This window comes from Sander vitreus, chromosome 5, assembly GCF_031162955.1.
Source record: "Sander vitreus isolate 19-12246 chromosome 5, sanVit1, whole genome shotgun sequence".
Classification (NCBI taxonomy): Eukaryota; Metazoa; Chordata; class Actinopteri; order Perciformes; family Percidae; genus Sander; species Sander vitreus.
In genome coordinates, this window is record NC_135859.1 from 26131702 (window position 1) to 26273655 (window position 141954).

At 39.1% G+C, this 141954-nt stretch overlaps 12 protein-coding genes and 1 long non-coding RNA gene across 22 annotated transcripts; 8 read left to right on the top strand and 5 right to left on the bottom strand.

Annotated features, from left to right (window-relative positions):
• The first annotated feature begins 144 nt into the window (after positions 1–144).
• LOC144518513 (major facilitator superfamily domain-containing protein 10-like) lies at positions 145–6034 on the top strand. 3 transcript variants are annotated; one of them, XM_078251245.1, is made up of 13 exons: positions 145–249; positions 1262–1446; positions 1822–1918; positions 2050–2153; positions 2341–2499; positions 2799–2990; positions 3426–3528; positions 3637–3748; positions 3837–3945; positions 4035–4125; positions 5087–5134; positions 5239–5328; positions 5470–6034. In XM_078251245.1, the coding sequence occupies exons 1-13, from the start codon at positions 219–221 to the stop codon at positions 5571–5573; spliced, it is 1425 nt and encodes a 474-aa protein (XP_078107371.1). In that variant the 5' UTR covers positions 145–218; the 3' UTR covers positions 5574–6034. The 3 variants fall into 3 exon arrangements, with proteins under 3 accessions (XP_078107371.1, XP_078107370.1, XP_078107369.1); XM_078251244.1 differs by lacking the exon at positions 145–249 and adding an exon at positions 329–645 and having other exon boundaries at positions 5090–5134; XM_078251243.1 differs by lacking the exon at positions 145–249 and adding an exon at positions 334–645.
• Positions 6035–7195: 1161 nt separating this feature from the next.
• LOC144518514 (selenocysteine insertion sequence-binding protein 2-like) lies at positions 7196–17423 on the top strand. Of its 2 annotated transcripts, none has more exons than XM_078251246.1 (18): positions 7196–7366; positions 8306–8448; positions 8551–8722; positions 8930–9005; positions 9606–9802; positions 9921–10005; positions 10104–10198; positions 10429–10569; positions 10692–10790; positions 10979–11071; positions 11161–11290; positions 11952–12118; positions 12303–12435; positions 12558–12735; positions 12889–13109; positions 13935–14089; positions 14230–14425; positions 14587–17423. In XM_078251246.1, the coding sequence occupies exons 1-18, from the start codon at positions 7358–7360 to the stop codon at positions 14709–14711; spliced, it is 2415 nt and encodes an 804-aa protein (XP_078107372.1). In that variant the 5' UTR covers positions 7196–7357; the 3' UTR covers positions 14712–17423. The 2 variants fall into 2 exon arrangements, with proteins under 2 accessions (XP_078107372.1, XP_078107373.1); XM_078251247.1 differs by having other exon boundaries at positions 7197–7366; positions 10692–10781.
• An 843-nt stretch (positions 17424–18266) lies between these two features.
• Positions 18267–25653, bottom strand: prlrb (prolactin receptor b). Of its 2 annotated transcripts, none has more exons than XM_078251250.1 (9): positions 25502–25653; positions 23618–23706; positions 23010–23142; positions 22204–22373; positions 20871–21037; positions 19908–20049; positions 19698–19794; positions 19310–19376; positions 18267–19207 (listed from the first exon to the last, which is right to left on the bottom strand). In XM_078251250.1, the coding sequence occupies exons 2-9, from the start codon at positions 23676–23678 to the stop codon at positions 18539–18541; spliced, it is 1506 nt and encodes a 501-aa protein (XP_078107376.1). In that variant the 5' UTR covers positions 23679–23706; positions 25502–25653; the 3' UTR covers positions 18267–18538. The 2 variants fall into 2 exon arrangements, with proteins under 2 accessions (XP_078107376.1, XP_078107375.1); XM_078251249.1 differs by having other exon boundaries at positions 23618–23782.
• Positions 25654–29154: 3501 nt separating this feature from the next.
• malt1 (MALT paracaspase 1) lies at positions 29155–43651 on the top strand. Its single transcript, XM_078251254.1, is given in 18 exon segments — positions 29155–29502; positions 31150–31316; positions 31724–31845; positions 32815–32962; positions 33209–33387; positions 33550–33646; positions 33753–33800; positions 35355–35378; positions 35524–35568; positions 38391–38594; positions 38717–38894; positions 39765–39836; positions 39940–40067; positions 40519–40668; positions 41861–42018; positions 42301–42426; positions 42704–43015; positions 43017–43651. Coding segments are annotated over 18 exon segments (2484 nt in total). The 5' UTR covers positions 29155–29353; the 3' UTR covers positions 43194–43651.
• A 1207-nt stretch (positions 43652–44858) lies between these two features.
• emb (embigin) lies at positions 44859–50536 on the top strand. Of its 2 annotated transcripts, none has more exons than XM_078251257.1 (9): positions 44859–45118; positions 46832–46912; positions 47024–47207; positions 47784–47866; positions 47987–48123; positions 48277–48432; positions 49202–49319; positions 49404–49434; positions 49543–50536. In XM_078251257.1, exons 1-9 carry the CDS (start codon positions 45046–45048, stop codon positions 49601–49603), a joined length of 924 nt encoding a protein of 307 aa, XP_078107383.1. In that variant the 5' UTR covers positions 44859–45045; the 3' UTR covers positions 49604–50536. The 2 variants fall into 2 exon arrangements, with proteins under 2 accessions (XP_078107383.1, XP_078107382.1); XM_078251256.1 differs by having other exon boundaries at positions 44870–45118; positions 48271–48432.
• A 140-nt stretch (positions 50537–50676) lies between these two features.
• Positions 50677–55247, bottom strand: mrps30 (mitochondrial ribosomal protein S30). Its single transcript, XM_078251255.1, has 5 exons — positions 54103–55247; positions 53128–53273; positions 52699–52804; positions 51600–51776; positions 50677–51188 (listed from the first exon to the last, which is right to left on the bottom strand). Exons 1-5 carry the CDS (start codon positions 54716–54718, stop codon positions 50929–50931), a joined length of 1305 nt encoding a protein of 434 aa, XP_078107381.1. The 5' UTR covers positions 54719–55247; the 3' UTR covers positions 50677–50928.
• A 1015-nt stretch (positions 55248–56262) lies between these two features.
• hint2 (histidine triad nucleotide binding protein 2) lies at positions 56263–59709 on the top strand. The gene is made up of 5 exons (XM_078251258.1): positions 56263–56502; positions 56715–56852; positions 56961–57065; positions 59225–59297; positions 59397–59709. Exons 1-5 carry the CDS (start codon positions 56416–56418, stop codon positions 59486–59488), a joined length of 495 nt encoding a protein of 164 aa, XP_078107384.1. The 5' UTR covers positions 56263–56415; the 3' UTR covers positions 59489–59709.
• A 1583-nt stretch (positions 59710–61292) lies between these two features.
• LOC144518516 (long-chain-fatty-acid--CoA ligase ACSBG2-like) lies at positions 61293–77206 on the top strand. Of its 3 annotated transcripts, none has more exons than XM_078251251.1 (15): positions 61293–61427; positions 63755–63829; positions 63944–64086; positions 65649–66088; positions 66956–67044; positions 67703–67823; positions 67925–68005; positions 68238–68387; positions 69563–69730; positions 69810–69991; positions 70871–71104; positions 73805–74022; positions 74963–75102; positions 75180–75423; positions 75824–76323. In XM_078251251.1, the coding sequence occupies exons 2-15, from the start codon at positions 63765–63767 to the stop codon at positions 76210–76212; spliced, it is 2664 nt and encodes an 887-aa protein (XP_078107377.1). In that variant the 5' UTR covers positions 61293–61427; positions 63755–63764; the 3' UTR covers positions 76213–76323. The 3 variants fall into 3 exon arrangements, with proteins under 3 accessions (XP_078107377.1, XP_078107378.1, XP_078107379.1); XM_078251252.1 differs by having other exon boundaries at positions 61295–61427; positions 65805–66088; XM_078251253.1 differs by lacking the exon at positions 75824–76323 and adding an exon at positions 76333–77206 and having other exon boundaries at positions 61303–61427.
• A 1684-nt stretch (positions 77207–78890) lies between these two features.
• LOC144518523 (flavin reductase (NADPH)-like) lies at positions 78891–92324 on the bottom strand. Of its 2 annotated transcripts, XM_078251262.1 has the most exons (6): positions 92080–92323; positions 90830–90940; positions 90230–90373; positions 87541–87742; positions 80448–80612; positions 78891–79531 (listed from the first exon to the last, which is right to left on the bottom strand). In XM_078251262.1, exons 3-6 carry the CDS (start codon positions 90362–90364, stop codon positions 79317–79319), a joined length of 717 nt encoding a protein of 238 aa, XP_078107388.1. In that variant the 5' UTR covers positions 90365–90373; positions 90830–90940; positions 92080–92323; the 3' UTR covers positions 78891–79316. The 2 variants fall into 2 exon arrangements, with proteins under 2 accessions (XP_078107388.1, XP_078107387.1); XM_078251261.1 differs by lacking the exon at positions 90830–90940 and having other exon boundaries at positions 92080–92324.
• Positions 88101–89048, top strand: LOC144518524 (serine/threonine-protein phosphatase with EF-hands 2-like). Its single transcript, XM_078251263.1, has 3 exons — positions 88101–88224; positions 88316–88370; positions 88460–89048. Exons 1-3 carry the CDS (start codon positions 88156–88158, stop codon positions 88693–88695), a joined length of 360 nt encoding a protein of 119 aa, XP_078107389.1. The 5' UTR covers positions 88101–88155; the 3' UTR covers positions 88696–89048.
• Positions 91876–109735, top strand: LOC144518522 (serine/threonine-protein phosphatase with EF-hands 2-like). The gene is made up of 18 exons (XM_078251259.1): positions 91876–92150; positions 93466–93587; positions 94500–94559; positions 95732–95859; positions 95951–96005; positions 96096–96271; positions 97037–97151; positions 97311–97357; positions 98042–98208; positions 98298–98334; positions 99655–99804; positions 99898–100245; positions 103843–104028; positions 104112–104254; positions 105069–105175; positions 106072–106238; positions 106375–106462; positions 106981–109735. Exons 3-18 carry the CDS (start codon positions 94508–94510, stop codon positions 107232–107234), a joined length of 2220 nt encoding a protein of 739 aa, XP_078107385.1. The 5' UTR covers positions 91876–92150; positions 93466–93587; positions 94500–94507; the 3' UTR covers positions 107235–109735.
• LOC144518525 (uncharacterized) lies at positions 107090–111059 on the bottom strand. Its single transcript, XR_013502011.1, has 3 exons — positions 110873–111059; positions 110667–110747; positions 107090–107210 (listed from the first exon to the last, which is right to left on the bottom strand). It is a non-coding gene; the product is annotated as an uncharacterized LOC144518525 (long non-coding RNA).
• A 5441-nt stretch (positions 111060–116500) lies between these two features.
• On the bottom strand, positions 116501–132290 carry scarb2a (scavenger receptor class B, member 2a). Of its 2 annotated transcripts, XM_078251264.1 has the most exons (13): positions 131764–132290; positions 126669–126826; positions 126308–126455; positions 125804–125998; positions 125169–125260; positions 123581–123700; positions 123049–123227; positions 121687–121805; positions 121360–121433; positions 121193–121244; positions 120949–121101; positions 120001–120048; positions 116501–119675 (listed from the first exon to the last, which is right to left on the bottom strand). In XM_078251264.1, the coding sequence occupies exons 1-13, from the start codon at positions 131884–131886 to the stop codon at positions 119544–119546; spliced, it is 1593 nt and encodes a 530-aa protein (XP_078107390.1). In that variant the 5' UTR covers positions 131887–132290; the 3' UTR covers positions 116501–119543. The 2 variants fall into 2 exon arrangements, with proteins under 2 accessions (XP_078107390.1, XP_078107391.1); XM_078251265.1 differs by lacking the exon at positions 120001–120048.
• Positions 132291–141954: the final 9664 nt, after the last annotated feature.

Consider the following 141954-nt stretch of genomic DNA (forward strand, 5'->3'; position numbering starts at 1 on the left):
CAGGTTACAGATGGGTCCAACCATAGATATAGACTTGAACAGTCGGGCCAACGGAGCCAACACATGATGAACGAGGGGAAACGCCAAAATACGAGTTTACGAAGATCACCTGAAGGCAGCATTTTCGTCTCAATGCGCTGGTGGTTACGACACATCTTGTCATCCAAATGTAATAGGACACCGCTTCCTGGTGTGGACGTATTTATAACAATGGACAGATGAGAAAGAGAGAAAGTACGCGCGAGTCAGGTAAGTCATCGGTGTGATCTGTTCTGATTTATTTAACCTACGAGTCTGCGGATATAGTGTATATATACACTAGTGTCCAAGAAGAGGTGATGCTGATGATAAGTATTGGCCAATCTCGCTGGATAGATATAGCCTGCTCTGCGGAGGGAACTAACTTGTAGGAAATGTGTTTTTATTTATTAGATGAATAGTTTTAGGGCTGATTTCAGTCATTTAAAAAAAAAAGGTGCATGTCATTGCATTTATTGAGGAATTAATACACGCAGGGACCAACCTTGATCTGAGCATTTGTTACAGTTGTTTCCTCCTTCCTCCTTGTGCTACACCTTTTTTTACTGTCTTTCCTGATGACTTACAAAAAAAGAAGATTGAGACTACTTGGTTGCAACTTCACTGGTATAACTTTACATCTACTTTTGTAAAACATATCCTAGGGTTTGTTATATTTTTGAAAGTAACTTGGGTGACATGTAACTGGAAATTCATAGGAAGTTTACTGGAAATAACTTTATAATGTGGTGCTAACTATAGAGAAAATTAAAACACTTCCAGTTAATTCCAATAAATAATCTGCAGTGCACAGTAGGTCATCTGAACACGCACAAATGTCAACGTGTCTACAATCTAGCATACAGTTCAACATATGTGGAGAATAAAGTTTCTTATAGGCCTATAATTTAAATAGAATATTATGTACAAATGCTAGCTTAACTCCAACACAGTCAGAATTATGTCCTTAAATGTCTTTTAATTTCTTCCAAATAAAATAAAATACTAATAAAAAAATTCAGGAAACTTGCAAGGAAATAATTAGAAAAATTACAGATCTGTTAAATGTACCTGTTTGTTATAATTGTGGTATTTCCCCAAGGGTTTACTTATTCCTGTTCTTTGAGATTAGAAGTCTGGCTTTTTGGCATGTTTAAGACACTGTAAACATAATGGACTATGATTTTATTTCCATGTCAGCTGCTCTTCTAACAAATACTGTATGTGTTTTATTTACGAGCAGGAACAGAAGAGACACAGTATTCAGTCTCAGGAATGTCAGCTGTAAACAAATCTGCAGAGGATGGCAGCACCTTCTCGTCGAAGGTCATCAACATTGTGTTTATCACGCTGCTGTTGGACCTGCTCGGATTTACACTGATTCTACCTCTACTGCCTTCGATTTTGGACCATTATGCACAAACAGGGGTTAGTTTTTTGTTTTTGTTTTAAGATGATTCAATCAGCCTTACTTCCTCATTTGAGTTACATTGTACATCAGTTTCACCAGTGGAACCAGTGTTCGGCTATAGTTTCCAAAAGTAGAAACAGATTTTACCATGTAAAAATCAATGGTGTGTTTTGAACAGATGATGTGCAGAATGTGGTGCTCTGTTGAACAAAGGAGGCTTTGTGTGAGGAGACTGTTCCATAAAAACCACAACCAACTCATGAGCGATTAGTTTAGCAGTCATGGTCTGTGTGTGATTCTGCTTGCGGACTCATGCTGAATGGCCCTCTTCACTGGTGTTTGTGTCGTCCCTGTGTGATATTGTATTTTCAGTGTTTTGTCTTGTTGGATAGGATGGCGTATATCAGTCTCTGCAGAGTGTCGTGGACTGGTTCAGGGAGGCCGTGGGGATTCCAATGGAAAAGAAATACAACAGTGTTTTGTTTGGAGGTACAGTAGCCTACACTGGAATGATTTCAGATTCAATATAGCATATGTGGAGCTCTACTTTTCGTGACAATATGACCAATTCAAACTTTATTAATGCAAAGAAACTGAATTCATTTTTTTTCTTCTTTCAGGTCTAATCGGGTCGCTGTTTTCTCTGCTGCAGTTCCTGTCGTCACCTGTAACTGGGGCTCTGTCAGACCACTATGGCAGGCGACCCTTGCTCATTCTTACCACAGTGAGGAAAATGCTATATTACACCACTTTTTCATGACTTTAAAATATAAACCTCAGTATCCTTTCACATTGGAAGCCACTAGAGTCATTCGCTTGGGACAGTTCATACTCTACTTGTGTAAGAATTCCTGCAGCTTTGACCATCAGCCCTGTTTCATTCAGGTCTAATTGGGTGCCTTGTGTTCCAGTTAGGGCTGATGTCCTCCTATGCGGTCTGGGCTGTTTCCCAGAGTTTCAGCATGTTCCTTTTGTTTCGAGTAATTGGGGGCATTTGTAAGGGCAACGTCAGCCTCTGCACTGCTGTCATGGCAGACTTGCCTTGCCCGAAAGCGCGGAACAGAGGAATGGTAGGCACAGACTTTCTTTTGCCTTAACAGGAAATGTGTTGTCACATTATGATGTTTTGTCACATTATGATGTCTAAAAACATCATAATGTGATTGGATGTATGCTCGATCTTTCACTAATGTTGAAAAATAATATAATGTATAAAAACAGCCTCTGCTAGTATCTTTTATCAGGGCTCTGACCATCTAATTTATTTGTTGTACACAGTGTTGCCGGTCACCCAGTTAAAGTCTTTGTAATTGTAAGTCACACCTGATAAGATTTTTAAAAAATCAAACCTTAATTTTATCATCACCAGGCTATGATCGGCATTGCCTTCTCCCTGGGCTTCACTGTGGGACCTTTGATGGGTGCCTATTTTGCCCTCAGCTCCAGAACAACAGGAAATGTCTTCTACCAAACTCCAGCTCTGCTCGCCTTGGCCTTCAGTGCTGCTGATGTGCTCTTTATTTGGGTCATGCTGCCAGAGACACTCACAAAGGATGTCAAGGTTGGTTATGGAAACATTCACACTGTCAACTGACAAACTGAATCACATACAGTTTTACTTAAGGGTCAGACATTTATGTTGTGCGAGAGTTACATGAGAAGATTGAGACCACTCTCCCTTCTGTACCTTGTTGTCTGTGCCTTGTTGCTGAAATGTGCTATACAAATGAAGCTGCCTTGCTTTGCCTTACCTGTACAGTAAATGTGAAGCTATCTAGTTTAGCTAGCTTAGCTTAGCTTAGCATAAAGGCCGGAAACAGGGGAAAACAGCTTGCCTGGTTAATAGAATAGGCCTACTAGCAACTCTAAAGCTCACATAAACATTATTTGTTTAACAAAGTGTATAAATGACACATTGTTGTTTTACGTCCGGTTATGTGCCATACTACTTCTTGGCTGGCAGCAGTAACAAATACATTTTCTTGTTTCATCCTAGGCTTCATCTTCAGAGTTGGGGGACTCCAGGGACCTTTTGAACCCAATATCTTTGTTCCATTTTTCAGCTCTTACCAGGACGAAAGATCCACCTCCAAACGAAAGTGGGTACTGCACATACTGGATTACACCCATTTGACCCATTAACATATATATAAAGCATGAAGGAACTTTGGCCCACTGATAGATAGAAGGTGAAAATGTCTTTCCAGGAATGCAGAAGCTTCGAGCGTTGGGCTTGGTTTATTTCTGCTATCTCTTCCTGTTCTCTGGTCTGGAGTTCACGCTGAGTTTTCTAACTCATCAGCGCTTCCACTTTACAAGGTATGACCTCAAAGATAAAGCTGCGTGCTCTATCAGTTACAGTTACAACGCTGTGATTTTTTTTTTACAAACATTTTTCTCTCACTAGTATGCAGCAGGGAAAGATGTTCTTCTTCATTGGTGTCATCATGGCTTCAATCCAGGGGGGTTATGCTCGCAGAATCAAACCTGGGCAGCATATCAGGGCTGTTCAAGTGGTAGGAGTGTTTACATGACAAAAACATGTACCATAAAATACTCTTAATCTTAAACTGCTCTAACTAACTGTGTTTCTCTTTTTTTTTAGGCAATAATATTATTAATCCCAGCATTTATTCTCATCGGGCTCTCATGGAATATAACAATGCTTTACGTTGGCTTGGCGTTATACTCATTTGGTGAGCTCATTTTGATATTGAATGTCATGTTAAGACAAGGTAAACCTTTTATCGTACCCAGGAGTGTGCAAAATAAGTGAAACATATTTAATAAACAATGGAATAATGCATATGAGTACAGTTACAACAGGAATTGAGATTTTAAAAAAGGCCAGTAAAAATGATGATACCAAATCACATAGCAAATCTTTAAGACTTTGCAAGTACACGGTCAAAATGGGATTTGTGTATTTAGTATCAACAGTGGAAATAGGATCCTACAAATCTTGTTTTACAAATACCCCCTTTATGAACCATGGGGAACTCCCAAAGCTGATGCATATGAGTCCATAGAGTAAAACAAAACAATAAAACAACAAATGGTTAAACTACATAGTGCATGTGCTGCAAATGGTACTTTACTTTTATACCAAACCTTTTTAAAATATTCTAAATGAATACTGATACATTTCATGACTTTTTAAAACATAAAAAATGAGCCCTGCATAAGTCATTTGGTAAAATAATGTTCTTTGTGGAGAAAAATGTGTGACTGGAGCAGAAAATCTGGAAAATAGTAGAAGAACCATTAAAGAGTGAATTAAAACCAACAAATAAAGTGTATCCATAAGGTGTACATAGACCATAATGGCCAAAGACAAAATAGCAAAATATGGTTAAAATATATGCTTTATTAATCTTGTAAATATTTTTTTTATGTATGTATTTGTTTTATTATGTATACTATATATGTTAACTACTCTATGCAGCCATTTTGGCAGCCATAGCTTATCTCAAGAGACTTCCTGGTTAAATAAAGGTTAAATACAAATTTTAAAAACACACCGCATTCACACAGTTTGTATGCAGCAGGATAATATCCACAAACAATGAAAATGTAAAACAGCACATATAACTACATCTAAAGGATAAATGCAATGTAATCTGTGTTTAAATTTGATGTCATTTATTTTTGTTACAGCAGCTGCAATAGTAGTTCCATGCCTGTCAACCCTTGTTTCTGACCATGGTAAGCCTCTTTATTAATTCATATTTATGGAAACTCACAAAACATTTAGATTAGACTATAATGTGCACAGTGTTGCTGATTATCTGCTGTGGACGTTCTTCCAGGGTCGGCCAATCAGAAGGGCACAGTGATGGGCATACTGCGTAGTTTGGGCGCTCTGGCCAGAGCACTGGGACCAGTTGTGTCATCCTCTGGTAAGGAAGACAGATTGCAGTAATAGCACCAAATGTTGCTAATATCTTAGATTTGACATATTTTACAGACTGGTGTGTGAATAATTTTCTTGGTAAAACACTCTCCTTGCAGTGTACTCATATTAACTGTTTTCTTCACAGTTTACTGGATAGCTGGAGCTCAGATCTGTTTTCTCCTCACATCAGCCTCTTTCATTATTCCTCTGGCTCTCCTGAGAACAGCAAGGAGGCTAAAGGCGGAGTGAGAGACACAAAGTCTCGACAGAGACTCTTGATTGCAGAGACATTTAAGAGTTTAAATGAATGTTATGATTTTTACATCTGCTGGGAGAACAAGCACTGCCGTCTTACTTTGACACAAAGAAAAATAATGAGATGTATACTTTTTGCGCTGTTTGCCAAGGATCATCACAAATTCCTTGAACAAAATAATGCAAGAAGACGATGCACAAGGCAAAACAAAGGTACGTTACAGTACAAATAGGAAATGAGGGGACATACCTTTTAATGTGCACATGTAGACCTGCGCATAGGGTAAGTTACAAATAAGATTTATGCTTGTGAATTATGTATATCGTTTTATAATGCAGTATTCTATTAAACATTCAGAGTTTCTATTGTATAAAGTAGCATTATATTTTAGCTAACTTTGAAAGTGTGGATATTCTATTTTCTTGTTAAAAAAAAGAATAAACAAGCAAGTCAACATCTGTGTACGGAAGTTAATTATTATTTTACTAAAGATTGTACAATAAACAACAAACTATAGTTCAGTTCAGTGGTAGAAAGTAACCAAGTACATTTACTCAAGTACACTGTTGAGGTACTTGTACTTTAATTTAGTATTTCCATGTTATGCTAATTAATACTTTCACTCTACTAAATACGTACATTTTACTCCACAACATGTATCTTTTTTGCAGGTGAACATGTCACATAAAAACATGTGATCCAACTAAAAGGTGCATGTTTATAGATTAATCTACCCAACAGTATAGAAATTAGTACCTCCTCCACAACCAGCTGCACGTTAAAATACTCCTTGCATGTTAATGCAGACATAATAATATCAAAATATTGTGCATAAATTATGCTTATTCTTTTGACACTTTGAATGCAATTGCTAACTATAACTTTAATGAAATCTTGCAATGCAAAAATAATTGTCTTATTGAACGTGATTAACTGGGGAAGTGTCATGGTGATATCTGTTAGTAGTTAAAATGTTTTACCTTATTCACCTGGAGTGCAAAATGTATGGAATTTTACAATACACATCTTTTAAGGCCGTTTTTCTCAAAATGGGTTTTTCTCATAATCTGAGCCAGACATATCCACTTCAGTAGCACTTACCAAAACAAAACCACCAAACGTTACCAAACACCAAACTTTGCTGTTTCATTCATATCCATATTCTGAAGGTTCCAGAGTTGTTCATATATCATTCATAACCTGATTTATATAACATGTTATACCTAAAAAGTGGCGAAAATGGATATATCATGTTTGTTGACAGCCTTTTCTGATTTATGGAGTGATTAAAACGAGATATCCAAAATTCCCTCTGTTAAAAAAACGTTGACTAATATTTCAACAAAATGAAACAAGAATTTTGAACCTGGCTTTATCCAATGTTCAGATGTATCTTTAAATGCAATGCATATTTAAATAAGATAATGCATAATTTTCATATCTAAACATAACATTTCAGATGTATGTACTCAACTGGTGAATATATAGCCTAGATATGGTGATATCTGTAGTTAAAATATTTTCCTATTCACCAGTAGTGACTAAGCCAGAAGATGTCGCTATAAGCTAACCTCCCTGCACACAATGTAAACATCAACTATTTCAATCAGGCTCAACTACAGCTAGCTAGCTGCTACTGCTATCAAACATTGCTTTAGCCTGCATAGCCAACATACTGTTCCGGTAGGTATACACATGTAGCAGCGTTGTAGTTTGACAACACATGGAAGATTGTGTGAACATGCGAAGATGTGACTGCTTATAGGAAAACCTGAAAATGGACAAGGTAGGTAACGAAAAATAACGAAACTGTTCTTTTGTAGCAAGCTAGCCAGTAACGTTAACATTACCTTAACGCCAAAGCACGCTGATGTATGTAACGTTAGCTGCTAACTTTTAGCTAACTTTAGCTGTTGTGAATGTGTAGATGATACGTACAAGTTAACAGCTGTTTTGACCACACCAATAAGCTGTTGTTTATGACGTTTTGTAAAACATTACGTTTTGACAGGCTACCCAAAAAGTTACGATTGTGTAACGTCAGATGTTGTAAATTAGAGCTAAGGGCAAAATAGTTTAATCCCCAACTACCAGAACAAAAGTTAAGCCTAACACATTTCGTCTGAGTGAAGTGTGAGTTTTTAACGTGGATAAAACAAGCTAGCTGGTTTATTCACTAAACATTTGAAAATACAAGTGCAATCATAAGAAAAAAAAATAAGAATGAAAGAAATGGGACACCCTGGTAAGCTATCTGAAGCTTGTGTATAGGGGCCCAGACACTAAGCAGATAGTGAACGTATAAATTATAATAACACATTGTCTAGATTAAAACCAAAACAAATAAAAGTGCATGCATTTTACAGTGACATTTTCAACCTACAGAAAACCCTAAGAGCTAAATAAATAGTCCCAAGATATTTATTCCATCAGTCTAGCATTGCTTAAATAGGGACAATGAAATAAGTAGAAACATTTAGAGATAGAATAGAGACAAACTAGTATAGAAGTCCCCAGCCGTTTAGGGTATTCAAGCTTGAACATATTTTAGTAATAATTGCAAGACTTTTTTTTTACAGTATAATCAATTTGATTTGATACAGTTCACCATAAAGTGATCATGTAGTTTTAAAATAAGTGTGGCAATACATGGCTTCACTTGTACTCCAGACAAAGGTTGTATTCCAGCAGACTGTTGATGACAAACAATCTTTACTTTCCCCAGGAGAGCAAACTGTCATCTGCTGTTCAGTCTTTTGACTATAAACAACAGAGGAGACAGAGAAAGGAGCCTGCTGAGCCACACACAGCCTCATCACCACGTCTGATGTTACCAAATCCTTGTGTGTCTGAGCAGAGTTTAAAAGGGTAGGATGATTGATTACAGATTTGTTTATCTTGATTAAAGTAATAAATCACATGGCCTGATACCAAGCCCCTCATTTGTGTGAATTTCTAAACTTTGTGAAGGAACCGGTCGCCAGGTCTGACCACAAAGCAGAATCCATCAAATACATATGAAGTGCCAGCAGGAAAAGGAGATGTGTCAAAGAGTCGTGGCTACAGCAGCAGTCGTTGTGTTAGAGACACCAGTGATGATTTCCTGCAAAGCGACAGGTCCACATGGGATCCACAAGCAAAGGTTGGTTTTATTTTTAAGCACCAACTTGGAACAAAGGGAGAAAAAAAAACCACACTTGCTTTGTTCCAAGTTGATGATATTTTCCAACACACCTGCACAGAATTTTTTTGGATGTGTGAGTTGTTTCTTAAAAAAAATGTAAGAAAAGAAAAGAAAAATAGATGAAACAAACTTTCTTCATGAAAATCATTGAATCCATCTCCGCAGACATCAAAAGGCAACAATGGCTCTCTGGCCAAAGGCAGGGTTATGGGCAGGAGCTCACTGGATACACAGAAAAAAGGTATCTGTCACACATGGCATTGCTTTGTTTTTTCATTTAGGTTTAATTAATTTCTATCAAATACTAATTTGTTCCCATAGTGACATGAAAATGTACAGAATATTATTTGGAAAAGGAACTGTTTTAAATTACATAAATAAATGGACAAAAAAAACAAGACTAAAAATAAACAAATAAGACTCAGGACAGCACCCTTCAAATCCTCTAATTACTGTTCCATTGTTATACAACAGCCTTCTTCTATCAAGATTCTACATTCTTAATATATAAGTGGAAATTATTCCAGACCTGGTTAAATTTCATTTTGGTATTGTTTACTCTGGCTATCATGCTTTTAAAAGAAGCAGTCTCAGTCATCGTCCTGAGCCACTTTATGTATTCTTGTCTATGTGGACTCTTCCAATTCTGTAAAATAAGTCTAGCTGCTGTATTAAATCCTGCTAGTGCTAGCACATAAGCTCATGGATCCTATCATTTTCTTTCCTGAACATCAGTGTACACCTCAGACGTTCTCTCACTTTAATCAGTAAAATTATTGTGTAGCATTCTTTATGGTAAATACTTTTGCTCTAGCTTTTGCTTATTATAATTGCACCACAGGTTTTAGAGGTGCCAGATCTGCCCCGAACTCTGCAGGGAAGCCAAAACCTGCACAGACAGACTTGGTCCCATTTGAAGTGAAGATGACTGATTTCCCAGAGTTAGCTGGTGGTTCGCTGGGCAAACCGGGCTCTCCTCATGTTCAGAGAGAGTGCTGGGGTCCAACTCAAATGCAAACACCGGCACCTTCCTGGAAGGTGAGCTCACTGAAATATCAGCTGTGATATTGTATCAGATGGGATAAAGTTTGCAGGGAATGTTTCACTTACATAGTCACTCATACATTTGGTGCTAATGTCATTTGTTATTGAACAGTCTGTCAGGAGAGTATCCCAAACACAGCCTGACCCCCAGCAAATTACCACTAATGCTAAGACAGATTCCTCTGCTGCTTCACCAGGTAGGTGAAAGTCCCTTCAGTCAGCCTTTCAATGACTATACAAGGCAGTGTCAATCATATTTCAGGTTATTTATCTGTTTATTTATTTTTGTGAACAGGTCAGCTGGTGGTGACTTCCTGGGCTAATGTTGCTTCTCAGCCTCCAAAGAAACCTGTCCCTAAAGAAAGAACAATCCGCAGCAATCACATGCAGGTTAAATGACACGTTTGATTTAGACTTTGAGCATAACAGATCATTTTTTACAGGGTATTGCAGGTCTTGAAAAATCTTAAAAAACATTGAATATAGTCGGGCCTTAGAATGTATCAAAACGTCTTAACCTATACGATTTTTCTTGCCTGAAAATTGGCTGTTTAGAGTTTTTCTGCTCTGCCAGGCGTTAAAACATTGTTTTCTGTCCCTTCGTTTTTGTGTCTCGTCAGATGGATGAAATGGCTGCACAGCAGGAAGAGGGAACTCCAGGGAAGAAAAAACGGAAGAAAAAGAAGAAGAAGGCTAAAGGTGAAGATGCAGAAACTGAGTCAGAAGAGCCAGCAATGTATCAGGAGCCTCCAAAATTTGAGGTAAATAAAAGTTGTCATTCAAGTCAAACGCAAAACCCATTTCTAAGCATTTTTAAGGGGAAAAATTTTTTTTTGTAAGCGTTGAATAGAAAATTATTTTTGTTGCCATTTTGTGTCCTCAGGATGAAGAGGAGTTTCCAGGCTTGACTCCTGCTCTGACTAGGACTGATAGATTGATAACAAGCAGCTATGCAGCCACACTATGCAATGAGGTACATATCGTAAGTTATTCTCCCAGATGTTTTCACATCATAATTATAACACTGTAATTTCTTGTTGTTGCTAAAATGCACTTTACATTGGTAAAAAAAAATGCACATTTCAACATGTGAGGGCATTGAGAGTGTCCATTAAGGTTAATAAGGTTTTTTTTAATTTTTTTTATTTTTTTATTTATTTATTTTTTCAGGAAAACCAAAGAGCGCATCAGTCTACCAACCAAACCAAAGAAAAATCACCCGCAGCAAAAACTCAGCCCACAGAGACAGCTAAGAAAGGACAGGTTTGTATTTTTCTCTTGCATTCAAATTGTGTTTTTGATATTATCATGGAGAAAACGGTAGAGATTGTTCTTGGTCTCCTGATTTCTAGAAAGCTGAAAAGGTGTCTGGGAAGAAAAGCAAAGTTCCTGTTAAACTGGACATCGGAAACATGTTGGCCGCCCTAGAAAAGAAGCAATCTCAAAAAGCCAAGCAGGACGCCAAACCAGTCGTTCTCTCAGGTGGGTTATAGTACAGCTGATACAACGGCTTCCTAATTTCTTTGATAACGATTATTTTAAGTTATATTTTTGGTATATTACACTTGCGTTCTCAGGACAATGCTTACTGATCCAGATCTGTTGGTGCGAGGTATGAAAACCTAACCTGAAGCGTCAGATGGTTTGTTAACAAAGAACCGTCTGAGAAGCCGTCATTGGAAACTGTTTGGAAAAGCGTTGACTCTTGGCATGTGATTGGATAAACCACCTGTCTATCAAACTCTTCCTGAAGCCAGTCTGGTGAGAATAGATAAAGAAAAGACTTCAGTGACGTTCTTTGCTCCTCTTTCAATGAAGAACTACTCTCCCGTTCTGATATAACTGATGCTATTGCAGAATCTACGCTAACCTTTTTAGGAACCACCATTGTTTCTCTGTTGTCACGCACACCATACCACGCCCGTAGCTGCCAGTAGCTCCTCCTCCTCACTGGACGCCAATAGGCCGGCTGATTCTGGTCCGGAGACAAATGCATTACTTTAAGCCTGACAAAAAAGATTTTCATGTGATGTCGTGATTCTCGCGTGATCTTGTGATATTGCGAGAATCCAGCTACCGTGCAGTGAAAAGCTACCACAGAGTGAGTCTTATTTTTAACTTATTTTAAATTATTTATTTGTAGTTGGTGGAGGACTACCTGTTGTCCAGAAACAACCTTTATTCCAGAAGAAGCTGTCCAGGCAGCAGGATAAAATTGCACACAATCCCCTGGACTCCACCAGCCCTTTGGTGAAGAAAGGCAAGCAGAGAGAGGTGCCCAAAGCCAAGAAACCCACTCCTCTGAAGAAGGTAAGTCCACCTGCTTACTCTGGAAAAAAAACAGATGCAAATTTGTATCAAATTATTGTATTAAAAAGTAAAAGAGGACACACACACACACACACACACACACACACACACGTAACAACTTCATTTTGTAAGAATGTTTTTCAGCAGTGCCGCGTTTGTTAGTTTATGTCTGTCTCATCCTCAGGTCATTTTGAAAGAAAGGGAGGAGAGGAAACAAAGACGTTTGCTGGAGGAGAGAGGACTGCTGCCCGAAAATGACTTCCAACCTGCTAATGATGCTGCAGAAGAAGAAGAGCAGTGTGACACAAATGCCACAGGTCAGATCAAGCATGTGAAACAATGTAGCATACATCCGAGCCCTACTGTAAGTAAGTAGATTAAGTAAATGGTTGATTTATAGGTAACGTTTTATCCGTATGTTGTGCATCTGTGGCCTCAGATGAGGTTGGGAGTCCTTCAGAAGAACTTGATGATCCGTCAGAGTTTAACGGGACAAACCAGATGGTGAAAGAGGGGGATGAAGAGGCCGACAAAGATGAGAACGTAGAGCAACCAACCACCTCACCTGTGCCGTGTCCAGCCAGTCGACCCAAAATCCACAGCAGAAAGTTCAGAGAGTAAGACTGTAATTTATATACACAGTCACAAGTTGGAATATCTGTTGGTTGTCTGTCTTACCATAAATAAGGAAACCTTTAATCTCAAAGAATTTAATCACTGTTTTTCTCACATCTTTGTTAATTAGAAATGTGTGTCGTTGTGCATGTCAGCTATTGCAGCCAGATGCTGAGCAAAGACGTGGATGAGTGTGTGACGGATCTGCTGAAGGAGCTGGTTCGTTTCCAGGACCGCTTGTACCAGAAGGACCCCATGAAGGCCCGCATGAAAAGACGCATTGTGATGGGGCTCAGAGAGGTCCTGAAGCACCTCAAACTCAGGAAGGTCAAGTGTGTTGTCTTCTCACCCAACTGTGAACGCATCCAGTCGAAAGGTACAGTGTCCTTGTGTGACACGAGGACGTTTTCAGGAACGTATTTTATGGAGAATTGTCAGCATTTTCTCTTAATCTTCTCCTATCTCATTAACACAGTGTTGTTCTTGTTCTGTGGATAAGTGGTCAAATACAGATGAGATGTCTAATGTGGTTCCAATTGAAATAATAAGGGCAAACTTTGGTTTTATTGTTTGTTTTTCTTCTTTAAAATCAAGTGACGGGGATATTTTTTCTAGGACTGTAATTTCATTTAGTGTTCAGAAGTCCAATCACCATCTTGTCATTCAGAGATGAATCCATCACAGAAGACATAGAAACTCAAGTTTCCCCATTAGAAAATGTTGTGCAGGTCAGACTTTTTTCGTTGGGTTAATTCTATTTAGTAGTCTAGTATTTCTGAGGACCGTTGACTGAGACTGTGTCTACATCAAGCTAGAAAACTAGGGCTACAGCTAAGCATTATTTTACTGATCTGAATCTGATCCTTTTCTCAATCAATCGATTAATTATTTAGTGTATTAAATGTCAAATCTTTTTAATTTTTGTGCTCCGATGTATCCACCCCGCAATGGAATTTTAGAACAGGTGAATTTTTGGGGTGAAAATAGCCGCTTAGTCTGGACACATGGCCAAAACAAAATATATATTTTCAGATTTATCCAGCTAAATGTGTACATAGTGTGACCATGACAGTTTTAACAAGACATTGTGTCATAGTCAGTTACTAATTTAAACCTGGGAGCAACAATGTGCACTAGGTAAACACACAGAGTTCTTAAAACTGTGATACTGAGATTCATGGACAAATGTCACCTTTCGCAGGAGGCCTTGATGAGGCTCTTTACACCATCATCGACACTTGTCGTGAACAGGGGGTGCCATTCGTGTTTGCCCTATCCAGGAAAGCTTTGGGTCGCTGCGTCAACAAGGCTGTGCCTGTCAGCCTGGTGGGCATCTTCAACTATGACGGTGCACAGGTCGGGTTTATGTTCAGCAACAACACATACTAATCCCTAACAAGACAGTTGTTCTTAAAAGGAGCTTTACTTTTATTACAATCAGCATATCAATAAAAATATTTCAAACAAGCTGAGAACTTTGTCTTTCTTATCCACAGGACATCTATCATAAGATGATCGAGTTGTCGTCTGAGGCCAGGAAAGCCTATGAGGTGATGGTGTCGAGCCTGGAGCAGACAGGCCAGGCGGAGGCAGAGGAGTCGGTGGACATGGAGGAAGAGCTGCAGATCAGCAGCCTGGCTGAGGAGGCTGTGCCCGGTCCTGACGCCACACAGCCAGAGGAACCAGAGTACAGTAAGTTATTGTCCTGACCCAATATTTGCGATACCTGCTCTTTATATGAATTGGTCTGACAAGGTAAAACCAAGTGAAAGCTGTGAAACAATAACAGATATCACCATTTAAAGTAAAATAAAAATCAAATAATTATCTTTTTTTTGTATTTCTTCTTCAAGTAAAAATTTGGAGGAACATGTTGGAGAAGGATTGCAACCACACATTTCTGAACTTTGAAAAGCAGCTGAGCTCCCTGCGCTTGGACAGTGTATGCACTGAAAACACTGAAGATGAGAAGAGTTGACAAACCCCTCTGTGCCTACACAAAATGACTCTCTCGACACTCGTTCTGATCACCAGCTTAGAAGAAACTAAGATGGACTTAATCCCACATGCAGAAAAAGAGCAATGCAAGCGGTTTGCTGCAGTGGTTCTCCACCTGAGGATTTTGTCAGGAAATTAATCATGTTGCTAATTTGCAATGAATTATGAATTCCTTTATTTTCTTTTTGGAAAGCTAATATATGTGTTTTTGAGTTCAAAGTAAAGTGTGGGTGATAAAACTGTAGAGGTATAATCACTGATTTATTAGGACCAAACCACTCACTTAAAGAAATCTCACAATATGAACCTTTGACCATGTTGTCTGTAAACATGACTAGAGGGTGTATATTGTTAATGTACTCTGTGTGTGTGTGTGTGTGTGTGTGTGTGTGTGTGTGTGTGTGTGTGTGTGTGTGTGTGTGTGTGTGTGTGTGTGTGTGTGTGTGTGTGTGTGTGTGTGTATAGAATGTCAACCAGTTAGACAGTAATAAGAAATTACCACTATCAGTGGGGATTTCTACCCTGGAGGCCCTTTGGTGGATTTCGTTTATCAATTTGGTTCAGTTTAAAGGTCCCATGGCATGAAAATTCCACTTTATGAGGTTTTTTTAACATTAATATGAGTTCCCCTAGCTTGCCTATGGTCCCCCAGTGGCTAGAAATGGCGATAGGTGTAAACCAAAGCCTGGGTATCTTGCTCTGCCTTTGAGAAAATGAAAGCTCAGATGGGCCAATCTGGATTCTTCCCTATATGATATCATAAGGGAGAAAGGTTATCTCTCCTTTCTCTGCTTTGCCCGTTTAGAGAATTTGGCCCGCCCATGAGAAAGAGAGAGACATCATGGCTTGCAAACAAGCGAAGCATGGCAGTTGGTCAAGGCCACACCCCCACCCTCCACCTTGCCCCCCCCCTCTTCTCCTCAATAGCATTTAAAGCTACAGACACAGAAATGGCACATCCTAAGGAAAGCTCATTGGGGACTGGCTCTAGTGGCTGTAATTCTGCACCAAGGCTGAATTTCGCGACAGAGACTTAAGATACAGTATCAGGGGACCACTAAAGCCTATATAAAAGCCTCCAAAAAGCAGCATGTCATAGGACCTTTTTAAAGTATTTTTCTGGCATTTTGACTTAATTTGATAGGGACATTAGAGAGGTGACAGGAAATGAAGGGAGAGAGAAGGTGAATGTCCCAAGCTAAACTCAAACTGCAGAGGTTCCAATTATATGGTCAGTATCTAATATGTGATCAAATAAGAGCCAATAAGATTTTGAGCTTGTGAAATGATGGTTGTATATCAATTGTGGTGGGAAAAAAAAACTGCATGAGAAATTCAAGTTTGTAAATGTAGAAGAAATTGGTTGTCGGACAAAAATGTAAGAAACTCAAAGTTCGCACACTGCATGACACTTAAGTTGCACACAAACACTCTGCTTTTGACTGTTAAAGCAAGAGCCAAAATTCTTATTTTGAACATAAGTGTCTCAACACATATACTGTATATTATCTTTATAGTATACTGTTTTTGCTGTTAGTATACAAAAAACATACTGAACCAATTTATACTAACAAGAAATATATTATTTATTTACTACCACTATTTACATTTTAGGTTTCCCTTGTGTATTCCATTGCATTGTTGGAGTATTGGTGGGAATTTGTAACTTCAGTGTTTTATTTACACATTCTTTCTTATACATTCACAACATTTCACAGCTTACAAAGGATGAATTATTTCTGAACATCATTTCACAAGCTCAAAATCTCATTGATCCTTATTTGAGCCCAAAGTCTTAAACCCCTAGGCCCCCATGACATGTTTAGAGTTGACAATTAAACTAGGCTCTTTGCCTAAGAAATGAAATCATTTTTTTACGTGTTTTTTTTTCCCCTGATTGCACTATATAGTAGAGCCTGTGCGTTTTGTTTTTTTAAGTACTACACAGAGATTAGGTGTAAATGGTAGCATTTGATTTTCTTTTAATAGGAAGAAGAGCAAATAATGTTAAACATTGCCTGCTGTTAAGTTGACTTGATTTAAAAGTAAAGTGAGTTTTCTCACAGTCAAAAAGTCTCTACACAACCTAAATTTCACATATATCTTACAGCAAAAGTTTGACATTTTGGGAAATATGCTTATTCACTTTCTGGAGAGTTAGATGAGAAGATGGTAGCCTTACATTAACCATACACTTTACTGACCTCTTTTGCATCACTTGTCTGTCAAAGCCCTTTGTAAACTTGGTTTTTAAAGGTGCTATATAAATCATGTGCTATACAGTATAAAGTTATTGTTATGATATACAAAAATGTGATAGGTATACAGTTTTTTTCATCTAATTCCCCTACCAGAAAGTGAATAAGTGTATTTCCCATACTTTGAACTGTTTCTTTAAATGCTCTACTATTAAATGGTTGAATAAGCTCTGTGGTAGTGAGAGAACTAACTGTGAAACAATGGGAATTTAAAACTGCACAACGATTTGAAACAAAGGAAGTAAGATGAACTTATTAACTAATGATATATTTTCTGATTTTGCTCTTTTATAAATCCTTGAATATAAACTCTGACTGTAAGAGGGAATATACAGATGTCCTAGGAGAATGGAGATTCAAATATGTGTATGCATTAATAGTCAGATAGTTCAGTTGTTGCATGTTAAATATGACATTAAAATCAGAGGACAGTCTGTAGTTGATTATTTTTCTTTCCTCAATATCATATGTAAAGTGTAATTTGCATAAAGAGGACAAATGCAGTGTTTACTTTGAGTGTGGGTAATTAATAAACAAGAGGAAGAGAAGTGGACAGAGTACGCTTCCCTGAGGTATCCCAGTATCACAGAGATCTGTTTAGAAACAAGGAAATAAAAAAAGAATTGGATATTTTTGTAACATTAACATTTGTCAATATATATAAAAGTAAATAATTGAATTCTGACCTGAATAAAGAATCTTGGAAAATATTTCAGTTCTATCTAAAACACATTTTACTGAGGTGAAAGCAAAGAAGAAACATCTTCCATGAGAACTTTAAAAACCATAGTTGAAATATACCAGAAAAACAAAACAAAATGCAGGTTTACTCTTCAAGCTTCTGTCCTTAAACTGAGGCAGCAAAAATAATTCTGTGTTTAAACTGCACTATGCAAAATGTTCAGTCTCAAAGTAAAAAAATATACACAATTGATTAGTTGTTTCAAAGTCCTTACTATCAAAAAGGATATATCCTGTGTAAGATTTTGGATGAAATTCAGTATGTCAAATGAGTTATAGGAACAATCATTCTTTGAAAATCAGTTGCATTTTTTTTAGTATCTTGCAGACTTAATAAACTGTTTGGTTGATTAGACTGTGCAGTCCGTTTTCTTCCAGATAAATCTTCAGTTTAACTGGATCAAATGTTAGCACAATCTTGGAGCAAGTATGACCATATTTGCTTGTTGCTTACATTATAATATGTCACTTCATTTAAAATTGTACTTATTTTAGTATTGGGCAGATTGGAATTCTGACATGATGGTGCTAGATGATATTATTTAGAAATATGAACTTTATTATCTAGGGACTTTGAATATATGTAGCAAATGTCACAACAATACATTCAGTACAAGATGTCAAAATATTTAACTCAAAACCAAAAATGTCAACCTCATGTCAAGTTATGCAGATTCATCCTATGGAGAACATAAATGTCTGTATTAAATGTCATGACAATCCATCACATGGACATGAGACATTCAACTTGATATCACAAGAACTGCCCTCTACTGGATACCAAAAGGACAGCGTAAGAAGTAAAACTCTACATTGAAGGTGGTGCAGGTGTGGTAGCTACATATCCACTATCGATGAGTTCTATGCACACATGAGGTTTTATTGGATTCTGAAGGGGACAGTCTGTGTAGTGGTTTCCCTTCTCTCTACAGGAAGTGTCAAGTGATGCATTTTGTTTCTGCAGGAAGACCACATTGTCACTTTCCACCTTTTTCACCCTGCTGTAGTCCTTTGGTATGTGTTCCTGTTCCTGAACATCCATGTAGCCAGAGCTCTTAAATGGGACCTTTTCTTTATTGAAGATGAGAACATTTGCACCATTGACCTCTTTCACTGTGCTATAGTCCACATGTGTCACATCCGCCCCCTGTATGTTTTCCACATGTCTCTGAATATCCACATAACTGCTGTTTGTCAAGGGTTTGATGGTGTTTTCTAGTTCATTATTTCTTTCTTCAGACTTCTCCCAGTCATTTTGGTTGTGGGTTGACTCCTTACAATGGATTTCCAAGTCTAAGTCTAAGTGGAAGGCAGCAGGAATAATCAAGCTTTTCTTCCTTTTCTGAGAATTGGTGGGAAGCCCATCATCATTTTCAGTCACAATTAGGTACTCTTCAATCTGGTCCTTCCAGGCCACCATAGGAGGAAAGCTCTGGTTGACGATCAGTGCATTGTCAATGTCTTCTGATCCCCCACTCTGGAAGTTATTTAGAATTTAGACATTATGACCTCACCATTGTTATCAAGTCTGAAGTAACATTTTGGATAAGTCTGAAATGCAATGCAGATTCAGTGTCACCTTCAGAAGTTGATCAACTCCTCTTATCTTTGGACCAGGAACAGGGGGAAGAACACACAGCTTCACACTGGAGAACAAAAGAAAGTGACTAAAATTATCCTCATCATCTTGACTTGTATAAAGAAGAATTAACAGAAGAGGTAACACTTTACTTAAAGTTTTCTACATAAGAGTGAGATGACACTGTCATGACACATGAACCCTAACCCTAACCATAACCATAACTTGTCATGACAAAACCAAACGACACTAAAAGAAGCGTTATGTCATAAACATTTGACTTGTTTATAATGTTTTATGACACGTTCATGACAGTGTCATGTCACTCTTATATAGATACCTTCCAGTAAATTGTAACTGAAGAATTTTTTTTGCAGGAGATACATACAATTTCCTCTTCACGACCAAGATACACACTGCTGTTATAAATGGAATTGCAGAGAGGATAGAAACCAATATCCAAAATGGTGCCTCATTCGGAAGATCTACATAAAAGAATTATTGATTATTAGTACTTTAGTTGCTACTGTTCTCAGAATTTTGTAAAAATATCTTGCCATAAAAAAAAGAAGTTCTGGAAAGAATTTCTGATACTTACAGTTAGGGATTTTCACCCAGGTGTTGTTGCTCCACTCGCTCCAGGAGCCATGGTCTAGTTTGCAGCGCACCTGCACCGTGTACACCACCCCGGGGCTGACGTCGTATAGGCTGAAATGAGTTTGTGTACCTGACATGTACTCCTAGAGGTAACAAAACATTAACCAAACGTTCACCTTGTACCCAGGCTAAGATCACATTTGGGTCAAACAGTAATTACAAATACATTTCTTTTACCTTGAATAACAGTACACTAAATTACAGATTTGTCAAATTCTTACTGCAAAAAAAAAAAAGTATACCCAGAAAATGTTTGTATAGCACATACTGTATACTTTTAGTCTGTAGTATGGAATCGGGTCAAAGCAGTTGAAACTCCTGTTGACAGCCCTGAAGGCAGCACTTTTATTGCCCTGTTCTGGTTGACTACATAACAGTTTTAATGTTTACCTGACCTTAGTAGATAGTAGTTTAATTTATTCCTGTTTGGATGGCTGTAATTCATACCAAAGCGAGATTTCTCTCCCAGCTGCAGCTGGGCAAAAAGGCGGGGATTCATTACCCTATCTTAGCCTCCAATCACTTTCTACTAAAAAGCTTTTACAGTCTGTTTTAAAATCTTGCTGATTACATTCACAGATAAATAAGGTCTGTCCCCAAACTTATGAACTCATTAGGGACCAGATGACAGCCTCAGACCTTTGAGCTGGGCTGTTTAAAGGTCGGAAGTGCCTTTGCTATGCTTATTATGAGACTAATAAGCAGATCACAGATTGTACCTTTCATAGGCACTTCTGTCACAATGTTACACAATGTGAAGCAGTCATCCATTGAGAACAACCTTTGTTTTTGAAACCGGAAAGAGGTGAAAAAAAAATAGCTGTGATCTTTGACCCCAATGTGGAGATACTGTTAATGTGCAAATTATTTTGTAGGAATTCAGTTTGTAACATGTCAAACTCACCTTCCACTTGTTGCTGTTTTCTTGTTGGACTCTTAGTTCATATTTAATGGTAACCCAGCCAGACTTGGTGTCCGTGTTAGAGGGAGGCTCCCATCTGGCATGGAGATACGGACTGTACTCACTCTTCTCCACCAGCAGCGTTACATTTTCAGGAGCATCAGGCTTTACTGTCGAGACAGAACAACACCTTGAGGTGCTTTGTGCTAAATGCTAACATCAGCATGCTAATATGCCCACAATGACAATGTTAACATGCTGGTGTTTGGCAGGTATAATGTTTATCATGTTAAACATCTTAGTTTAGCATATTAGCATACTAACATTCGCTAAACAGCACTAAAAACAAAGTATTGCTGAAGCTGATGAGAAGTTCATTAGTTTTGCAGGTATCTGGACAAATTAAAATTTTGACTTGATGATGGCAACAGCTGAAAGGTCAGCTGATCATCACATTGATTACAATTAATTTCTTCCTGAGGGGGACATTATATGTACCAAATTAATAGCAATCCATCCCATATTTGTTGAGATCTTACAGTGGATAAGTGAAAATTGGCCTTTTGGTGGCACCAGAGAAGAGGTCAGGGGGTCACCAAAGTCATATTGATTCATATCTGGGGATCATGCATGGCTGAGCAAAATTTCATGTCAATCCATTCAATAGTTGTTGAGATATATCAGTCTGGAACAAAGTGCTGGACCGACCAACCGACCAACATTGCTATGGGGGCTTGTGAAGTAGGACCTAAAGTGTCTTTACAGGGTTACATAAATCTAAGTAAAGTACGTTTCGAACCCTGGGACAAAATCTAAGACAGTGGAGTTACTATTTTCTTACCTGGGACAGGACTCGCATGTATTGTCAGTAAAGTGCATGGAGATCACATGTACAACTGCCTGCATAACCAAACAAAATCTGTGAAATTTGATCCGAGACTGTAAACACTGTTTCACACTGGGCAAAAACCAGTTCCACCTCATTTTCTTTCATTAGTGCCTCGCGACAGTCACTCAGTACTTTTCTATTCCTTACTGAGCTGAAAAAGGCTGGACAACCAATATAACTGTGCCAAGCATTAGCTGAATCAATACAGATCATTTTATTCTAGATATTTGTGCAAAAAACCTCAAAAGTAGTTAAGAGGATATTTCAAATATACAAATGTTCGCTTTAAAGAAATTCACTGTCTTTGTTATTCTTTATTTTAGTTTTCTTACTTGCCTTCATTGTCTTTATTGAAATACAGATGGAATTGTGTGTGTATCTTTACTTTTATTTTAGATTTTCTTTCCGAATCAGAACTCAGTATGTCCGTGGAGTAACAAAACTTACTGATTTCCATCACGTCCATCTTAAAGGGGTCGGAAGTGGCATTCCCGAGAGCATTGGAGGCCATCACTGTCAGGTAGTAGTCGACCCAGATGGAGGTCCGGTTCTTGTCAAAAAAACAGGAGTTCCTCCCTGCCGACCGGTAGTCCGGACACTCGTACGTTCCCTCCAATCTATATGTAGAAAAAAAAAGACCTTTACTGACAAGTGAACACTACTCAGGGCATTTTGCTTGCACAGATGTATGACACGATCCGCATTGTAAAAATGTGCTGTGGCCCGTAAATATATGTTGATATTCACTAAACAAACAAAGGCCTTGACCATGGACTGTATAGGGCTTGACTAATACTCAGAAAAGAGTCAGGTATGTGATGTCCACATAGTTTCCACACTGACCACTGCAACATGATCCCAAATGTCATAATCAGATTTTCGTTTAGCATTTTTCCTTCAGGCCAGGGAGAGTGAGGGTCACACAAAAATTTGTGCTCAGTTGACTGAGCACAAGTGTGTGATCAAGAGAGCCGGTAGTTTTCCACTTGCCCGTCTACGAAACCACACAACTGACAACACAGCATCAGAAGCTTTACCTTCACTTGCTCTCAGTGTGGGTGATAAACTTATCTGAGACTTAATGGGTCATCTGGTGGCCTAGTGGTTAAGACACGGACAATACACTGTCATTGAAACCCTGGTTCGATTCTGTGTTGTGTGCCAATCCGCTCTTTCCTATATCTCTACGGTGACCTTTTGAATAAAAGGGAAATGCAAAAAAAAAACAAAAAACAACTTAGAATTGGTCTGACCTTTCTCTCTCGTAATACAGGTGGTGTGTGGTGGGCAGCCCTCCATCGGAGCCTGGCTCCCACCAGCAGGTAAACGTCTCCTTCTCAGGGGACCTGCAGCCAAGCAGGACTGGTTTCCCTGGTGGAGACATGCCTGGCAACACATGTGACAAACAAACATCAGCTCCTAATTCTCAATGTAGAACTTGTATAATAAAAAATGGAAGTTTGGCATGATTTGAAGGTCAAGTTAAAGGACTGGTTCACCCAAATTCCATGCAAAATCTTCACACTTACTTTACTTTTAGTGTGATCTAGCCATGCTAGATAGATAGTTTTGGTTTATTTGCCCAGGTTTTGAAATATGCATCTAAGATTTCTTTGTCCGCACCAGTTCATGAAGGTTAATTTTGAAAATAAAATAATTTTCTTTGAGCAGTGATGTAAATATAATTTTTCAATGATGTTAGCACTTAAGATATCTCAGAGGCAGATCTCTAGACAAATAAAACCCAAACTATCTGCATGTCTAGGTCTATATACCACTTTATTTTTCATTTTTAGCTAATTTAACCTTTAAACAACATGTTATAAGTCATAGATAATGTCATTTAAGCCTTTCAACTTACTGTTGGACTCTACAGCTGCATACAGCAGCAAAAGCAGTGTCACCCTAATACCTCTCCTCATCCTGGGACAAATTGTCACGCCGTGTGCACTGAAAAAAAGACGTGACATCATCAGCTTGTGGTAAATCAGGTAATCCATGGTTTGGCTGCGTGTCTTGTTTTGACCTAAAACAAGGAAAATGGAGGGAAAACATAAGGACAACCAATAAGTGTTTGTACGTGTTGTAGCCGACACATACGGCAGTTTACATGCTGATGAAACATTATATACTATATAAAAAAGTGCTAATTAACATGAAAGGTATAATTTGACTGACAGCCAACACCTTTTCATCCGAGAAGGGATGTGCAACATTACCCAAAAAGGGTTATAAATTAACAAAGACAGATTGAAGGTGAGGCTGGTTTTAAAAAGAAACTGGGTTTACTGGGTGGTAATGTGTTAAATCTGTAAAATCAAACCTTAAATCTTCAGTTCAGGAATATAAATACATTTCATAAATGTTCATTGCCACGTATAAAAACTTCATCACATTTAGTTTTTTTTAGCTTATCTCACTCACTAGTGTTGCTCTCTGAAATCCCTCAAAATGGACTTCAGACCATTTTTATGTATTTCCTTATCCCAGGGAGCTCATCTTCATTCAAATCCACTGACTCAGATAATGATCAAGCACACAGTGCACAGACTTCTGAAACACCATCATACATGTGACAACACACTCCAAACTATAAACTATAAAGCTCTAAGTCAGGTTTTTGGACTTGTATGAAATGAGTTGACTGAATGGTTCAGACTCCCTGCTATTTGAGCAAAGGTGAATTGCTCTATGCAATTAGTCACCTGAAGAGGTGTGAGAAAGCTTCCTCCAGCCTGTAATTTATTGGATGCCACCAAGGGGGTTACACCTTTCACTTTCACTGATTTTGTTCTTGTTTTTCTACAGTAACCTCAGTAACAACAAGCTCAGTTTCATGCTGCAACAGTTGCTCAGGCAAGTTTTACCGAGTCACTCAGCTTTACACTCAGACTAAGCTGTGTCTGTGTAATACTATTTCAAAAGTACTATAATATTGTTTTAACATTTTATTTGCATTCTTTGACGAATTTTTTTTATTCTCATCGACAATTATACTTAACAGTCATTCTTAAAATGAACTAAATCGCATTTCAAAATGATTGAAGCTAAATAGATTTTAAATTGAATACAAGAAAAAAATATCTTTCATTTGAAGTGAGTAAATACAATACAATCTCTTAGGAAACGAGCTGAATTGCAAACCATGATTTGTACCAAAGACACATGCTGAAATTCTGAATCATTATCTTACTATTATTTTGTGTTGTAGGCTACAATTAATGTTACTGCAATATAGCTTGAGCGAGTACACAACATACCACAGATATTATGAAATCGTATAACAACATCGTCATTAAATCAATCAGCAGAAAAGCAACTGATGCCTGTAATAATCTCCTTTGATGCTGAATCGTTTCCTTTTAAAGTGTTTAGGTTTTTTGTTATGGTAGACAAAATAATAAAATATTACACTACAATCCAATTTTCCATTAATATGGCCTCAGAGAAATTTGTTACATTACGGCTAAACACCCCTTTTAATAGAAACCTATAGCCTATTATACGCTGAATTACTATTAATTCGTATTATTACACGTGTTTGCATTTTATTGCATAACTATAGGTGTTCATGTTGTCTACTCCCTGTACACCTATAGCCTACCTGCCAACACACACACATACAATACAACTCAAACAAAAACGTCATTACAAATTACTAAACATAACTATTTTGAAACGCATTTATACCAACCAAGTGCAAGGACTGTTAAAAAAATCTATTACAGCTCTAAAGTTTACTCACCTATTCAGGACGAGTGTCGACCTTCGCTACATTTAACTGATGTTGACACAACAACAGGAGAGAAAGTAGCCTTCTTCAGCCATGATAGTACCAGACTATCTTTACACCTGACAACCAGCTTGTCTGCCACCTCAGGTATGATAGGATGTAAGGAAGAGAGGTGTCCTATGCCTGAGTCATGATGAAGGGGAGGTGTTTGTTGTCGTCACGACTTGCCCACCTGAGTGCAGCCAGATATCGCACCCGGAGCAAGATGTCTCTCTACTGCCTGATTGATTGAATACACTGTAAACAAATGTGCTTACACACGTATGCAGATTCTTCTGCGGAGCACCGATCTCAGCTGAGAAATAAAGAACCATGCCTAAATCCACGCGCACAGTTTGCAAATTTGTATGGCGCCAATTCTGCCAGCCGTCTCGATCTAGCTACTATTTAGCAACGGTTAGCGCCGCTAGATTAGCTATCAAAATAAAAGTAGAAAAATTAGTCAGAGACAGCTGCCTGTAAAACGTCGTTATCGGCCAGGGTACTAAAGTATAATCCGTTTTTCGTTTCAAACCAAAAACGGAAAAACAAAACTATGAGCTCCGTTTTCTCGTTTTTCCAATGTCCATACAAATTAAAAATGAACTGGAAAACTGTTTTTCAACTGTTGTTTTTTTGTTATTCATGTTTCCGTTTTAACTAAAGAGCGAGAATACGGGCTCATTTTTATAATGTGCATAATCATTGAAAATCTGATGGAACACAGGTCTCGTTTATAATGTTATTTTGGTCTTACGTGTTAAGTCAAAAGTCTACTAAAACCAATGCGCTCTGGACAGGAAGTAACATTAATGTGTCAAAATAAAAGTATGAGAGCTGTAATAACTGCCAGAAGAACGAGGCACTTTGAAAACATTGTTTGCCTGTAGCTTGTCAGATTAGGCTAAAGTTAGCTATTTAGGGTTATATAAAGTATTTAATTATTTAATAATCATTTTAAAATCACATGAAATCTACATTCATCTAATATTAGCCTATGTGTGGCAGTTATTGACTAGTTACTCTAATCTTACACCAGCCAGTAAAAAGGCATCTAACTCTTTTAACCAAATTAACCAAAAATAACATGCATTGTTCCCTTCCATGCTCTTCGCAAGTAAATTAATATTCACAACTTTCATACAATTTTGGGTGTTTTATACAATTTTATAGCAGTTATGGTCTTCCTGGGCGAATTTTGACCTGGTAGAGCAGTAGGGCACTATTGAGCTTTACAGAAGATACACACACAGGACACACGTGCATATTTACAAGTATGTGCATGCACACACACACAGACAGACAGACACAGACACACACACACACACACACACACACACACACACACACACACACACACACACACACACACACACACACACACACACACACACACACACACACACACACACACACACACACACACGCTTACCAAGAGCCTGGGTCTGTCCAAGGTTTCTTCCTAGTAAAAGGGAGTTTTTCCTCACCACTGTCGCATTTACGCATTTATGCATGCTCTTCGGGGGAATCACTGGAATTGTTGGGTCTTTGTAAATTATAGAGTGTGGTCTAGACCTACTCTATCTGTAAAGTGTCCTGATATAACTCCTGTTATGACTTGATACTATAAATAAAATTGAATTGAATATACCAGTCTGTTATAATCCAAAACAACTAATCATATATATCCTCATTTTACTTAGAAATTAGGTATAATTCATGTAAATGAGGTCTGTTGACCATGAATGCAAAAAATAAGTGTAAAACTAGAGTGGAATGAAGTTGGATAAAAGGGGAAACCAGAATTGAGTGATAAATGACTTCATGCTTTATGAAATGGTCAATTTTATTATGCCAATAACATTTATAATGACCCAATGTATAAGACAACACAAGGGCTAAACCACTTGACCACTTAAATGAAAAGGCTTCTTTTTATTGCAACTCTGCAGAATATTCATGTGACATGGTTGACCAACTTAACTGCCATTCATTTTGAGTGTGATGAAGAACTCTTGCAGATACAACTGGGCCACATTGCAAACCTCTCATCATATTAGTGAGGAAGCTGCCATGTTGCTTCTCTCATCCTGGTCTCCTCAGGCCCTGCAGACTGGACCACACTTGTGGTTTACTGCTAGAATATTACAGTAGGCCACTTTGCTGATTCAGATTTGCCACTTGAGTCCACAGCACCATACAATATATGATAAACATGCACCAGCCTTTGTGAAAGTGTATGTTCTGAGAGAGAGAGAGAGAGAGAGAGAGAGAGAGAGAGAGAGAGAGAGAGAGAGAGAGAGATTGATCTCAGTTGTAACATTAAACGTTTGCATTATTCTGTGCCATCTGCTGCTGCTCCAACAATACAATGGCAGTAAATATTTATATTGCTTACCAGGGTTCCAACCCAGTAGCTTCTTGCTGTGAGGCCACAGTGCTTACCATTGACCATTCCTTATTGTAATTCAACCACACAATACCTATCATGTATTATATTTTATTATCCAATCTTGGCCAACTACTGTTTCAAGGCCTTAGTATGAGCAGTGAACATCTAACGAGCTGGGTGATCCAGGCACAGGCCCAGCGGTGAGGAGGTCTACCATGCTCACCATGAACTCTGGTCCAGTCTGCAGGGCCAGAATGAGAGAGTCTCCAGTACACTTTAACTTGTTAATTTATGTTCTTCATCACACTGACATGTTCATTGGCAGCTTATGTGGTCAACCATGTCACATACAATATTCTGCAGAGCAATTTAAAAAAGCCCTTATATTTTTTGCCTTTTTTTACTGGCTGGTGTAAGATTAGAGTAAAAGTAGTCAATAACGCCACACATAATGCTAGGGGAATGCAGATTTTATTTAAAATGTGATTTAAAACTTATTATAATCCTATTTCTATTTTAAAACAATATCCATTATTACTCCCTTTGTGGCTATTAATGAATGTTGCTCAATTAAATACTTTATATAACCCTAAATAATTAACTGTAGCTTAATCTGACAAGCTACAGGCAAAAGCTAAAGTACATTGTTCTTCTGGCAGTTATTACAGCTCTCATACTTTTATTTTGACACGTTAATGTTACTTCCTGTCCAGAGCGCATTGGTTTTAGTAGACTTTTGACTTAACACGTAAGACCAAAATAACATTATAAACGAGACCTGTGTTCCATCAGATTTTCAATGATTATGCACATTATAAAAATGAGCCCGTATTCTCGCTCTTGGGTTAAAACGGAAACATGAATAACAAAAAAACAACAGTTGAAAAACGAGCAGTTTTCCAGTTATTTTTTAATTTGTATGGACATTGGAAAAACGAGAAAACGGAGCTCATAGTTTTGTTTTTCCGTTTTTGGTTTAAAACGAAAAAACGGGACCATCTTGACGCATACACAATCTTTGGCACAGGTAGGCAGCCCACACCGTTCTCTTAATCCACTTATTTCCTAGGATGGCAAAGGCATAGGGAAGTTACGACCCGCCCTACTCTCCCTCTGATGGCTAGCAGCACTCACGGTTGGTTTGGTAGGGTTAGGTTAGAATGTCAGGGTAAGCCAATCAGAGGTAGAGTAAGGCAGAATAGGGCGAGACATGCCTTCACCATCCTGGGGAAAAAATACTCGCTCACCGGCAGCAGTGGGGAGACTACGTGGGGGGAAAACCCAAGACAGTGCAGAAGTAGGTGTGCCTGTAACTTTCTTCCAGGAAGTCGAATTTTTGTGTTGAAGTTAAGTGTTATCTGGTGTAACCGGGTGTAACACCACTGTCTCCAGCCTGTTAGAAACGCGTTGATAAACTTTTCTTGCTGGCCGTCATGTCGGATTCTTTGGACCGGTCCACCAAGATCAACTTGTTGAAAGAGCCGGTTGTGAAGAAGCTCTGTGAGGTGTTGGAAAAATCCAGCAATAGAGGATGGCGAAAACTTGGAGAGATAGTCAGCAATGACAAACGTATTAAAGTCAGGTAGGCTGGAATTGAGAATTCAGACTGTAAACTGTATAAAATCACAATGATGTTGCTAAAATAGTATGTCGGACATCCAGCCCTGTATTTTATGTTATCACATTTGAAATGCTTTCTTGTGATTTATAGATAGTATCCTGGATCAGTGGTTCCCAACCTTTTTTCCTTGGCTTGAAGTTGAGGTAACTCTCGAGATAGAGCCTTACTTTCTTTTTTTGATACAGAGGAGTTATCTGCACTTTTACGTTTCTCCGCCATGTTTCATTCATAAAATAGTGATGCTGTGGCGGCAGGAAAAACAGGATGATAGCAGCTAGCAGCTGACCTGATGACAGGTTAAGAGGTCCCGGAGGTTTGGCCTACTAAGTAGGCTGCCTACAACAGCGAGAACAAAAATACATAGTTTTTATACAGACTTTTGTATACATTTGTTTAACGTGCAAATATAAAGACTTGCGCACTCCCTGTGATCTTTGCCGCCCCCCTGAGGGGTCCCCGGACCCCAGGTTGGGAACCACTGTACTAGATAATAGCACTAAGACCATACTCTATTTGAATACACTGTACATTGTTGTACAGTTAGTTAAAGTGCCCAGTAATGCTCTACCTAGATAATGTTACGGTTGCACACTCTATGGCAATGTTCTGGATTGTGTTTGCATCCTTGAAAATGAAATCACTAAATTAAATACAGGATTATGATATAACCCAATTTATACAAAGAATTTTGTAATGATAATGATAATAATACTTTATACTATGTGTGTGCACCTCCTGTGTATGGTATAAACATATTATTTAGAGGGTCTTAAAAAGACAAATTAATTAGTGATACAATTAATGCAATATATGTTCAAGTAAGTTAGTCTTCACTGCCCTGTCCTGACGTAAAATGAGATGCTGTGCTTCCAGGCTTATGCAGTCCAGTAAAACAAGCAACAGACTGTATGCATTTATAGTTTATTATCACATAATATCATATAATTGACCAGCTGGGAGAGAGAAAGTTTACACACAAGAACAAAATTAAACAAAACAGATGTGCACAGATGTAAACAGTCCTTTTTAATAACATCAGAAAAATATTGGGTTACACTTTACTTGAAGGTATCTACATAAGAGTGACATGACACTGTCATAAACGTGTCATAAACATTATAAACAAGTCATAAACGTTTATGACATAACGCTTGTTTTAAATATATGTCAGTCAATTTAGGATCAAAACAATTCCCAGACATTTAGATCATAATTGTATCTTCAGTCGTGATTACAATATTTAAAACAAAATATTATAATATTATATAATATTAATATATATATAATATCATATTTCAATAGCCCTGAAATCACAAATAAATCCATAAAGTCATCACCATGTAGCTTTGACATTATCATACTATCACCTAGATACTATATAATTGCTGCCCAGCTCTTGCCTGTATATAATAACCATATGTTTATGTTTGATTATCTTTTGTGTAGTTGTCTGTCTAGATTTGTATCCTCCTGTAAATGTACGTAAATATGTTGAGAGCTTCTTACAACCTGAGTCAAATTCCCTGAATGTTTCGACATAATTGGCCAATAAAGTTGATTCTGATATCTGTTAATGGCGTGCTGTCAACCTCCTGCATCGTTGTCCAGCTCAAACGACATGGAGATGTGCTCTCTGAAGGTGTTGGAGCTGGAGGGAAGCCCGAGTCGCATGTTGCTGAGGCTGATGGGAGAACGAGGCTGCACCACAGGTCAACTGGTTGACTACCTCCAAACTCTCGGCAACTCAGAGGCCCTGCAGTGCCTGAAACCATCAGGTACAGTAAAAAAACCCGCCCCCAAGCTTGTTGTTATGTTGTCAAGTATCCAAAGCAGGTAGATCATATTATTCTGTGCTGTATGTTTTGGTTTAAAAGGTAATGTATGACTCACTTTATGGTGTTGACATTTACAGTACTTTGCCAGCCAGATTACAGTCAGTGTAACACTAAACAAGCTTATCATTCAAGCAGGGTTCAATCAGTTTGGGTTTTTAAAACAGGAAACGTGTTTATGTTTACTCAAGAACTGTAGTATTGTAGGGTGGTAAGTACAGTGACACTGCATTTACACTTTTTAACCCACTTGGGTAATTTTGATATGAATGATTAAATGTCATCTTTGCTACAGATATGTAACCTGTCTGTAATTCATAATTCAAATTGAAAATCTGCTCAATGTACAGCCCTTCAGATCCTCATTCAGCCCCAGTCGGTGGCTCTCATATCTGGCCACAATCTTCGCCTGAGCTGCCATGCTGTAGGCAAATCTCCAGTACAGTACCAGTGGTTCAAGACCAAGGAAGAGGTGAGCTTTTATCACAGTACATCAGTATCCCTGAAACGTATTGTCTGGCACAGGACTTGAAGGAAATTTACAGGCAAAATAAACTGCAGTTAAAGTGCCATCTTAACAGGTCTGGGCTTGAAATCTTCTTCACCACTACTTCTCCATTTTCCTGACTCAGATGCCCAAACACAAAACAATGACTACTCACGACTCCATGTTGCAGCTATAATAGTGCAGCTTAATTAACTTCATGGTCCATTTTTCTGTTGTACTTAATTCACTACTAAAAGCTATAAGCTGATATAAAGATCAAAAACATGATATTGGTCCATAATGTTGACATAAATTACATACTGTAGGTTTTGCATTGAAACACACTGTCCAAATATTTAATTCCCTTTCGGACATTCAGCTTGTCCACTAGCCACATCATAAAGGAACTAAAATAACCTAAATATTAGAAAAGATCAATATAGAGTGTTTTAGCTTTCCAGGATGTTTACCTGTATTTAACGGCCATGTAAAATGCATAAACTCTTAGCTGCAAAACTATTCTGATTGTCATCCATCCTCCGTTCCTGCAGGTGTCTAAACAGGCTCTTAACTTAGCCAAAACATCACAATACTTGCATTACAAATATACTCGCTACATTTTATATGTTGGGTCACTGAAATTGAACTGGACATTATCAAAATGTCACTGTTCACGTTTTCTACCGACATCTGAAACCAGATTACTTCAGAGCTGGCTATCCAAAATTTCAGAAGGGAAAGTTACATTTATAGTATTTACGTACATCCACACATGCTTGGACAAAATAACTTTTTTAAGAGTTATTCGAGTCAGCAAAGGAGAGTGAATATGAAGCGGGGGTTAAGGTGGAGAGATTTCAGTTTGCAGATGCGGACCGCTGTTTCTCTTCTGGGCTGTAATAATGTTACACTTTGCATATTGGTAAATGTGATTCACATTTTCCACAACCTCAGGTGCCAAACAGCTTCTCTCCAGACCTGGTGATAAGTCCAGTCCATCTGAAGGATGCTGGCTTTTACATCTGCAGGGTCAACTGTGGAGATACTTTTGAATTCAGCCAGTGGGCTCAGGTAGACGTCCTAAATGTCACCATGTCTTGCGGTAAGATATTGTAGGTGGTGTATTCTAACTCCTGCTTTGTGTACTGTGTTTATAAATGCACTGTTGATGTTTTTTCTCTTTTCATTTGAGTACTTTTGTTGTTTTACATATTTTGGAAGTGTCTGCATTGGTTGAAGGACAGGACAAATGACTCCTGTGGGAATTTAACCCCTAATTTTAGTACTATTCCAAATGAGAATGTATTAGATAATATACTAATGACATTTCCTCTCCGTCCACCACCAGGGCAGAGTTATCATTCCTTAGAGGGTCGGCTGAAGTTGGTGATCCAGCCCCAGTCCCAGCGGCTAAATGTTGGGGAAACCCTGCAGCTGGAGTGTGGAGCTGTGGGACGGCCGATCCCTCGATACCAGTGGCACAGAAATGGAGTTCCGGTCCCCAACGCCACAAAGAGGAAACTCACGGTGAGGAGAGGTTGTTATAGAAGATGTATGACTCTATATTACTCTTTCAAAAATTCAACTTTGTTTGGAGGCTATTTTCTCTGTTTATAGTTGTCAGACGTTACAAGGCGCGGACATCTTACTTTTTTAGGGAACAAGGCTTAATAAAAAGGTGTATTTCAGATTCCTCACTTGATGCAGGATCAGCACGGCCGGTATCGTTGTGAGATCAGCAGCAGCACCGAGAGAATGTGGACCAATGAAGTGGACGTTGTTATCGGTATGTCACACTTCAATACATTCTTCGACACTATAATTACAGTCCAATAAAACCAGCTTTATTGTCGTAATGTCTGAGTGAATTTTGCTCTGCTCTTGACTGAAAGCACCGAGGATATCTGTCCAGATTTCAGTGGCAACGGAGTGCTCTGAAGGTAGAGTTGAAAGCACTGGTTCATGTTAAATGACAGTAGGGTAGCAACTAGCAGGCTTTAGCTGCATGCAAATGTTAATCAAAACTCCTGTAACTGCATGTGGGTCATGGTTTGGATTATTACACACATTAACAATAACCAGCACAAGGTTCACAGGGTTTGATCTCTAGGTTTCATGTGCATGAATTTTGTTTTAACTAATATCATTGCTTTCAATTAATTGTACGTTAAGGAATGGCAGTATACTATATTTGTCTTGTTGAAAACAAATCCCATGAAAAGACCAAAACCAACAAGGAATTTATCCTACTAATGTGATCCTGTAGTATTGGCTGGGTTTTTAAAGCTAGATATAGCTCATTCCTCTGTGTCATAGTGCTCCATTGTTGTCTGAAACACTGTCATTATTTTTTTTTTTTAAGATTATTTTTTGGGGCATTTTCAGCCTTTATTTTGATATTATTGATATATTGATATTTTGATATTGATACTTTATTTTGAGGACAACAGAAGACATGAAAGGGGAGAGAGAGGTGGGAATGACATGCAGCAAAGGGCCGAAGGTCAGAGTCGAACCCCGGCCCGCTGCGTCGAGGAGTAAACCTCTATATATGGGCGCCTGCTCTACCAACTGAGCAATCCGGGCGCCCAGCACTGACATTATTAACCATAAAAAGTCAGGCTGTAGTTTATGTTGCTACTGCTGTAAATGCTCACTGGAACACTTAATATGTATTAATCCACAGCTGCAAATAGTCCCCAACAAATGCACTTATTGCTTCTGTTTGAGTAAAATTTGCTAAAAACTACAGTGCCCAGCTGTTTTAGGAAATTACTGAGCCTTTTAAAAATAAAAAAGTAAATTAGTGACCTGAAAATTACTGTCTTCAGTAGGCACCAGTGGACTTATGTACAGAAGTAAGAAACAGACTAATGCACTGTGAGTTTTGTTGTATTCATGGGATTCTTTGACAATAAGAAAACCACAGAATAACACCAGCCATAATCTTTAAATTTAATATTACTAGTTCAGTGCCTGTTCCAAACATGCATGTTCGGAATGGGATGTTTGCTTGGCCTGTGGTATTGCTGCTTGCAGCTTTCTCGAGAACCGCTCATCCAAACAACTACAAACCTGACACTGCGCTTCCTTGGGTCATGAACAATACACCTGCCCTGACATAGTTACGTCACATAGCCATGTCGAGGCTACTCACAGTCAGAAACACCGGTGAAATACAATCTGGTTCATAGTAAAAAAACATCAAGAGCAGACTTTACAATTAGGCAAGGTAGGCAACTACTTTGGGGCCCAAGGTTAAAGGGACCCAAACCGCTATAGTGATTTATGATTATGTTTATATGAAAAAATATTGATTATGTTTTATTTAACTCATTGGCCCAATCCAAAAGTCCGGACTCACGGATTGACTGTAAGGCATACCTTCTCTTTGACTAATCATTTTTCCCCGAATCAAAAGAATATTTTTATAACACCAATCTAAAAATGCTAATCTTATATGATGGTAATGTATTTGTATTTTTGATTCCTAGATGATGTTTACGCCATTGGAGGAGGTAAGAGTAATCATATTCATTAAGTGTTTATACATATTTTATATATATATATATATATTTATACTTATTCGAACACATTTTCCTCACACATTTTCCTCACACAGAACTTTCTCTATGATGCTTTTGTTCTGAAATGCAATTTTAGGTTCCAGTGAATTGTTCCTAAATAGTATTCCAGAACAACTTTATGGTAAGTGTCTTTCAACACATTTCTTCATGCAAGTGTTAGTGAATTGTTAAAATCTGATCACCACATTCTCTGCTGTATTTTAGTGATACATATAGCTGATGCACAGTTGCTCTACAGCAGGGGTCGGCAACCTTTTTAATATGAAGTGCCATTGTAAAATGTTCTTGCCAATCAGTGTGCCGTATCAGCACTAAGCCTGCCATCATATACTGAGCCCGCTCAGGCAGTGTTATTTTTACTATATTCTATAAAGGAAGCAAAGATGACTAGCCAATCAGAGACAGAGTATGACGGGTTTATGCGACATGTGGATGGGGAAAAACTCAATCAAACTACCGTAAATAACAGGCTGTGCTCCTGCCAATGTGGCTGTGAAAGAGGCCATTTGACATGCAAATTGGAACATTACCAAAAAACTGTATTGCACACTTATTGCTAGTGTGCCATTGGTTATGCTACCGCGTGCCAAGGTGGCACATGCACCTAAGTTGCTGACCCCTGCTCTGTAGTATAAGATAGTATCTTTACTATTTATTCTCTTTACTTATATTTATGTATTGTTTTTTATCTGTGTCTTGTGCTTTTCCCCTATCCCTTGCTACTGCAACAGTGGGAATTTCCCCATTGTGGGATTAATAAAGGATTTTGAATCTTGAAAAAAAAAGTTTCAGACTATGATGTCTGAAACTGATCTGACATCAGTTCCTCTCTCCACATAAACACCCAAATAAAGATGTGAAACTTTTAACATATGATAGCAGCTACACGGGTAGATAGAGTAACACTTTACAGCCAGCAACAACATCAAAGTCCAAAAACACTACAGAATTATACCTCTAAAAATATCACCAGAGTTTAATCAACAACTTTCTGACACACTGTCACCAGAAAAGAAAAATAACAAGCAGACACGTAACATGACATCAAACAGCTATTAATATAATTGTTTTAGGTAATATGTCCCACTTACTTCCTGCCTCTATTTCTTTGTACTTGTGATTTGTATCATCACAACCTGAATCACTGGTGTAACGTTCAGTCCTTTACGGATTTGTATAGTTCTTAAAGGGGAATTTGGTTCTTGCTGCAACATATAAAGTACAGCATGTATGTCATAAAAAGTAGGATATAGAGTAAAAGCAAGACAAATAAATACACACAACAAAAAAAAATTATTAAATTGACAAGAATCCGCATTGAGCCACATTGAGATGGATCCATGTGGCAGGAAGAAAAATCCAAACTAACTGCACCGGCAGGGTTCACAGGTAAATCCTCAACAACACTGACTGACTGTGTAGTGTACATTTAATTCAATATCCCTGACAGCTGAAAAAAAAAAACAGACATCCATGAGCTTCAACAGATGTTCTGCTGGCCAATTGTCTTACACTGCGTTTCTTTTGACGTGTCACTTGATATTTATTTATCGCAGATAAGCCAATAAGCGAAAAGAAAAAAAACAATGCCATCATTACATAGTTTGTCCTTAGATCTGGCTTAGTACGTATCTTATAATAACCCAATTTGGTTTTTTTTTCTTTGGTTTTTTTATTATGATTTTCCAGGTCCATACATTACAGTCAATGATAATACCTATCATACTTCTCATTAAGCCATCTGTAAATGTACATTAATAGCCCCCAGAAAACTATCACAGGCTCCGTAAGCAAAACAAAAGTGAGCAAGGACCCATTAGGCCTTCATACTGTATTATATACGCATAACCATTTTGAAATATAGTAAAATAAGAACATGAACTAAATAAACAAACATGTTGGGGTAAAACTCAATGACATATAAAGCCCTCTACAGAGGGAAAATAAAAGCAGACAAAAAGGACACAAAAATCCACTTCAGACAAATGATGGTTGAATTGGTGTGACATATGTTATCCATCTTCCCCATCTTTTCAAAAAAGTTCCCTGTTGCAGTCTTAAAGCAAAAGTAATCCTTTGCATCTTGAAAATATCGTAGATAATGTCAATCCATTCCTCCACCGTAGGTCTTCCTGGTTTTAACCACCTTCTAGTAATAGCTTTTCTACTAGCAGCACTTAGGATCTGAAATAAGTATTTGAAATGAGAGGAAACATTTTCTGATGTTAAGGCATAATAACCCAATTTTAAAGATTGTTATCAGAAATAGTTGCTTATGATTTTTATGTAAAAAATATATACATTTGCCAATGTATTTATTGAACTTTTAAACTCAAATGTTTCGCTGCCTGAAACGTCCGTTTTGTGGCAATACATTCTATCATATTGGAGTGCTGTCCTAGTAGCTTTATTTATGATTATTCACTTTTAGGATCAAGCACCCAGCCTTCAAAGCTTTCTAAGTCAGTTGAGCGTGTCCAGTCCTATTATTTATAAAATCAAATATTGATCAGTAGTGGCCTCAAAAATAATGTTTTAGTCAGGCTGTAGTTTCTGTCATTTTGTCCACCTCCTGTTCTTTAGCAGGCTTTATTAGGCAGGTAGTGAAAAGTTGGCAACCAGAAAATCTAATCAGTTTTTTTCTTTCTGCAATTTGTATCATTCTTGTTTCAGATGTATGTATTCTGGAGAAAACTTCAAAATGTACAGTTCTCGGGGATCATTGTATTAAAGCCATAATATTGTTAAGAACATTTGTCAGTTGAATTTATACACTTTGCAGCAGACTGGACTTGACCACTATTGCAGTAAACACTGCCATCTTGACAGTTATTTTAAAGAACTTGTCAGTTCTAAAAGATGGTTTATTGATACATATGAGTTGTTTTCCCTCCCATAGTTTTACAGAGTGATTTTCTCCCTCTCCCTGTGTTCTCCTCCCAGCGACTGACAAAGTGGCCCTGCTGATCGGCAATCTGTCCTACCAGAACCACCCGCAGCTCAAAGCTCCCATGGTGGATGTGTACGACCTCACCAACCTCCTGCGACAGCTAAACTTCCAGGTGGTTTCACTGCTGGACCTCACAGAGCAAGAGATGAGAAACGCTGTGGACGAGTTCCTGTTGCTGCTTCACAAAGGAGTCTATGGTATGTTGGCAAATACAGTACACACCTGTGGATGGTTATAAATAGTAGATCATAATACTCACTTCCCAAAACATGGATTGTTTGTTGTTTGAGGTGATTAAAATACACACTTCCCTCTTTAGGTCTGCTGTACTACGCTGGTCACGGATATGAGAACTACGGAAATAGTTTCATGGTGCCGGTAGACGCACCAAACCCGTACCGGTCAGCCAATTGTTTATGTGTGCAGAGCATCCTAAAACTGATGCAGGAGAAGGAGACTGGCCTCAATGTTTTTCTGCTGGACATGTGCAGGAAGAGGTAAGTCAGTGGCTCATTCCTTTACGTTTATTACATTTAACTTTGAACTGTTACTTGTATAAATCAGTTCTACACTGAGCCCAAAATAAGACTACATATTAATATTACTAGCACAAGGGTCAAAACTGAATAACAACACCTTAATATGTGACTTTTTACTTCAATATAAGAATGCATTAGAGTTGGTACAGCAGGAATAATTTGGCATGGGATACTTCTGTAATATGCACTGTATTTCTCAAAGTAATTTCCCTACACTCTTAAAACCTGATTAATCGATGAATCGTTTGGTAAAAAATGTCACAAACTAGTAAAAGAAGAGCCAAAAGTGCTTGTTTTGTCCAACTAAGGGTCCAGAAATACTATTAACCCAAAAATATTCTATTTATTATCACGGAAGATTAAGAAAAACCAGCAACTATTGATATATGGTAGAACAGGTTAGGTTGTTGTCCAACAACTATCCAATTCATTTTCTGTCCCTCATCTAAAACGATTAATCGACTAATCATTTGAGCTCTAGTTTTGATACCTAGATGAAGATTTTTAAAGATTTGTTTTGCATTTTTGCCTTTATTGGATAGATGAAAGTACACAGATAACTAGGAATAAAGAAATGGGGGGAGAGAGACGAGTATGACAACAACGATCCTCGGCCGCAATCAAACCGCCTGAAGTATTAGGCTACCAGAACACCCCTTTACCTTAGTTTTAAAAGCATGTACATAGTTTTTGTGTGTAATCCATAGACTGTATAAAATAGTTGTAATCCCACGACAGGACCTTAAAGGAGTTATTTTCTCTCCGGCATAGAGCTTTTTGGGATTTATTGCCTTGGTTTGCATCTTTAAAAAAATAAACATTTTCCAGGAATATTCATGATGACAGCGCTCCAAACATTGTCCTAAGGGTTACGGCCAACATTGTCTTTGGATACGCTACGTAAGTTTAATCCATCAATTATCGTTCAAAATTAAATCTATATACACTTTTTGTTTTCAAAAAATATATAAAATATGTGTTCTTCGTTTTTTTGGCTGTTTAGGTGCCAGGATGCCGAGGCCTTCGAGCTGAGTTCCAGCGGCTTCACCAACGGCGTGTTTGTCAAGTTTTTAAAGAAGCGGCTGCTAGACGATGAGAAGATCACCGTGGTGCTGGACAGAGTCGCTGAGGGTGAGATAGAAACATAATATGTGATAACATCCATATGTAGCACTGAAAGAAATACTGATATAAATAATTTAAAAAAAATGATTTGTGCAAAAGTAACATTACTGTTTACTGTAGTCTTGAGTTCTTAAAATGAATTTGTGATTGAGAAGGTTACCATGACAAATTAATTGATCATTTTTCAGTGTTTGGTTATGAAATGTGATTGTTTTACAGTAGTTGGATGCGTTTCAGTTTATATTTAGGCTAATACAGTTAATTAAATGTAGCATGCTCTGCATTATTGATGTCAAAAATGTATCAGTTTGTGGGCTAATTTCCTTTTTAAATGCAGCGTAAGTGAAGGAAAATGACTTGAGGTGTCTGTGAGATGCACTTACTATCAAACGTTTAGGATGCGGACAGGATATGTCTTTAACATTATCTAATTTGATTTATCATTTTTCGTGTCCAGACATGGGTCAGTTTGATGCTACGAAGGGGAAGCAGGCTCTAGAGATCCGCAGTAGCCTGTCGGAGAGGAGAGCTCTGAGCGATCCTATCCAGCCTGGCGACAGCGCTGATCTTGCTCACGCTCGCAGCCTCCAGTGGGCAAAGACTCACGGTGAGTTTATAACACAAACTTAAATTTATAAGTATTTGTTTCACACTTGTTATCACTGTGCTGGAAAGCCCCCATTTGCTCACTGCTGCTCAGTACTGCACGCTCAGTCGACTGTTGACTGTTGATAGTGCTTATACTGTACACACCTGCACACATGGGGGCTTCTCGAGACAACCACACTGTTGTTGGAAACAAGGTTGGAAAAGTGAGAAACACCTGATGATAACATCATCACCTCTTTCATCAGCTAATAAATATTTGCTTATGGAGCACAAAAGCCAGCGAGAAAAAAATAACATTTCTTCTGATAGTTTTGTTGTGATTATTCCAACCTGGTAGACCACCACACTACCAGTAGATTGGTCCCTGTAACAGTGGTTCCCAATCGTTTTGGCTTGTGACCCCATTTAATTAAGTAATGTCAACTTGTAACCCTCTTATCACAGGTTATGGCCTCAGTTATGAACAGTTCCAACCAAAGCTCATTTTTCCTTCTAAGATTATTTAATTTGAGGGATTTTTAGAGACATTGTGTTGGTGAAGGTATCAAGCATTTCACAAGAAAATGATGCGAGAAGTCAGAAATAACAGACATATTTTTGTGTTATTTTCTTTCGTATTCCTTTAATGGGCATGGGCCGGTATACGATTCTGACAGTATGATAACCTTTAGCAAAAACATCACGGTTTCACATTGCAATTACAGCTTCAAAATGTATTATTTTTTTAAATGTCTGGGTAAAAAAACATAAAGAAAATTCCATTGAACATAATGTATTTTATTTTTAAACACGCTGCACACTGGCAGGGAGAGGGATTACTAAACTGCAGTTTCTCTCCTTGACCACTCATAAAAAACAGCTCATACCTTAGGAACGGTATGACAGAAAATGTTAGTGGTTTTAAAACCTTGACTTTTTTTAAACTGCGGTATACCTTGAAACCGGTAACCGGCCCATGCCTATTGATGCCTCAGATTTATCTTGGGGGCCCCTTATGGGGATCCCGACCCTCAGGTTGGGAATTGCTGCTTTACAAGATTTAAAGTTCCTTTTTCTGGTGACTTTTTGTGTCTGAAACAAGAGCATGTTTCTTTTTGAACATATTAAATGACACCAAATGAGAACTTGGGAATAGAGCACAGAATCACACACATGTAAATAACTTGAAATGTTTTTGTATGTTATTCCAGAGCTTCCTGAGAGTATGTGCCTCAACTTTGACTGCGGGGCTCAGATCAAGTTGGGCTTCGCTGCAGAGTTCTCCAACGTGCTCGTCATTTACACTCACATCATTAAAAAGCCTGAGGACATGTCCCTCTGCCAGGCTCACGTCACCGACTTCTCACAGGTCAGCATGTTGTCATGAACACTGGTCATCAAGAAAGGGACAGGAACCATTTCCCTACAGGAACCTTTTAGGGAAATTGGATAATTAAATCAGCATTTGATTAGAATTCACTTTTTTTCACTTTATACTTTAAGGGGAGCAGCAGACAACTGTATTATTAACAAAACAAAGCCACAAATTGCATGGACTGTAAATGCACCTACAATTATTTGTGTTTGTGCATATGTGTTTGTGTGTTTGTGCATACTGTACAATGCCACCTGCTTTTGTTCCTCACTGTAGGACCTTGATGTGGATCCTAAAGAGATGAACAGAGAGACTCCAGAGGAGACGGGCATCTACCTTCTGTCCAGCAACCTGCCGCAGCACTGTCTTTACACTAGAGTCAGCTCACTGCAGAAACTCAGGGTAAAAACATTGTGAAACGCCAAATATTTTCTTGTCATTATGACAACAAACTCACTTAAACAAAACTTAAATTTGTTATTAACAAGACTAAGAGTCTACAGTCATGCTTGACCTGCTGTTGGTGGTAAATGAAAAATCAGGGGATCACCAAAATCACAAGGATTAATGGATATCTGTATCAAATGTCATGGCAAACCTCATAGTGGTTATCGAGACATTTTTACTAAAAACCAAAAATATGACTATTAATACTATTATTTCTCCTCTAATGCAACAGGAGGAGCTGGTCTTCACCGTGTGCCTTCAGGGCACCTTCACCGCCATGGATGACGAATCCGTCCACTGGACCAAAAGCATCAACATTGGCAAGCCGCTGATCGCACGACTGGACCTGAACCGGGCCATGCGGCGAAATAGCTGCATGCAGACATGCGGGATGCCTCACAGCCCGTCCCACAGCCCCTGTCACAGCCCCGGGCCAGAACACCACCTCCACCTCCATTACGGGTCGCACCAGGCCCAGGACTACAGCCGCCTGTCACCACAGCACCACTACCTGGACGTCTATGAGCGTGTTCAGGGTGCAGTTGGGAGGCTGTGGGGATTCCTTCTATGAGCTCAGCAAGTCTCGCTGTGAACCTGCGTATGACTCAGCTGCTGGGCTTTCAAGTTCACCAGGCCGGCTCAGCATCCCTATAGAGACCACTGACGACATCAACGAGCTGCAGACGGTGTTCATCAACAGTCTGCAGCTTCGACAGCCGTGAAAATGTCTAACATTGTATCTGGAATACTGCTGCTCTTTCTGTTACATGTGGTGACTTAATACGATTTCTTTTTTTTATATTATATTCTTCCACTTAAAAGCATTATTTGCCTCGACAAACTGAATTCACACATACATTATAATCATGTTTGGCGGCGGTGTCAATTTACCAATAATTCACCAAAGAAAAGCAAAGATACTGGATGCTAATAGTCAAGATCAGAGTTCTGATTTTTCTTCAGAGCTGGATATGTACCTCATACAAACATTTGTTTATAAAAATATGAGCCAAATGTGCACATTTGGTCAAAGAAACAATCTGCAGTCAGAGGAAAGTGAGGCTGGAGGAGCTCCCTCTGCTGTACAGTTAATAATTACATTAGTAATATACAACCAGAGGAGAGAAAGTCATGGTTGAAAAGAAAAAACTATTAAAAGAGTTCATCCACTTTACACAAAGCTTTTCTTCTGTTATTGTGTCTTGTAGCTGTCCCCCCTCAGGATAGCAGTAGATGGCCTCTCTATAAGGACTTATTTCTCAACTCTCTGGACCTGCTTACAGTACCTAATGTCAGCAGCGCCTCTTATATCCTTGTTTGTATCTTCATCTGCTCCTTACTGTGAAACTTTCCGAAAAGAGTTCCACTCAGTGAGTTTCCTGCTGGGGTTTAATGCGCTGTTCGCTATCCCCCATAAGTTCATATTGCTGCTTTTAGATTGTCCACTGCACACTTGATTGGCATTGTAATATATGAATGTAAAATAAGAGTACAGCAAAAGTAACTTTAGGTCACTATGAAACCCCATGGGCCGGTAAGCACAGACATAACATGCTGCTCCCCAGTCCTAATGTATATTCATTTCTACATGTGACAATGTGGGACATGCAGTATTAATCGCCTTACATTAAAAAAAACTGTCTGTGCCAGGATGTCCCACACAGTGACAAAAACAGCCAATCCCTGCATAATACAGCATGAGCAGAAAAATAGCTTACACCTTTTTTGCTTTTATGCAGTAATTATTCTCATGAGGTAATTTTAGTTGTTAGAAGAACAACTTATTAAGAAACTGGAGGAAAGAGAATAAGAAGTTGACAAATAACTGTAAAGACAGAATGGAAATTAGTAATGAAATAATGTGGAAAGAATAGAGAATGGTACAAAAACGGTATGAGCACACCTAGTCTAGTGAAGAAATTGATTACAAATAACCTTAATCGAAGGAGCGTGTGAGATGTGTGCGTATCAATGGTGCATTTTACACTTTTTTAGCCTGTGCATCCAGGACCCAATACATGTGGGTGTTAAACTCAGTGTTATTATAAATATTGCTTATAGGGGTTGTTTCTTGTGGTGGAAAGAGGGCTGGAGTATCCCAGAGTACATTATCTAAAATCTACTTAAACAGAATTTCTGGTTTGAGTATGCTCTAAAGAAAAAAGCAATCAGCTACAGTAAAAGTAGTTAGTTTCCACTCCTGGCTGATTTAATGAGGGCTGGCAGGTTATGTCCTCTCACATAACACGATCTTGCAGAATGCTCTTAAGTAGCAACATAATAGCACAACATCTTGTATTACACAAAGCAATATTTAGCTTCAAAGAAACAGGAGTGTTTATTTCAGCATGTTCTGCCCATGCATTATCGTGCAGGACAGTACACTGCAACACAGCATCGAGATATGAACCCTGTCTGAATAATGGATGGAGTCGGCCACCCACAGGCTGCAGGGTGATATCATGGCTGCGTCACTTGTGCAGCTGAAGAAGGAGGGGTGGGTGGTGGTTTTTAGATGATGCAGCAGCAAGTAAGGAACAAGTAAGAAACGGAGAGAACAGAGGGAAAATAACCATGTCATCCTCCTGGGAGCAGCTTTTTTTTCAGATCCTCCTTCTTGTCGTCTTCTGCAGACACATCAATACAAGTAAATGATTATTTGGGTTTAATTTTGACTGTGTGTGGTTGTGTTAAAACCTTGTTCGGCCACTCAATGGTCTGTAACCTTGTGAAAAGTAGAAGAAAATTTCATAGGATTTCCACACCATCATGTACTACTGTATCTACCATATTTTGGCTTGAAGTTGCCGATAGTCAATGTATATAATGTCAGGGTGGAAAATACTCTAAGACAGCATTTACATTATCACGGGACACTGAAACTCTACATTAAAACCAAAAGCAATTAATTATTTAAGGATTAAAAAAGAAATACCCTTATGCAAAATAAAAAGTCTAATATTATATAGCTGTGATCATCAGGGGTATTATAGAGATTATTATTTAGGCAAACTGATAATTCAATTTAAAGCATCATGTTTTATATTCTCTATACATTTACATTTGGTTGTGGCTGTGCAGTTTGATGTTGGTGATCGCAAGAGTTGTTTTTATCTTTTTGTGGAGTATGGTTAATAGGTAAATTTTCACAGACTAGCTGTATATTTTTTATTATAAAACCCAAGGAAATTGGAAAAGGATATTCTTTTTTAGATATTTGTCCTTTTTCTACATTAGACACTGCCCTTGAGATATGAGGTATGTATTTATTTATTTTAGTTGTTTGTTTTAGCTTGTCTATATTTTTCTTCATCATTATGACAACACTAACTTTGAGCTGTGTTTCTTTGCATGAAAAGAGTTAAAAATATATAATAATATCAAGTACACAGAATCACTAAACACCTAGTGCAACATAGCAATCACCTAGCTGTGGCCGTAGTAATCATGACAGGAACAAAGCTGGAAGTATAAGATTGCCAAATGCCGCATAAGGGGGTAGGTTGGGGTAGCGGATGGGTCAAACACAGGACTTTCACCTAGGAGACCAGTGTTTGTGCTCCAAAAAAGAAAATGGGGAGTTTTTTTCAACTTTACAGAACAAACAGAACTAGATTACATGCATAACCAGGCGTGAAGTAACATAACAAATGTACTGATTTTAACCCAAACCACAATCTTTTTGTCAACTTAACTAAGTAGTTTTGTTGCCTAAACCTAACCAAACTGCGACAGTCTCACAATGTTAATGAAATGTTTCAAACCGTGACCATTTCATTTAGATATGAGAACAAAAATTGCTCCTGTGGGTCGTATTTCCCGCCACAGACGGTACCACCCTAGCTACCACTGCAAACACCATGGAAACCTTTAAGCAACACATTAGTAATTACATTAGTAACCACTGAAACCACAGAGAACACCGTGGCAGACTCCTAGCAACACCCTAGCTGTCACTCAAATAACCACACAACCATATCACAACTCAAAAAAATGTAGCAAGATGCTAAACGTGTTTAAGTAAAGTTGTCTTCGACTTAGCACTTCCAGATATAGCCACAACGTAGTTATTATGATAAAATCCCTAGCAACTCCATTGTAACCACCATGAACACCCTAGCAACCACCTAGCGAAACCCTGACCACCACTTTAAACTACAATGCATTTGCAGCGATCAATAATATTCTAGCGACTATTTAGGAATACCATACTAATACCAGCAATTTAGCAACACCCAAGTAAAGAACTTTTTGTTCATTTGTTTGCATACAATGTAGCCTGTTCTTACTATAAATACTGTCAGTTAGTGGTACATTTTAAGTTGGTGTGTGTTTAAATAATTATTTGTTTTCTTGTCAGAGACACCAGGTCCAACGCCCCCGCCGCTGGTTTCCATCAGCAGTCCCCTGCCAACAGAAATAAGGAGCGTTGTTCTTAAAGGTACATTAAAAAAAAAAAACCTTAGCTGTAAAACATAGTATTGTGGCAGAGATGTGTTTTTTTTTTGTTGTTGTTTTGGGTTATGAAATCCTTCCACAACTCTCCACGCAGGTGAAAGTCACACAGAGAGTGTTGAACTGTTGAACCCTGTCAATCTGACACTGGAGTGTACCTGGACAGGTAATCAGAACAAACTACCAAATATAACTGGGTTTTGGAGAAAAGATGGGGATGAAGTTGAGAACAGCCGTCTCACAGTGCAGTTGGAGAACGATCAGTATAATCTCAAACGAGTGTAAGTACATGTAAATTATTTCATCCATTAATTGGCTGATAACTCAAATCCATACACGTGTACATAGTGATTTACAAAAATATTAAAGGCATACTATGCAACTTTTCCAGCTTCGGTCCCCCTACAGGTTGCCTCATTGCAACTGCCGCTCGCAAGCTGAAGTTCCAATGAGACAACCTGTAGGGGGACTGAAGCACTGCCCCGCCAATTCGGTCCCGTGCATATACAAATGTATTTTTTTTTTTTTATGTACAGCAGCTTGAGAACTCAAGTTGTATGTGTCAAAACTGGCTTTTATCGGTCTACACTGCCAATCCATATCTAATAACTAATATTTGGTAAGATTTGGTTTAAAATGATTTTATTTAAATACAAAAAAGCTTTATTTAATTAATGTGAAAGTAAAGCACTTTGAATTGCTGCCACTGCTTTTTTGTGACATTATAAATCATATTAACACATTTTATTGCAGAATAGTTATGTTTTGATGATATAATCACATATTAGCTACAGACTCTTTAAAATAACATTAAACCTAAATTTAACATAATATGTTTTTGTATTTTTGCTTCACAGGTTCAGCATCATCAGTGAAGAAAACCTCGGAAATTATTCATGCATGTTTGAAAGTGAGGCAAAAATAGACTTTGTTTTGGCAGGTAAAGATCACATCACTGCTTTTTAATAATGAGTATTAGTATTTACACAGAGTATTTGTTTAAAGGGTACTCTAAAGGGTGCTTTTTTAAATTATGCTTTCTTTCCTTGTTGTCCACCAGCTCCACACATGCATGAGGTGCGAGATAAACCAATAGTCAGCTATGTGGGGGACTCTGTGGTGATTGTATGTAAAATGGAGGAAACCAAACCAAAGCCCAGCACCTGGAACTGGTACAAAGCAAATGGTACCGACAAGGTGGGTGAGATAATCAGAGCCTTCTTGTGTGTGGTTTTAAGTGAGATTTGTGTCGCTGAGATTGTGAAAGCCAACACCTGATGAAAAATACAATACATTTACAGTGTAAACACATTTATGACCCCATTGGACTGATATTTGTTCCAGGAGCAGATCTTCACTGCTGCAGAGCCTCTTCGGTATGAAATCAAAAACGATGAGAGGAAGACCAAACTGGTGGTGTACAATCTGACGGAGGCTGACGGAGGCTTGTATTACTGCGGTGCGGTGTACGCCATCAACACCACGATGGGCCTCGTGGAGCTGAAGGTCAGATGTGGGAAGTACATTTACTCAAATACTGTGCCTAAGTATAATTATGAGTATTTGTAGTTTATGTTAATTTCTACTTCTAACCCAGTACTTTTTCTAAGAGAAATATTTGTTTTTTACTCCACTAAATGTATCTTCTAACCTTTCAAGATTTTATCTTAAAAAAAACACAAAATAAGTTTGTAACAAAAACTACATGTAGTCAAATATCTAACTAGTGGTTCTCAACCATTTTGACTTGGGACCTATTTAACAAACGCAGTGTCTATTTTGGGTCACTTTTTATGTTTTAGTTGTTTGCAGTTTCACCAAAAACACATTTATTCTCAACTGGTTTCGCTCAACAGTTTGAAACCCAAAGACACAAAACTCTCCAATATTTCACAACAAAACAAAGATGTTTTTTCTTCTTTTCTACTGTGTTAATCATTGCACGACCGCTCCGATTTATCTTGTGAACTTTTGGAGGGAGCTTGAACCCTGGGTTGGGAACCACCTAGACTTAAGTGTATTTAAAGTAAATAAAACTAACTCCACCTCAAACACCTCATACAATAAAATGCTACTTATGCAGTGATGCATCGATATTAACAACCTAATAGGGACATTTTACTTTATATACTTTAAGTACATATACTGTAGTTGACAATACTCCTGGACGGTTTTGAATGAAGGACTTTTACTTGTAATGGAGTATTTTCTCATTCTTGTACTGTTACTGTTTCTTAAGTGAAAAATCTGAACACTTCTTCCACCACTGCTAAAGGTCATCAACTTTACGGAGCCTCTGAAGCCTTTCATAGCCATCGTGCTTGAGGTGATCGTTCTGGTCGTCGCCATTATGTTCTACGAGAGATATCAGTCTAAGAAAAACTACACAGCAGGTATTCAGACAGCATACGGGTCTTCTTATGTTTGTGTGTATCGCATGTTGTATTTTAACTTGAAATCATCTGCCTTATTCTCAGGAAAAGGGATGAATGACCAAACAAACACACTGTAAGTACTATGGTTATAGTGCTAATTTCTCTAAAGATACTTTTTGGAAGTTTATTAATGTTTATATTTGTAGGTTTTCATGATGTACATTTTTTATTCCCTCATCAGGACACAGGGAGAAAATAATGAACCAGAGGAAGGTTCTTCAATGAGACAGCGGAAAGTTTAAAGACTGCAAATTCAACAGATCCTATATTCTTTAAAATCTGTTGTTTGCTTGTTTTAGGATGTGAATTATAGAGCTGTAAAGCAATATCTCAGCAACTATTTGAGTATGTTCACCAAACAATGTGCAATAACCACCACTTAATAACCATTCCTTTAATTCATACACAAGTAGCCTTTTTTAGATTTAAATTTTAACTTTATTACACTGGAAGATGTTTATTTTTATTTTTAATTGACAGTGCTGTTGTGACAGCTAAAAGAGCAAAGCATTTTTTGTTGCATGTTTGTGCCCTATATGCACCCACTTCCTGTGGAAAACCTGCCATGCATTGCATCATTGTCTTTGACACCTCTTTCTCAAAAAGGAAGTGGGTTTACTTCTGTTGGGGAACAACTTAAACCACTTTATTTCTGTTAAGTATGCATTATGGTTTGTGAGCAGTACCTTGCACTCCTAAAGTACACGTACCTATTTATACTGTGCTCGCAATGATTTTTTGTCACTTTCTAGTTTGTTCTTGCAGTAATGTGTGCCGAACATGCTTGACATTGCCATAATGTGTATATCAAGATGTATCATCCTATATGCAGATGCTTGTGTGTTTTTCATTTTAATGTATCAGAAGATGGTCAGAAAGGCAATATTTCCCCTAATCATGACTTTAACTGTCTTTAGTTGTCAGCCTGCACTTAACCTATAAGGTGTACCAGGGTATTTGTAAACATGCAAATTCAAATTACACAAGTCACTGCCTCGAATAACTATCAAGCTTTTGTGTTAGCGGATATGGAGACAGAGCTTACTTAAAGGGGAACGCCACTGGGTTTTCTGTTTACAGGTCTTATGTGAAAATAATTGTATAAATACTGTTGAAGCTCCAGAGGGGCAAAGAAAAGAAATATGAAGATTAAAAGTTGATCTCTGGTTCTGCTGCATCGATTTTTGTCCTTTTTCTTAAGTCCATTGTTACAGGAGTGCAATGCTAAATAGCATTAGTCGTACTCTTAAAGGAAAGTGGGTGCATGAGTAAAAAGATGTAGAAAGTAGTAAGCACTGACAAACACACACAAGAGTTTCAATTTGAAAAGCATGATTTTACTTTGCATAAATACAGTCTGCACAATAATACTCTGTGTGTGCAGTAATTTTTCAGTATATCGTTCAGTTTTTTTTATATCCTAAGCCAGTTTAACAGCAGCTTTTTTGAAAATTACATTTTATACAATCTGACAAACTTTCCCATGTCCGCCATGTTTTTCTCATTTCTTGCACCTTTCAACGCCTTGGACAACACTGACTCAAGCTTTTTTCAAAAACAGAAACTTCTACGGCTGGTTCACGAGGAACTGAACCAGAAGCTTGACCACATCGTCGTTCAGACCCACCACCGCTCCGTCCTGCACGCTCTCGTACAGTCGCAGGCTCTCTGTGCCCCACAGAAGGTTTTTCCTGGGGTTGTTGGCGTCCGTCTCCACAGAGAGGGCCACTGTGTTGAGCTGGTAGCAGAAGAAGGAGAAGAACTGTCCGTCTGTGATCACAGCCTGGGACACGAAAGGCCTGGTGATGTCCTCGTGGTTCCAGAAACCTACAGAGGTGAGAAGAAAGTATGAACACTGATTCATCCATTCAGTTAAAGTCCGCTTTAAAGCGGCGCTATGCAGTTTTGGCAATTTCTTCGCAGTTTTCTCACAGGTTTCTCTATAGAGCTCCCCCTACAAAAAAAGTCATATAACCATTCCAATGACTCCGAAGCTGTTCAGTGAAGGTAAATTAAGCTAAAAAAAAACTGCATAGTTCCCCTTTGAAAGAGTTGTTAAAACAAATGTAGAAAGGCAGTGTTTCTGCCACTACAACAATACAGATAACTAAAAATGTGTATATAAAAAGTTAAGAAACCAGGAGATCGATTAATATTTCTAAGAACTGTTACTCCAAATGATATACTGTATCAGAAGCTGTGTGCATCTGATGTCTCTTTCCTGTGTTGCTAACTCACCCTGGTACATGGCCTGAGCTCCCGTCCAGGCGAAGAGGCTGGCGAGTCCATTGGCTCTGAGGAAGACCTCCACCTGATCAGACTGCTGCTGCCGAGCCATCCGGTCTCTGTGGTACCGGTCGGGCACCAGGTGGAACTGGGTGTGACCGTAGCATGCCGGGTCTGGTAACTTGGCACCTGTTGATGAGATCAAGAGGACATGTTTAATGTAAACAGCTGAGAGAAGGGATTTATGGAGAGAGAAAAAAAAAAAGGAAATCATGCTTCTCTTTTGTCTTCTTTATTCTCCATCTCTGATTGATACTAAATCATGAATACTGTTTCATGTAACCGACTAGGATGAACCCACTTTGCCAGAAAAAGGTTGGAATTATTTAAGCACAACTAATCAGCAGGTTAAGTAAATTTTCAAGCAAAAATGCTAAAAATTGGATGGATTCACTTTCTCAAATGTAAGAATTTGTTGCTTTTTCTTGTCTAACATTACAGTAGTTTAGGTAGGGTTTTTTTTAGAAAAGAGAATTCTGATACCCTCAACTTACACTCTGGGAAAATGTGATGCCCATTTTTAATGCTTTGCTGCCGTTTTATTGACAATGAACTGATTAATCAAGAAAACAATCGGCAGATTCATTGATAATGAAAATCATCGTTAGTTGCAGCTAGAAAGTGAATTTTTTTTTCTGCTGCTGCATATTAAGGAATGTGTTATTGAGCTATGGAGACAGGAGAACACTTTACTAGGAACACACAGTATACAAGAAAACAAAAAATTCCAAGGCTACAGTTGTATGTATTATTACACAATATTAGAGTGGAAATGCTAAGAGCAAAAACAAGAGAAACAACCATCTCACAGACTAGGACTCAGAGACAATGACAGTGATGCAGTTTAGACTTTCTGTATTTGAATGACACTGAACAGATGCATGTTGGGGCCCCCCAGTGGCAGCAAGAGGTAACTGAATGAGAATTTAACTCCTATACCACAACATAACCAGCATACCACATGCTCAATTTATGTTCTTTGGGCTACTCCAAAAATCACGTAATCTGGATGAGGTAAGAGCAAGTGGCTGTGACTATCGTCTTATGTTACCTGTAAAGATGTTGTTGTCATACTGTCTTCTGAACAGGGGCATCAGGTTGGGAGCAAATGTGACCTCTGGAACTTCAGCTGCATAAGAGGCCTCCAGCGACGTGAACTAAGAGAAATTAAAACATCGGAGAGTGATTAGAACAACAAACACATGAATGCTGGACATTAAATGGAACCTGTTATTGATATTTTAGTATCTGATGGGTCACAGAAGTGTGTCAGGTTCAAATTTTGTAACATTTTATAACATCTTTTAATGTCTGTATGTTTTGTTTAAATGATTTGTGTCCTTCAATTGTGTGTGATGATGATTTGCTTTGAGATTATTTGGTAGTATGGTCATGTATGAAACCCCGACAGAGGTATTTAAATATATAAAACACCGTTCTTTTACATACATAAACTCCGCAGTCAGAGAATGATGTCTACCTGTGGCAGTTGTTGAGTTATCCTGATCTGACTGTGTGGTTGGTCGTCGATCTGAAACCTGGTTGGCTCTTGCCGGCCACTCCGGTGCCCCTTTGGGATGATTCTCTGCCCTCTCCTCCAGTAAAAGTTTACCTGGGGATCAATATCTGATAGAGAAACACAGAAAATATGACTCACAAAGCTTAAACAGTCATGTCTGTGGAAAAAAACACGTACGAATACAAGGTAATACTGCTATTGGGATCTGAAAAAAAGATACTGTGAAGGATTTAGGTGCACATGTTATCTTGAAATGTGTCCCAACCCTCAATACTTTTTTTTGTAACAAAACCCTGCCCAAGATTTACATTAACTGTCTTTGTTATGCAAAAGCAACAGTTCATGTTAAATGAAATAGGGCTGCAACTAATTATCATTTCCATTATAGTTTAATTCATTTTTTTTGATGAATTGTTTACCCTTGTGAAAGAAAAATTGTTTTTTTGTCTGACCAACAGTCCAAAACCCAAAAGATATTCAATTTACAATATTACAAAACCAAGAAAAACAGCAAATCCTCACATTTGAGAAGCTTGACCAGCAAATGTTATATAAATTACTTAAACGATTAGCAAGTTGTTGTCATGTTACTTGTTTTTGATAGACTAGCAGATGAATCGCTTCAGCACCAAAGTGAAATTATGTGAGTTAATATGTTATCCAAACCAATAGCAATCATGTCACATATTTGGTGTAGAGATGTTGAGTCAACTTTTTTTTTTTAAAGAATATGCTCTATTTGATCAGTACAAATAAGGATAAAACCTTGTTTACTGGTCCATATATCAAACTAACCAGCCACATTCACAATATTACTCCAAATGTAGTTTTTAGGAGACACAAAGGCCTGGAAATTATGGTTTAAAAGTGCCAAAGTGGATTGCTAAACTGCTAAGTTCTCCACAGTTTGACTGGTGCCAAATCAGTGATCCATACCCAGACTGGAGAGAGGGAGCAGTGGGTTGTATTTGGCCAGACTGTAGGTGAGTCCAGTCACTAGGTTTCTCAGAAAAGGTCCAACCATCTGCTCCTGCTCTCTGTACAGGAAAGGTTTGCGTTTCTTCATGTGCCAGTGCTCCTGTAAAATCACACGAGTAACCAACGAGCGGATGTCCGCGAACGCATCAATTTCAACCCCCGGTACTGTGGTTTGAGCTTCGGCTGGCAGCGAGCTCTCCTCCTTCTCTACCCCGGTCCTCTTCTCCGGGTCCAGGGCGAATCTCTCCGGCAGGCCCGGGATATATGCGGTCTTGGTAAAGTGCTGGTACCATCTGTCTGCGTTCCGTGCAAAAGTCTGAGGGTACACCACAAATTTCTTCCGCTGGATGCGAGTGATGAGGGAGAGCTTCTCGTCCACGGGAGAGGCACATATCTTCTTTACCTGGTCCTCAACCTGTCGCCCCCGGGCAGATTTGCTTTTAGCCGTGAGAGAGGGGACGATTGGGGGATACGTGGGCTCCTTGACCGCAGCCTCGGTGTGGGCAAGCTTTTGGTTTCTGAACGGCGGTAGGTTTTTGGGGAACAGCAAGGGCAGTCGTGTGCGGGCCGCCATGTTTCTTGTATGACCTCTTCTTCTGTTGACATTTAGCTAACGTTAGACTAGCAGTCTCCTACAACAGCGCCCCCTAATTCACAAAAAGTCATAATATAAATGGAATCATATTCGACAACAGTGTTTTAGTTGGCTTAAGATCAATATATTGAACTGAGAAACGCAAAATTAAGTATTCTAGTTTATGGCAATATTATACATTATTTATGTGCATATAATGTTAGCATCATAGTCAACGAAGAACGTTGACGCTCTTGAAGCGACCCCTGTACCATAAACAAATGCCTCCTTTCGACGCACTCTAAAATGTCGTAAGTTTGAGAACACAACATTATGATGTAAATAATAAGACAAAAAGGTAAATGTACACTACCAGGTGTAAAAATTGGAGACGGTGAGCAATTAAGTCATGTCTAACAAATGATGGGGGAACTTTTTGGCCAGTAATTTACGTTATACTTGAGTTTTGCACCTGAGTTGCATTTTAATGCCAACATTGTTAATCAAATTACCCCTTTATAAATAGATTTATGTTAAAACAACTTCATACTTCCCTAGCTGCGTGTCAATTCTCAGTAGCCTAGCTGTAAATGGAGACAAGTCGTATTCAAGGCGTGATTCAGGACAGGCTAAATAAACGTTACAAATGAGTACATGAAGGCAACACCAACGTACGCCAAAACAATTCTAGGATGGCGGAGGCATGGTGTCAGTACTGACACATGGGCAAGAGGAGAGGAGTGGGGTTGGTTAAGAAAGTACGGTGGCCCTGAAGTGCAAATCACAACAGCAAATAGAAAAACGCAACAGCAAATCATAAAACACAACGGCAAATAGGAAAACATTTCAACAAATCATAAAACACAACGGAAAATAGGAAAACATTTCAACAAATCATAAAACACAACGGAAAATAGGAAAACAAAACAGCAAATATGAAAACACGACAGTAAATAGGAAAACACTTCAACAAATCATAAAACACAACGGCAAATGTGAAAACACAACAGCAAATAGGAAAACACGACAGCAAATAGAAAAACACGACAGCAAATATGAAAACACGACAGCAAATATGAAAACACGACAGCAAAATGAAAAACACGACAGCAAATAGGAAAGCTCACGACAGCAAATATGAAAACCACGACCAGCAAATATAAAACACTTCAACAAATCATAAAACACAACAGCATTAACTTCCGACTTCTTTTAACAGGAAGGAGAGGTGGCCTGAAAAAGTGCTACTTTTAACAGACAGACAGTCCATCTGTCCAATCAGCAAGTCCGTTCTGCTCTGCTGAATGGGCTTACCTTTTCGGTAGAGTTAATGTCGTTGTGTTTACTGTTCATTGAAAGTGTTTCGCCCCTGCTGTCGTATTTCGACGCGTCGTCTTCTATTTTGCTCTTCCTATTGCTGTCGATATTTTCATGGGACTGTTGACATGTTTCATATTTGTGATTTGCACTTCAGGGCCACCGTAAGAATGTCAGGGTAAGCCAATCAGAAACAGAGTAATGAAGAGTAGGGCGGGACATGCCTTCGCTATCCTAGAAAAAAATATATACTCGCGTACAGTGAAGTGCAGCGAGTTTTCTCTTTGAACAAGACTTTGACTGTCTGACGTTAGTGTTGTGTTGTGTTGAAAAACGAATTAACCTAAAATATTTACTTCGGAAACACCATAATCGCTGGTATGTTTTTTCGTCAGATTTTAAGGACGCAGTTAATCGGGACCAGAACGGCTCACCTCAAGCGGTTGCACCGTGTTTGTCAAGCCGAGGTAGCTCGCTGCTCCAAAAATAAACCGTTTCATTCTCATAAACATTTTCTTTTCGTTAACTGCAGCTGTGCATTTTTTTTGACAACCAGCCCTGGTGGCACCAACTGTTTGGTTTATTGTGTGCCCCTCATAAATTGTTTTGTTTGTACTGTATGTGTGCTATCAGCTCCGAGCTTTTAATTTTCTCTGTGATGCGTCTCTCTGACCCGTAGAGACCACTGTGCTCCAAAAGTGACGAGGTGAGGCTGGCAGAAGAGGCAAGCAAGAAGTATGGCTCCCCAGCTCCAACCATCTTCTCCAAAGTGATTGACAAAAGCATCCCTGCAGATATAATTTATGAAGATGATAAGGTAAACAACCAACCTCTTCAAAACATTTTATCTCATTTGGCCTACTCCATGCGGAGATTAATCAACATGTGATTGTTGAGGCCAAGTTTTTTTTGTTGTGTTTATCAGTGTTTGGCATTCAGGGATATCAGTCCACAGGCCCCCGTTCACTTCCTGGTTATTCCAAGGGTCCCTATTCCCAGAATTAGTGAGGCCAAAGCTGATGATGCAAAGGTAAGTTCATCTATACCTTTTCTCATACCTGCTGATCCTGTTCAGGGTTTGGGAGGTGAGAGATTGGGTGAACACCATAACAACCACATTCACATACATACACTGGTGGGCACCGAAACAGTACACCCATATGTGATTGTTGCACATCATTCCATTATCTGTTGCTGTTGTTCTGAGAAGGTTTTCTAAAAGATTTAAGGAGCCCGGTTGCAGGGATTTTTTTCCATATCAGCCAGAAGAGCGTTAGTGAGGTCAGACACTGATTTGGGAGATAAGGCCAAATAATGTCAAAGGTGTTGGATGGAGTCGATGTCAGGGCTCTGTAGAGGCCAGTCAAGTTCTTTCACCAAACTAAGAAAATCATCTCTTCATGAACTTTGTTGCCCCAAAGTTAGAAGCACACCATAATCTAAAATATACTTGTATGTAACAGCATTTCATTTCCCTTAATTAAACTAAGGGGCCTTGCCCAAGCCATTAAGAATGTAGCCCCAGACCAGAAGTTAACAAACGTATGTGACCGGTGTATAAACGTAATGCAACAAACAAAAATGAACAAACACTGGGGGGACATGCTCATTCCACACAGCAAGCTCCCAGCTAACCTCTATGACCAGTTGTTGGACATATACAATCTATTTGTTGTCACTGTCACCATATGCATCCTTCAGGACATATTTACACAACGCAAAGGAACAGGGTAGCATCTTGTTTTACATTATTAGTTTGGAATTTAAAATAAACCAGCTGCAGCTTATGTTTTCTGAGAGGAGTTGATTTTATTGTAGTGCACATGCATGATAATATTATGTACATTTTAGAATACCAATCCTGCGTGTTGTATATGTGTCCCCTCGTGCTTTAAAACCTCCTCATTGTGCCGGTGTCAAAACACTCCACTTCAACAAGCCTTAATGACTTCCGTCCAATTGCACTCACCCCCATCATTATAAAGTGCTTTGAGAGGCTGGTCTTTCTCAAGACCTGCTTACCACCCTCACTGGACTACTTCCAATTCACCTACTGTCAGAACAGGAGCACAGAGGATGCCATCTCTACGGCACGTCACTCTGCCCTGTCCCACCTTGACAATAGCAACACCTATGTGAGAATGCTGTTCATTGACTTTAGTTCCGCATTCAACACCATCATCCCCTCCAAACTGATCACCAAACTCAGTGAACTGTGCATCGATACCTCCCTCTCTAATTGGATTCTGGACTTCCTAACCAACAGACTTCAGTCTGTTAGGTTAGATAATCACTACTCCGCAACCATCACCCTGAACACCGGCGTACCACAGGGATGTGTGCTGAGCCCTCTCCTTTACTCCATCTTCACCCACGACTGCACACCTGTACATGGCTCTAACACCAAGAAGACTTGCACTACCCTATCCAACCCATACTGTCCTATTTATTTATTTACAAATGTACATACTGTAATTACACCTATACATAGCCATATTTTACTGCTCTTCATACTACTCATCCTGCACATACACTTATTCTTAGTTCTCTTATGTTAACCACACAGCACATAGCTGTACATACTGTACATATCTGTCTATATAGTTCATACAGAATATCCATATTTATTCTGTTTTTCTTATTATATATTCTGCTAATACACTGCATATATCTATATTATTCTTACTCCTGCCTATGCACCACCTGTCTATACTTGAATATCACATTGCACATTTCTGCTTTTTTGCACTTCTGGTTAGACACAAACTGCATTTCGTTGTCTTTGTACTTGTACTCTGCACAATGACAATAATAAATACTAATCTAATCTAATGTGTCCTGGGCTGTGTTGTTTTATTAGTTATTAACAATATGCATGACTGCAGTCCAAAATGTAAGTGTAGGCTATTTTATTTATGTAGCTCATTTCATTTAAGGTAAATTCAATATGCTTTACATTTAAAATACACACAGCAAGAAGCGATAAAGGTTAAAACCAGTATTTCCAGGATATAGCTTGACCACTGGTTCGGTCAGGTCCAACGTGGGACCTTTGCCAAAACATTTTCTCCATGTCCAGTCATACCCAAAAGTGTAATCATTGGAAAGCCAATTACATTATTAAATAATAATAATGTGCACAAGTGCAATGCAAATCATGTCTTCAGCACTCTTTTTTTCAACTTTCAGCTCTTAGGACATTTGTTGGTTGTTGCCAAAAATGTGGCAAAGCAAGAATCTCTAAATGAAGGATACAGAGTGGGTAAGTTACAGTAATGGGTTTATAGACATAATATGTGAAAATACAGGCTGTTTATTAACTTGCATATTAAATTCTGGGTATGTCTTCTGCCCTCTGCAGTGATCAACGATGGAAAGCACGGTGCACAGTCAGTTTACCACCTTCACATCCACGTCCTGGGAGGAAGACAGATGACATGGCCGCCAGGCTAATGGTTTCATGAGTCTGTTAGTCTTTTCAGGCTTCTTTTATGCGTTTAATCCCAAGAGCATGGCATGATATCTGATGAGTGTAGTTCATATTCTCATCCAATCATTCTGTACAAAAACTCACTTCACCATGAAAAAATGTGAATATGTTGATGTAAAAATTAAGACATTATGTTTGATATGGCTGCAAATAAAGACCGTATGTCTTATATTGAAAGTTGAAATCTCAACTCAGTTCTTTAATCAGACATTGTCTAGCATCTGAAGTTAGTAACAAGTCGTGGACTTTTCGTGGACCATCAAATTCAATATAAAACAACACATCTTTATAATATAAAGCAAGAGGTTGTTGCATCAAATCGCAAGGGAAACCTAATCTCAAAATACCTTTTGACATTTACCAAATCAATAATTGACTAAAAAAAAAGCCAAACAATAAATGTCAACTCAAATGATCAAACCTAGAATAACAGTTTTAACAATTATACATATAATAAACACGTTGAAGTATAGATGTATACCAAAAAACTTTAAAATGAGGTGGAATAGACTTTTTATTTAGAGTAGTAATACTCTTGTGTTATTCAATATTTGTTCTTCAAGATACACTTTTTTGATTATGCTGTACTAAGTATCCAAGTATTTTGTAAAGTTAAGTTTAAACAATCTTTCTTTATTTCTGATAGTTTTATCATTATTTAAAATTATGTATTTTAATATAAAAAATGGCTGTAGTTCTCACTGAAAAACATGTTTACACTGAGAACAATGTTTTAAGGCACATGATTTAATATTAATATTTAATTGCTGGCATTGATTAATCCCCTCACTAACCATTCACAACCTCCACAGATAGCATGTGTCCAGATATTGGCAGCGAGGGTTGGAGTCTAGACAGATGTGGCGTGATTAAGTGACCTTGGTGTCCGCGCGCAAAGTAAATTTGAGAATGGGGGAGGGTTTGAACTTTTCCTCTATATTTACTTATTAAACAATGTCACCTCCTTGAACGTCGCTATCAGACAGACAGACAGACAGACGTGTAGCTCAGCTGAAGAGAGGAAACAAGGGCTGTATTAATGACACCTAACAAGAATACAGAGCTTGGTTTTTGGACATTTTAAACTGCTGCCATCAAGTAGAAATCATCGTCCTCTACCGATTGCCCTTGTACACTTTAAACCAATCACAAATAATCAGACATAGATCAAGAAGTGGAAGAATTAAAGGAGTTTTAAAGAAATTTGAGACTGCGAAAGCTGTCCAACACAATATCGTGGAAAAAATCCCTAATATTTAATTCAGTTTAGTGCATATTGCCAACATCTTGACACTTCTTTTTTTGATGTGTCACTCTGGTAGAAAAAGTCTTACACAGAGTTACCCAAGTATTGTTCAAGTGTTGAATAACTCTTTTTATGGTTCAAAGTCTTATCTCTTCTCGTAAACCTGAAATAACTAATCTGGTTTTATCATTATTTTTGCTGACAGGCTCTGTCGTGCATACCTGATAAAGACCCATCTTCAGCAGTCGATCTGGGATAATAACAGTCTCACCCTGGACAAGCTTCATACTGTTACATGTGTTGGACTGCCAGCACCAACAGTTGTCTGCTAGTATAATTAATATAAACAAAGCAGGTTTCTACCAGCTGCAGACTGTTTGTATGTCAAGTTTCAGGTCTTCTTAACCTTGAGGAGCCATAGTCTTTGCTCAAGCTTGTTGGTGGATCTTTAACTGCAGGTGTCGATTGCGCAAGTCCTGAAAGCTCTGGTCATAGACGCGTGAGGGCAGAGGAAGTCGGTATGCATTCATGCAAGTCCACTAAAGGATGATATTTCCTCCAGGGGGTAACAGTCGAGCACCTGTGCCGGGCAAAGGTTGATCCAGATCTGTCCTACACCTGACAGATACTGTCAATCAGCTGTGACCAAGAAGAAGGTAGGAAAAGTGTGTGAAAAGACTTGTGTAAGGTGTCTTATGTTGTCATAAGTTGCTTGACTGCATGAGGATTGACTGCATGAGGATTTAACATCAAGATGCACGTAGAAAATCTTTGTTTACTGACATGTTACAGCTCTTTTTCTGCTTCAGTTGATTGATTGTTTTATAATTTACATTTAAAACACAAGAAATTACCTTCACAATTTCATTTAAGATTCTTTTACTAGAAGATTCAGAAATAACGTTTCCTTTCTGGGTAATGTACAGCGTACAAAGACAAGTCATTCACGTGACTTAAATCTACTTTTGTGCACTACAGGGCACTTAAATTGATATTTGCATAATGTAGAGCAAAGGCTTTGCCATTGCCAGTTCATATTGCCACACTGTAGTTTTGTAAGTCGTATGAACTTTGGTCCAGAAAGAAATGGACCAAAGTTACCTTAAAAACTAGAGGTCAGACTAAGATTCTGCTGGGTTGACAGATCTTTATCTAATACGATTTTATTAAAAATGTATCATGAGATATGTTAGAGTGAATGTCTTGCTTATTTGCAGTGGTGGGAAGTAACTAAGTACATTTACTGAAGTACAGTAAGAACAATTTTGAGATACTTTTACTTGAGTATTTAAATTGTAGGCTATGCTTCTTTGTACTTCTACTCAACTACATTTTAGGGGGAAATATTGTGCTTTTTGATCCGCTACATTTATCTGACAGCTTAAGTTGCTTTACAGATTAAGATTTTACGAAAAATAACATAGGATTAATATATTGTATAAAATACCACCATCTGTAACATTAAAATGCTGTGTTAAAACATTAGTAATAATATTCCCATTTACTCTTAAATACTTTAAGTAGATTTTGCTGTTAATACTTTTATACTTAAGTGAAATCTTGCAGGACTTTTACTTGCAACAGAGTATTTGTGCTGAGCAGTACTAAATCAGAAAGGTAAAGGTATGAGTACGTCCAGAGCCTGTCTGAATAGGGAGCCTGTTCACTCCCTATTCAGCCCCATTGTACCAAATTTGGTTGCAGTTCCACCAGAGTTCCACTGGTGGTGATTGCGGGCGAGTGCTAAATGAATGAGACTCTATGGAGCTAGACGGCTAAATGTGTCTCTTTCGCCTGATTGTCATTGAGAAATCTCAGATTTGATTGTAGTTTTTGCAAGTTCAACATGGATTATAGGTCAAAAGTTGAATGAACGAGTACTTATGTCCTTTCGATTTCTTACAGGTTGAGTAGTTGTTGCCCATAACACGCTAGCATTCTGCTAATGAATGCTGATTGGTCAGTGAAGGACTGATTACGATCAGAGATCCCGCTTGACGGCATCCAAAGCAGAACCAGAATGTCAGAGTGAATATTTCGGCGTGGTCTTTAAAACATTAGCAAACCTCTTTCTAGCATGTGTATTAACAGGGAGAGCCTAACCTGTCAGCTGTGTTGTCGATGCTTCGAGAGAACAAAGGAAGTGACTCAGAGCTTGCCGTAAAGCAGTATCTCTGGCCGTACGATGTGTATGACGTCATTGACATTTTAAAAGGCTTTTTAGAACAAAAAAGCGACTTTAAAAAAATGTAACACCCAGCAGTGTGTATTTTCTTAGCCTCCCCTTTCGAATGCAACATTCAAATTACTAGACAAAAAATGATATCCTGAGAAAAGTGGATTTTGACCTCCATTAATTCTGCACTCACCTGTGAGCGCCCTCATGTCGAACCAGAGTGGAACTGCAACCAGTTCAGAAGCCGGAAGTATCCAGAGAGCGGAAGTTCTCCCCTTATTAGAAATTCTGTGGTACGTCTTAGTTAAGTGAAGTCCAACTTGTGACCATAAGACACAGTAGTAGTATCTTTTACACACTAGATGGCATTATTTCACTGTCTGCAGTATATACACAAGAGAGTCGAGAAAGCCCACACAGAGCCATGCTCTTGTCATTTTGACAATAATTACATTTTATCCAATACCTTTAACTTTGGTTAGTTACTTTGTTAACTTACATCAAATAGTGGTGACTGAGTTGCTTCAAGTGTGATTATATGTGTTAAAGAGTATTAATAGTGCACAATATGTAGATGCCCAAATGTTTTCTGGCACAATATTCAAAGTTTGGACATTCAGCGATTGCGTTGGGTTTGATGTTGCAATGGCTTTGGTAAATGTCACTCTTGTATAAATTACAGAGCAGTGCCGTTTCATAATAGATCATCTTATCTGCGTGGAGGGTCATCAGTGGAGGATAACTAAAGTGTTTTTAATGCTAATTTTACTTAATGTCCATTTAATATAGTTTTCTCTGTTATTCCAGCAAATACAGGATGAATGTGGAAAAGGATTTGGTTAGGATCAATGGTGTTGCAGTCATGGATGGTAAAGCTGAGAGGTATGTAAAATAATGCATGTACCAAAGTGGGAGAAAAAAACAAATCATGGAGATTTGATCCTCTTAGGACCATTTGATTTTAAACTATGTATCTAAAATGAAGTTTATCCACAGCATGTCTACCCAAAAGGCACAAACTGTGTCAGACTCCACAATCTTAAAGACCCACTCCACTCTCATACATAACGGAGGAGCCACCAAAGCTGTGCTCAGTTCAACATCTGAGCTGGAGAAAGCCACTGAAGGACTTTCACTAGGTAAGAAGTCTAGGATAGGCTTATATATATATATATATATATATATATATATATATATATATATATATATATATATATATATTGCTCTTTCACAAATTCAGTTTTTTCTTATCTTTTATTGTGAAATTCTGGATAGTTTTACCTCTTCAGGCCTCTAAAAATGATTAAAATGATACGATCTGAGAAGATAGCATCAATACATACATATTGAAACATGCAACCTGTGAAAAAGGGTCGTAAATAGACATTATGTCGCTTTAAAAGGTCGAAAGCCGAACAAAGCCACTACCGACTGCATGAAAGGCGGAGTTTGCAAGATACTTATGCAGGGTATTAAATCGGCAGGAAGTAAACGAAGCAAAAATTATATTTAGAAAGCTCTTTGCAAATATAAAATACAAACAAAATTAGATGTAGATCAGATGTATTGATTGTTACATAAAGTAACGTTTTAAAATGGGTTTGAAGAAAATATTTGAGGGACTGAACTGATTAAACAGTTTCCCCAGGCAGATTTTTTCCCCACCAGTTCAAGTTTCATTTGAACTTTAGTGTTGATTATGGAGCAGAAAAGAACTTATTTCTGGAGGAGCTGCAGGTGTGGTGCAGCATCAAATGACAACCAAAAACAACATTGCATAACCTTTTTGTTCTTAGCCTCTTTTATTTTTTATTTTTTAACTTAATTAGCCTTTTGGTTCTCACGTTTCAGTGTTTGGATGGAGCAAAGACCATTATTTCTTACTTATTGTCAAGTATGTTTTTTTGTAGTCTGAGAGGCTCTCAAACAGTCACAACATTTTAGGTCACTGACATTTAAAGGGAAGTATTTCTGTGTGTCAGATAAGCAACGTGTACTCGATAATATAACCAAGGAAAATAAAAAGGGGAAAATAGGATTATATTGGGTTTTACAGGGGAGGAAGATGAAGAGTATGCTTTTTAAAAATAAGGTCTGAAGCAGTGTAATGGTGCGTCTGTAATGGTGCGACTGAGATGCAGTAAAGGGACTATTGAATAAAAATCACATGATTCACTGTGTCAAATGATGAACCAAGATCTTTAATCAATTGACAGAAATGTGTGACCTTTATGAAAACAGTTAACAGTTACAATAAAAAATACTAACAATGCTAAAGTGTTGAACATGGTGTAGGAGTTTCATAGGAATCTGACAGCAAGGTAAAACCGATTTTTTACTTTTTGCAGAATAGAAAATAAAAATGAAGCAATAGGAAGGAACAAAAGAATCAATACCATTTTGGTAAGGCTCAAAAATAAGAAGACAGAGTGATGGCAGAAAAAGAAAATAACATTATGTAAAATTAAAAAAAAGAATTTAAAGGAAATAACAGAAGGGAACTTTTTGAAAACATATACAGTGTTATTGTTTCTGTGTTCTTTGATGCTTTCAATTTAGTAACTCAAGTCTACTGCATTACTTCCTCTAACCAGAACTGATGAGTGGATAGGCAAGGACATTCCTGCTTAGTGTCAGATATCAACATACCATTGCCTTGTTTACTGTACAACCGGAAAATCATGTTGCTCTGCTTCATCAGGTATAAGAAACCTAAAGGGGAAGTCAAGATATTTCTGCAGTCCTCTCACACACCTGACTCTTCTTCTAAAGCTTGCTGTGTCACGGTGTGGTGCTGGTGAATTTGACTTGTCATCAATGGCGACTAAACGCGGGTGTCCCTATTGTCCCAATACAGAAGAGCCCGAGGCAGTTCCCCTTTCAACAGCAACTGCACCAACAACTCTGGCCCCAGCTGACCAGCTATGGAGCACCAGCAGAGACAAGGCAGTAAGGCTGAGGATGGAAGGCTCGGGTCCGGCCTCAGAGACTCCTGTGACTATCCATCAGATGTTCCTGGAGACGGTGGAAAAGTACGGGGATCATCCAGCCTTGGTTTCCAAAAAAGGGGGTCAGTGGGTGACCCTGACATGGAGGCAATATTATGAGCAGTGCCGAGCAGCAGCTAAAAGTTTTCTCAAGGTTTGTCTGTTTATATTGTTATATTGTACAAAAGGTATTACTACAGTGCAATCAGGACATATTTTGGGCAGTGGCACATTTGTTTGGTATGTTGGCTCTTTCCTCCAACAAATTGGATTTTGAATGAAACATCAACCCTCCTGTCTCGATAAATTTACTAACACCCCTTATCGTTGGGGTCAATTAGACCCAAGCAATTTAAACCTCCAGAAAGTGATTGTAATTCAAATTGTCACCTAATTTTGTGTGTCAGGTACTTTATATCTCTTTGTTGACTACCTAAATAACCCTTTAGATAAAACATAACCCCCCCCTCCCCCACCACCTTATACATCAAGAATACCCAAATGTGCAAATTCCTTTTATTAGATTCTGTGCTTTGAGCCATTTCAGCCACCATACCAGATACGCAATGTACAGCTCTATTTTTTCTCAGATTAATTAATCGAAATGAACGCGTTATTTTGACAGCCCTATTTATAAGCTAAACTAGTGTAGCAGAAGTTATTGATTCAATGGAGTAGTGGAATTTCTGTGACATGTCATGCACATGAACCATTGCAAGACTTGGCTTCACAAAACCTAGGATTCCCTGTTTGCACCAGTTTTGTAAACAGTACCTCAGAATTTGGCCCTCTCTCACTGTATTGTCTGTGGAAGGGGCTGCTGAAAATTAACACCTGGTTGTGAAATTCACAGCTTGTGTTACGTCTCCTGTTTCATGGACATGTCCGTATCCCACGAGGAGTGGTTTTTGAAACAAGATATACTGTAGGTCAAGATTAACGGTGGCACTGTGTTGCTGTGTCATTAAAGATACGTGCTCTTTAAAAAAATAAATTAAAAAAAGAACATGTCTTCTTTTAGTTAGGGCTGGAGCGTTACCATGGTGTGGGGATTCTAGGATTCAACTCCCCCGAGTGGTTCATCTCAGACGTCGGCTGCATCTTTGCCGGGTAAGATCACATTTAGTGAACTAAAGTTGATAAAATTCCATGTACAGATGCCACATCATTGTTTCATCCGACACTGCAGATATATCTCTATCCATGCTTATCTCAAAGTCCATCTCTGTGTCTATGCCCACACTTGTTTGGGTCGTCCCAGTTTAAAGTCTCAGGAAACCTAATGTGGGTGTTAAGCTTGTAACCACCCATTGTCCTCAGATACATGAGCAGGCCCGGACTGCCCACCGGGAGCATTGTTTTATGTCTATGAATGGGACCACTGTGGGAATTCCAGGTGGCCTAGCCAGTTGATTGGACCTGCGTGACTATACTTTACACAGCCTCATGAAACTGTACAACCACAAACTATAGAGCCATAGGGCATTCAGAGGGTGTATGTCTTTCACCTTTCATACAAGAAATGCAGCACGGAGTGCTTTTCAATAAGGACATTTAAATTTAATTTACATAAATAGACATATAATGAACATAAAAACAGGACAAGAATGTCATTATTAATGGAAAAACACTAAGTTATAAAAAGTCTTTTTTTATTTATTTGTGATACAACCTGTAGGCAAATGAACAAAATCCACAGTGAATAGTGTAAGGAAATGTGTGCATTCAATAGTTTTTTTTACTCTTCTATATCTGATTTGTGTCATAGGGGTCTGGGAACAGGAATTTACACAACCAACACGCCTGAAGCTTGTCAGTATGTGGCTGCCAGCAGTGAGGCCAACATCCTAGTTGTAGAGAACCAGAAACAGCTTGAAAAAATCCTACAGGTCAGAAGCTTTGTAACAGCACTGGCCCTTATAGTGCCTGTTTTCAAAGATACAAAAAAATCAGCCCCAAATGCCTAAGTTTAATTTGCCTTTCCCAACAGGTTAAAGATCAACTCCCTCATCTGAAAGCCATCGTCCAGTATAAAGGCGAGCTGCAGCAGAAAGCACCATTCCTGTATACAGTACGTTCACTCAGCAAACATATTGATGAAACAGAACAATAAATATAATACCATACTGTCTGTGATGCCCACAGTGCAAAATTATCGGTCTTACTTGTGGTATAAGAATTGTAATTAGATAAATGTGACAGAACTCAACTGTATTAAACTTCCCTATGCAGCTGCAGTTAGCACAGTTCAGGCTAGATTTTGACACACTTTTCTTTTTAACATAATCTCTGTATTTGTACAGTGGGCAGAGTTTATGAAGCTGGGAGAGGAAGTGCCGGACGAGCAGCTGAATGCTGTGATTGACAGTCTTCGGGCCAATGAGTGCTGTACTCTCATCTTTACCTCTGGAACCACTGGCAACCCTAAAGGAGTCATGTTGAGCCATGACAACGTAAGTTATCTAGACAAGATACTATTCTTTTCTTAGCTTGTATTGTTTTGTAGCACCCAGACCAAACACACCAGAAAAATCAGTTTACTACCCCCCTTTAAAGGTGTAATATGTAATACTTACAGCTAGTGTTTAAAATAGTTACTGCAGTGCAAATTCAAAATATTGGAGAGAGTTGTCTCCCCCGCCCCAGACTCGAAGTTCACGGAGGTTGCCAGCGGCGTTAGCCAGGACCAGTCGGGATCACTTTTCTGGCTGTGTCTCAATTGTTTTTGCAAGTAACCAATTTGGGTGTTCTAGCTATATAACTCAATGTGATTACACAAATGTTGAAATGATATAAAATGCCCGTCCCTAGATAAATTAGCCTGAAGCTAATGCTTACCTGTTCAGGAGGAAATTAGCCAACTCGGCATCCTTTTGTGCTCTAAACTGTCTCCATCTTTCAAATACATCTCCAATATTTTCCCGGGATTTGTTATGTCTCTGGTCACGCAACTGTTAGAAACATGCCGTTTTTTTTTAGGTTGGGTAGAATTTATCTCCGTTGATCCTGTTTGTTTGTTTGCTGTTTTCATGGCTGTCCTAATGTTACAGTTGTAGCACGCTGGATTTACATTTTTACAGGTATATCTGGCAACCCGGCCTGGCTGTCACACTGGGCAGTTGATAACAACACACAGGCCAAACCCCAAACTGAAATTCCGTCACGGAACGGAGATTTCAAAATGAGAAAATGCTGGCATTAGCATTGTTCAGAAAGATAGTATTTCAACTTAGCATGTTTCCTTAATTTCTGATGACGCATTGGGGTAATTTTTTGATTTATCACAATAAATATATTACATATTGGACCTTTAAGTTTTTTTCTTTCAAATATATGAGGCACAGTTATTGATCCAAACCCTTTCACTGCCATATTTGGGGCAGCCTCCTCTACACTGCTTGCTTGATGACTGATTCTCCTAAAATGGATAAAAAGACTAGCTGGTAGATAACAAGACACACCTCAAACTCGAACAGCTAAACCCAACCTTTTCAGCTCCTTTTTAATGCATGTGTGGGACGGATCTAGACTGAGGCTGAGGATGTTGGTGTGGGGTTTGTTGCTGATTCAAGACAAATATTTTAATAAGAAAACTCTGATGACTCCTTTGCTATTTTCTAATGTGCAGCTGACATGGACATCCTACATGGCATGTTCCATGGTAAATGTTAAATGCGCTGAGGAGGTGCTGGTCAGTTACCTGCCACTCAGCCACGTGGCAGCCCAGCTGTGTGACATGTGGATGGCTACTAGGTTTGCCATGACCACCTACTTTGCAGAGCCAGACGCCCTCAAGGTAAGGATGCCTACTGTTGTATAAACAGAATTAATAATGAAGGTTTCCTATTTTGACTATTCCTCAATCATTTTACCAGGGCTCCTTAGTGAACACACTGAAAGAGGCTCGTCCAACTTGTTTCCTGGGGGTTCCTCGTGTGTGGGAGAAGATGCAGGAGAAGATGAAAGCTATCGGTGCCAAGGCAACCCCAATGAGGAGGAGAGTGGCGGACTGGGCCAAGTCCATAGGCCTGCAATACAACTACAGTGTCATGAACGGGTGAGACAGCAGTAAGGATCCTATACTAGCCTAGAAATCTAGACGCACCCTAGCGGCAGCAAATTGAAACCGTTGGCAAAAGTTTAATCTATCAACTAGCGTTGCTCTAGTTGATTGTAGCACTATCCTATTGCGTGCAGAGGGAATTTGAAAGACAAGCGTTTGTCCTGCCCCATTGGATTGAGCCCAGCCAATGGTGAGTCTTGATGTGGATCTGGCTTGTCAGGCTAATCCTATACTAGAATTCAGCAAGAACACGTCAAGGTCCATTTGTTAATAACCTTTTAAACGTGTTGATATGTGATATTACACATTTTCACTGTATGATTGTTACAGTCTGTTCAAGGCACCATGCTGTAGTGGTGGAAGAAGTACTTTTACTTGAGTATAAGTAGCAATACCGCTTTGTAAAACTACTCGGTCATATTATGCTTTTTGGCTTTTTCCCTTTCCTTTATTGTGTTATATATCTTTTTGTTCACGTTATAGGTTTACAAAGTGAAAAAGCCCAAAGTCCACCCCAAAGGGACTTACCATCTCCAACAGAAAACACTGTTCACAAACTGCTCCAAACAGCTCTATTGTAGTCCAGCCTTTACTTCCGTGACAAACGTGCATTTAAATGTTATGATGAACGTATAGCACATTTTAACTGCTTCATGTACTGTTGGATAGTTTCATTTATAATACAGTATCATATTTTATAAATTGACATTGACATTGATTGTTTGTAAAATATTTATATGTAGCTTAACTCCAGCTGTCAGAGAAATGTAGTGGAGAAAATGTCTCTTGGGGCCCAGTTCTTAATTTTATCATCTACATTTTAACCTCAAAAATATTACTGGTGTAAATTTGACATTATCTTTTGCATTACAGGGAGAATCGGGTGCCATGGGGATTCATGCTGGCTAATAATCTGGTCTTTAAGAAGGTCCGGGAATCGCTGGGCTTAGACCGCTGCAAATTCTGCTTCACGGGTGCTGCCCCCATCACCAAAGAAACTCTGGAGTACTTCATGAGCCTGAACATCCCTTTGTTGGAGCTATACGGCATGAGTGAAAGCGCCGGCCCACACACCATCTCTGATAACCAGAGTTACCGCATCACAAGGTCAGCAGCAAATCATTATGGAATGTGTCAACTATAATTAAAAGGTGTTGTTGATATGGATGTAATAATACTACAAGTTGCTGTGACAACCAGTTTGTATTTTTTTTTCTCCTAGTGAACATTAGTTATAGGGGAACTCCACAGATTTTACACATTTCTTTTTAGAAGTTAAGGCTCTGACACACCAACCCGACGGCCAACCTTTGGCAGAAAAGGCAGTCGGACTGACTCCTCTCAGAGTTGGTCAAAAAAGTGCCTCGGAAAGCGCGTGCGCGAGCGCGAGACGTAATACGTCTCCATAACAGCAGGCGGCGCTAATCTGTATTGTCGCCCAAAAAATAAAAACCGGCAGATGATTGGACGAACGCGTCACGTGCGTCTGGCTTCTCCGGAATTTCAAAACCAGACCATCATGGCGGCTCGTTCGGAATACAATCTCATATTTTACGAAAATAGTTCACCGTAACGTGTTTCTGAAAACATTTTAAGCGAGAAATAGGCCATGCAGTTGCTGAATCTGTCTTCATTTCAGATCGACAAAGGTCAGTTTAACAGATTTTTGTCAGATTTTGAGAGACTCTAGTCACGCTCATCCCGCTCGTCATTTCCAGGTTAGCACTCCACCAATCAGATTGGTCATTGAGTCCGAATGCCCGCCCTCCGACCCAGCAAGTCAGGTCGGCCAAAATGAAGGCCGACAGCCCCTCCGACAGACGCAAGCCCCCAGGAAGAGCGTCAAGTCTAAAAGCCACCATGGGCTTAGCAGATAACGGTGGTACTGCACCCCATGGCCCAGAAAGACTTTTCACATAGACTTTGCATGGCGAAAGAAACGTCTATATTTCAGCGGATAATTTGTTTCTGGGTATATCAACTTACGAGCCCGAACACTGAAAGGGTCCTTGTTTAAAACGTCACGTTTTTAACATTTTTAACATTCACTAGAAGCGAATCCAGAATTATTAAATTTGGCATGATGAACGCGCATAGTGCGGGAGCAGAGCCACGGGACCGCGCCCGCCCGCTCACATGACTGTTCTCCCGAGCTCCTGTAGCTAGCTGTAATAATGGATATAGCTAATGGTTGTAATTCACCATGTGTTCTATTAATACGTCCATGGTATTATCTTATGAAGTTATGATACATCCGAGGGATGTATGTATGCTGTAAAGCCTGTTAGCTACGTGGATGTAACGTCATTAACGTTTCCCAAACTGGTGGGCTATCGGCTAGCTAGCTAGTTGCTAACATCAGGGGTAGCTAGCATGACTGTATTAAGATCTATACATAGCTAGTTATATGCCTAGCTACATAACGTTACTACAGACATAGTGATTACATCGCCTTAGTTCTCTCTTATGATACATCCAAGGGCTGTATGCTGTAAAGCTTGTAACGTGGATGAGGGATGAAGCCATGGATGAGCTCTGTTCACGAAACTGCAGGCTAACTGCTAGCGCTAGTTATTAGCTAGCTAGCTAGCTAGTAGCACATAGCACATAGTTATTAAATCTCCTTGGTTGTCTAGCTAAATACATCTTTCGTTTATTTAGCTAAGCATGTAAACGATCGGGAACAACGAAAACACGTTTAACGTTAGTGAATATTTTAGACAATGAAAACGGCGAGTTCATGAGTTCGCCACTTGTACGAGACACGAGAGAGGAGCTCATGAACGCGCATGTTGCTACTGGTTGCTACGACAACACAAACAAATTGTTGCTAGTGCGCATGCCCATCGTGAGCCAACCAGCGTTATGGGCCAACAATGCAGAAGAGCCAAGCTCCATGTTTGCTTTATGCGCTTTTGAGCACTCTCATTGGAATGTACGGGGCTTCCCGCCGAACACTGTATCCAGTTCTCTTAATACATCCATGGACAGACGACGGCACGGAACACACCGAACAGACTTGAGTTACTGACCTCGCCAGACTGTCCGACGGCCGATAATCGGGTTGGTGTGTCAGGGCCTTTAGGTCACTTGAGCCAGTGTTGGTTGGTGTTTTAGACTACAAGTTTGAAAATAAAAAAAACTGGCAGTGCGGCGTTCGAAAGAAGTGAGCTTAACAAACCTATGTTGCCCGCTCCTCATCTCTGCTGTTTCTAGCATACAACATGCAAATCTTAAACCAAACCTTTAGCGTCAGAGTTGCGTTATGGGTAATGTAGGTGCCAAGTTTTAACAAAGAAGAAAAGTGTATGGAATGAAAAAACACAATATCGCTGGTTCTGCTGCATCAATTCTTTACCCCCCCCCTCCCTTTTTTTTTAACTGTCTTGAGTCTGACAATGTTAAATCGGTGGAGTACTCTTTTAAAAGTTGCACTTGGCAATATTTTTTATGGATTTCACCCTAAATGAAAAAGTAGGACCAGTTTGTGATGTTTGTTCCAGTTTTGTTCCCATAATGAAATCTAACAATTTTCTTTTAATCCTGTTTTGTAAAGCACTTTGGGCTCTACCTTTGCATGAACAATGCTATACAAATACAATTATTATTAAATTATTATAACTTTTCTTGAGGGGTTGCAAGCAGACATTCATTTGTTTTTCTACCTGAAAATGTTTTTCATAGTTTACTCACATTATGATATCTCATTTCTGTGTACTAAACCTCAAAGTAGGGGTGCAGTTGTAGTGCAACTTTTGATCACGTCAGGTCTATTGTTTTTGCTGACTTGTTGATTTGTCTCTACAGCTGTGGAAAGTTGATGCCAGGCTGCAAGACGAAGCTGGAGAACCCAGATGAGGACGGGAGTGGAGAGGTATGTTTCTGGGGTCGGCACGTCTTTATGGGCTACCTGAACATGCCAGACAAAACAGCCGAGGCTCTTGACCAGGACGGCTGGCTGCACTCTGGAGATCTGGGAAGGCATGACCAGAACGACTTCCTGTACATCACAGGAAGGATCAAGGGTAAGTTGTGGTCCCATAAGTTGGAAACCACAGGACTACAATACCTTTGTGTATACAAAGTAGTTAAAACAATCTTGACCTCCAGCTACAAGAGTATAATGCTGTTTACACATTGATCTGCATATGTATCTAATAATGTCATAAATACTAATATATCAGTCACAGGGGACATTTTCCTGCAGAACAAATAGTTTTACTTCTGATACTTTTAGTACATTTTGATGAACATACTTCTGTACTTTTACTTACTAATAAGATTTTGAATGCAAGACAGTGCTGATGCTAAATCACAACTTTACAACACACTCTGCAGTCTTGTTTACTTTACTGTAGCCACCTTTTTTGTTCATTATGTTTGGGGATTTTTTTGGTCTTTTTTAAGAGTTGAGTGTGAGAACTGAATATTCTTCCACTGTTTGTTGTTCTTTAAAAGACATTTGCACATGAAATCCGATAAAAAAAACAAACAACACAATGCATTGGAGTCTGAACATCGGAAAACCGGTAGTCTCGCTTTGACAGACCATCCACATGCTGCGGAGTGGAGGAGGGTCTGGCTACTCCACATAGCATTCCGGGATGGAAGAAAACACATGCTCTGGTTTATTGACATTTATTTAAACCAATCACAATCGTAATAGGCGGCGCTAAGCTCCGCACGGACCTGCTGTAAAGTAGTTGTGGGAGAGAAAACTCAGATTGGACAGATAGTCTAGCTAGCTGTCTCAATTTACCATGTAGAGATCTGAGGACCAGTCAACCGTAGTCCTCATAAATCCACCGGAGTTTAAAATTCCAACACAAAGGAAACGGGCATCGGCGAAAATACATGCATCCGGCGAAATTTCCTGCGGCACCAGAGCAATCCCGGAAGTGGAACGTCAAGGATATAGACTAGCAAACGGGTGACAGACTGATTAAACTGTCTCATTTTGCACAGAACTGATCATCACTGCTGGTGGAGAGAACATCCCTCCTGTGCCCATCGAGGATGCAGTGAAGGCCGAGGTGCCCATCATCAGCAACGCCATGCTGATAGGAGACAAGCTCAAGTTCCTCTCCATGCTGCTCACGCTCAAAGTAACCGGGGCTCCGTTCCTGTCACAGCTATTGAATAATGAAAACAAACACGTTGACCCTTCTCTCTGTGTCAACAGTGCGTCGTGGACGACAACGGCGAGCCCACAGACAAGCTGAGCCACGAGGCTTTGAGCTTCTGCCAGCAGCACAACGTGACAGCAACCACAGTTTCAGAGATCATAGCCAATAAGGAGCCAGCTATCTACAAAGCCATTCAGGAGGGCATGGAGCGTGCTAATGCCAGAGCAACGTCCAATGCCCAGAAGATCCAGAAGTGGGTCATACTGGAGCGAGACTTCTCTGTCACTGGAGGAGAACTGGGTGAGTTATTTTGAGTTATTCACTACTGATGTGACTCAAGTTTACTAAGCTTTTAATCTAGGTTATGTTTAGGCCTGTCGCAATATGCAATAAATCAATTAATCGCATGATAAATAAAAATGAGCTCGATAATTTTTAAATGGAAATTATCGCTGCCGGAAAAGTTTCCATTTCATTTATTGTTTTTGATTGCGTTTGGTTTTTATACCAGTGCATTTTTTGTTAACAGAGACTGAAAGTCCATTTTATTTATTGTTTTTGGTTGTTTTGTTCATTTACTGTGGATATTTAAAATGTCTTCCAGTTCCAGTGTTAAATATTATTTAGAAATAAAAGTGTATTGATCTTTGAAAAGGTGTACCTGCATTATTATGCCATTATCATTATCCATCCATCTTAGTCCGCTTATCCGGTGTCGGGTCGCGGGGGGAGCAGCTCCAGCAGGGGACCCCAAACTTCCCTTTCCCGAGCCACATTAACCAGCTCCGACTGGGGGATCCCGAGGTGTTCCCAGTCCAGGTTGGAGATATAATCCCTCCACCTAGTCCTGGGTCTTCCCCGAGGCCTCCTCCCAGCTGGACGTGCCTGGAACACCTCCCTAGGGAGGCACCCAGGGGCCATCCTTACCAGATGCCCGAACCACCTCAACTGGCTCCTTTCGACGCCATTATCATTATATTAGATGAAAATGGTCTCAGAACGACAATATTATCGTTTATTGCCATAATTTCTGGGACAATTTATCATCCAGCAAAATGTGTTATCGTGACAGGCCTAGTTATGTTATAATCAGACAAGTCTTGTGACTGTGCTACATGCCAGACAACAATGTTGTTGTGTGGGTGTCGCTCAGCCTAAACGGAGTCTTGAGATTGAGATCAAATTCATCTGCTTTTCTTGTCTGTGCAGGACCCACCATGAAACTGAGGAGGCCCATTGTTGTGAAGATGTACCAGGAGAAAATAAATGAATTGTATGCAGTGGCCACAGAAACACAGTAAACTTTACTGCACACAGATGAGATAATACTGAAGAGAGGCTTGGGGCACATTTATGAATATTGTATTGTGCCCAGACGTCATGTTGAGAAATATATACAACTCTTTTCACCTGAATGTTAAAATTGCAAGAGGTTTATAATTTAAGAGAAAAAATAATCTTGATTCTGATTATGTTGTATTTAACGGAATAGAGGTATGTGCTGCTATGTTATGTGTTTCTGTTGACTATTCAAAGTCAATATTTAAGCTGTTGAATGTACATACTGTTTCACAGCAGCTCTGCATGTTTTGTAAATAAAGCATCCAAATCAGAGCCAAATCTTGCAGGTGAATTGCACACTATCACACTGGAAAAACACTGTACGGTTTCAGTCATCATTTTTACAGTTTTTGAAGGAAAGTTTGTAAATCCACTGTGGCCTTTTAGATGAAACTCTCTTGTCTTGGTCATAAGTGTAATGACATGTATTTTATTTTTTAAGCAGCAGTATCTAAAGATTTGTACAGCATTAATTGCCAGGATTCCATGTCTCATGTTGTAAAATAATCCCCATCTGGCAAGGCTGCAGATATTTCCTCTAAAGACTATATATTTATAATAAGTTAATAATTTCGTTAGTTTAATAATTTCTTCAATCACATGTGCAAAGTGTAAAAAAAAACTATTTTAATTTGTGCTTCTCCATGTACAGTTTGACAAATATTAAAGAAAATTATATTGTGATAGATATTCCATGATTGTCAATTAAATAAAAGTAAGTGATTTGGATAAATTGACCAAACATTGTTTAGAAATGTGATGTTTATTAATCAATACTTGTTTATGTATAGTGAATATGTGCAGTGTTTATCGGAGGGATCTTAACTACTGTTATGCTACGTTTTAACGTTAAAATATGATGCAGCATGGTCCAACACAAGAGAAAGACAGCACATCTTCACATTTGAGAAGCTGGAATCAGTGATTGAATAATCTTTTCAATCGTTTAGCAAAATTAATTAATCCAGTACTTTGATTTATGAGTAAAATACCTGCAAAACTAATCACATCAACCTTAGCTATACTTTCGTTTTAGTGCTAGCAAATGTTAGCATGCTAACACGCTATACTAAGATGGTGAACATAAAACAGTCAGCAGCATCTTAGCACATTTATGCTTATCTTAATGGTGTTTTTTGAAAATTAAACCACATAAACCTGTTTTGGTACAACCTCTAAATACAATTATGAACCTGAAAATGAGCATAATATGAGCACTTTAATACATCCAATGCTAAACCCCGATAGCGAGAGGGGAGGGGCATCTGACAGATATCAGGCTTCATCTCAGCAATGTACGTACATCCATAGTTGGAATGGCTAGTCATAAAACTTGCTAGGCCGCATTCAAACTGAATGCCGTACAGTAAACAGGAAACGTCCCTGCCTTTATTGCTGCCACAAGAAAGCTTTTAAACACTGAGGGTAAAAAACGAAACACAAGCACTGAACTGCCTGGGAGTTTGTGTAATATAACTGAATGTTTTCTGCAACAACAAAGCACTCTCTATGTCTTGTTAGTCTCTTTTCTTTCTCTGTCTCCTGTGAAATAAAGCTGCCTTCGAGTGCAGTCGGAAACAAGATCTATAAACGTTCTGACGGAAAATAGTAATTGTGGAATATAAAGTCTGCTTGTGCTACATTGGGGGGTTAAAGAACACAACAGGACGATGTCAAACAAATGGGCCATTTCATTGACCCCCCCCCCCCTGCTGCACAACCCTGTGGAAAATCGCTGGATCGCATTTTTTGGTCTGAATGCACCACTTCTTTTAGAAAATGCCCCTCTGAAACAAGGTGAAAACACATTATCAACCTGTGAAACCTTGAGACGTTTTAAAATGCAGCAGCTAAGATTTTAACCATGCAGGACCAATAAAGAAACAATACATCTCTACACGGTTCACGTAGGCTACTTTGAAGCATGTTGCACTGATCACTTGTGTTGTCCTTCGGGTCCCCGGGACCCGTTCAGTTTATTTGACGTTTTTGCATTGGCCTGGCGTTGAGCTTCGGGTCCCCCGGTGACCCTCGTGTACTATGTGATGTCATTTCACGTGAACTGGCACGGGGGATCCCAGAGACCCGTGCTGCGACGAACGCGTTTGGACAGGCTAATATAAAATGTAAATAAACTAACCAAGTCCCCATGACACGAAGGGCAAGACAAGGGTTAAATCAAAGCCAGCCAGTTGATTTTACTGTTGACAAATTATACAATCACCTGTTTTCCAATCACAGCTTTGGGTGTGACCCAAAGTGCTTGAAGATTTTAACTCATTAGTGTAACAAACATTTTCTGCCATATTTAAGTGTCAATTTGCTTTTTAAATGTTGGAGAATTCTGCAGTGTTAAAACCTGGGATTAAAAAAAAATCCAAAACCGTCTGACTTGTTGGTACATTAACAAATGCAATGCAAAAAAGTTGTCATTGATTATTATATGTTTATTTTACAGAACTGATACAGTACATATTTGGATTATAAAAAGTACTCATGTGAACACATGGTGCAATAGTAGCTGTAAGTAAAAAAACATATGGACATGTTTGTGCAATGCTGCCCTCATGTGGCTGATGTTATGAACGTCGATCACGTGTAAGCACTGAACTCATGTAGTGTAAAAACACCAACATAATGGTAAACTTTGGTACAGGTCTGTCTGCTTTTTGGCAGGACAGGTAGATTTATCAGTGCTACTGTTGCAGTGAGATCGAATAAAAACAGTAAGGTTGTGGACTGTCAAAAAAATAAATAATACTTCCATTTACCTCAGTTGCATTAGGATGGAGGCAAACATCTCAAATGTCCATATCAAAACCTCAACAATTTAAAAAATATATGGCTAGACATCACAAGAGATTGGTGTTTTTTGGCTGAACCGACCCTTCATTAACGCCATTATTGGCTTCTTTTTTTTCTAATCTGGTAGTGATGGCGACTCCCTTCTTGACCCAGGCATTGCTGTTGAGTAGAGAGAGCATGAAGCGAGCCACGTCTCCTCGTCCCACTGCGTTACCACCGCTGTCGGGCACAAAGTATCCCTCATGGGTCAGAAACTCCTGAGCTGTAGAGGACACAAAGATTAAAAACTGGGAGTCAGAGGCCGTTACAACGACACCATTTTTATTTGGTCACAAACCGTGTAGCTGAGGCGGATACATGCTGAAACCCCAGGGAAGGCATAGAATTAACAAAAAGTGAGGCCCATTAATTTGCATAAACGTAGCATTAAAGGTCCTATGACATGCTGCTTTTTGGATGCTTTTATATAGGCCTTAGTGGTCCCCTGACACTGTATCTTAAGTCTCTTTCCCGAAATTCAGCCTTGGTGCAGAATTACAGCCACTAGAGCCAGTCCCACAATGAGCTTTACTTAAGATGTGCCATTTCTGTGTCTGTAGCTTTAAATGCTATTGAGGAGAAGAGAGGGGGGGCAAGGTGGAGGGTGGGGGTGTGGCCTTGACCAGCTTGCGGCCATTGTTGTAGCTCTATTTCCTCATGGGCGGGCTAAATTCTCTGAGCGGGCAGCTGTGGGTGGCAGGCAAAGCAGAGAAAGGGGAGGTAACCTTTCCCCTTATGACCTCATAAGGGGAAGATTCCAGATTGGCCCATCTGAGCTTTCATTTTCTCAAAGGCAGAGCAGGATACCCAGGGCTCGGTTTACACCTATCGCCATTTCTAGCCACTGGGGGAACTCATATTATTGTTAAAAAAACTTATAAAGTGACATTTTCATGCCATGGGACCTTTAACTAGTAATAGTGCATGCTAATAAGTAATGAGATAAGCATGAACTGTTTCAAAATGGATCCTGAGGCAGAAGGGCTTCTTAAACATTTAACTGAATGAAGCTCTGCTGTTCTTGGTGGCTCTGCCGCTAAGCTGACTGCCCCATATGGTTTTTAAATAATCACACAGTTCTTGAGTCTGTTTTTAGGTTTGTTTCTGCCCCCTTTTGGCCACTGCTTATCTGCTTTTACCTGAGGCCGGCATGTTCTTTAGACCAGGTGGGCGAACCACAGTCCAGTTGATGTCCTCAGACTTCTCCAGAAGCTTTTCCATCTCATACATGTTGTTGAGGACGCCTCGGATTATTGGCAACAGGAGGAACCGGATGACATAAGGTGACTGTCTTGCAGAGTTAGCTACAAAAGCAAAAAAAAAAAACACTGAATTTATCCTCCCAAATCTCTCACATTCCAACAAAAATGAGCATGGAACAAAACCTTTTATTATAATAACAATCCTTTAGGGGTGATAGAATGCAAAACCGATTTTACATTGTCATAATTGAATAATGACAGTTTAGTGGGTAATTAGGACATACATAGAACTTCAAAATCCCATTGACACCTCTTTCCTCTGCAAATCTCACAATTTGAAACTGCCTCTGAAAACGGGCGAATCTCAACGAGCCGCCTAGTTGATGTCAACTCGGCGGCTCCTCCTCATTTGGCTCTAGTCGCTATCTTTGTCACGCCCAAACATTTCCATAGGCTACACCACTGATCTGAGGTCAGCTTAGTCTTCTGAATAGGTTGCGCAGATCTCAGAAATTGTATACTATATATATATATATATACACCACTAAATTCACTTCTGAGACTTTTTTATGCGAGAAATCAACTATGTAGATGTCAAATATGGGCCGTTTTACAAAAATTGATGTCTAATTGCAAATTTTGTCTGACTGTGTGTCGGAGTTCAGCGGCCGGTGCTGCCTGTGTTGCTGCCTCGCCGTCCCGGCCTGCCGGGAGGTAGATGGAGCTCCGTCACGGTTGGCAGCCCACGGCACTCCATACCCGCGCAAAGTCACAGTTTTTTGGGTTAATGGACTACCAAACATCGCTGACCTGACAGAGCTCCAGGGCCCGCAGCTCCCCTCTTCCTGCTAAATGGCCGGTGTGTGTGAGTGAGAGCACGGGCAGCGAGCTTGTTACGCCAGCAATCTCTTACCACAGGTTCCAGGTTGTTTTTTTTTACAAGTATTTTTTATTGTTTTAGAGAAGATACAATGTACAATGCAACATTACAATGTCAATTATAACAAGACATCTTTCTATTAACCCCATCCCACCCACAACAAACCCTTTTGCTGAGGAAAAGAGGACAAAAACAAACAAAGAAGACAAATAAATAAAAAATAAAATAAAAACACCTTTCTTCTATTACTCATGATAGCAAATAGTGTGATCATTGTGCTTTACAATTCTTAGCAGTTATTAAGAGGGAAGTGCAAGTAAGTCTTTCAAAGTAAGCCAGTAAAGGGCCCCAATTTTTCTGGTTGATCCTCTAAGAAAGTATTTGATTTTTTTCTTTAGAAACATCATAATATCAGAAAGCCATGTGGCGGCTTTTGGTGGTGTAGATGATTTCCATTCCATAAGTATTCTCAGTCGTGCTATTAAGGTTGCAAAAGCAACAACACTTTCCTTACTATTGGACATTACAAAATCACCCCCTTGTACTCCAAACATGGCCATTGTAGGGCTAGGGCTTGTAGATCTAAATCAAAGGCTTCATTTACGACTTTAAATATTGATGCCCAGAACTCTCGCAACATGGAACATGACCAAAACATGTGAAGTAAATCTGCTCTGTCCATTCTACATCTGTCACAGATGACATCCATGTCAGAGTATATTTTGGCCAGCTTAACCTTACTATAGTGCATACAGTGAAGAACCTTAAACTGAATCAAATTCAAACGTGCACACCCAGCTTAGAGCCCTGTCCCATACAGCATCTGATATATTTGTCCCTAACTGTTCTTCCCATTTCGCTTTGGTAGGATCCATGGATATATTGTAGAGTGACATAATTGAATTGTATATGTTAGAGATGATGGCCTCTTGAGGTCAGAAGGGTTCCCATACTGCTAATACCGTGTGTGGACTGTGTGGCTCTAAGCTTTATTGACAGGGGTTCTATCGCTAGAACGAACAGCAACGGACTGAGAGGGCAAAGAAAAATATTGTGAACACAATTTATTAGTGACTACTGCAGCCTTAGGAGAAGAATACAATAGTCGAACCCAGGAAACAAATTTTGGACCAAACCAAATCTACCCAGCACGGAAAAGAGATAGTTCGACCCTGTCGAAAGCCTTCTCCGCGTCAAGGGACACCACCACTTCTGGTGCGACCCCAGACGCTGGAGAATGCACTACATTCAAGAGTCTGCGGATATTGATGAATGAATGACGCCCTCTCATAAAACCTGTCTGGTCAATTGAAATTATATCTGATATGACAGAGTTTATTCTAGTGGCCAAAACTTTTGAGATAATCTTAATATCTGCATTTAACAAAGATATTGGCCTATAAGAGCTGCAGTCCATCGCATCTTTGCCTGGCTTCATTAAAACTGTGATAAGAGCCTCTGTGAGGCTCCATGGGAGGGATGACTACTGTTCAAGAGAGTGGTTAAACATGTTAAGAAGCAGAGGTGTCAGCTGTGAAGAAAACTTTTGAAAAACTCAATTGGATAGCCGTCCGGCCCTGGGGCCTTTCCGCTCTGCATATCTTTAATTGAGTTCTCTACTTCCTGTTTATCTAGAGGTCTTTCCAGGCTTTCACTTTGGTCTTGTGTAATTGTTGGAATATTCAAGTTTTCAAAAAATTCTGTCATATGAGAGCTATCATGAGGAAATTCTGATGAGTATAATTCTGAGTAATATTTTTTGAAAGTGCTGTTGATTTCTTGGGGGTCTATTGTCACTTCTTGAGGCCCTTTCTTAATAATAGGTATAAGTCTGGATGCAGATTTACCCTTCAGCTGATTGGCGAGAATACGCCCTGCCTTCTCTCCATGTTCATAGAAACATGCGCGCAACCTCAAAAGATTTTGTTCAGTCTTTTCTGTAGACAATAAATCATATTGTGCTTTAAGGTTCAATTTTCCTCTGTATAGCTCGGGTGTTGGGGTCTTTGAGTATTGATGATCAATTTTCAAGATGGAGTCAATTAGTTTTTCCTGTGTTTGCCTTCTTTCTTTATTGCGTGATGCTGAAAATTATTTTTCCCCTTAGTACAACTTTTAATGTTTCCCACAATATGGATGGTGATATAGAGTCCGTCTGATTAAATAAAAGGAAATCATCTATTGCTTTTGATACGTACTGACAAAAGTTTGTATCCGAAAGTAATGCTGTGTTCAGCCTCCAAGAAGACCTTGCGGGATAATTAAGTGCAATGTTAATGTCAAGGATGAGGGGTGCGTGATCAGACTCTACAATAGCTGAATACTCTACAGATTTTATTGAAGGGAGAAGATGTCTGTAATGTATGAAAAAGTAATCTATTCTAGAGTAGGACTGGTGTACATGTGAAAAACAAGAAAATTCTCTTTTATTAGGGTATAGAAATCTCCATGGGTCTATACAACCTATATGAGACATGAGGCTAGAGAGAGTCCTGGACATCTTTGATGTGAGTGTAGTTTTAGTATTTGAACGGTCCAAAGCTGTATCAATCACACAATTCATATCTCCCCCAAATATTAAATGACGCGTGTTTAAATCAGGCAATAAGGTCATTATTTTCTTGAAAAAGTCGACATCATCCCAGTTGGGGGCATAAATGCAAACTAAGACCACAGGGGTGTGAAATAGACTACCTGATACTATAATATAACGCCCTTGAGGATCTGAAATTATTTCTGAGGGAGTAAATAATACCTTTTTATGAATTATTATTGATGTTCCCCTAGCTCTGCTGCTAAACTTTGAATGATGCACCTGTCCTACCCAAGCTTTCCTAAGCAAAATATGGTCTTGAACACGGAGGTGTGTTTCCTGTAAAAAAGCGATTTCGGTGTGCAGTCTTTTCAAATGTGAAAATATCCGGGCCCTTTTCAGTGGTCCGTTCATGCCTAAACATTCCAGCTAGTGAAACGTACTGCAGACCCTCCTGATTTCTACTTTCTGTGCCGTACATTGCCTAAAAGTCGTCTATCAAACCATATGGGTGGTAAAGCACGCAATAAACCATTGTAAGAAGCCATGAGACTGAAAAAGAGTGAAGAACGGAGAAAGAAGGAAAAAAAAACAAAAAAAACAAACAACACATAACCCGGCAACCTATCCCTGTTATAAAACAAATGAGAAACTCTAGGTTCATCCTCTGAACTATGACGAGCCGCAGCTTTAATGTGGTTAGACTTCCAATAGTCCTTCTTGCTATCTCTGTTAGGCTATTCCCAATCCTACCGCAAGCAAGTAAACGCACACATTCAACGTGACGACTCGAATGGTGTAGTGAACTAAACAGCCGACATCAAACAACAACTAGGCTAAATTAATCTGACATAAGGCCACATACAACATACCATATAGAAGTGAACTTATAACTCTGCAACAAAGGCCTGAGTGCATCGGAAAAAGGAAAATGTAGAAAAAGAAAAAGCATACCAGCTATAGTCACGTAGTTCACAACAGGTAGCCCACAACAGGTAGCCCACAAATCCTTCAAAGATATTGTAATTTCACCTGCAGTGTCCTGGCTACGTGAAGACATTATGACCACAGTTAAGGATAGTCCTCTGAAATAGTAGCCTGGGCTACTCACGCGTAGCAACACAACGGTCATAAAACTCCTGGGCCTCCTCCGGTGAAGAAAAGATGAACGTTTGGTTTTCAGATTTGTAACGAAGGCGTGTAGGATACAGCAAGCTGAACCATACGTTCTTCTCATACAGCAGCTGTTTGACGTCTTTAAATGCAGCGCGTTTCTTCGCCAGACCCGCCGACACGTCCGGGTAGATCCTGAGTTTGGATCCCTTAAGCAATACCTTTTCCTTCTCCTGGAATCGGTGGAAGCAGATTACCAAGGGACGGGGAGGCCGACCTTCCTGAGGCTTTTGGCCGAGAGAGCGATGTGCCCGCTCCAGGTCGGGGGGCTTTTCAAAGACGCCTTCACCCATCACTTCCATAAGCATTTCGGACACAAATTTTTCACTTTCAATATTCTGAGGTTAGCCCTTCGAGAGCGATTTTCCATGTCTTCTACCCGGTCAACTAGAGTGGCGGTTTGCTCTTCCAACTGTTTGATCTTTCTCTCAGCTGTGTGTAGCGCAGCAAAGTTGTCCCCAGCCAGAGACTCGGTTGCGTTTAATCGCGCCTGGAAACTAGTAACAGTTTCTGTAAGTGTATTCACGGAGGATTGTAGCGAAGCAATCGATTCCTGAATAAGAGCAGAAATGAGTGAAGATCGTTGTTTATCCAGCTCGGCTACAAGTTGGCTCATGGAAACCCCTTCAGTGCTTCGTCGTTTCAGAGCTAGCCGCAGCCATGCTAGCGACTCTGCTAGCCACGCTAGTACGGGTTGTTGGTTGAGTTGTTGGTAGCTTGTTCTTGCTCATTTTGCAAGTGGTGTGTCTCTTCCCGACGTATTAATGACTTTTGTAACACGAGTCTTATACTAGCAGTCAGAATGCCTTAAGTAGCGTTTTTAAAGGTCAATATTGAAAAGTTAAGCAGGTCTCCTAACTCACGTCCTATCTCCACATGGCCCAAACCGGAAGTGTTCCAGTTAATCTTATAAAGTGTGTAATTATAATGTGTTGAGTTATTTAGACAAACGATCGGGGAAATAAACGCCTCTTGTCCGCAAGTCTCATTAATAGAGCCTGCGGCTGGATGGAGCTCTATCAATGAGAGCTAGCTAGCCTCCTCATAGAATTCCTCTGAAATTCACAAAAATGCATTAAATTGAAATCGGACACCATTGTTAGCTTTATAAGAACTTGGGGTAGATGTTATATAAGTGGCGTGACGAAATTCAAACTGTAAATATACTCTAATTACGCCGAAAATGAAGCTAACTAGCCGCGATCTGTACACATAGGATTGAAGGGACAGTAGCAGCTAATGAAACCCCTAATGTTCACAAAAATGCATTAAATTGAAATTGGACACCATTGGGGTAAATGTTATATAAGTGGCGTGACGAAATTCAAACTGTAAATAAAGCTACTCTAGTTATGCCGGCCGCTAGCAGCCAGCCAGCTCCGCGGACCTCCGAGTATTCCAGTAGTCCAGTACCCAGGGAAACGGTGACTTTCACTGGGTATGGAGGTCAGACTGTGCGGAGCTCCTAGCTAAAGTCCGACACATCTTACCAAATTTGCAATTAGCCATAAATTTTCGTAAAACGGCCCATATTTGAGCTTTATATAGTTGATTTCTCGCTTAAAAAACAATGTATAACTTTGCAGTGTCTGAAATATGAGACCTGCTGTCTCGTCTCCAATGTGTTTCTATGTGGTTCGCTCAAACCAATCAGCGCGCAGCTCATCTAAATATTCATGAGCATACCATATTTGGAAGAAAAGCTCTTGTTCCAAATTGAGCCATATTCACAGGGTAGTTAAGGGCCTAATAAAATAGCATTCGGGCAATTTTCAGCCCAATCAATGTTACATACCCTATTAGGAGACCTTAAGGAACAGTGCAAAATACCCTATATAATCATTCTATCACCCCTTTAATGTAAAGACCCATTTTCTGTGACACACTTTTACACAGAATTAGAACTCAACTTTGTCTCAATTCTGAAGTGATGGTTTCAGGTGTTTGTATGCATTAAACCACTTTACGCCAATTTTTACGTTAATCTTGATCGATATAAATATGCGTGTACTTTCGTTTTGAAAAAAACCCGTCCCGAATCGGTGCAGGCAACATGGAGTAGCTGCAGCTACGTGTACAAGCTTCCACTGAGCTAAAACGGCAGTTGTCAGGGCAAGTTTTAGAGTGCCTTTGTGCCTCTTAACAGACTGCAAAATGCAATTAAAATGTCTGTGCAACATGAACAGGGCCCTTACATGACAACAAGATGCGTTTTCAACTCAGACATTGTTCTAATTCACCTACCCTGTCTCGATTCTGCTAGTAGCTAGCTAAGAAAGTTGTAGTACGTTATTTTAAGAAGGTTAAACAGAAGCCTCACCAAGAATAAATAACAGTATATGAACACAAGACAACTCCTCGAACATCAATCAGGTGGACTTTTCTCATTATAAAATCACAAAAGGCCCCACAGAAGGCACTATCATGTGTGCTGTTGCACTTACGCTCAGTGAACCATGAGCTCATGGTGATGATCCTGTTGACCCCGGACTCCCGCATGGCGCTGATCACACTGTTCATGGACAGTGTGTAGCCCGTCACCGCCGAGAAGAAAGAGACCGGGAAGCCGAGGCAGGACATGATCACATCCTGTCCTTTGAAGTGAGTCTTCAGACTGTCTGCTGAGAAAATATCAGCTTCCACCATCTGAAAGCAGCAGACAAGGGAAAACATATAATGATTAATGAGGTGAATTTAACTTCATATTTTGTTAACACATAATCAGAAGCAGTGCATGATCAGGAACTTATTTGTTGAGTTGAGATCACATACAAGCACTTTCTATTAATTTAGGGCTGTAGAATTTTAACAGCAAAGGTTTGAAAAGCGATAGCTTTATATGATCGTGTCATTTCAGGATGATTCCACTGAAAGTTTATATTTCTACCGAGGAAAATCCTGCATAGCTGTTGTGTGTGTTTACTGTAAAGAAGTAGATCATCTGATCCACCTGGATCACTCCAGTGTTTGATATTTTCTGGTCACCTGTTTGTGTTTCAGCTATAAAAGCTGCCATCCTCATTCAGCGATGGTATCGTCAGTATGTCGCCCGCACAGAGATGAGACGGAAATACACCTGGCACATCTTTCAGTCCATTGAATACTCAGGAGAACAGGCTCAGATAAAGGTGAGAAACTACCAGAGATGATCCAGTCTAGTTCTGTATGTTCGCTGTAGAGTAATTATAAAAGTAACTTTCACGTCTCCTCTCCGTGTAGCTTTATAACTTCCTTGGTTACCTCATGGACAATTTCACACCTACAAGCAATGAACGTAAGACTTTAAATTTCAACGGACAAATTTATTGCTCAGGAATGTCCCGAATCTCTGAGTTTGAGCTGTCGTCTTGTCCTTCCTTCCAGGGAATTTGATCTCGCACATCTTCAGAGATAATGATGTCTATCGGGACACAGAGTGGGAGAGGTTTTTCTGCCACAAGAAAATAGAAGTGCCAGAGATTTACTCAGGACCTCACCTCACCTTCCCTCTGACGGTAGAGCAGGCTGTCGGGCTGGTGGAGGCCTTTAGGAACAAGAAAGTAGGTGCACACAAAGCCTTTACATTCCAGTCTCTAAACAACCTTTTACCTAACTCATAGCTCATGGTTTTGTATCACTGCATGGGGATAGATGCTCCGATTTCACTGGACCGGAAATAACATGACCAGCATTTTAAATTCTGATATTTTACTTAAATCTGACAGAAAGGCAGATCATTATTTATTTTTAATGACATTTTACTGCGAATTGAGTTTCCAAAGCACGACAGCAAGATATTGACCTTGCATAGCAAAAGGCAGTTGATATTTGCATTGTGGATGATGGAGGTCTAATGTTTTTAACAGTCTTAAAAACATTAACAACACTTATTATTTGTCTTAATATTTACTGTATATTTCATATGCAAAAGAAAATGTGTATGAACCTGACCATGACAATATTATTATTATATTGCAACAGATTTTGCATTTCATATTATTTATATATATATATATATATATATATATATTTTATTGATGCTTTAAAGTGAAAAAGGAATGGTTAGTCTGTCTTTCAATACTTTCTGACTTCTCTACCGCTGTCTGTGGCACTCATTGGTTTCTAGTGATGACTAAACCAAATAAACCCAGGTTACACATATAAAAGTTTAATTTAAAAAGTTAAAACAGCAGGGCTCTTTATTTCTTCTCCATTTTAATCTTAATTGACCAAAGATTTTGCAACATTCAATAATAACTGGAAAGAAGTTCACAGTTCATTCACATTTTTCCATTAATCATGCAATCCTGCTGATGGATATATTTGAAGCTTTGTCTTGTATCATGTCCATTTTTCTTCCAGTTGTGCTACTTGTATCTTCAAGATAAGTGTCTAGCCATTCCTGCTATGTCAAGGGGCGCTACCTTTCCCCCAGTTCCCTTTATAGTAGCTTTTTTACTGGCTTTTAATACAAATATCTCTATTACACTTTCTTGAGATAAAGTACCATGCAACACATAGGCATCCTAATATTTGTTGTAGGACTTTACATACAATTTCCAAAAACGCAAAGTAAATAGTGCATGTGTTTGGGCCTTTTTTCAGCTGCAGATTAATACATTTTGTACTTGAGTGAGTATTTACAGCAGTAGGATGGAGTATGTTGGATTGACTTAAAACAGTGCCACTGTTAATCATACTGAAGGAAAGTGTCACTCAGTGCAACTCATTTAAGTGTTTTTGTTAGACATCAATGACAAGACAAAGCTCTATGGCACAGAGGAATCAGATTTAGCAGGTGATACTTGTTAATATAGTCAATTGTTGCTTTTGGTCTTTTCATGGGATTTGTTGACAACAATAAAAGTATAGATTAACACCAGGCTTATCTTCGCAGTGTTGCATTAAAGTCCACATTTTTATTTGCGTTGCTGTGTACACAGCATCACACCCAGATGCTAAATGTTTGTGGCTTCTGTTCAGAAGCATGAAAAGTACTTAAGGTTTTACCATATATAATACAACCCTCATTTGGACACAATAAAACATTTAGCATGTGACATCACACCGGGTGAACTTTGAACATGCAGTGAGCAGCAACACTAAAAAGACACGCAGCACAACACGACTAACACAAACCCAGTGTCACATTACCTTGAGATTATCATGATGCAAGCTGAGTTTTCCCGGGTTCCTGACGATGGCAGTGACTGTGTGACCCTGCTGCAGCGCCTGGTTGACCAGATACTGTCCAGTCTGCCCAGTGGCTCCCAGCACGGCGATCTTCATCTTCAGACTCTGAGAAACACAGACAGAGCTCAGACAGGGCTGATGCTTATCAATGAACGATGTGTTAGATGCTCTGACCTCTTAACTACCTACGGGTAGATTCCCTCCCTGTTTGGCAAGTCCAAGTGTAAACAAATATTATTATGGTGCAATAAAGCAATTATCTCTGAGGAATTTAGGTTTGACACCTGATAGATTTTGTGTTTAAAATGTTGATAACGAGGTTACATAATGTACAATGACGACAATTTGTGGCAGCAGTTTTGTAACACTTTTTGAATTAGGGCGACAACAACCAGAAAAGGTTTGCTTGATTAATAATTTCTATGATTATGAGATTGCCAAAACGGTTGCAGATTCTTTAAATAAAAGTTGTCACCCAACTAATCCATAAAATGACGTTTCAGAATAAACAAAGTTATTTTAATTAATGTTGATGCTGTCCCAGCTCAGTTGAAAACTTACGTTTGATGGGGCAAGAAGAACAAACACAGGGCGTCTTTGTTAAATTCAAACTGGGCCGAATGGATTAATTCTGCAGCAGTGGAGGATGACGAGCTTGCTGGTCAGATGTCTCTGAAGATATTAATCAGATACGGTTAACTGAATCTCAAATGATGTTGGTTAGATAAGTTTTCGGAAAATGTATTTCTTGGTTGATGATCCAGTAGCTGCTATGTTCAAAATAATTGGTCAACATTAAGCCACATGATGCACTGTACAAGCAGGTGTGCAAAAACTATTTCCTTTTTTATTAACCCTAACCTTAACCCTTACACAATATAGCCTCATGGATACAGTCTTAAGGATAAGTACTACACTGAACCTTTTGTGACCTATAATCTAATCAGAAGTCAAAGTTCACTTTATTGACATTCAAAATCTCTCCTAATAAAATGAAAAAGGGGTATTTAATATAGGCTCTATATAGTGACACAAATATATTATGAACTGTGTTTTTATTAGACATGTTAAAACCATAAATTGCAATCTGACTAACCCTATAGATATTAAAGAAATATTAGGTATTGTTTTGTGAAGATGATTTGAGGAATACATATGAAACCGTAATAGAAAACTGTAAACATCAAAGCCTCATTTTGTTCTTTATTATTACTTTGTATGTGTGTAGGCTACATGTGTATGTGAATGTATGTATGGATGTGTATGCGTAAATAGGTGTGTATGTGTATGTATATATTTTCTTTTTCTCTTCTCGATTATGTGTATTTTTTGGCATTGGATGCATGAATGCATATGAAGCCTATGTGTGTGAATATATGCACACTATGAAGGTAACGCCTATGCTTTACCTCCTTAATTGTTTAACGTTACGCGTCGCATTCAATGTGTTTTCGGTGAAGGATAACATGTCAAGATGTTTAAAATATGAACTGGGCAAACGATATGTATTAACACAATAAAGTATAACAAAAAAATAATACAAAATGTCACTATATAATTAACTACAACATGTGCTTTTGTACTTGTCTTGGCACCTAAAACGCACCAGTTCACAGAAACCGCAAGTGACAACAAGGAAGTAGCTAATTGTGGCATGGAATAAAAGGAAAACTGGGATTCTGTTATAAAAACTAAACAACCGACGGCAATATATTGGCTTGAAAATTCCTCTGAAAGTTTGAATAAGGATTTAAATTGAGCTATTTTCCCATGTTGTAATGGTAAAACATAAGTAAACACAGCGAACTCACCTCCGCCATGAATTTAGGCTTTTACTTTTACACGTTCAGCGAGGGAGGCGTTCAAGAGCTGTGGCGTTGAGGTATGTTTGTAAAGCAACTGGATTTAAAATTATGTTTTGATGATGCGCAGGATGACATTACATGACCCTTTCAAGTAAATGTCGCAGCGACTGAAAAACTAAAGTTACATGTATGCTAACTGGTTAGCGGTTCGTCAGCCGTTCGTAAGAAAATTAGCTAGCTAACGTTAACTGCTAATCGGTAGCCTAGAAATCTAGACGCACCCTAGCGGCAGCACATGTAAGGTTTCATCTTGATGTGGGTCTGGCTTGTCAGGCTAGCTAGCTAATCGGTGACTCTGATTTGTTAATCAGTTAAAAACATGGATGTATTAGCTAGGTTAGAAATAGCCTGCCCCCCACAACTTATCAAATGTATTATTTGCTTGTTTGCTATTTTTTGTCGGACAAAATAAAGATATAACTGGTATTTTTGTGCATCTATTTATTTTTTAAATTATTATTATTATTATTTTTTTAGACCAATATAATAGACTAATCAATTACAAATGATTGGCGATGATGATGATTGCGTATAGTATCGATAATCTGTATCTCGTGTAGATTGAGTGTGTGGGACTCAGCTAAGCAAAAGTGGAATGGAGTCACTTTTTGTGATTGATTATCACTTTTTTTAGGCTACTGAGAGATAGCGCGACCTTCCAAGTGGCACCGGCACCTCAATGGCAAGTGCGTGGCAGTTTTTATTGGGTTTAAATTTGCGGAAAACATTTGAGAGGTCAAAAGAAACTAAAGGCCTACTCAAATATTGAAACATGCTCAAATGAATGATACAAGTCAGTATAACTTGTTTTTGGCTTTTCTTCTAGCCTGCCATGAACAGACCTCTAACATCAGACCACTTCAACACTCACTGCTGCAAACATGGAGGTGTCCTCATTAGTCTCATCATCATAGACTGTATATTAATAATACAGTCTATGGGGTGCACCCATATGCACATGTTCTGTCCATTAATAATATACAGTCATGCTCATGCTCATCAGTAGTTAACAAACACCTGACCAAACACGCACTTGTATTTAAAACAAGACCAAAAACAGATGCATGCATCCCTTTAGCCACCTATGTTTCCTCCTGCACTTTGCCATCTTCTTATAATACAACCAGTCTAGTCGCATCAAGTCATTAGCTCAAGTAATCCACTTGTGGCTTGGTGCCTTCATTATGCGATCACGCCAAGGGACTTTAGACTAAACTAGCTTCAGCACAGACCAAGGGAGCTTCATACATGAGGCCTCTGTGGTGAGTTACTGGGTGCTGCTGTCATTCATCCCCCTACAGTATGATGACCAGTCTGATTGACTTCCTGCAGTTCTTGACCTGATCCTGGTGGACTGGTGGAGGATGAAACAGAGCAAATGGCTGTTTAAATACTCATTGAAACTTAGAGCCAAACAACTTGGGAGCTGGTGACTGGATAGAGGAGGTGACCACGTAAGTAAACTGCTGATTTAAAGATTGCATAGTAGAGTAACCTTTTTGTTTGTTTTTTTTATTTCTACAGCAGTTACATTCACTAATCCCAAAATGAGAAGACATGAAATTAGATGAGATCTTGACTAGATCACAATACAATCTGAAACATCTTTAAATTCCAGACTTGTTTCAAGGATTACTCAAAGTATATTATAGTCCACTTAAAATGCCAGGTTTGCCTTGTAGTACAGTTTAGATGCTGTGATAAGGAAGATAAGATATTCCTCAGCACTGTGCTATATATTTACATGTGACAAAAGCCACCCATCTGTTGCTTTAAGTATGTCAACACCAGCAAGAAAGTTATGTGCAAAGACAATTTGTTGAAATCTACTATCTTCAGATTTGAAGGCCCAAGATATTATTGGGTTTTGTACATAGGCATATTTTGTTTACCTAAAACAACAGATGGACATGCATTTGAACAAAAATAATTTCAGGCCGTGAAGATATTTCCTGCCTCCTCAGTTTCATGGATTGTTTCATTTAAGCCTTCATAGAATTTAGATAAAAACAGTCAGTGCTGCAGGATTGAGGTCAGTCACAGAGAGGAGGCGTGAACCAGCAGATAACAAGATTAAAAGGCCAAACGTCCCCCAGCTTCAGCTCTCCCGCTGCTGACAAGCCATGTTCCTCTTTCCTTTTTGTGAATGAATGGGTTTCTTATAGGCCAAGACTATAGCAGAGTTATTTATTTTATGTGTGTATGGAGAGTCTGAAAAATGTATGGCGAGTCAGTTATGTGACTCCAAAAAGTAATATATCCCTTTAAGAACGAAATTTTGGATTCATTTAGTTGTACTTAAACAATACAGGTAAATACAGAGTAGTTTTTAGCTGATGTGATGATTTGCTTGGTGTTCTAAACAGGAACAGTCATGGGATGTGGTGTCACAAAGTCCAACCAGTTCCACAAAAACTCCGGAAAAGGTACCTATGATCCTTCTGACAGCTTCAAACCACAGACTGATACACCTGTTTATCTCTCTTAACCTTCTCAGATTTACACAACTCATCACTACAATGTCCCTTGCGTTGTCTACCTTGTTCTGCACTATAATTGTAATCTGCTTATTACATGTGTTGAATAAATGTATCTGTATTTGTTTTTGTCTTTCCGCTCTGCGCGCATGCAGCTGTCACATGTAAGCTACACCCGTCTTATCTTGTGTTGTTGTTTTTTGCCGGATGTTGAATGTGAGCTCAAACCACACTTCTCTGGTTTAGGGCTAGCGGATAAAAAATTTAATCAAAATCAAATGGGTCGTCACACCAGCTTAAACAGAAAAGACTGTTATAGATATTTACTTAGGTAGAACTGAAGTAAACACACTGGAGACAAAATCCAATAAAAGTAGCGCCACACACAGGAAAGAGAAACGTCTTTCACATGCAATTTCTAAAAGGTTTCCAGGAACATATAGAGTTCAAACTACGCTCATGTGTTTTAAAAATTTCGAAAAGTATTTTCAATATTGGTCAACTCATGATTCTCCAGTTGCTGATATTTTTTAAGCACACAAGATTTGTATTTTCTGTAATAGAGGATTGGATTTAAACAGCACAATATCACAATATTATTACGGTTATTTTCCGATGTTGACATGTTCAACAATTTGGCAAATATAGGCAATATCACACTCTCATGTAAAAAAAGAGACCGGGAAGCCAAGGCAGGACATGATCACATCCTGTCCTTTGAAGTGAGTCTTCAGACTGTCTGCTGAGAAAATATCAGCTTCCACCATCTGAAAGCAGCAGACAAGGGAAAACATATAATGATTAATGAGGTGAATTTAACTTCATATTTTGTTAACACATAATCAGAAGCAGTGCATGATCAGGAACTTATTTGTTGAGTTGAGATCACATACAAGCACTTTCTATTAATTTAGGGCTGTAGAATTTTAACAGCAAAGGTTTGAAAAGCGATAGCTTTATATGATCGTGTCATTTCAGGATGATTCCACTGAAAGTTTATATTTCTACCGAGGAAAATCCTGCATAGCTGTTGTGTGTGTTTACTGTAAAGAAGTAGATCATCTGATCCACCTGGATCACTCCAGTGTTTGATATTTTCTGGTCACCTGTTTGTGTTTCAGCTATAAAAGCTGCCATCCTCATTCAGCGATGGTATCGTCAGTATGTCGCCCGCACAGAGATGAGACGGAAATACACCTGGCACATCTTTCAGTCCATCGAATACTCAGGAGAACAGGCTCAGATAAAGGTGAGAAACTACCAGAGATGATCCAGTCTAGTTCTGTATGTTCGCTGTAGAGTAATTATAAAAGTAACTTTCACGTCTCCTCTCTGTGTAGCTTTATAACTTCCTCGGTTACCTCATGGACAATTTCACACCTACAAGCAATGAACGTAAGACTTTAAATTTCAACGGACAAACTTTATTGCTCAGGAATGTCCCGAATCTCTGAGTTTGAGCTGTCGTCTTGTCCTTCCTTCCAGGGAATTTGATCTCGCACATCTTCAGAGATAATGATGTCTGTCGGGACACAGAGTGGGAGAGGTTTTTCTGCCACAAGAAAATAGAAGTGCCAGAGATTTACTCAGGACCTCACCTCACCTTCCCTCTGACGGTAGAGCAGGCTGTCGGGCTGGTGGAGGCCTTTAGGAACAAGAAAGTAGGTGCACACAAAGCCTTTACATTCCAGTCTCTAAACAACCTTTTACCTAACTCATAGCTCATGGTTTTGTATCACTGCATGGGGATAGATGCTCCGATTTCACTGGACCGGAAATAACATGACCAGCATTTTAAATTCTGATATTTTACTTAAATCTGACAGAAAGGCAGATCATTATTTATTTTTAATGACATTTTACTGCGAATTGAGTTTCCAAAGCACGACAGCAAGATATTGACCTTGCATAGCAAAAGGCAGTTGATATTTGCATTGTGGATGATGGAGGTCTAATGTTTTTAACAGTCTTAAAAACATTAACAACACTTATTATTTGTCTTAATATTTACTGTATATTTCATATGCAAAAGAAAATGTGTATGAACCTGACCATGACAATCATATCTATGAGCTTAAGGAGTCTGAGTTGTCTTTTTGGTGTTGAGTACAATTTCCACAGAACAAGTGTGTTTCAGAGAATCTTTTTTTACATATCCAAATGAAGCCAATGCTGCTGATTTATCATTTTTAAATTATTGACAGTTTCTGTCTGAATTTCTGACTTGCGTACTTACTTTAATTTTTCTTTAGGTTTATTGAAAAGCAATATTTAAATAACATGTATCATTAGTGTATTGTTTTTTTTTTTTTTAAGACATGAAGGACAAAAAGCATGCATGAATCACAGCCGTTATCAAACACTGAAATATGCCTACCTGTTCATATGTCTGAAACCTTCTTGCTAACTAGTCTCTCTCCCAGTAGCAGCTGCACTCGCGCTACGTCCTCCAGCTGCTGCTTGAGACGCTGAAACAGATCCGGATGTTGCCCAATATCAACCGCATCTCTACCTGCCAAAGCAAAGAAATCACTATTTGTGGTGAGATTCGATCAGTTTAAACGACATATCAACTTTTAAGCAAAGTGCCAACAACTTTCCAACAGAAATTTAGACAGTTTGTAGTTATTGTTTTGTTTTATGTGTTTTATTATTATATAACTGTGTAATGAACTCTGTCAATGTATTTACACCATGCAGGTGACTTGCACGGACAACTAGAAGACCTGCTGCTGATTTTCTACAAGGTCTGGCGTTCATCTTAAATCTGCAAATTTCACAAATGCTAAAATAACTAAAGAAATAACTGAAGATGTTCTTATTTTTTAGCTTATGAGCTATACTTATTTAAGAGGCATTGATAGACCATAGTTCTCTGATTTTATTAGTTTAATCAAAAAAACTCTCCTCCTGTACTTCAGGGCCATGAAGTAAATCAGTAGCGACTTAATAATTTATTTGATTGATTATTTTTTCTGGTTGATTTCTTTTCCCCATTTAATAGATTTTTTAGTCTATGAAATGTAAAAGAAAAAGAAGTCAAAGGCACCAAGGTGTCTTCAAATGTCTTCTTTTGTCTGACCAAAACTCCCAAACTCCACTATTCCATTTTAAATGATGTAGAATGGAAGAAATCTGCAAATTCTTACATTTGAGAAGCTAAAATCAAGTTTTCTTTTAGATTTTTTTCTTGCTTAATCAACTTGAATGATTAACTGATTATTTAAAAAAAAATTGCTGATTAATTATACATTGATCAACTTATGAATAAATCAACATATTGTTTTCCTTCTTAACTTTAGTTTTTGGTTACTTCTACAAATCAGTTAGCGAGTGAAACAGGATATGTGCTTTCACTCTGTGTGCTGTGGCCTCTCGTTTGTTCAGATTACAGAATGGTTTTCTAACACAGCTATTTGCCTACATTACAGAATGACATGCCGTCCATGGAGAAGCCCTATGTGTTTAATGGAGACTTTGTAGACCGAGGCAACGACTCCATCGAGATCCTCCTCATCCTGTTTTCATTCCTGCTCGTCTATCCGAGTGAAGTCCATCTCAACAGAGGAAACCACGAGGACCATATAGTCAACCTGAGGTAAAACTACATCCACCTGGGGGCAGTGAATCTCAAAGAACAACAACTTAATTTCTAACTCTTATTTTGTGTTTCTCTGGCCGATGTAGGTATGGCTTCACAAAGGAGGTGCTGACTAAATACAAGGTACGTTTATATCACCATACAAACCTCAGCACGCTCCTTTTCTTTTTGTTTACTGCTCGGTATTAACTCCTCATCAAACTAACCAGCACAGCCAAAATGTGCTCGCTCTATCTATCTATTTATCTATCTATCTATCTATCTATCTATCTATCTATCTATCTATCTATCTTTGGAGCACCAAATTTAAATTGGTTTTCAGTCACCTCCACCTACACATTCGCAGTTAAGCTTGACGTAGGCTAGCTTCTACGATACTGATCACTCCTCCTCGCAGCAAAGAGGATTTGAGGTAATTAAATCAGATGACACATGGTTCTGTTGGCTTCTGATGAGTCAGAGAGGTCCTAGCGCTGGGGAGATAGGTCTGGCAATGCGAGACTACAGAGAGGTCAAGATGCTCGAAAGATGTCCCAAATGTTTTAGATTTACTGTCCTTGGTTAAGATAAAAGGAAGTTTGAATTCCTGCTACACTATGAGCAATAATCTCATTGAAAAATTGGTTTACACACAGGCATCAAACATCTTTATACTGGAGTAAAGACAACTACACCATCAAGAATTGATTAAAAAAAGAAAAACATCCTTAAAAAGAGACAAAATGTATCTTAAGATCTATAGAATACAACAAATAGAAAATACTGGACACCCAATGCAAAAAAAGTGATTCTTGTCACAAAAGAAGTTGTGAAAATTTACATTTTCCGCATAATGTGCTTTCCTTTAATTAAATAAATCCCAGTTTGGATGTGGGCTTATTCCTAGTAGTTGTTGTTGACCCCTATTTTATTTTAAATGTATTTCTATTTTATTTCCTAGTAGCATGTCTCCCATCAATTCAGATTATAAATTGATATTAAATAGAGAAGGTAAAGGAAAGGAACTTTGTCATCTATGAGGAATCAAAAGCTGAATTGTCACAAAAGAAAATATATTATTATTAGTTTGGTAGTTTACATTAACAAACAACATTTTTTGTTTTTATTGTATGTCTATATTATCTCTTGTATTTATTTGTTCTGTTACCACTTTATTACACAATAACATTTAACTAATATAAATAGATAAATATATATATATATATATATATATATATATATATATATATATATACAAAAAAATACAAATTTAAACTTGTTTAAATGAAACAACCAACAAAGAAACAAACAAGAAAACACTTTTAATTAACAAATGCATACCTCAAAAAGAAAAGAAAGAGTACAGACTTAAATATAGCCTATAAGATATGCTAATACATGTTGACAACAACAAAAAACTGAAGAAAAAAGAAGAGGATAAGGAAAATTACTGTTTGTCCTCAGATGCATGGCAAACGGATCCTGAAGCTGCTGCAGGAGATTTTCAGCTGGTTGCCGTTAGCGACGGTGATCGACCAGAAGGTGCTGGTACTCCACGGAGGGATCTCCGACACCACAGACCTCAGTGTCCTCGCCCGAGTGGACAGACATAGTGTGAGCTGTCAAACGCAGATATGTTCATTTCAAAAATTGTAATCAATTATTTTGAAAGTCCCTTACATCTCTACTCTCCTCTGTTTATCCCAGTACGTCTCAGCGCTGAGGCCTCCGAAGAAGAGAAACCAGAGCTCAGCGACATCGTCCATCGACATAGATATGGAGGAGGACACCTTGTCCCACATCAAGCTCAGCCACCGTCGGACCTCCCTCACGTATCCCAAACCCCTCGCCCGCGACATCTTCCAGAACCGCTCGCTGCAGGACTTCTCCGGACTGATCAAAGTTAACATGACACAACACGTGGGTGATGTGGAGATCCACAGGAAGATACCATCCATTTCCATCCAGGGAATCGACAAACCAGAAAATGAGACGACTCAGGCTGCGTCCTCTGAGTCTGTCAACAGTGAAAATGTCAACGACGAGTGGAAGCAGGTGATGAATGAGTAGTGAGCCGAGGTGTTTGCTCAGATACTTGAGATTTCTATTGTATTTGTTTGCTGAAAAGTAGACTGTTCCCACATTTACTTACAGTAGTTTAAATCTTTTAAATCTCTTGTACCACATCAGTGCCACAAAAGTTATTTCAGTGTTATTATTTGCATGATCACAACTACAACATTGTAAATAATAAACCAAAATAAAAATAAAAAGTACATACTTAGAAAGTAATATAAAAAGGCAAAACAGACAAAATATATAAATACTTTCACACATGCACAAAGACATAAATGTACAGTGGTTTTAGTTACACACAAACAAAATAAAATACACATAAATGTCAGATTTAGAAAAGAAAATGTCCTTATGCCACACTTTTAAATAGACACTTATCTTCTAAATGTTCTTTTGTCCTCAGGTTTTTCCCACATATAAATAATGAAAATACTTTCAGTTTTTTGTTAGGCCTGGTTACATTTTTGTGTATGTCATTACATTTAGCTGACTCTTTTATCCAAAGCAACTTCCAGTAAGTGCATTCTACCGTGAATGTACAAACTCGGAACAGCGAGAATCACAAATAAGTGCATTAGCTTCAAATAAGCCAAACTACAAAGTGCCACATCTAAGTGCATTTTTTTTTAAAATAAATAGTATCTTCTTAGCCAAGGTGCAGTCAGAAAATATGTGTTTTTAGCCTATGGCAGAAGATGTGTAGACATCCAGCTGTCCTGATGTCAATGACGAACTTGTTCCACCATTTAGGATCTAGGAAAGCAAACATTTGGGATTTTGTGTGATTAATTGTCCATCGCAGTGAGGGGGCAGAAAGCAGACTGGCCGATGCAGAGCAGAGTGGATGGGCTGGGGTCTAAGCTTTAACCATGTCTGGACTCCTGGATGTAAAAACTGGGCCTGATCCATTTGCAGCACAGTACCAAGTAATAATGTCTTGAAGCAGATACGGCCAACAACTAGGAACCAATGAAGGGACCGGAGGAGCGGTGTAGTGTGAGAGAACTCATGTAGGTTGAAGACCAGTAGAGCTGTTGCATTCTGGATGAGCTGCAGGGGTCGGATGGCACTTGCAGCCAGACCAGCCAGCAGGAGGTGCAGTAGTCTAGACGTGAGATGACTAGAGATTGAACCAGAACCTGAGCCGCCTTCTGGCTTAGAAGGGGACGTATCCTTCTGATGTTGTGCAGCATGTATCTACATGATCGGGTTGTTGCAGCAATGTTGGCAGTGAGGGAGAGTTATTTGTTAAGTGTCACACCTAGGTTCCTAGCAGTCTGAGTGGGGCATACTGCAGAGTTGTCAATTATGATAGTAAGGTCATGGGTGGTAGAGGAGAAGCAGCTCAGTCTTGTCAAGGTTGAGATTCAAGTGGTGTGTGGACATCCAACAATGAGAGATGTCAGTCAGACAGGCAGGCAGAGATTTGTGCAGCTACCTGTGTTTCAGACTGGGGAAAAGAGAGAATTAGTGGGGTGTCGCCTGTGTAGCTGTGGTAGAAAAAGCCATGTGGGTGAATAACCCAGGATGGAACAAGGTTCTGACACCATCCTCTCCAAGTTACCCGGTAGGTGCAGTCTTTGGGGTAAGATGGGAGCAGAGAGAGTGCAGGGCCTGAGACACCCAGATCCTGAAGAGTGGAAACAAGGATCTGATGATACACTGTGTCAAAGGCAGCATACATTTCATGTTACACTTACACTGTCCACTTACTAGCTTTTTCCAGAGCTTTCATCCGCATCTTCCACTGAGGAAGACCATTACTGTTTCCAAAGTTGTTATAGACGTTTACACTTATTGCCAATTCCCTCTTATATTTTACTCTTACATACTCTTGTTTTACATGCACTATATAATACATTCAAGCACAGCACAATATTACTAGGGCTGCAACTCCCAGTTATCTATATACGTATATATATATATATATATGTGTGTATATATGTATATGTTTTCAAATTATCTTATTTAGGAATGAAAGTCAACATTCATTATTGGTTTTGCTCTGTGAGTGAGTTTGTTGTTTGTTTGTTTATTTATTGTTCTCAGGTCTTAAGTGAGATATTTAATTAGTGACTTTGTCATGTAGAAAAAAGGTTATTTTGATCAGAGGTTGTGGCCGGTGTGTCTCGGCTCTGTCCCAGTGGACTAAATCAGTCATGATAAACACTCCAGTGATCAACACTCACCTGCTGTGGATTGTTGCTTGCCTCGTCATTAATCCCTCTACTGTGACTTCACCACCGTCACCACATTACGCACAGGCTGTAGAAGTCAATGGTCTCATTTGACTCTGTTACTTGGTGCTGGTTCAGGTCCAAACATGCTCAATCGTTACAATTTAGGGTAATGTAACATAGTCAGTGAATTATCTGAATTGTAAAGGGATGCATTTAGGGGGTTCGTATACCACTGTGAACATAAGTAACAGCATCTTAAAGGGCCCATATTATGCCCATTTTCAGGTTCATAATTGTATTTTAAGGTTGTACCAGAATAGGTTTACATGGTTTAATTTTCAAAAAACACCATATTGTTGTTGTACTGCACAGCTCTCTCTCACTGCTGCAGATCCTCTTTTCAGCTGGTCTCTGTTTTAGCTACAGAGTGAGACCTCTTTTCTTCTTCTTCTGTACTATCTTTGATTGCACTCGCACATGCAGTAGCTCAGATGTAGATCATGTCAGCTAGCTAGCTCCATAGACAGTAAAAGAAAGGCTGTTTCTCCACCTTCAGTCAGTTACAAGGCAGGATTAGCTGGGAGACTTCTAAATGAGGGCGCACATGGAAGTAGTTCTTTTGGAGATTATGGTGAACTTGTGTGCATTGTAGCAGTGCTTTGCTATTGAGAACAAGGTAGCATGCTAGCGTTAGCATTAGCGTTAGCATGCTAACACTACAAGCTAATGGTTGCGGTTAGCCAGCTCGTTTCGGCTTGTGACGTCACAAGCCGTGCCTATTTTGAACAGCTCACCAGGAGACTGAAGGCAGGAAACATTCAGAAACCGTATCTCACTCAAAACAGCATGGATGGATTTTTTTCAAAGTTTGTATGCATGTGGAAGCACCAGAGACACAAAAGAACATCCCAAATCCCAGAAAATGTGTTTTTTTCATAATATGGGCACTTTAAAATAACTTATGTAGTCATAATTATAAGACATTATTTTATCAATTTAAAAGGCTTTACTTGTGGCACTTTAAAGGGATAGTTTGCTGACCACCATTTAGGTAATACAATTACTGTAATATACTGACTATGGATGAGTACTTCATACAACCCCACTTCAAAAGATCCAAACTATCTCTTTAAGCCTGAAATTCTGAATTAGAGATTACAGAAATATTTTTGCTCATCCAGTTAAAATCAACCATATCACCACAGGGTCCATTATTAGCTGTAGATCACACGGCCGTCCTCTGCAGATGCCATAGTTGACGGTCATATTTCCATTTTCTGAGTACTTTTAAGGACTTACAAAGTTGAGTTGATTATTGTTTTCTTTTGTTCACAATCTTCAAATCTGAAGGTTTAAAGTTAAATCTCTCCCTCCTGTCTTTCCCGTATGTCCACAGATCCTGGACCTGCTGTGGAGCGACCCGATGAGCCAGGACGGCTGCGTACCCAACGAGGTGCGGGGCGGGGGCTGCTATTGGGGCCCCGACGTCACAGAGGACTTCCTGAACAGACACAACCTGCAACTAATCATCCGCTCCCACGAGTGTAAACAGGACGGTTACGAGTTCTGCCACAACCGAAAGGTGAACTCAGACACTGACGGACCACAGACGCTCTAATGTTTTCACAGTTCACTAAAACATGAAAATTCTTTCATTTGACTTAGGTCCTCACTCTGTTCTCCGCCTCCAATTACTACGACGTGGGAAGCAACAGAGGGGCCTACGTGAAGTTGGGTCCAGACCTTGTGCCTTATTTAATTCAGTACCAGGCCAGCAGCATGATCCGAGAGCTTACCGTGAGACAAAGGTACAAAAAACACAAAATATTCATCTCGACAATGTAAATCATCAGAGCTACAACTAGTCCATCTGTTGATTATTTTTGCCATTTATCAGTTGTCTATAAAATGTCAGAAAAAATGCCTTTTATACATTCCCAGATCTAAAGGCAACATTTAAAATTACTTGTTTTGTTCAAAACCCAAAAGTGTGCAATGTAGAATTATACAAAATAGAGTAAATTAGCAAGTCTTTGCACGTGAGAGACTGAAACCCAAAAAAGCAAGAGTTCGACATTTTGGTAAATATGCTTATTTATTTATTTTACCGAAGGTTAGATGAGAAGATTAATATCTCATGTTTGTTTGTTAAGTATAAAGCTACAGCTAGCAGCCGTTTAGGTTAGCATAGCATAAAGACTGGAAACAGGGAGAAAAAAGCTAGCCTTGCTGTGTACAAAATATAACAATCTATCTGATTCATAATAGATCAAATTCACCTACCAGCAGCTTTAAATCTCATAAATATATAATATATATCTTGTTTGTTTACCTGTGGACAGAGGCAGTCTTTGTGCTAAGCTAAGCTAACTGTCTGCTGGCTGCAGCTTCATATTTAATGTACAGACATGAAAGTGGTATTGATCTTCTCATGTATTTCTATACAACAACTATTAGACAGGACAAGGCAAGGACTTTTAAATGAGAGGACAACACATTCCCAGACATAAAGTTATGTTTAATAGCAAAGCACAGTTTTTAGACAGCTTTTGTGTAAAACAACACTGTTCTGCCTTTAATTCTGTTTATTATCTGTTATATTTGTTGTTATCTTGTCTGCAGTGTCGGACGAACCGAGCGCTCAGCCCTTAAAGTCCTGCGGGAGCAGCTGTTTGCGCACAAATCTGACCTCACCTGTGCCTTCAAAATGGTCGACAGCAAGAACACAGGTATGTAGTGTGACTTTCATGAACCAGTTCAGTTCTCAACGGATCAGGTGTTACTTAATTTTATTACAGATCTTTTGTGTACTTTCCCTTGTAGTTCTCAAAGGACAAAGTCTGGCTAGGGAGAAATGTGAGCTCCCAACTTTTAATCCCCATTTTGAAAAAAAAAAACCTGGGGGCTGAGCAAAAGTCCTTCCAGGAACACCTGACAGTTTCACAGAAACCTTTATTGTTCTGGGATTTACTTTAATTCATACATGTACGAGTACATAATAAGTAAATAACAAAGTATGTAAAGACAACACTGTTTCTCAATGTATGTACTGCAATCTCTCATTATTTATTAAATAACATATGTGCCAATACTAATATATAAGTAAATATGGGCAGATAATATTCATTTATTGGTTGGGCTTTACTTTGGATGCTTTTGGAGTTGAGTCTATCGTGTTCATCGACCTGATTGGAAGACAATGCAGCACTGGATTAGCCTAGAAATATAGACGCCCCCTAGCGGCAGCAAATTTAATTTGCAGTCGGGGGTCTAGGCACCCTCCGTTGGTTTGCGATCGGGAAAAACCAAACTCTGGTCAGGCCAATCACATCGTGTATAGAGTCGGTAGGCGGGCTTATGGCTGCTGCTGCTGGGAACAGCGGTCTTCTGGAAGACTAGGAGTTAAGCTTTTCTTTGAGAAAAGAACAAAGAACGGCACTGAAATCATTCTTAAATAAGGAAGATGTGTTCAGAGTTTTGCCGACCTGATACGGCAAAAGTTTAATCTATCAACTATCTTCGCTACTTTCAACCAACATCTTGATGTGGGTCTGGCTTGTCAGGCTAGCACTGGATGAGAATTTGGCTGAAATCAGATAACAGGTAACATTTCCACTTCCGTCAGGTTATGTGAGTGTACACAACTGGGCGTGTGCAGTGGAGAGTGTGATGCACCTCGGTCTGCCCTGGAGAATGCTGCGCTATCAGCTGGTCACCAGTAAGACCAGTGATGGCATGATCAACTACCACGAGTGGTTCAACGATCTCGCCATCAAAGGAACCAACACAGATGTGAGTTACCTAGCTGGAGAGAGATGGTGGTCGTAGAAATACTAGTGTTTGATTCAAGGATATTGTATGTACATATATTTTGCCGAATCAGATAACACACCTAAATACTGTTTACATAACAATGAATTTCTTGTAGCACATAAACCAAAGTCTACTTGAGACTTTGTATCGCCACCGCTCCACCTTGGAGACCATCTTCAGAATCGTAGACACCGACAACTCAGGTAAAACAATTTATTCATCACTGAAACAAGTTACATGTACACTGTGAACATCTATACACACCACTGGCTTCTTTATGTTTTTAATAAGCGGCATATGTTGTTGTTCTCTTGCCACTTAAAGGGAAAAAGAATTTTGTGGTCAACACATTAATGAAATTACTGTACTGATTTACGGAGACAATCCAATGAGAGACAGTGGAGGTGAAAAGTGTGTCAGGGCTGTTTAAAGTGTCTGTTGTGTCCAGATGGAGATACTACAGACACTTAGACGTTTACTGAGTTCAGCCTCTGTTAATCCAACTGTAACATGCATAACAGGCAACATTGGGCTACGGTCTCCTGAATCCTCCCAGTTAAGACATGGATTAACCTACTGATGGCCACTGATGGCCTCCCCATCCCCCAACTCTGATCACACACACTTGTTCCTCTATCAGCACCTGTGTTTCTATCACTGCATCTCCAAATTCTTCTTTTCTACCCTGCGTCTTTAACCTTTAACCCTGTCCTCATCCCAGGTTTCATCACCATGGAGGACTTCCGGCAGACCTGGAAGCTGCTGAGCGTCTACCTAAAGATGGAGATCACGGATGACGCAATATCTGACCTGGCCGTCACCATCGACCGCAACCAGGACGGCAGCATCGACATCGACGAGTTCATGGAGGCCTTCCGCCTCACGGACAAGAAGAGCCGGCTGGAGCGAGGACGCAGCATGTTCATGGGGACGGCCACCGACCTCACCAAGCTGGAGGGAGACCTCAACATATGAGCAGAGAGAGAGAGAGAGAGAGAGAGAGAGAGAGAGAGAGGCTGAAAACAGAGAGCAACCTTAGCTCAGACCTCACCAGACAGCCAAGGGGATGGGAGGGAGGGGAGATAAAGCCAACGCAAGCTGCTTTAGTGACGCACATTGAAACGTAGGATGCTGCTGAGCAACAGCTGCGTAGTTCACATGGGATTAGAGTGAGAGTTCAGGGTATTTGACAGCGAATATTCATTTCACATTTTCGTGCAGTATTATCCACTGAGGGTGTGTGTGTGTGTGTGTGTATGTGTGTGTGTGTGTGTGTGTGTGTGTGTGTGAGAAACACAACTGCATTTTATCTCTTTTGTTAAGTTAGAATCGTCAAAAACTGTTGCAAAGGCAAAATCCACAAACAGAAACAAAAAGGCATCATATTTAGGATGCATGATTTTTAAAGGTAAGCTATCCTGTGCTTTCCTCAAAAATAGTAGTGTAGTAAAGACTAATACAAAAGTAACGCCTTTCCACACTTAGACCCACTAGAAGTGTGTGGTGGCGTCTGAATTTGCAGAGACCCTTCCCTCTGCCTGTGTTCTCTCTTTTCTTTTTCTTTTTGAGAGTTGAAGAGTTTTGAAAAACCATGGCACTTCTGGGCGTCAACAAAGAGCCTTTGGGCCCCACGTTGGTGTGTAACCCCCAGCCAATAACACATTCTCATTTTCAATCGCTGCTTTGCCTCTCAGCATCTCACACCGACCAAACCGACGCACGTCTAATGGACACAGACACCACTGACTCCAGATGTTTTTAAATGGACGTTTCGGTTGATCGATTTTCATTACGTCAATTCCCATATACGTATATCAATAGGCTCAGTACAAAGACAATAATACATTGTATTAATCAAGCAATGTCTCAAAAATATCCAAAAGCAGTTGTAAGTTACATGAAAAAAAAACATTAAAATATTGCACATAACAAAAAGCATTTAAAACACATTTAACCAGGAAATCTCCAATCATATTGGGGCTGCAACTAACCGTTATGTCATAAAAAATGAATCTGCTAATTCTTTTTTCAATTAACTACTAACTTTGGTCTATATATCATCAGAAAAATGCCTATTACAATTTTCTAGATCAAAAGGTGACATCATGAAATGTTTTGTTTTGTCCGACCGAAAAACAAAAAAAGTTCAATATACTAAATGTTAGGACAAGAGAAAAGAGAAAATATTAATAATTGACAAATTTAAACAAGAGAATCTTTGGATTTCCTACTAATATTTGACTTATATTTAGTTTAGTTACAAAGAAAAAACAGACAAAAGCAGCAAATCCTCACACTTTGATAGCAGGAAACTAAGAATGTTCTTCCTTGAAAGAAATGACAATTGTTTCAGTGTGCAGGTGTTCCTCTTTTCATTAATGCTGATTTCCAATAGCCTTGCATCTACATGTGATGTGGTGCGAATAACTATACTCCTCTTAAAGACTTTATAGATAGCAGAAACTAAACAAAAAATATATGATAAGACTATGAATATTTGTGCAATTCTACATCAGTTGCACTAATTAATTGCAACTTTAAATGTTGCTGGTGCCTTAGCAGTAGAAGTGTTTTAACTTCTAGGGATGAAGTTACTGTAAGTCTGCACTGATGATGTTTTGTGTCAGTGCCAACTGCCAACGATGTCCTGGGGTCCCTCCTCGTCTCAGGTGGGATTCAAACACTTCCTTTGTCCAGAACGGAGAACTCATGCTTTTATTCATTTTACTTTTAGGATGTATTTCTACCTCCAAATTGTTGCTTTGAAGCCCAGAACAATTGCTGTGTTTTAAAGGGATAGTTTGATATTTTGGGAAATACGTTTATTCATTTTCTAGTTAGCTGAGAGGATCATTACCACTCTCATGTCTGTCTGTTCAATATGAAACTGGAGCCAGGAGACATTTAGTTTAGTATTAAGACTGGAAACAGCTAGCCTGGTTCTGTCCAATGGAAACTAAATCCAAATAACAGAACCACTAAAGCTCAACAATTAACACATTTTACCTAACTTTACTTTTGTTTAACCCATGCAAAGTCTGTGATTTTACAGATGGTGGTAGACAGATTTCTTTTCACTTTGAACAGAGCCAGGCTAGCTGTTTCCTTCTGTTTCCAGTCTTTATGCTAAGCTAAGCTAACCGGCTGTTGGCTGTAACATCATTTTCAGTCTGTTATAAAATGTAACATCATATTAAATCTGTTATCAGTCTTCTTAGCTAATAACTATCAGCAAGAACGCAAATAATAACCAAAACCTTTAACTATTTCTTTAAGATATGTAGAAAACATGGTGTTTTAGGTTGTTTTTTTTGTTAAATCTTCTGTTTTCATTGTTAAATAAAGTTTGCACATTGTTTCATATTATTATAACTCAGCCAAAAGAGACATGAGGAAATCTGTGTGCATTTGAGTAAAATTGTTTTTTTTGCATGATGACCATGTATAATGTTAACTGTAAATACATCTCACAGTCACATTTGTAGCATTCATTTGTGTGTGTGTGTGTGTGTGTGTGTGTGTGTGTGTGTGTGTGTGTGTGTGTGTGTGTGTGTGTGTGTGTATATATACTTTTGGGAAATGATATCTATAAGTTATACTTTCCCCAATATACCACTTTTCTTTAAATTGTAATTCATAAATATACATAGACAACACACTTACCTCAAACACACATACATAATAAATATATATATATATCTATCTATCTATCTATATATATATATATATAATATTGGAAATAACATTTTAGGGTTTGAATATTCAAACCCTAAAATGTTATACCCAATATAAAACGTAACTGTAATTTGATATAACTAATATCTCAGTGATCGGATCAATAAAGATAATTGTTAAAACATTATTATATTATTATCCTTCCTGGCCAGTCAAAGTAGGTTTCAGAAACACCAGCAGGGGGCACAAAAGACTAGTAGAACTTGTTCTAAACCAAGGAAAATAGAAAGAACTGTAAGTGAATTAATATTTCTAATTTCCTTGTTATAAATCAGAAAACACCTGAAACGATGTGAACTATGGATGATGATCAATGATGTGAACTGATGACTGATAGAATAATAACGTTACACACTGTAATTTAAAAGATTATAAGTATCCACAAGAATTGGCTAAGTGTATTAGTTATTAAAGATTAATACAAAACAGTAAACAAGGCTAACTGGGAATTATAACGCCACTATGAATTTGAGCTGCAGCCAGTAACAGTTAATGGGAATTCTTGGGGTTTTGACTGCATTATCTCCCTCTGTGGCGGTGTAGTTTTCCTTTCAAATGGCAAGGTTAATTTTCCAAGTGGGTGGACATTAAAACATGCCCGGAGCTGCCTGCAGTTTAAAGGAGGTTGGATTAAAAAGCACACCATAATTTACACACACAATCATCGTTTACCTGGAGAGGGTTGAGTTACGACTCGTTTTCGGGTAACTCCTGGGTCAACAGGACATGTAAGATTAACGTTAGCCTGTTTTCCTGTGGATTTGTGGAGACAGCACAATGAATATTTAAAAAGCAATAACGTTTTTGGACAATAGGTTTATTCACTGTCTTGACAAGAATTAACAAACGTTACATGAGAATATGAGACGAGAACCTACCCTTAACTCTAAATCTCTTTTATTATTAACATGTTCAATTGTTTGTTTAACATAGGGTGACCGGATTTCGCGGAACTAAAACCGGGACACTTTGCGCGTGACCGTAGTGCTCGTGCACGCACACGCTTTTTAACGTGAAGATGTGCCAGCCCAGGTCAGACATAGACACAGACAGATTAGACAGTTTTGCCAACAGCACACTTAGGCCTACTGCTCACAACATAATGGGCTATCTCAGTTTATATTCATGCATTTTCTTGGTATGTAGCCTACATATCTAAGAAATCATATTAAAAAATATTGAGTGAGTTTCGTGTGGGAATCAACTAAAGCATTAGGTAAGGTGCGTACTAACTAAAGTTGCTGTTTAGACTGACATCCATTCATTTTACAGTCAATGGTTTTAGCTAGCTAGCTTCTTTTTCTGCTGGTTGTCTAACTTAATTTAGACTGCACTAGCGGTAGTTCAAGATAAGAGAACTCATAACTTTCTGTAAAACCTGTAAAATATGTATTTTTGACACTTTGCTTTTGTACAGATTAAACAAAAGATACATAAAGTGTTAATGAGTGAGCTTTAGAGGCGCTGGTCTGCTGGCTTTTGTTACCTTAGACCCAGCCATGCTAGCTTTTCCCCGTTTCCAGTCTTTATGCTAAACTAAGATAACTGTCTCCGGGCTGTAACGTTACCTTTATTATTTAACAAACAAGCATGAAAGTGGCATCAATCTTCCTCTCATTCTCAACTCTCAGCAAGAAAGCAAATAAACTTGTAAGACATACTCAGATCATTTAGTAAAAATAGAAAAGCTGAATAGCTGAAAACATCTCTGTGAGTTTTAACCTTAGGCTATATAATTACACTGAATTACTGATCCAATCCTGTGTATTTCACTGGTCTAGCTAGTTGATTGTGTGCTTATTTGAACTACTGTTTTATATTTTATAATAAATATGGTATATGATGATCAGTTGTTTTGTATGTAAAATTGTAATAACTATGTAGTAACTACCATCATCAGTAGGATGTAGTGGAGTAAAATTATAAAATAGCATAAAAGACAAGTTGCCTTTCCCTCTGTTGCTTTTCAAATCCAGCAACCACCACCCCATAGAAACTCACACAGTGGTGACAAGTGGGACAAAAGAAGACCTATTTTTCCATTGTATCTGAGGGGGGGGGGGCATCTATTGTGTCTGCAGGTGGTCTTACAGTTATAAAGCTGCTGGAGCTTTGCCTTAATGAAGACATTTGAATGAAAGATTCTCAGTCAACAGGAGCGTTTCAAAGCACTGGCTGTAATAGAGTAGGCCCCCGCAGAACAGCTGAAGGCCTATGGCACTAACCTCAATATTTTCTGTATATTTCTCCACAGTTAGCTTTAAAGTTACATTATATTAAAAAAAATAAGGCTTGTAAACTGACAAAGAACAAATGAGGGGGGTGAAAGGATAAATTTCAAAATTCAAAATGTCATTGTTTTTGTGTGTTCAACTACACAAGCAATTATTTAATATATATATATATATATATATATATTTTAGAAATGTACGTACTGAACGCTGTGTCTTGTGTGTATTTTAGCTATAATTTAACTCAAATAACTCACAAATAACAACTTACAGGAAATACTCCAGGAAATGATCCATCTTGGAACCCATTATGTGGGTCTGATGACGATATGCAGATATACGTAGAGATTAAGAAATGAGTGAGTAACAAAAATGATTAAACTGCAACAATAAAGCATTACCACAACCATCAACCAGGAGGATGCCAGAATTAGCATTCAGTCATAAATTGTTTGATAGAGTTTTTCTTTTTTTGTGTGTCCTATTTGCATAAACATTCAATAAATTCAAATAAAAACCCTCCTTTCATGCAGCAACAAGATATGTTTGTCTCCTTCCCTTTTCCAACCCTTCACTGTTTTGACTCATTTTTCTCCAGACCTACAGCAGACCTGCAACAAGCTTAGGCAGGTTTTTAGGGAGAATAGGAGGTCACACGTTTCTGTCATTCATCTCATAAACAATAGGGTGTTAAATGTGTACAGCTGTGGCTACATGTATTCTAATCTGTGGCCTCGGGGGAAGTTACGATCACCTCATCTGAACTCTTCTGAAAACTCACATTATATGTATCTGCCTATGAGATTTATCGTTTCAGGGTCTGCAGGCGTCAGTATCTACACACTCTCCTTCAGTCTTTCCATTAAATGTAACATATTCACTTTTTTGGGGCTTGATCAACATTCAGAGTAGACACTCTTGTCTGCTGACACTGCGACTGTTCTCTGCCGATTGCTTAATGAATTGTCATGTAAGTTCTTTCTTGTAACCTCTGGAGTCTAGGTTCATTTTTGTCTTAGTTTGGCGCATTTTGAACTGTCCTTATCCAACACGAATAGTGTATTTTTTTATCAGAACAAACTCAGCTATAAGTCAGACTTATCATTTCGTCAATCTAACAATGTATAAAGCTGCCAGGATTCCAAAAGACTAGAAGAAATGACACAGAGGACACATTTTAAGTAATAATCACTCAAGAATGTTTGAAACCACAACATGTCAATGGCTTTATCATCCCCATCACAAACAATAAGATAAGTTTAGCTACACCTTTATTGATCCCCAGTGGGGGGAGAACAAACAACACAAACGTGTGACTAAGCAGCGTTTATAGCCGCAAAATCTGATGTCACAGTGCAGGGAGTAAAGGCCTTTTTACGGTCGCCGCAGCCAACCTGTCGCACACCCATGTGATGTCAAAATGACGTAGATCTCGCTAGCGCGCCAGGATTTTAAGTGCGCCAGAGGTCGCGCGCCACTCTATTTTTTTCAGCAGCGCACGACAAAGCGGAAACGGGAAGCATGGACGAGTTTGAGGGCAACCAGATGCCAGGACTCTCAGAGTGACTGCAAGTCTCTCTTGTAAACTTACTGGGTTAAGATGAGTTCTTTTATGGTGAATGAAAGGCTTGATCCGACAAAATAGGTCATCGAATCTAATCGAAACATTGACGTCAATGCTGCTGCCAGTTCTGCCGTTGTTTACCTTTTTCTTCTTCTTCTAGTCCGTAGAAATAGCAAAGTCGGTAGCCTTTGCTCATAAGCGCCACCTCCGTTCAGGAGAAGACTGCAACTAGTGTCGCGAGCACCAGCGCAGGTATAAATAGCAATGGCGATTCCGTGATGTCACACTGGCACGCGATATACCGCACGTTTAAGTGTTGAGTCTTGGATTTGACTCAATGTTGACTTTGTAGATTTAAAAAAAAGTAAAGTAAGCAGATACAGAATATGTTTCACCCCTTGTTACATAATGCATGTGTGTACAAGTTGCACGAAGTTGAACGAAAGTGATTTTCCTTTTCAGACTATTTCTTTTGAATACTTTTTAGAGGCCTGAAAAGGTAAAACTATCCAATATTTCACAATAAAAATGCTTAGTGAAATTCAGAAGAATAAGCATTTTTTGTAGCAGAAACATGTTTTTTTGTTTTTTTTTTATCTCCCCCATTTTGTTAATCATCTGATGTCATCTTAGATTTATCTTGTGACCCCTTGGTTATATTTTTCAAATAATCAATTTGTCAGAAAATAGTGGAGGGAATTATCACAACTTCCCAGAATTATTCAAATGTACAGGTTTTCAGTTTAAAATGTAGTATGATAAAGAAAAGTAGCACATCCTCTCATTTCAAAGACTGAAACTAGACTTTTCTGATGGAAAAATTACTAAAAACGCTGAATCAATTATCAAAATAATTGCTGATTAATTTTCTGTCGATTGACAGAATCGTTTCAGCTACATATGTGACTGTCACAGTGGGGAACAGATGGTTTGTCAAACTTTGAAACTTCACCTCTGAAGGGCTTTTCACCATACTAAATAGTTGTGGAATGGCATTTTTTATAGGGTACTATGTCTACATGTAGATACTGCATTTAATCAGACCTTTTAAAAAAGATGCAGAAGATACAGTCACAGTGACTTGTTACATACAGTAGGCATACAGTCAAGGGAGAAGCCCATGAGTCCATGAAAGCATCGGAACAAAGTATTTCAGCAATGTTTTGATGGATTGGAAATACTTGGGTATGTGGCAAGTGAATTCATTATAACATCAATAACATTTATCCACGAACAAACAGATTTCTCTTGGCAGGGCTACCAGAAGACTTACAACTTTCAGACAGGTTGCTCACGTCACATCTACGTCGTCAAGCTCAGTTTGAGGCTGCGCAGTAACGCTCAACCATCACCGGAAAAGTGCTTCTAATTGACTTCACTGGTCTCCGTCGAAGTCTATGTCGTCGCTGTGTCCATTTTTCCACTTTCACCGTCTATGGTCTTTATGCTAACCGGCTGAAACTTTGAGTGGTATGAATTTTCTCATCCAACTCTCGGCAAGAAAGTGAATAAAAGAACAATTTCCGAAAATATTCCTTTGAAAACTACGGAGCCCCCGAAGGGTCACGGCAAAAATATTGTTTTGGAGACTAGTTTTGCATTACCGATCAAAAAATACTGCGTATAAGTAGTCCCCCAAACAATTCTCGCCGTGACCCTTTGGGGGCTTGGTAAAATACCACTGGGTTTATAGCATTGAAATATTTTACTTTGAAAATCATCCGTTTGATTTTATGTGGGTTGAGAAACATTATTTGAATATAAGACAATATTTAACTGTGAAGCTAAAAACAAAAAAAAAACACAACTAATACAACTGAAGCACATAAATTCAGATAGTTTTCAAAGTTAAAAATTCCAATGGTATAAATTCAATACCATTTTAAATTTCAACTTAAAGTATTCAGTAGAGATTAAACTCCACAATCAGGAGTTTTGTTCATAATTCCCACCTGTACGTACATTCATCAGGTTCCTCTGGATTAGCAGTTTCATTACCACACAGTGATTTATCATACACAAACACACATTATATTTCTCTTTCTAACAATTATATAAAAGACAGCAGGCGACTGCTTGAACTTTGCACTTGACGGCAACTTTTATTTTTTTGCAAATACACTATAAATGTTTACAAAAGCACTGTAGAAACATCTGTGCAGTGTAAATTATCAAAACTAAAAATGGATATTACTTTGAACTCATTTTGCACCTCACATGACAAGGATTGTCATTTTCAGCAGCAAAACAAATTAGTATGTCTTAAGAAGAAATGTCTGTTAGTGACTTCTGAACATTGAAATGGGCGATGTGGTTGTTACACCAAAGAGAAAATTAAGGAAAATAATAAAGGATGGTATGGCACTAGTGCTCATCCCTGGGCGTCATTCATCTAGATAGGTTACACAGCATCAATACTTTACTTTACTCAGTCATCAAGATAATCAGCCTTCCAGTAAAAAAATAAAAATAAAAAAAATCACTCCAGTTTGACAGAAATGGTGCATCGGCTCCACAAACAAAATTTACTCACACAAGTTCTCAAACACCCAAATCTTAAACCATTCATGAACAGTCTTACAGACATTTTTACAGGTCTCTTACAGCTCCCAGTGTGACATACTGGTCCATCTTTTTACACTTTTTTGTATTTTCAGTGTGAAAAAAAATGAAATGATCAGAAATGAAATGTTGAATTTTAACACAAAAAAATGAACTAACTAAATCAGGCAACAGAAAAAGGAAATTTTCAACAAAAAAAAAAATCACAAATCCAGGAAAAAAAACAAGGTACATAAATATTGTGTGGCCCCTTACAAAAAAAATATTTTAAACAACTCTGTATTGCTTTGTCTTACATAATACTGAGATCTGCTCACAAAGAGCAATACCCATCAAACCAACTTGTGAAATTTCTTTTTTTCTTGCCTTGATGTAAAAAAGGCACATACACACGTGTTCACACTTACACAACACTGCTGCAAATACTTCACTTAAGTGGTGGCACGATAAAAAAAAAAAAGGTAGGCGGTGGTTTTGTGGCACAATCGTTATCACAGAGGAGAGTAAACACTGCGCTGGGTTATCTATGTGGGTTATCTTTGGTCAAGCAGGGAGGAGCCAATAGGCTTGAAGGATTCAGACTCAAAGGTCGGTGTAGTAGAAGTCAGACAGTGGAGGAGTGATGTGTGTTTAAACAGACGCTGTACAAGCAACACACACACACCTCTCGGGATTAAGGTCTCTCAGGTTCAAGTTTTTAAAAGGTGGATATCGATGAACTGCGAGTTTGCACGAGATGGTGGTTGCTTGCATGTAGGTGGAATATAGGCCTATAGTGAATTGATTTAACCTTTAAAAAGGAATATTTTTGACCTCTCCACCACAGTGTTCTTTAGAATTAGACTTCTGACACCGATCTTAGATAAACTGGCTCGCCCTTTTTGGGCACCTCCAGCGAATTGTTAACTTTACTACTCCTATTATAAACCCCAACAATACATGTGATATGGTCAGAATCTTCTGCTAATAAGAGGAATGAGTGTGTTAAGTGTGATAACTTTACAAAAGTGTTGCTAGTGATACTGTAACTGCTAATTCCAATAAATGGCAGCAAGCTTTGGGCTTTGTATCTTGTGCTCAGATGTCAAAAGGGTTGATAACACAGAAAGCCTTAAAGAAAAAGCCTCCGTTGATCAACCTGAAAACAGAATACAAGCATGTTATGTACATGTGTGTACAAATACAAGTCCATAGGTTATGGCATTTTTAGCAGCAATACCAAATACAAAAGTATATCAAAAGAAGACACTCCATGTGCTGAAAAGCAAGTAACACAGAAGCATGGATGTGTGTTGTTCATTTACAACATCCTTCATAACCAATACTAGTTAGAACAAACCATTGAAATGCATTGAACATATGGACCACCTTCATTGAAATGAACAGGACAAAAAACAAACAATGAAAATACACAGGGCACAATTTCCAGGCAAAGTGCAGGGAATTTTCCACGTTGACAGTATTATGGCCTTATATTCACTTCCCATTAGCGACTAGCACTGGGTTTGACGTGACGAGACAAGTGTAGTGAACAGAAAAATGAAAACACATGAAACATAAGACAAACAGTGATTCAAGTGCTGTGCGCTGCCTTTTGCCTGAATGCCTACAGCTCCTTGGCAAACTGAATGACTGCACAGCGGCGATTGGTGCACAGAGCTCCCTCAAGACCCCCAATGATTCCACTTTTTTTTTACTTTTTATTTTTTTATAGCCACGCCACCTAGACAGTGTCTTTGACAGATCAGTTGTCAATCTATATCATAATAGGAAACAAACAAAAAACCTGGTAGCCTTGTGTAAGGACTGGTTTTAGCAATCCAAATTGTGCTTTCTCTAATAAGTAACAGTGTAGACGTGCAGGAGCGGTCGACACCAGAGCAAAATTAGTGTCTTACAGCACACCTAGAAGGACTGCTTGCTAGATTTGGTCAGAGGTATCTCAACATTTCCCCTTTTAACATATGTACAATAACAACATAAGAGATTTCCAGCTTATCTGAACAATGTAGAAACATACAGAACACACTGAACCATTATAAGGCAGAAAGCAGGTTCAAGTCTCCCTTGTAAGTTCTGTGGGTGTTTCTCCCCCCCCCATTTGTTTTAAATTGTGATGAAGCCCAAAAAGGTGCAACTTTATTAAGCTACTGGTGGCAACCCTAATAGTTTCACAGCTAACCAGTCATCTGCTTCACTAATGATGACTTGGAAATGTAGCTGAATATTATTCAACTAGTGTTTCTGGAGATGGGGGCAGGGATCAAAATCACAAGCATTCCAGGTGTCACTACACTGTGCCCGCATCAAGAAAAATTGTTGTCTATTGTTCCATCAAAACAGGACACTAAAGTGTAAGATAAGGTGCACACACACTTTCACTGACTGATATTGGAAGTGTGGTATGCGCACTAATTCATCTTAGGAGAAAAAGGCAAAAATGCTATAAATAGCTTGGCTCAGTGTTTTTTTTTAAATTTTTTAATTTTTTAATTTTTTTTTTTTAAATATAAACAAAACAGGATATGCTAAGTTCAGTTTTTAGTAGCAAAACCATTTTATCCTCTGAGCGCAGAAGCTTAGAGTTTTGTCTTAAGGATTGAGTTTACAGGGGCTTTTTTTCTTTTTTCGCCTCGACGTTTTCTCCTCTAATGGAGAGGAAAAGAGCAAGAATAAGACAATAACAACACCCACTGTTGTTCAGCTGAATACTAAAACCCTCTTTGAGCAGCATCAGTTGGTAGAGTCTGCTCGGAAGATCACGCATCTGCGTGCGACAGCAACACCTATGCTACCGCGTTCCCTCAGAAGAATTACGGAAAAAAGGCTTGTCCTGGCCGAGCCTACCCAGAGTCCCTTCATCTTTAAAGGCCAACCAGGACGGAAACGACGAATAAGAGTGTGTGAGTTTGTTGTGTTGCAGTACGACAGGCAGTGAGGGCCATGCTCAGCAGGTAGAGTAGAGGAGGACAGACACTCATAAGAGGGCTCAGTGAGAGGAGCAATGTCTTTGTTGACCAAACATTAACTGGGGACTGTGGTTCACGCCTTTCTATATCCTCCCCACCCCCCCTAAAATAAGCGAAATGAGCCCACTGTGTATGCTAACCCCCACCCGTGGTAATGTAACACCCCTGTGCTGCTCCCTCAGCCCCCTTCCTGAGCTCCACACATGGGGAGGGGGGTCCTCCATCAACACTTCTGGGCCTCCACTGGAGACATGGCAATGTAGGAGCCGTTCCTCATCGGCTGGTTGGCTGGCGTTTCTGACGGCTCGTCGGGTTTGTCGCTGACCTGAGTGTAGGCCGTATCGTCCTTCACCGTCTGGACAGGAGCACAGAAGGTGTTAGTACAAACCTTTGAAATGGCAAGATCTCCAAACACTTTTTCTTTTACACAGAACACCGACATTGAAATGTGAATAAATGTTTTGAGTGAAATGTTCTCAGTAAAATCACATCAATCTAAAATATTCACAACAACCACCACAGAAAACATTAACTTCAAAAATTAAGAATAACACTGTGAGGCGAGAACTCAAAGAAGGAATGTCATGTTTCATATAGTGAATTAAAAATTATTATAACCAGAGATGATGGATAACAAATTAAAAAGGAGAATAGCAAACAAGGCAAAAATGAAGACTTACAGTAAAAGAATGAAAAGCTTCAGTAAAATCAATACGTTTTACTTCATTCTAAAACAGAAAAGGAAAAAAGGGGGGGGTTACAGAAAATTTTAAATTAGAACATGGTTAATACAACACGTCTTCACATTGCAATTAAGCATTTGTTTTCTTTAACAGTCTCTCAATGCTAAGCTAACAGTCTAAACTGTAACTGTGTGTGAATGTGAAAGGAATAGTTTGACATTTTGGGAAATGTTCCCTTTCCTAATGAGAGTTAGATGGGACACTCTCAGACACAAGACCGGTATCAAACTTTTCATCTAACTTTCATTGAAAGAAAGTGAATATTTCTGAAAAAGTCAAACTATTCCTTTGACATGTTGCAGGCGACTCTCTGGACAGTGAATAACCTGAACTACGATAATCTGAGGGCAGTGACGGTCAGGGTTTAAATCAACAATGCTGCACTACTAGAGATAAAAGAGGTGAATGTGTGCTGTACATTATCCTCGGGACTATTCTAGTTCAATGCACTTTGCTACTCAATGGGGCTGAACTAGCTCATAGCTACACTGACCAAACGGGAATGAAGATCCTGAATTCAAAGATGGATCCACTGTTAGAAAACGTTCAGCAAGAAAACAAACAAAAAAAAACCACAATTTGATCCAGAACTGTGGAAAAACTGCTCATGCTGGCTTTGCTGTGCAGGGATCATGCAACGGGGTTAGTTAACATGCAGTAGCTTGGGGTTAAAGCTGCAGCAGCTCAGTGAGGAAACCATGCAAAAATCCGCTAAAAAACAGCAGCATTTACTGTGACATTTCACCACTATTATCAGGCTAGGTCTCATTTACACTGGGAGCTAATGTCAGTGGGTAGCACACACTTTTCACACCAGGGTAACTGTGTGGATTAATACTACAGTTCAGTCCACAGCGACACAAAGGGGGAGGGGGGAGTTCCTACCTTCTTCTGGCGGTTTCGGCAGAACAAGACGACGAGCACCAGCAGCAGGATGATGCCCAAGCCCACGATGAGCACAGGGAAGTTTGACACGAGAGTCACAATTAGGAGCAACGTCCTCATCTGGGACGCAGAGTTATCGTCGATAGTTGCCGTCTAGAGTCAAGAGAAATGATTATTGATTTGTGACTCACTTACAGTTTATGAGAACAGGTTTGTCTAATATTGCACTGAATTAAATGCTCACCTCATTGACGAACATGATGGGGAAAATGGTCTCGTTGATGAACTTGGTTTTGCTGAAAGAGCAGAAAAAGAGAGACATGGGAGGTCAGAGAGGACACCTGGCCCAACATGTGGCTGAAATGAGGACATGAGTGTGGCAACAGCCTAGTGTGTCAGAGTTCGACTTACGGAAAGCCTTGAACTCTTTTCAGGATGATATTGAGCTGAGCTCTCTTGCAGGCACGAATGGGAACCCCTGTGGTCTAAAACAAAGAGATAAAAAGACATTTTATAGAAATCTTAAAAACAGATAGATAGATAGATAGACAGATATAGATAGATATCCCATATACAAATGTAAGCTGACCAAAATAACCTTTAATGCAAAAAAAGAAACCAAGCAGTGATTCTACTATGAATCAAAATAACTTTTCATTTAGAAAAAGACATTCATTAAACATGAACAGATCAAGGTTGGTGAATAAATAATAAATGAAAATGTAATATTAATTGTACCGGTTGCAGGTCGAGGTACGTCTCGTGTTCCTCCTTGTTGGGGTTGAGCCCGTCAACGGCGTTGATGTACAAGGGGTCCGCTTGATAAAAGTGGGGGAAAGACACCACGATGGGAGCACCTTGAGGGAAACAAGTGAGAAAAACATGAGTCATGTAGTGAAGCTGTAGAGTTAGTATTGGATCCTTAGATGACAACAAAGGTTGAAAAAAAGATTTGTTAAGAATTGTGAGATAAGATAAAGGAAGGTATTTCACAGAGATATAGACAGTGATACAGTGCAGCAGATCGTTAAGAGAATGTGTGTGAACCTAAATAATGATTAGCTGACACAGTAAAAACAAGAGAGTTCCTGCAGCACTCAACACCTGTTTTCACATTTTCTTTCAATTATTTGGATTTTATTTATTCACTTAACTGTTCATGTCTGTAAAGTAATATTTTTAAATACAAAAAAGTCTAACTGCTGTTCCAAAGCTTTCTACGCATTGCCAGGTATAAAATTCGGTGGAGAAATGCTGAAACCCTTATTTATTCGTGGCCTAAAAGCAGTCAAATTTAAACTTATTGAATCTAAACAATACTGGAATCATAAAGAATACTGCGGTTGTTGCTAAAACCGAAAAAGGGCTTATGAGCAACGATATATTTTTTTCATTTTGCACTAAACTGCTACAGCTGTAGCAGCGGATGTTTTTCTAAAAAAAAGATGCAAGCATGAATTTAAAAATTGTTCCATTTATGTACAAGCTATGGTAAATCATATAAGAAAAGACACTGGGATGATTTCATTCTTTAACCACAGGAGCTGTTTCAGAATGACACCACTTTGCACATGACAACAGGGCTTGGTCGTGATTGGCTCTCATAGAAGCATCACTAACATCCTTCCAATCAAGTGCTTTTGCCTCATATGAATCAGAGAAGCTAATGCAGGCAGCCAATCAAGTTTTAGCACATACATCAATACATATCTACCACTAGGACTGTACATGTTGGAACAACATTACAAAAAAATAATACTCTTAAACATACTGCCTGTGAATTATACTGTTCTGGGGTTACAGTAGCATATCTGTAGTGATCTTGTACTTTCCTCAAGCCTAATCACAGCAATCACACTCCAGTCAATGACCCCCATAAAATACTTCAATAGCCTCCACACACACAGAGCTCAGTTAATCATTGAACCGTGTATTGAGTAAAAATCTGGCATGCTCAAACAGTGGGAATGCCAGATACCAGGCGGGGGACATGGCTGCTGACTGAAATGACCTTTTTTGGGGTAGAAATAGGAGGGGTGAACCCGATAACTGGGTCAAACTCTCTGGCAACTTGGGGAGGGGGGCAGGGCAGTCCCTTACCTTCTCGACAAACGCTGACTTTAAGGACCCCGGTGCCGAGACAGTCTCCAGCTGGCACACAGAAGCCCGCGTTAGTGGGGTTGTCTTTGGGGTTCATGAGAACGTCGTTAGGGGGAGCGAAGCGGTATGCCTGGATGCCTTTCACCTCTACGTCTTCCACGTAGGCTAGATGGATAGATCTAAGGAAGAAAAAAAAAGTATTATAAGTATTGTCAAGCAGTCTAAATAAAAAGCTTCCTCTTATTCTTCAATGTTATGGTTAGTTAGGACTATACACATTCATAAGTGACATGTACAAGATGATCCTATGCGCGTTTTGAGCTCATTGACAGCCTTATCTAAAGTTGTAATAGCCACATCAAAGATCCTTATCAGTGTGTGTGTGTGTGTGTGTGTGTGTGTGTATATAAGCATATTGTGTATGACTCAGCTGCAATTTACTAACTTAACATCACTGGGAGTTCCTGTATTCGCCCTGCCGGGATACTTTGACTGTAAACAAATTCATAACCACAAAATAACATGGGCATACCTGCAGAGATCAGCAGCAAAGATGTAGAGCAGCTCGTTCCTGTTTATCAGAGGGTGGAAGACCGCACCGTCCGTACCGTTGATCATGTTGCTCTGATTGGAAGACCACCACGACATCTCCCTATTGATCAAGAAGAACACTGCTGATATTAGTGTTGGGTGTAGCTGGAATTAAGCACATTTACTAGTAGTACTGTACTTAAGTACAACTTTGAACTTCTTCTACCTGACTCTGTTCATTGTATGCCAATTTATACTTCTACATCACCACAATTCAGAGGAAACATTGCACTTTTTAATCCACTACATTTATTTTCCATTAAATAAACACATGGTCATCTTATAAAAACACTGTATTGTTGCCTGACATACAGTGCACGTCTCTCACGTACCGGATGTTCCTTCCCTTTCGCCATCTCCGCTATCAGGGCTTAATGCCGCCCAGGATGGTTGTGGTTGGTTTAAAGAAATACAAACAAGCCAGAGCGTCTTTTTCCCCTATCACAGAATAGATAGTCTGGAATGCACTACCTACCAGCATTAGGTTTGCTGAGAATGTGGACTGTTTTAAGGTACAAGTGAAGACTCACTTATTCGGGCTGGCTTTTGGGTAGCCTGTGTCTTATTTATTTGATAATTGTTTCGGTTGTATTTGTAGTTTATTCTATTGACTATTTTACCATGTTTTTATTGTCTATGCACATTGTAAAGCACTTTGTGACCTTGTCTGTGAAAAAGCGCTGTATAAATAAAATTTACTTACTTACTTACTAGCCAGACCATACTGCAGCGCTGACACAGTGCTGTGGAGATAGGTCTGGCAAAGCGAGACTAGGTCTGCATTAACCATTTTGACCGGGGATAACTACTATCAGCCACAGAGGAGAAGAAATTCTATACTAAAAGCATCTTTTCTTAAAGAAAAATGCTGTTCCAAGAGTGGAGAGCTGTAGACAGAGCGGAGGTAAGCGAATGCCATTAGCTTAAATTACTGTGTTGACCTGGCATCAGAAAGATGCCAGATGACAGCATGGCAGGATAACAGCAACTTCTACATCTTTCTGTAATGTAGTCAGATCAGAAGGCAAAAACGAGCACTTTTAGGGGCAGACATTGACAGTGTACGTTTGCCCTAGAGTTACATTGCAGCCTGGTTCCCGGCTGCCGGTTACAGTGTTCTCACTCAATACTGGACCAATTTCATAGATGTTTGTTCACATTAGTCACTTAGACACAAATGCATGGTAAAATAGGGTTGAGGCTGAAAAACACCAAAATTCCCCTCTTAGTAAAGAATCTGAATGCTTCTTCTACAACTGAAATCTACATTCACATGCTGATTACATTCAAAGTACAAAGTCACTTCACATATCCAAACATTCATTTTGCAATAATGTTCTACCTAACGCCAGCAGAGCAAAGGCTTTCTCCTTTGGACTTTCCAATAAAGGTTGTGAAACTACTGTAGGTGAATGCGAATATAATGACTGGGAGGAAGTAGAAGCCATGTGCGGACAAGAGAGAGTGTTTCCTGTCACTGAGGAAAGCAGGAAAAAAAAAAGGGAAAAATCTGCCTAAAGAGTTTTTACCTAAGGCCGTTCCATGTGTCGATCTTGCCATAATCCAAGTAGTTCTCCTCGCCGGTGTGGAACACAAACTCTCCTTCATGGGTGCCATTTTTCTGCAGAAAACAAGACAAGGTTCAGAGAAAGCTGCTGTGACAGACAACTCTTCAGGATACAGCGGAGAGTCTGAAACCGTGTTTATGTCTGTTGACAAAGGACGATGCGAATTGTGAAAGAAACATGGCTTTGTTCTTTGTTACCATTAGCATGCCGCTTAGCATATTCTCACCAGACTCTTACACAGTAAGGCGTTACTAGTAATCAATCCAAGAACACGAAAATGAAATGGTCGGCGTTTTTTTCTAGTTAAAAAAAAAAGAAATGCTGAAATCAGGATCACAAGGCTGCTGTTGCCAAGGTATGTGCCAAGTTTCAGACATTGCTCTATAAACAGGAAGTACAAGCATCTTCCATCAGCATGTGGCCAATCTCACTTCTCTTACATGACGGTGCGACAGCCTCGTCTGTTGTTTTAGTAACCCCTAATGACCAGCACGCAACACGCTTTTCTAAGGGTTTTTGCACTACAATAACCCCAATTTTGCTTCTGAAAATATATTCAGGAAAGGGAGTAAAACTTTTCTTGCCACCACGCTTACCTTCCACATTAGTCCAAAATATTCGTCCACGTCGGGCTTCATGGAGTGGACCTTTGAGAGAAGAGGGTCTTTGAAGCCCCACAGAACCTCGTGGACAGTGCGGGTCATGAACACCTCGACGCCCAGGCTGTTAATGTACATGGAAACCAAAGTCCGCAGGATGAAGGAATAGGAGTTCAGCTCATTCATGATCGCCTGAGGACGAAAAAACAGTTAGAGAATGGAGAAATTGCCTTCTTTTTTTGTGAGAGATCTAAGGGTAAATGCTGCATTTAAGTTTTGTTTGTCTTGGCCTGATATGACTGAAGCTTGTATGTTCAACATATCAAAATGTCACAATAAAACTAAGAGGACAATGGCTTGGCGTGTGTTACGGGAATAATGTCAGAAAACCAAAATACACATGCCAATCAAATGACTTAAAACACAAATCTAAGGGACATGATTACTGGCTGCTGCCGATCATAATTACACACTTTATCCTGTCCAGACACAATGTCTTACCACAAACGGGATGTTGACAGTCCTGATGATGTCGACCTCAGGGTCACCGGCTGACTTCTCTGGCACAAATACAAAGGTTTTGGGGTTCAGGGCGTAAAGCTTGGTGCCGTTCTCCAGGAAAGTTACGTTCTTCCGCGGCCTGTATTCCCTGGTGTGAAAAGTTCAGTTAGTCCAGATGTCTTTTGTTTTGATTTCACACAGCAGTAACAAAATAATCCCTCATAAACCAGATGCAAGAGAACTTTCCTTAAAACAGGACTTTTTAAGAACATGGCTAAAATGATAACTCGTTTCCATCACTATATATTTCACACGTTCAGAGCTGCAGCTCTTTGGGTTTAGGTCCTCATATCAAACCTACCTGTAAGTATAAGGTCCGATTTGTTTAACAGCTGCCTTCCCGCCTGCCAAGAACACCTCTGGATTGGTCACATTGAAGAAGTAATACTCCATATAAACAGGTGGAGGTGGATTCTTCCATGATTCAAACACTTGGCTCTTCTCTGTCAAAGTAATTTCCTATCAACAAAAAGAATATCAAGAAATTTTACACTTTAGTGGAACAATGTTTAATTCACATTAGGGCACTTTCAAAGCTCCTCAATGGTCTGAATGAGTGCCATCTGAGAGCACACATGGCACTTTTCTGCAAGGAGCTGGTGTCAGGCCAAGAACCCAGAGGAAAGCTGAGAAAAGTCCTTCATAGCTGCAAAAAAACATCAGGACAGGCAGAAAATGTTAGCAAATACTGCACCCAGTCTCTGACCTCAGCAAGCACGGGCAAGAATCTGACTGATTACTACTAGTCAGCCCACACAACACAGCAACGTTTTGCAATGATGAAACATGGCTTCACTGCAGCATTAAATGTGCGGTATACTCGCCGCAGCCGACCCGTCTCACGCCAGCGTGACGTCATGGGAGCGCTGTAACTGTTTGTACTCGCGCGTGGTGGTCGCGACACTAGTTGCAGTCTTCTCCTGAACAGAGGTAGCGCAACTGAGGAAAGGCTACCGACTTTGCCATTTCTACGGACTAGAAGAAGAAGAAGAAAAAGGTAAACAACGGCAGAACTGGCAGCAGCATTGACGTCAATGTTTCGATTTCATTCTACTTTGAACCTACTTCATCGGATCAAGCCTTTCATTCACCATAAAAGAACTCCTCTTAACCTAGTAAGTTTACAAGAGAGATTTGCAGTCACTCTGAGAGCCCATGGCATCCGGTTACCCTCAAACTCGTCCATGCTTCCCGTTTCTGCTTTGTCGTGCACCGCTGAAAAAAAATAGGAGTGGTGCACTTAAAATCCGGGCCCGCCACCGAGATCTACGTCATTTTGATGTTGCTTTGGCGCGCGGCAGGTCGGCTGCAGCGACTGTAAAAAGGCCTTTGGCCATCAAATTACATGCTGGATGTCAGGTGATATTTTTATTTTTTTTATTTTTTATTTTTATTCAGACTACGCAAGCCAAAGCAACCATAGAAAAGTAGATGGTTTCACTCTGAGTGGCTTCACAGAGGTTTTGACTGTGATCATGTGGAGAAAAAAAAACAAGCCTGGAAGTTGAAGTCAATAGTAAGTTCCCTTGTATGACACAAGTCTAGCTGCCACATGTCTGAACATGAGCAACAGAAACTGTTAACTACACCATTCAAATGTATACAAAAACAGTCCAATTTCAGCACAGTAACAGCTTCCAGTATGTTGACTGAAGGTGTTGGTTAGCGAGGGAAAAGCTTTTTATGTTCTTGGGGTGTATTTTTATACTTGGGAAAGGATAAATGACCTACTTCCTCTCGTGTCTCTTTCATGGTGAGTTCCTAAAAACCTTTGGTCTCCTCTCCTGAGTACGATGAAGGGCACCTCAGAGAGGCTATACATTGTCTTCTGCAGTCAGTTGTCGTTAAGGAAATGTAGTTTAGGGTGTGGCTAGCACTTCCTGTTTGGGTTACAGCTTCCAACCTTCAAACTTGTTTTGCTCTATAGAATTGTTTGCCTGGTTTTTTTTCATCATCTCTCCTTTGCTACTTTACAAAAACCCATGTTAGATCTCAGAGGGGTTCAACCAAAATACGTTCAAGTAACTAAGGCTAAACAGAAGAAGACACTGCAGCTGAGGGGGGAAAAAAAGCTGATTAGGGTTTAGGGTTAGTTGTGATTATAAATTATACCCTTTACCCTTACACTATTTGGACATATTACAAATCTCGTCTGTAAAAATGTCCAATAATACTAACAAATGCTCATCTCAATGTGCCAGAGCCAAAATGACATCTTCAAATGTCTTGTTTTGTCAAATCAACAGGCCAAAACCCAAAGATTTACAAGTTTACAATGATATGGAACAGAAAAGCAGCACATCCTCACATTACATCTCAAATTCAACCCAGTTATGTTGACATCACAGCTGCATAACTACTTACAAAAAAATGGAACTTGAGGTATTTAAGATGTGAGATTCTCCTGAGTCTTCAGAATCTTTTATTCTGCCTCGTAAGAGCTGAAGTGAAACCAGGTAATGCTTCAGAGGCGCATGACCAACATGAGCAGTCAGCGCACTACAGGACTTATATGAAACATTATGCCAATCCAGCACAAATTACGTAATTTGTTCCCTTTCAAAAACCAAATGCAAACGGTCACTTTGGAAACAGGCGTTTGCCTTGCCTGGCTTTCCCCCTGCAGCATTATGTGTGACTGTAGTAGCCTGCATGAATCCCTGTTTGTTCACCTTGAACAAAGGTCTTTCAAAAGGCCTTCATCAGAGTTAGGCCTATATGATCATTTATCTCTCAGAAAGAAAAAAAAAAAAACCTTGATCTATCACAAACAGAAAAACAAACAAGTGAGGGACAAAGTGGAGAGGTTTGTCAGTGTAATCAAAATACAGTGTTATCAATTCACTGGTAGAAAGGTTGAATGAGGACTCAACCTAAACAAAGTGAACCGGCTATTGGACAAACACCTTCAGGCACTGTAGCTTAGGTTTTGTGTGACAAGGTCCTGCTTTGAACAGCACGTGGAAAAAAAAAAAAAAAAGTTGTAAAAAAATGAAACGCATCATTAAATGCATGAAAATCCTCATTTGTGTGGAAGATTCTACATTCAAGCGGTGCGTCATCGGCACATTTTGAGCTAAAACACACTGTTTTAACAGCATGACCTTGTTCTTGAACGTTTTAAAGCTCAGTCAGTCATACTACCTTGAAAAGTCTCCTCTTCCAAACAGGGCAAAGAGGAGTGGCGTGAGTGGGTGTTGTTATTTTTTAGTTTCCTTGCCTGAGCAGAACGACTTGGGATAGGCCGAGGCTGGAGCAACAACAAGGCACACCAAGGTTGCTCGCAGGCAGAAATCATGCCCCAGAGGCTAAGAAGTCTGTCAATTTCCTTGCATGGCTTTAAGCGCTGCCTCCATCCACACCCAGCTCAGACATACAGAGTCTGTATCCTGGAGGTGCACTGTCCCAAACAAATATAGGCTACATCATTATTACAGAGAGCCACATTCAAACATCAGATTAGGTAGATTTTTGGAGTCAGTTCAATATGTCCGGGCACGACTAATTCAATGGGAAAGACTTTGGCTTAAGAGGATTAGCTATGCTGTCATTTCATGTAATCGCCAGCCACATCGGAATGTTTTCCCCCCTGTTGATGAACTTTGAATAACGCTTTTAATTTGGGTCCCCTGGGTCACTGCTGTGATTCCGAATGAGGCACAAATGAGCCCCAGACCTACATTTAACTACAGGAGGGGGAAAACCGTGTCAGGGAGGAAGCTGTTTGTGAGTCCCCTACTTGGACAAATAGTGTGTCAAGCTTTTCTGCTGAGCTTTTTCCTGTCTTTCTTAAGGGGGGGGGGGAGCGACTTTAAAGTACAGTTTATGGAGTTGCACGGAGCATCCAACACAGTGATTCAAGTTAAGTAAGAGGAATGTGAGGTATTTTAAAGGGAAGAGAGCAGCATTGGGTCTGCAGGGTAGGATATACGGTGTCAGCTGCCAACACCCCCTCCCCATCAGGTTGCCACCCCATCGCCCCTGTATCCCTGCACGCGGACACCATTCCACCAGTCTCACCACATTTTAAGGTACAATTCAAATCCAGCTCAGGTCAGAAATAAATGTTTAGCCCTATGTTACTTCAAAACATCAACATGAGGAAAAGGTCAGCTAAAATAAAGCCTGTGTGTAGGTTTTCTGACTTGGTCTCAAGACAGGGAAAGCGCTGATCAAGGTTTGATCGATTTGTGAAGCAGAAGACTCAAAATAGACTAGTATCGCAATTTTATAAACATCCGCGGATGGGGGGGTCTTGTAAATACAGATGCATTCGAAGGACATGACACTTTATCAATCATTTTGCCCTTGAAGTACCTTTTATATCACCATTGGTCAATTAAATGAATGCAGATTTGTCTGATTTATACAAGTTAGACAGATGGATGTCTGCCTCTCATCCTCCTCTTGCTACACCATGTAGAACTGAAAGATTTACCACCAGTGGAAGTCAGGGGACTGCCTGACTCGCCTGTCCACTCAGCCAGGCTCCCTTCCCCCATTCCTCCACACCAGCACACCTCCCCCTTGCCCACCGTGTCCCTGCTGGCTGAGATTTCTACTACTACAACTACTACCACCACCGGTAACCCTCCTCAGAATAGTCATCCATAATGAAGTCAGTGTATCAAGCAGTTATAAACAGAAATGTGTCACCGGGTCATGCGCACAGCACTGGACAGGTTATCTAAACGCTACAGTATCAGCCAGCCCAGCAGAAAGAACAAATCCTGCCTTTACCTCATTTCTCCACACTCCCTTCTATTCAATAAAAAAGATACTTGAATCATGTGATGAATTGTCAGATCATAGCCTATAAACTCTGCAGATCCATAAAGGAATGTAAAAGGAGATACATACCGGTATGTCATTAAACGGGGCTAAGGTCGTGAACTCACCTCTGAGAGTCACACAATCATAAATCCCCTTTGTGGGAGTTACAGGGGTTTTCTACCTGAAGCATGTTTATTCATTGTGTAACGTTCAAACTATACGTGCTGACCGATTGATTGATTAATCCATCAGGTCTCAATGCAAGCTTGAACAAAACCCCGAAGCTGCACAGCCTTGTAATGGGACTTTGCACGCTGCACAGCCTCGGATCATGCAGATCATTGAAGGTAAAGGCTTTGGCTTCATCGCGCTGAGCTGGAGCTGCAGAATGCAGCAAAAATATAAATGACTGTAAACAGCTAAAAATGATTTACGTTACACACCGGGTGATCTTGTGACACTGAATGTAGGCTGATACTACGACCAGTGACATGCTGAATGCGCATGATCGACCACTGCAGATGACATTCTTTAACATTTAAACCCTTAAGTGTGACAGATGAGAGAAGTGTCTAAGGAGGGGTAAACATTGAAAACCATTGGCTTAAGAGAGTACAACTCACCTTTTTTAACCGGCTGTGGATCATTGTTTGGAAGACTTGAGCCACGACCAGGGCGATCCCCACTATCAGGAGGTGAGCACACACGATCCCGGTGGCGTAAATGGCACAGGATCTCCGAGTCATGATGCCGGGGGTGGATGGGCTGTCCTCTCGGAGTGGATTAGGAACAAAAAAAAAATAACTTCACTGAAGTCGATGATAACGTCTCAAAAACTATACAAATTCAACTAAAGAGAAGTGACGTGTTGGACCGTGAAACGTCGATCCGCCGTCTAGTGAGCAGCAGCTGGGGTTTAAACTTCTCTCTTTACCGCCCCGTGGACTGGTCTTCGCGGCGAGGCTGGGGGTACAGAAAAAGAATCAAAAAATATTGGCACTTGTCATAAAAAAAACGAGATAACACTTAAAGCTAAAGAGAAAGAGAGGACTGAGCTGCTCGGAGACGGTGGTGAAATGAAACAGCAGCTCTCAGCACATCGTACAAGAAGAGCTGTCCACCTCCTCCCCTTCCTCTACGTATTAATGAACTCGGTCAGGCGAAACGCTCGCTTAGGAGGATGCATGGGCGGTGGGTGTGTGAAACAGAAAGAAAGCCAGTGATGGTAGGCTACTTTGGCTCTGATGGCTAAAATAAAACATGATAAACTAAAACAACAAGACGCAGAATTTTCTTTCACATTTATTTGTATTTATTTTTGTGCGCCAATTAACACACACTTTGTTTGTAAGTTACTTCAGAACCCTTTTTTTTTTACACTGACGATTTACTGCTGTGATCATATTTATAAATGACTGGCATACACGAGCATGCAGGATGATTGTGATGAATTAATTAGCAGCAGCGTGCTTATTTATCGTAGTATTTCAGCCACATGGTCACTATTTTTAATGAGTGTGTTCATGCACATGTCACACATGTTCAGGGGGCAATTATTTCAAATGACACTTTCACATACAACTGCACCATTCCATCGTCCTCCACTCACAGAAAAAGTGAAGACTGTGGAGATCCGTTAACTTTTATACGGAATCCGCTATCTCACCTCATCGCGTCTCCTTAAATAAGCTCAGCGTGGACATGAATAATGTTCCGTTCAAGCAACCAACGGCCGTTGACGCGAGCCCTTTGTTCGAGCTGCTCGAGCTCTCATTGGCTACTGCCCTCCCGGACCACCGTCTCGAGACCACCCCTTCTGCACGCGGATTGGTCAGACGCTGGTGTGTGCGATGCTGAAGTTGATCGACTGATTTCGAGGCGGGGCTCCCATAAAGGGGGAACCGACCGACGACGTGATGCTTTCCATCGACAGAGAGAGGATGTTCAGTGGCTGCTGCGGAGCCCACTTTAACCACACACATGATGTTGTGGATGAATAACAGAAAAATGTGGGTGATAAATGGCCTGCATTATAGTCATTATGAGGCGAACTACCATGTAGCCTAATTTTTGTGCACAACTTGGCATTGGAAATACAGTAGAATTAACAAAGCAATAGTGCTGAATAGCTCTGCGTTAAGAAAATTTACTTCTTTTATGGTTTCATGTGCAGAATGTCACTGAAAGAGATGCAAAACAAACTAAATGGCCATCTTGCTCTTCCTTACATGTCTGTGCCCGGGGGCCCTTTTTCTAATAATCTGTTCATGTGCAGCAATCATGTCAAATACAATGCACAAAAGAATGCAGTAGGTGTTGAATTCACAGTGCATGACTCTGACCACATGTTATTCTGCTTTGGTGAAAGCAGTTTGTTATTGGCAAACACGTGTTATAATCTTTAATTTTTCAATCGTAATGGTAACGAGATGGTGTAAATTGTCAATGTGACATGCAGATGGAAATACAGCAATGACATTAACTTTGCAGCTACACTCGAAAAAAAATGTATTTGCTACAGCGCAGCAAACATCTGCGCCGTGCAGCATTTGGCTGCTGGTTGAACAGTTTTCTCAGAGCTTTGGTCCAGTAAATATAGATTGTTGATCAAAGCTACATTTCCTGTGGTTATTTCCACTATGATTTGGTTTGAGCAACAGTAGGAGCACTGGTACAGTGATACTCTGTTCACAAAGGTAATGGCAAAAGTTGAAATGCAATTTAGTTTTTTTTAAATGGGAAAATGTAAATATTGTACTATAGCATCAAACTGTCATATTGCACCAATGGACTTGTAGATAATGAAGCCACTTTGGAAAAAAAGCGTGGAAAATGAACGTCAACCGGTGTAAGTCTAATTCTCATGAAGTTCAAGATGTTTCCCAGCTTTACATGCCATCAGTTCTTCATAACACAGAGCTTTTGAATATGTTTCCAGAATTTGGTTGACAGATGACCAAGATTTATTTTCATAGGACAGATAAAGACATGAAAGGGGGAATGACATGCGGCAAAGGGCCGCAGGTCGGAGTTGAACCCGCAGCGTCAAAATCCTCTGCGTCGAGGAGTAAACCTCTATATATGTGCGCCTGCTCTACCAACTGAGCTAAACTGGCCACACAGACAGATGACCAAGTTTTAATGTTACCATGACTGAGATTCTTTGGTGTCTTTTGGATTCTGTGGCACTCAAAGCATGTAACCGGTGTAAAGGTGAAACAGGACACTGCGACTTGAGAGCCACCACCGTCCTTATTTACAGACAACACCAGCTGCTTATCTCAAGAGCTTTTACCCAGAATTCTAGCAGACGAGATGGTGGTTCAGATAAGAATAGGCTGACTGGCTAAATCAGTCTCTGCTCTCCGAGTTCAACCAATCATTCACAGATTCATCCAACTCATTGACTGGGGTTTATTTGGGGTGGTGGCCAACTATGTTAGGATACATTCTGCTATAAAATACTAGGCCGTAATGAACAAACTGAAAGGTGAGCAAGGTCATGCAGCTTTCATAGTCCATTCATAAATAAAGCAGAACAAAGGACTATCATTTTTCCGCAGGAAGTGATATATGTAATTTTGTTTGATGTTGCTTACTGGAAGGAACTTACTGGGCTGGACTCTCAGCATTAATGTAATTGAGTTTTACCTCATTGTGCTAAGCCTTATAGCAATCCCAGAGGATGGGGGTTGCAGGAGGGGGGCGGCATCTGTTCAAACAAGAGAAGTAAAAAATGCTAAAGAAAATCATCAGGGGGGAAGGATAACAGTCAAGTAATGCAGCAACATTGTTTCTGCCAAAAGAAAGGGTGGGAGGGTGAAGAGGGGTAAAACAGTTCAACCTTTGTAATGGTCTCTTTTAATTGGTCAGCAGAGCGACACAGATTTTTTTTTTTCTTCTGATTTTTTGTTGTTGGACTTGTTGGAAGCTTTGAAGGACTACACAAAGCTATTTGATGACTTGAGAAGGTTTTTTATGTGAATATCTCTATGTAGAGCATCATGAAAGGGGCTCATAGTGAAAAGTTGAGCAGTCATGCATACCACAACAAGGAGACTTTTATCCACAGTGTAAATAGATTTGGACAAGTTCTTCGAACTATTGTTTGTTATCCCCACAAATCATACATTGTGTTCTGACACATTTTGACCCCCACCAAAAAAAAAAAAAAAGCTTTTGGTTTGCACTTTGAAGACATGGCTAAAATGCAAATATGTCTCAACAGCAAGCACATTTATTTGGACACAAATGTCCATTCATGCGTTTGGGGAAAAAAGTATTCTCTCAATGTTTCATACATTCTGCACAGTCAGCTTTTCGGAGTCGTCCGTGATAACAGTGCAAAATGGGTTACGTGTTCCATCGTGGGCTTCACTTCACACTGTTTAGAAGCAGAATTTAAGGTCACCATCCTTACACACCCAGCAATTATAATAAGAGTTCAATTGAGAGGCAGTGACTCACTTGGTGAACAGAAATTTGTTATGCAGTTAACACGGAGTGGTTTGACTGTAGACATGGTCACAACTTAACAATAAATTCAGTTTGAGGTTTGATTCACTGTAAACTTTGCAGAGGACAAGTGTAAATGCCTTTAACCCGCTAAATAAGATATCCAATGACACACACAGTATGCAAAGATATCGTTTAAATTACAATTTGTTAGACTGTATTCATCTGCAGCACTGTACAAATAAGAGTGCCAACGCCCTGGCACTGGCAAAGCTATCTGAGGTTATTAATGTATGTGGCAACAAGGCAACAAGGTTAAACAAGTCTGTTTGATTTGAGATACTTACTAATAAGAGGACTAAAAGTCAAGCCATGCTAGCCGTCATTAGTTTTGCATGCAAACGTCAACTTCGTGGTGGCACTAGAGAAAAAGTATATGAATGTCTATACAAAAGTTTACAGTAATCCATTCAATAGTTGTTGAGATATTTTAGTCGACCAGCTGATACATTGCCATTCCTAGAGCCACGCTACAATCACGGCAAACATTATTCTCTGCTATGGGCTGAGAAACCTCTACAGCCGTTGGGTTTAAAACATTCAAAATTATTTTATTCTTAAAAGTTAGATTTTTTACCCTTGAAAACAGTAGTTTGACAGGAAAGTCTTTGCTCAAGGTCCACTAGCTTTTCCCGCATTTTTAAATCACATTTTTAAATCACAAATTTCTTAGCTGATGGAGTTTGGATGTAGTTGTAGTTGACTGCTACGTAGTAAGGCAATTTTTTTGTTAAAATCTAAAAATGATAAGATATACTGAATTTATGATCACTACGGAAAACAAAACTAATGCTCCTTGTTCTTAAAATGAGACATTTTGACTATAAAAGTATTGCACAATGAAAGTGATATGTGAATTCTTAAACTGCAGTTGTATACCCTACAACAATAATGTGTATCAGCTTTAAATGTTGCAGTTTTAACTTTAGTTTTTTATGGTTTGGGAAATTTCTACAAACTTTGTTATGGAAAAGCCTTCCAACCCTGTGTTAAACCATTTCAAAACCGCATTGCAATCATGTACAAAAAGTTTGCAGGAGCGATATGTAAGATTAAGTAAAAATGTGAAAACCAACCACATCGTCCACCAATCATAGTCAATAATATGTCCTCCCTATCTGCAGCTGCCTCCTTCCTTATATCAACACAACAGAAACAACATTAAGTCTTTCTGTAAATACTGCCTGACATGGTAAGCGTTGTACTCCACCCCAAACGGCTACACCATGGTGGAGCCTGGTACTGAACATTAAGTCACGGTACTTTGGAGGCTGAGACAGTCTTTGTAAGGCCACAGACTGATATACAGGCATAGTTGTGGGAGTGGAGACTTGTGAGGAATGGCCGACCTTTTCACAGGAGGTGATTAATGCAAACTGAGCTATTAAGGTCTATGGGAAGAGTACACTACACTGAATTTATTTCTGGGTTAAACCATTCCTTGCTCTCCTTGGAGAGGATGACCGTGGCCCAAAGAACTTGCTGTGTTGTAGCAGACAAAAGAAATGTTAGGTAATATGAGAAATCCAGGATCCAATGTCCTATACTTTAACCATACTGCAGTGGGGGAAAGTAACTTAATACACTACTCAAGTACTGTATTTGAGTATAGTTTTGAGGCACTTGTACTTGAATTATTATACTTTCCACTTCATTTACCTGGCAGCTACTACTTCTCAGATCAAGATTTACATTTTAAAAAGTGATCATAATTACTGTATATAAAATACAATATATTGATACAGATTAAACGTGTGGTTCCTGACCTTTTTGGACAATGACCTGTCTAAAAGTGCTTTTCCATCATTTCTGGCATTTATTCGCATTTTCTTTCGTTGATTTTCTAGAAATGTGGTTAAAATTTGTGCAATATGTACTTGACATATGTGTTGTTAGCAGTTCCACCAAAGAGAAGGCTAATTTTCCCTCTAAATCTTTTAGACGGTTTGCGACTCAAAGAGGTGAAACTATCAAACTATTCACAAAAAAAGCAACAATTGGAGAAAAGTCCAATAAATGAATACAAAGTTCTGTAGCAGAACTTAGTTTTTTCTTTTTTTCTGTCCCATTAATCATCTCACGACTCCACAAATTAATATTGTGGCTCTTTGAAGGGGCACAACCCATAGGTTGGGAGCCACTACTTAATTGCTCTACTTGAATATGAAGTGTCACATCAAGCAGCTACAACAGTAACATCCTACTTACAGCACTAAATCAATATCTAATTTTTCTGCAGAACCAGTATATAACTTGTAATGGAGTGTTTTTACATTATGGTATTGTTACTTTGACTTACTTAAGTACATGATCTAGTACTTCTTCCACCACTGCTATACTGGGAACTAAACATTGCAAACTCTATACACTAAAAAACACTCAAGTTGTTTATTTGTTGTTATTTGTTGGTTAAGTGATGGATTGACCATACAATTCCTTTTCCATGTAGTTCATTTCCCACCATTCATCTAATGGGTTTTGTAACAGGAGACAGTGAGTCATTGTTCCCGCAAGGAGCAACAAAGTGTTAATTTAGGAATTTAAGGAGGCACCGTTATCACACTATGTTAGAAAAAGCAGAAAAATAATGATCTCCATGACAACATATTCTGAAAACATGTGAGTCGTGGTTTAAATGTTTAAAGCGGTGACCCCGCTTAGCCCTGCTGTGCCCAGGCTTGAGAGGAGAGTTATGCAACAATGTATACTGATGTATGAATTGTGCATTATTCATAGACTGACAAAGCAAGCCCACAATTTTGCTTCATTAAATAAAATGTGAAGTGAAAAGTGACAGAAAATTAGAAAAAAAGTCATGTGGAAGTAGTAAGGATGGTAGAAAGCTTTAAACTATATTATTAAATAAGAAACGGTGGCCTACATGAAAGTCTTAAAAACATGAGTGATACTATTTGGCTGCAGTTTTTCAATATACTGTCTTGAAAATGTAAGTTGATTAATAGGTCATTTTATCGACAGCAAAATAAATGGCAACAATTTTGATAATTGATTAAGCTATTTATCAAGCAAAAATAGCATCTGGTTTCTGCTTCTCAAATGTGAGAATTTGCAGTTTCTCTCTGTTTTATATAATTGTAAACTGATTATTTTTTTGTGATTTTGGGCTGCTTGGTGGGACAAATTTAAAGATGCTGTCTTGGGCTGTGGGGAATTGTGATATACAATCAATGTAAATGATTGCTTGTTGTTGTATTACTATATGTTTACTTAAGTTTTTTCTTATGTTGTTATTTTACCTTACTTTTAATAGTCACATTAAGTACGCAGCCGTATTGAAAGGAAGGAGTCACAAAGAGTTCCAAAACAACAAACAAAATGATGTAAATAACAGAATAACTATATAATAGTAGACAAAAATAGTTAAGTGGGGTCTTGACTGTTTATGTCCTAAATCAGCTTTCTGTGTCTGATAGTTTCAATTATTTCAATTCAAGGTAAAAAAAGCTAAGGAAAGATTGATGTGTTGTTGTGACTCTAACTTTGAATAAGGGTCAGACAAACTAATTTGATATCACCAGAAGTTGACAAGACCTTGGCCATGGGACACTGAGGATATTGAAAAAGCAGTGAAACCTGTTGTGCCAAACCTGTATGGCATCCGGTACAGAAGTTGAGAGGTTTACACATCCTCTGCTGCGTATTGTTTTCTAGAGTTGCTCAACATCCTAAAGGCTGTAAAAGACTGTACAATTTTTTTTAACTGGAAAACCAGCATGCTGCCGAAACCCTCTGATTTTACAATAAACAAAAACATTTCCAGTGTATTCAACCAGTTTCCCCCAATTGTACTTATCCTGCCAATGATAATTAGAAAGTCTCTAGAGGAACATTAATATGGCCCTGTTCCTTTGTTTTTTTTGTATTGTGCATGTGTGGAATAAACCAACAAAAACAATGAATGCACTTCATCAAACAAATAAACTAAATTAGCTTTCCTTTAACCTTTCTGGATAAGATAAATGCAAACAATGTGCTGAAATAATACATCTTAATGGATAAAATCAGTATCATTTTGGATTTGTTTATGGATTCATTTATAAAAGTGGGATTTGTTATCAAATTGTATCAATTCACTACTTCCACAATGATCCCATTAGGCATATCAACAAATGTGTCAAAGTTTGCCTGAGTAAACTATACAGTAGATTTAGTTCTCCACATCCTTTGTTTGTTTTTTACCAAAGGGGCTGAGCTTTCCCAAACCATCTTCGTGCAACCATTCAGAGACCTGTTTGTAGACGATGATGCAGGCGTCGTATTTCAATATTTATAAATCAGGATGTATTAGAAGGAAATCCTGAAGAGGAAAGAAAGGTACGGAAAGTAAAACTCGTACACAAAGTTTCAGGCGTTTTCTCACTGCAATTAAATAGATGGATAAGATAATGGCAAAGATTAAAACAGTAGTTTATCTATCAACTGACAAGAGCTCATTATAGGCACGCAGGACATATAACTGCGTGTGTTTTATCCAGGCAGAAATCGCTTTTATTGGCCCAAGGATGACATCATTTTTCCTTTCAGGTAGTTTTAATGTGAAGTAAAAACATGAAATTGTATTTAGAGGTATATGTTTTGAGAGAATTGGGTGGTTTTCCTTAGTTAAAAGCTTAAGTACTTAAATGGGAACAGCAGGCCCAAGTTGGCAGTTGCATAGTGAAGATTACACACAAACTGAAAGGTTCAAATGTAAAAACAAATACAGTTTATCTCAATATGGGTGCTAGTTTTGACACATGCTGATGTTTTTTTTTCTTCGTTTTTTATTATTATCTCGAACAATCAACAATGTTGCAAAAGAAAACCAAACGAAAAAAAATTAAAACCACAAAAATAAAACACAAACAATCAGAATCTACCAAAAACCAATCAGAAAAGAAAGAAAGAGAAAGGAAAACATCTGACCTGACACTTGGCCTTTGCAGGTCACTGTATGTCACCTGCAGTCTGACTTAGGTATGTGGGAAAAAGCTGTTACAAGACTATGTTGGGAGTCACATGAGTGAAGTTCCATCCTCAATATAAAGTTGGAAATTCCTCAGAGAAATGGCACCACACTAGTGTGACATTGTCGTGGCTATATTATGCATTCATAGGTCTGTGTTGTTGCTGCTGCTGTAGCAGCATCACGTCAGCAATTCAAAGTGTGTCACCATGAGGAATCTATAGGCAAGAGGAAGAGGCTCAGGACGACTGGAGTGATAAACAAACCCATTCACAGCCTACAGAAGCTCATAGACATAGATCTTACTGGAAGCTGCTGGCATTGAAATACCAAAATGCTGTATCTTTACTGGATTTTAATGCTATCTTTGTGAGCAACTACAAAAGACATACAGTTGTCTGCCCTCTCCATCAGCTGATGGTTTGTTGTACAGGCTCAAAGCCTAAAAACACAACTCTTATTACTAAACTTTGAACATTATTTGTCCCCGAAAAGCAATTGGTTTTGCAGCACCGAGTTCAACTTAAAACAAACATGAAATAACAGACTCAGCAGCACTGCATCAATAAACAAGCATAATCTTTAGGAACAGTAATAAGAACATTTTGGAACAGTAATAAGAACACTATGCTGTTAGACCTACATAAACGTATGACCAGCATTATCCCACAAGTAGGCCTGAATATATCTGATGGGCAAACTACCTCTTCCCTGAGTTTAGAAGGATAATGGCTGTGAGGATGAATGAGCGTTTGTATCCTTTTTTTCTTGACTGAGGGGAATCTGAAGCGGGTGCCACAGAGGGCATTAGAAGTTATCTTTCAACACTGTTTTCAATTAATAAGAATTCAACAGGTGCTACTGCTTTAACAACTCCATCAACAACAGAATCTTGTGGGCTAATTGTGCAAATTGGAATAGCGAGTATTCAAGGAACTGAAACTGTTGAATCTCAAATGTGTATTGAAATGTCACTGCACTCAAGCTGGCTGTGTCGCTGGCAAACAAACCGAAACAGCGCATTAGACACTTCACTGACTGCATTGAAATCGTTTACTAAGTTAGTTTGTTGCTATAAATAGGGTTCATCAGTGCTGAAAGAAAGGGAACAGTAATCTCTGTTCCATCAGTGTTTTCCCTGGTGTTTTGGACAACAGGGGAGTCCGGGGACAATAGGGCTAATTAGCTAATTCATCAGCCCTGAAGGGAACGACATGTGATTAAATCCAGTCAACAACAATCACTTTATATAATGCTCTGACATAGATTAAAGTACACAAACGTTAATAAAGCCATTAAAATGATCTCCAATTCAACCAGCAACAACATAACA

Coding starts and splice junctions, on each gene's coding strand:
- scarb2a (XM_078251264.1), bottom strand. CDS start 131,886: ATGACTCGGAGATCCTGTGCCATTTACGCCACCGGGATCGTGTGTGCT. Junction 123,701..125,168: donor GACACATGGAACGGCCTTAG/GTAAAAACTCTT, acceptor CTTGATCAATAG/GGAGATGTCGTGGTGGTCTT. Junction 119,676..120,000: donor AAGCTTTTCATTCTTTTACT/GTAAGTCTTCAT, acceptor GCTCCTGTCCAG/ACGGTGAAGGACGATACGGC.
- LOC144518522 (XM_078251259.1), top strand. CDS start 94,508: ATGGGATGTGGTGTCACAAAGTCCAACCAGTTCCACAAAAACTCCGGA. Junction 96,006..96,095: donor CACACCTACAAGCAATGAAC/GTAAGACTTTAA, acceptor CCTTCCTTCCAG/GGAATTTGATCTCGCACATC. Junction 96,272..97,036: donor AGGCCTTTAGGAACAAGAAA/GTAGGTGCACAC, acceptor CTCTCCCAGTAG/CAGCTGCACTCGCGCTACGT.
- LOC144518513 (XM_078251243.1), top strand. CDS start 597: ATGACTTACAAAAAAAGAAGATTGAGACTACTTGGTTGCAACTTCACT. Junction 2,991..3,425: donor CACTCACAAAGGATGTCAAG/GTTGGTTATGGA, acceptor GTTTCATCCTAG/GCTTCATCTTCAGAGTTGGG. Junction 5,329..5,469: donor ACCAGTTGTGTCATCCTCTG/GTAAGGAAGACA, acceptor TTTTCTTCACAG/TTTACTGGATAGCTGGAGCT.
- hint2 (XM_078251258.1), top strand. CDS start 56,416: ATGTTTTTTCGTCAGATTTTAAGGACGCAGTTAATCGGGACCAGAACG. Junction 56,853..56,960: donor TAATTTATGAAGATGATAAG/GTAAACAACCAA, acceptor TGTGTTTATCAG/TGTTTGGCATTCAGGGATAT. Junction 57,066..59,224: donor CCAAAGCTGATGATGCAAAG/GTAAGTTCATCT, acceptor TTCAACTTTCAG/CTCTTAGGACATTTGTTGGT.
- emb (XM_078251256.1), top strand. CDS start 45,046: ATGTCATCCTCCTGGGAGCAGCTTTTTTTTCAGATCCTCCTTCTTGTC. Junction 49,320..49,403: donor TAAGAAAAACTACACAGCAG/GTATTCAGACAG, acceptor CCTTATTCTCAG/GAAAAGGGATGAATGACCAA. Junction 49,435..49,542: donor AATGACCAAACAAACACACT/GTAAGTACTATG, acceptor TTCCCTCATCAG/GACACAGGGAGAAAATAATG.
- LOC144518514 (XM_078251246.1), top strand. Junction 12,119..12,302: donor AACCCACTCCTCTGAAGAAG/GTAAGTCCACCT, acceptor TCTCATCCTCAG/GTCATTTTGAAAGAAAGGGA. Junction 13,110..13,934: donor TGAACGCATCCAGTCGAAAG/GTACAGTGTCCT, acceptor CACCTTTCGCAG/GAGGCCTTGATGAGGCTCTT.
- LOC144518523 (XM_078251261.1), bottom strand. Junction 87,743..90,229: donor TGCATCATGATAATCTCAAG/GTAATGTGACAC, acceptor TGCTGCTTTCAG/ATGGTGGAAGCTGATATTTT. Junction 80,613..87,540: donor GAGCTCATGGTTCACTGAGC/GTAAGTGCAACA, acceptor TTGCTTTTGTAG/CTAACTCTGCAAGACAGTCA.
- prlrb (XM_078251249.1), bottom strand. CDS start 23,756: ATGGATTACCTGATTTACCACAAGCTGATGATGTCACGTCTTTTTTTC. Junction 22,374..23,009: donor CTGTATTACGAGAGAGAAAG/GTCAGACCAATT, acceptor TTCTACATATAG/ATTGGAGGGAACGTACGAGT. Junction 19,377..19,697: donor TTGGTCGTGAAGAGGAAATT/GTATGTATCTCC, acceptor TTTGTTCTCCAG/TGTGAAGCTGTGTGTTCTTC.
- LOC144518524 (XM_078251263.1), top strand. CDS start 88,156: ATGAGACGGAAATACACCTGGCACATCTTTCAGTCCATTGAATACTCA. Junction 88,225..88,315: donor GAGAACAGGCTCAGATAAAG/GTGAGAAACTAC, acceptor CTCTCCGTGTAG/CTTTATAACTTCCTTGGTTA. Junction 88,371..88,459: donor CACACCTACAAGCAATGAAC/GTAAGACTTTAA, acceptor CCTTCCTTCCAG/GGAATTTGATCTCGCACATC.
- mrps30 (XM_078251255.1), bottom strand. CDS start 54,718: ATGGCGGCCCGCACACGACTGCCCTTGCTGTTCCCCAAAAACCTACCG. Junction 53,274..54,102: donor GCTCCCTCTCTCCAGTCTGG/GTATGGATCACT, acceptor TTTCTCTATCAG/ATATTGATCCCCAGGTAAAC. Junction 52,805..53,127: donor TAACTCAACAACTGCCACAG/GTAGACATCATT, acceptor AATTTCTCTTAG/TTCACGTCGCTGGAGGCCTC.
- LOC144518516 (XM_078251251.1), top strand. CDS start 63,765: ATGAATGTGGAAAAGGATTTGGTTAGGATCAATGGTGTTGCAGTCATG. Junction 63,830..63,943: donor ATGGATGGTAAAGCTGAGAG/GTATGTAAAATA, acceptor GTTTATCCACAG/CATGTCTACCCAAAAGGCAC. Junction 68,006..68,237: donor AAGCACCATTCCTGTATACA/GTACGTTCACTC, acceptor GTATTTGTACAG/TGGGCAGAGTTTATGAAGCT.